Below are 136721 nucleotides of genomic sequence, written 5' to 3'. Positions count from 1 at the left end.
CTGAAATATTGCTAAATTCGGCGTAAGGCCTCATCCACTCACTCGTGGCATTTAGTCACGTTTACAGTGTGTTGAATGAGAGAAGCGTTGTTTACAAGGTTCTCAACTTACTATAAGTATGTCAGTGTTAAGATGCTAGAGGATGGATGACGTCTCCCCGTTAGATCATCAAGTGAAGGGTTGGCGCGATGCCTCACATATCGCATCAGACGCCTTCACCTGTGATCCCTCCCTCAGTTCATCAGGTGCAATTATGCTTGAATCCCAAATGAGATCACATCAAGCCCACCAGCTGTGAACAGCCGTGTAAGTGTGTTACATGTTTGTTTGTTCTGAACATGCATGTAATTTATATAAACAGTTGCTTTCATCTGGAAACAGTTTAAATAGATAGGATATCCACGTGCTGTAGTTCCCTTCTGCTCAGTCTCCTCCTCAGTCTCTTTCCTTTCCTACCCGTGCAGATCCGGGTTAGAATATTGATCTTCAGTAACCCATGCTTGTAAGAGGCGACTAACGGGATTGTGTGGTCAGGCTGGCTGACTTGGTTGACACATTTCATCAGTTCCCAATTGCGCAGATCGATGCTCATGCTGTTGATCACTGGATTGTCTGGTTGACTCGATTATTTACAGACCGCCGCCATATAGCTGGAATATTGCTGAGTGCGGCGTAAAACTAAACTCACTCACTCTTTCCCTGTATCCCTCCCTCTCTCCTCTCATCTCACCCTCCGCTGTGTCTGTCTCTTGTCTCTCACCCATTACCCACTTTTCCTTCCCTGTCTCCCTACCTCTGTCTCCACTACCATCTCACCCTCCGCTGTGTCTGTCTCTTGTCTCTCACCCATTACCTCCCTTTCCTCCCCTGTCTCCATCCCCCTCTCTCCCCTACCATCTCACCCTCCGCTGTGTCTGTCTCTTGTCTCTCACATCCACTTCCCTTTCCTTCCCTGTCTCCCTCCTCCCCTGTCTCCCCTACCATCTCACCCTCCGCTGTGTGTCTGTCTCTTGTCTCTCACCCATTACCTTCCCTGTTCCTTCCCTGTCTCCATCTCCCCCTCTCCCCTACCATCTCACCCTCCGCTCCCCTGTCTGTCTCTTGTCTCACCCATTGACCTCCCTTTCCTTTCCTGTCTCCCTCCCTGTCTCACCTCCTTCCCTGACCTCCCTGTCTCCCATCCCCTGTCTCCTCTGTTCCCTCTCCCCTACCATCTCACCCTCCGCTGTGTCTGTCTCTTGTCTCTCACCCATTACCTCCCTTTCCTTCCCTGTCTCCATCCCCCTGTCTCCCCTACCATCTCACCCTCCGCTGTGTCTGTCTTTGTCTCTCACCCATTACCTCCCTTTCCTTCCCTGTTTCTCCCTCCCCATCTCACCCTCCCCTGTCTCTTGTCTCTCACCCTCTCCTTTGTCCCTGTCCCTCCTCCCTGTCTCCTCACCTCCGTGTCACCTCTCTTTTCCTTCCTGTCTCCTTTCCTTCCCCCCTGTCCTCCCTACCATCTCACCCTCCGCTGTGTCTGTCTCTTGTCTCTCACACCATCACCTCCCTTTCCTTCCCCTGTCTCCATCCTGTCTCCCCTACCATCTCACCCTCCTCTGTGTGTCTGTCTCTTGTCTCTCACCATTACCCCCTTTCCTTCCCTGTCTCCATCCCCTGTCTCCCCTACCATCTCACCCTCCACTGTGTGTCTCTTGTCTCTCACCCATTACCTCCCCTTTCCTTCCCTGTCTCCCTCCCCCCTCTCCCCTACCATCTCACCCTCCGCTGTGTCTGTCTCTTGTCTCTCACCCATCACCTCCTCTTTCCTTCCCCTGTCTCCCCTCCCCCTGTCTCCCCTACCATCTCACCCTCCGCTGTGTCTGTCTCTTGTCTCTCCATTACCTCCCTTTCCTTCCCTGTCTCCTCCCCCTGTCTCCCCCACCATCTCACCCTCCTCTGTGTCTGTCTCTCTTGTCTCTCACCCATTACCTCCCTTTCCTTCCCTGTCTCCATCCCCTGTCTCCCCTACCATCTCACCCTCAGCTGTGTCTGTCTCTTGTCTCTCACCCATCACCTCCCTATCCTTCCCTGTCTCCATCCCTCTCTCTCCCCTACCATCTCACCCTCCGCTGTGTCTGTCTCTTGTCTCTCACCCATTACCTCCCTTTCCTTCCCTGTCTCCATCCCCCTGTCTCCCCTACCATCTCACCCTCCGCTGTGTCTGTCTCTTGTCTCTCACCCATTACCTCCCTTTCCTTCCCTGTCTCCCATCCCCTCTCTCCCCTACCATCTCACCCTCCGCTGTGTCAGTCTCTTGTCTCTCACCCATTACCCCCTTCCTTCCCTGTCTCCCTCCCTGTCTCCCCTACCATCTCACCCTCCGCTGTGTCAGTCTCTTGTCTCTCACCCATTACCCCCCTTTCCTTCCCTGTCTCCCTCCCCTGTCTCCCCTACCATCTCACCCTCAGCTGTGTCTGTCTCTGGCCTCTCACCCATTACCTCTCGGTCTCCCTCCATCTCTCCTCCATATAGCTGGAATATTGCTGAGTGCGGCGTAAAGCTAAACTCACTCACTCTTTCCTTTCCTGTCTCCCTCCCTCTTTCCTACCATCTCACCCTCCGCTGTGTCTATCAACCCCTCTCAACCATTACCTCCCCTTTCAGCTCTCCCTCCATCTCTCCTCCTCTCTCTTTCCTACCATCTCACCCTCCGCTGTGTCTATCAACCCTTCTCAACCATTACCTCCCCTTTCTTCACTCCCTCCTCGACCAATATCCCCGTCACTCTCGCCGTCTGCACTTAATCTGACATTGACTTGCAGATTAAAGACTTCAATACCAGACCAATAGGAACACATCGGGTTTACAGCAGCATTGTCTGATCTGATTCCTGGCGTACAAGGATCGAAGCCATAAGCCATCTTCTCTGACGTCATGACACAACTTTATTCACCGTTCAGGACGGCTGCTGGTATTCAGGTATGGATGATGACGTTACGTGTAGACCTGCTCGAAACATTCTGGCGTTGACTACATGTGTCCTTAGCAATAATGTGGGCACTTAACAAAACACGTATCCTTCGATTTAAATTGCTAGCTTAGGTGACAGTTAAGCTGGTTCCCGGCTCCCTTTGCGCGCCACCTTGCGATATGCGAGACGGGGCCCAGCTTAAGGTGACAGTAACCACCCACATCAATCTAATACGTCACGTGTGTATTTGAGTGATATACACGCGCTCGCGCTGCCTACTGGTTAAAGCGTTCACTCGTCACACCAAAGACACGGGCTCGATTCCCTACATAAATGCGGTGTGTGAAGCCCATTTTCGGATGTCCCCGGCCGTGATATTCCTGGAATATCGCTAATAGCGGCGTAAAGGTATACTCACTCGCTCACTCAAGCGATATAAGGTTCCACAATTCGTTTTAGCTGGCCGTAGGTTCGAATCTAAGATAACCGATTCCAGTCATGGTATTAATCCGTAAAATTATGGCAATGGATTTAGTCAGGTTGCTAACCTCAACGATTTGCCTCTCGGGGCTTTTACACTCACATTATTCTGTCAGTCACTTACGACTGAGTTAAATAGGTTTGCAAAGCAATAAAATAAATCTGGTTACGAGAATACTTGTTCACAAACGTGTGAAATCTTTACGATTTACAAAGTACTGAAGTACATTTATGTTTAAAAGGTGGGCTAGCCGAAGATTCGGGTTCGGCGTAAAACCATACACTCACACAGTAACAGTTTTCGTTAACACAGCAATATGTGTGGAATTTACTTCCTGCAGCGGTAACTGGGGTTCAGAGGGGATGTAAGACAGGGAGAAGGTATTCGTTTGCTTCCTACATATAGTAAAGGCTATGCAGAAAATGTATTGTCCTCGAATTGGTGATATACAATACCACGATTCTTCAGTCTTTCTAACGTTTATGAAATCAAATAATCATTTATATAGCAGAGCGAATACTGGTGAAAGTGGATTCGATTTGTACATCACTATTATCGATGTTTTTACCTTGACGATGAATTTGTTTCAGAAACTATCGACATATTCGTGTTTCAGAAGAATACTATTCACAATACGTGTTCATGTATAATGCATGTTTTATAACTGTAGTAGGAGTGATTCGGAAGTTAATTGTCAGTTTATCATAAGTATTCGTGTTTAATGGCAGAATACTTTAAATTTTCTAATTTGCTGCACGTTTAGTATGAAAATAAACGGTGTTGACTTTAACTGTTCTCTGATTTATACAAAGCCGGAAGTAATTTGTCTGCTATTGATGCACTTTTCTTTGTTTTCCTCTTTCGAGCAAGGCTGTGCTGGAAATGACTAAAGCCTACGAGCATAACTTTAATACGATTTAAAATAGACAATTTCAGGAATCGGAGTTCAAACGATCCGGTTCATTTTTTCCACATTTATTAATTATCCTAATGAATATTTAACGGCAAAGTGAGTATTTGGTGTTTACTCAATTTAAAACAACTCGAGGCGTTCCAAACAGTTTCTCTCTCCATTAACAAGTGCAAATTCATATGATCTGAGAACCGTGTGTGCTACAGTTCGGCATTTCCTATCAACTGCTGCATTTGCCTAGGCTATGCTTCTCAGCGGAAAGAGTTAAAATCAATATACATTTACGTAATACGTTCTATTCTGATTCCCGATATACCTTAAAACCTTTCTTTATTCAAGCAGTATAGAAGTGAAGTAAATTTCATATGACTTTCATGAATATATTTCACCCCTATATCTACAACTTACGTAGTCCCGTTAAGATGAGCATTCCAAGAAATCCTCAATCAGAGCGGATCATTCAAACCGTTGCCCAATTACCATTATCCATAGGTTCCGCCAACGCAGGGAATCAAATGCTGTGGTGCCAGTTGCTGGGGTTTAGTGGCACTAGGTGTGTACGTTTTACAGACCGATGCAGGCTTCTTCATATCAATTATCACGAACGCAGAACGATGGCTGACACGTAGGCCATTCGAATTCATTTTATGGCGGTAATTATGTAAAACGGAAGAAAATCACGCCAACATAGATAAGATTCATTAAGCATATAACCACGTTTGAGGGTGAGTTAAACGAGGCTTAAGAAATCTATATTTTTGTGGTCCCACATCACAGCTGATCTCCCACCCCTACACCGCCCCTTTTCCGTAAAGATCCTGCTTAGATATTCTCCCCAGCAATTGGTGTATAACGGCGGCAGGTGCATTCTGCAGGTAGATGCTCATGAAGTTAATCACTCGATTGTCTGGTATAGGCTCGATTCGTGAAAGTCACATAACCATATCATTTCCGAGTATGACGTTGAACAACAAACACAAACACACGCACACGCACGCGCGCACACACACACACACACACACACACGCGCGATAAAAAATGCCTGGTATACTTATGTATCGAAAACCTTAGGTGAGAAATATTTTTCTCTAATTTCAAACATTGTTTCTTAAGTCGAGAGTGCCTCTTTGTCATCAAAGACATATCCCTTTCCTTTGAGAGTTGTTTCAATACCGTACAATAAGTCGTTTTACCGTTTTTAGTCGTCGTGCAGCCAGAATCACTACAATTCCAGTAAGATAATTCCTCTCCCATGGACGAAAGCTTTCATTAGAATATCGAATAGTTGTTTGATGTTTGAGCCTAAAACGCTCTCCACAAAGGCACGTATGATAAATGAGTCAGTGACAGCTTCATTACCATGGCATACTCCCGAAAGTGGCTCGACAACTGCTGCAGCGCTTGGTATAGTATTTATGCACTGCCTACAATCACCAGTAAATCATGGCTTGTCCAGCCGAGAGAACAACAGGCTGTTTTATCTGGAGAGTTTATGGACCAAAAGCTATTGTTTTCTTTGGTTGTATTCTACTTGTTACAGATGTATATTGATTGCCTCGACGCTAAACAAACGAAATGGATAAAACGTTCTGACATTCACACTATGCCTAGCAGGCCATATTTTAGGAACATTATTGACCACATCTATGTTCAGCGTAAAGCGGGCATAACCTTTCTGGGTCTACCGATAAGCGGAGACTTCGATATATATTGAGTATTTTGACGTCTCTTCTCCAACTGGAATGTACCCAACCCGAACTTATTTGTATGTTTAAAACGAGTTTGCTTCGTTGGATAATCATGATTGTCGCTACAACCTGGTTTCAAAGTTTTAAGTGTTAAATGTACATATGAACCATTATAATAATAGAATGAGTCTTTCTAAATATGATTATCGAATGAAAAGTACGTCACATACATTTATGCAGTAGATAATTGGCCAGTTTGTCAGTACTATGTAAGTCTGTATTAGATACAACAGTAAGTATTCCATCCCCACCCCCACCCCACCCCATATGTTCGGCGTGCAGTGGTTTAGATGATTTATCGCTCTGGAGAATTTCAGATTGTGCGCACTGACTTCCGCTATGTACCGCGGAGATTCAGTAAACCCGAACTTTCCACGATAAAGAGGAAAGTAGTTGTGAGCAGGCATTGTAATAGGACTGACATTCATCAGATTGTATGAAATTGACCAATGTGACAGGGGTGGGGGTGGGGGTAGATGGGGTTGTTGACGACCATTATTAGCATGAGTATATAACATTCAACAATCTGTATTACATTTACATTTACACGACATTTACACCCAAACTTGATATAACTATAGTTTGTGGTGTAAATATTACTGTTATATGACTTTAACCAAAAGAGCCTGGACCGGACAATCGTGTGATTAACATCATGTGCCTCTGAATGCGCAATTTAGATTGCGTGACATGCATCAAAGCGTCTATTCACCCTTCCAGGTTAGTGGCCAATTAGGAAAAGCATGTGTTGTTGAAGAGAATGTCTAAGCAGAATCTTTACGGGGAAAGGGTGGAGGGAGTCGAGGGGGAAGATAACACGTGGGACCACAACCATATAGATTTCTTAAGCCTCGTTTCACTCACCCTCAAACGTGGTTATATGCCTGATGAATCTTGTCTATGTTGACGTGGTTTTCTTGCCTTTTACATAATTACCGTCATAAAATGAGTTCGAATGGCAAACGTGTCACCCATCGTTCTGTGTTCGTGGTAATTGGTATGAAGAAGCTTGCTTTGGTCTGTAAAAGTATACCTCTAGTGTCACTAAACCCCAGCAACTGCCACTGCAGCACTTAATTCCCTGCTTTGGCGGAACTATGGATAATGGTTATTGGGGAAAGGTTGCAATGATCTGCTCTGATTGAGGATTTCTTGGAATGCCCATCTTAACGGGACTATTGTAGATATAGCGGTGAGATACATTCATGACGTTATCTGAAATTTACTTCCCTTCTATACCGCTTGAATAAAGAAAGTGCTTTTACGGTATTTCGGGAATAAGAATAGCACATATTACGTAAATGAATATTGATTTTAAGTCTTTCTGTTGAGAAGTATAGCCTTGGCAAATACAGCAGTTGATAAGAACTGTAGCACACACGGTTTTCAGAATATATAAATTTGCACTTGATCGCCTTGAGTTGTTGTTAATTGAGTAAACACCAAAGGCTCATTTATTCATTGGAATAATTGATAAATACAGAAAATATTGACCGGATCGTTTGACAAATCCGATACCAGAAATTGTCTATTTTTAATCTTACTACGGTTATGCACGCGGGCCCTACTCAATGCTAGCACAGCCTTGGTCAAAAAGGAAAACAAATAAAAGTGCATCAATAGCAGACAAATTACTTCCGGCTTTGTATAAATCAGAGACGAAAAAACATCAGTACTGTTTTCATACTAAACCTGCAGCAAATTAGAAAATTTCAAGTTATGTGCTATTGAACAGGCCGCGAAATGTTAATAATCATAAACTGACAATTAACTGACTATCACTTCTGCTATAGATATACTAGATGCAATGTGATTGAGAAAAAGGTATTCTTTTAAAGCATGAATATGAAGTTTTTTTGGATACATAACATCTATGCAGTATTGTATAAATCGAATTGACTTTCAGCAGTATTCGTTCTTCTAAACGATTATTTGATTTCATAAACGTTGAAGAGACGTGGTGTTGTATATCACCAATTCGAGGTCAATACGTGTTATGCATAGCCTTAACTATTTGTAGAAAGCACACAATTAAGTTCTCCATGTCTTATCGCTGATTTCATCCACACTTGTCGGATAGCCTGTGCCACGTTTTCATTCGAGACATACTCGCAACTTGTCAGCTATTATTGATATATTCTTACATGTCAAAACCACCCTGATCGTCAATGCTTCGTCAAACTTAATTGTATACTTTTGCCAAGATAGCACCACGAAAGTCGACAGTAACAGTTTTTAATTTTATCAGAAAATGCGATTATGAGTTGCAGCTAGAATACGTAGACAGTAGTGTTGGGAATTGGTTGAAATCTCCTAATTGATGATTGGTTCAATACCAACGACCAATCATCGAAACGTCAGGCTTAATACTTTAGGAAACCGGACTTTTTTAGGCCTTAACCTTGTGGAATTCACTCCCATACAATCTGAAAGTTTCTGAGAGTATTGCAGCATTCAAGTCAGAACTCAGGACATACCTTGTTTTCAATGTACTATCAGGAACTTTGTATGGACATGTACATTTTGCTGTATAAATGTTTCTTTTGTTTTCATAAGTGTCTCTCTTGGAACTTTTACTGCTTTATGAACGGCATTTTCAACTACCCACGTGGATATCCTTGTAGTTGAATATATGTCTTCAATTCTTCTAATCTTGCACTGATTATTATATGGAATATTTATTTTTATTATTTACTTTATTATTTATTGTCATTAACTGCTTAACGTCATACGCATGATGACGACATAACCATTACCGTTATGTGTCGCCTATGACGACACTCAGCTTTCATTGTACACCTGAAGAGCCGTTGAACGGCGAGAGATCTTGTGCAGATGTAAGGAGATTTGGCAAGAAGACACATCTGGACTCATATTTTATATATTTATTGCTTATACACCTTCAGAAATCACTTGTTTATATATATATTCCATGTCGCCCTGCTTTGGTGTTGTCTGGTGTAAGTGGTATTCCATTGATGCATCAATGCAGTTTTAGTGATCTGATGTCATATTTCTAATAATGAACATACTTGTATAATTGGTCCAATTGTCAACTAAATGGTAATTCCGTCTTACCTGAGAGCACAATTCAAGACATGGCTCACTGGAATCGATCAGGATTGCGGCCATTAAATGTTTTCAAGGACTTGGCAAATGAAAAGCAATATAGCGCCCCCTACCTCCTCATGTAGTACAGCTGTCATATCAAGGTCAAGACCAATATTCACCAGTAATATGTATCACCTTGACAGGAGGTTGCGTTAATATCTATGACACCTCACGTTCTGATATTTGCAAGCAACGATATTGTCCAGTTATCGATCTAGCCTGACCAGTAGTCTGGTTAAGCGGAATTAATTAAGCCATATAAACACAACACTCGCACATCGATTGCCAAGACAGAACAATTTGATGACTAAACAGAAACCTTGGGCATCTTCATATTTTCTTGTTGTGTTTGTGCAGTCAACATAAACCAATTTAGGATACAGCTACGTGATTCTGGACGTGTCATCATGCCGACAATTTCTATGTACCTCCTTCTGAATAGGAGTTTTGTCTCCTTACATTGACGCTTGTCATATCCGCGAATCAAAGACATAAAAGGCAGATATAGAATGTACGGGTCCATTGATCTGCTCAGTCTCAGTCAACAAGCTTCTTTGACCCTGTGGAATATATAACATAACGTCTCAAATTCTTCATTTGTTGGTGAACAAGACATGCATTAACTCTTCTTTAAACAAATAAGCTTTAACCACTCTAAATCGTATCCTGTTTAATTTCCGGGATGTCAAAACAACCCTACCAGAAATACACCCTGATGTGTAACAAACTTTAAACTGATAATTGTGTAAGCATATATCACCTTTTGTAATCTCCCACAGTGATTTCTGTTCATCTAATATCTAAATGTGCCTCTGGATTGTGTGCGAAGTTGAAATGCAGAGATGAACTGGTGATAAATGATTGTGATAATTAGTCCTTGGAGTGATGATTCAGATGTATGGAACTATTATATCCGTAGAGTAGACACATACAGCTGACTTACTCACAGCCAGCTCCCACCAGTATATAGTTTGTGCAGAGGGGTGGTAGTTTATGAATTAAAGTTTGGCTCTAACATCTGTAGAGGACTGTTCTTCATCTGATGAATAGATTGGCTATTGGTGACGAAGTGAGTCGGATGTTTGTGGTGAAGGGACTGGATATTAGTGAGGCAGTGAACTAGACGTCTGTGCCGAAACGATTGGCTATTCGTTGTGTAGGTACCTGAACGTCTGGATTGACTCTGGAGATTGGTTATATTAGACACAGATAGCGTTAACCAATAGTAGATAATGCACAGTTAGTGTTAATGTAGAGTTCATGTTTGGTTATGCATAGATTCGGTAGTGTGTTCCTGAAAGCTCGACTTTTCATTGACGAAGAGGTCATACCGACCCAATCGCCTTGTGAATCTTCACTTGGGACTAATGTAGAGTCAAAGGTTTCGTTTTTAAAGACCTGGCGTTATAACTCTGTGTTCTACCACGTGGAAAGAAGACCGGAAACCATCATCGTTAGCACAATAACATGTCCTTGCATGAGCTTACTACGCTTTCGTCCATACCGGTATTGAACCGTTGACCAGGGGGCTAGCTACGGTGTATAACAACATGTACCCTCTCCACTGATTGGATTATAGAACTATTTTAAGGAAGTAAAGGAAAAGAGCACTTCGTACTGTTTACTTCGATTGTTGATATTAATGTCTGAAGTAGAAGCAGAAAAAATTAATGTAAGAGACACGATATCAGATTAAATTACATATATATCAGATTGTCAACACATATATAATTGTTGCAAGGACTTTGAAAGAACCAGTTGTGTTCACAGTGGAATTCCCACGAGGCTCAGTCCTGGTCCCTATCTTGTTTATCCTAAATGCTAATATTATTGCTGGGTTTTAAAATTTAATTTGAGTACAACATTCTTAGAATCGTAGGAACAACGCACACAATGTTGGTTTTAGTAAAACGGTTATGTGAATAGAAGGGATGCATTTTTTCCGTATGACAAAAATTAGGACATTCTTGTCATTACAATTTCCATCTGAGTCAGTCAATCCGAAGGATGAAAGTCCGAAGTGATGAAGGTCTCAGACGTTACCCACTTAGCGAAATCCCCACCACAACAAACAAATATTGATTAATTCACTCTGTTTCAGTACAATGTAGGTTGTATGTCTCTTCCAACTCCACCGAAATATTCTGCAGGTTAAGATCGTACACCATAAAACATGCAAAGCCCTTCGTAAAAATATTTCTGGAAATGTCTTTCATACCGGTTCTCGTAACATAGCTACCTCTTTTAGTTTCACGTAGTGAACACGGATTTAAGACCCATTTCCACAAAAAAGTACATCGAAGTTCTCAACTAAGAATGAACATATTCATGTATAAAGAAACCCTAGGCCTCTTTACAAACGTACAAGTGTGAAATTATACACAGCTCCCATTAGTAGAGATAATGTCCGTCATGACCTTACCCCGATGTCATTCAGTGCATCAGCTTTGCAGCAATGGTGGGAGTAAGTCTACTTGACTGATGGGACGTTGGTTGAAGTCAATCACACATTATGGCTGATTCTGGCGTGAGACTCCGCACCAATTGATTTGTTTGCTTCCTGTATACGCAATACATTTCGCCGAGCAGTGACAAAGAATCGGAATGGAACGAGTCGGGGCCATATTTGTTTCATAATGCATTCTGTCAGAAAAGAGGTGGCATCTTCAAGAAAAGACAAGCGAGGGAGATTCACGTTATTCGTGAAGGCCGCCATCAGAATTCCCCCAAAGCATGCTGGGATACAGTGGAGCCTATCGGGACCATTCATTGTAGCCTATCATAACATCTCCCTTTCCTTACCAAATGAAAATCTGTGAACAAGTAATGTAAACAAACAGTATCCTAAACATAGGAATAGTACTGAAGTCACATTTGCCAGTTATTGTAAGACATATGAGTCCTATCCTTAGGAATAAAACTGAAATACCTTTTGGAGTATATATAACTGCAGTAACTGTAACTTGTAACTTTAACTGTCCTTATGCTCAGAGTTATTTAGAGTATTCACGGAACAAAGTCTTTCAAATATTCTGGTCTTTTCACCAATCGTCCTCTTGAGGTCTGTCTTTCAGGCGTCACTGTAATTGGTTGTGTCTTGTTATTGTCTCTTTGGGGTGTGACATTAACCACTAACCCAGTTCCGGGAGACTTTCCCACCACTGGTATGGAAATCTGTGTTTTCTTAGGTGTTTCAGGAGGTGCAGTCTCATTGATGTGTAGTTTTCTTTGACTGATCTCTTTCCTTTGTGGATGTGTCGACGACTCGTCAGCTTCATGTTGTCTAGGTGTGTACCGGGGTTGGGGACATCTTATGGTAGTAGTGGCGTCGAATTGTCCTGGACATGCTCGCAGGTGTCTACGATTACGTCGAAATTGTCTTCCATCTTCTGTACGAATCTGGTATGATCGCACATCAACCTGATCTTCAACCTTCGCTTTTATCCACCTCCAATGGCCTGGTGGCTGGAATCTTACTATCTCTCCCTTTTTGAGGGATGGGAGTTCTCTTGATCCCCGGTCGTAGTAAGACATCTGCACTGATTTCTTTCCAGCCAACTTCTCTCCAACGTTGTTTGGAATTTCTGGCTTCAAGAGTTTTCTTGATACTGGAATCAGGATCCTTGTCCGGCTGCCGAACAGTCTCTGAACAGGTGAGGCTTTCATAGTTTCTGATGGAATGTTTCTCAATCCCAGTAGAGCCAAATATGGGTCAGTGTTGGCTTCCTTCGACTTCAAGAGCAAGGTTTTTGCTATTTGCAAGGTTTATGCTCTCTGCTTTGCCATTAGACTCTAGCATATCTTGGGGAACTCGTCACATGTTCCATTCCATTGTTCACCCGTTCTTTGCATCCAGGTGTGTAAAATACTGTGCTCCTCTTAGTTCCGGCAGGATGTCATCTATATTTGGAATTGCATAGTCATTTCTGCGAAGAGCTTTGTTCAAGGGTTTTGGGTCGATACACAGCCGTATGTCACCGTTGGCTTTCATGGCGACTACCAGACTGCTTATCCATTCAGTGGGGGTGTTCACTGGCTTGATGATTTCCAACTTTTCAAGTCTTGCCAATTCTTCTTTAACTTTTGATTTTATTGCAAGTGGCCATCAGAAGGTTCCCCAAAGCATGCTGGGATACACGGGATCATACAGTGTAGCCTATCGGGACCATTCATTGTAGCCTATCGTAACAATATTCACATTCATAGACTAGTCTCTTAACGGCATTTACACTCGGTATCATGTAAGTCAGTATGGTGACTGTTACCCCGGTACATATGCTCACGAGCATGGATATAGGTGCTGTCTAAACAAGAATCGTTATCTGGGCGAATCTGCAGCGATCGTAGGCCACAGGCATGCCAAAGGAACTCCACGATTGACATCGAACTTCGGGGCCATAGACAAGTGGGGCCTGGTTATTATGCTGTGCTCCAGTGAATTTACCACACCATGGGTACGGTGCTGTCTGAACCAGAATCATTATCTGGGCGAATCTGGACATGCCAAAGGAACTCCACGATTGACATCGAATATTTGCGCCATAGACAAGTCGGACACCTGTGAACCTGGCTCTTATGCTGTGCTACAGTGAATTTAGGCGCCGTTTGATAATATTCCAATGTCATGGTTTCGTTTACTGTACTATCTAATGATGATGTCGTCATTATGACCCTCTATTGTTTTATTTGTGCAGGCTGTATTTTAAAAAGGAAGAGAGGATTATATTCCTCCTTTGGGACAACGCCCCTTATTCCCCTAATTCACGAGAGACTTGAATCGCAAGGTTTTTAACACAGCGATACTTGAGAAATGGTGTGAGGAGTGTGATGGGTGGATAGGTGCAATGGTTTGAAGGTGTACAAGTGTAATTGGTGTGATCTGCAATGGAATGGTTGTGTAATGGGTAAATTGTATAGTAGGGGGGTGACGTGACGTTGTGCTGGTATTATCGTGTTACGGTATTACATGACTAGTGTGATGGCATGATTGTGTGATAACGGGAAGGGTATGACTGTTGTGGTTTGTGCCATGGTCTGATGGACCCGTAAATGTGATTGTATGATAGCGGCTGCCGTTTAATGATGAGAAGGGAATTATTAATCATATTCGGGGTATGACGGTGATGGTATGACGTTTATGGGTGGTCGCCAACCTATGCTATTGTAGATCAGATGTTTCCCTTGTGAAGTACATGTACACGGTGTTAAGGCCGTCAAAGTCATCTATTATTTGAGTAATGTCATTGTGATTTGAAACCCCTAATTGTCCGATCAAAATCAAGGCACGGTAGAATATGTACTCAAAATAATAGCGGAGCTCATTAGAGCCAAGATCGCAACATCTGACTCTTAAGAGGCAAACTAGGTGCCGTAACTAGCTTTTATGACTGACATCATCCACTTTACATAATTACCCCCGAGAAGGGACACTAATGCGGTGCAATTATCATGTAATGGTGAGCAAAGAGATATCATTGAACTAAATTTGTTCCTATCTTGAATTAAAAGCCTCTTATCGTGCCATTTTGCTTGGGATAAGGAAACATTCAATATCAAAACCAACCAACATTACTACTGCATGATACTGTACAACCTGCTTTAAACACCTAGAAACTGCAGACACTAACACTTGCATTACCCCCCATGGTAATACGCGCAGCTTATGAATGAGCGCTGACCTCCAAATCAGAAATCGAACTGTTTATTCAAGGTAGATCGATCGAAGATACATAAAATAGCTTTGTCAGGAATGTTTGAGCTCCGGATTGTGCGGGAGATTTACGTTATTGGAACATGAGAGAGATTTAATTGACACTGGGTGATACAACAAACAGTTTGTCTAATAAGAACAAATGATAAAGAGAATCTGCATTCTGTTTTTATTATGTTTCTGACAGCTGGTATTAGGCTTCACAGAAGCTATTCAAGGACGCTTGGTATGAGCCATTTGGTTTAATGTTCAAACAATTACAAACATGTAACCCAATTTTCCCTTTCATATTCTTTTTGCTTCTCGTTTATAACACGTAACTAGGGCTATTAAAACTATAAGTTCGGTCGTGTTTCAATTCACATCAAAGACTTGCAGTACTGCCTCCTAATCACCTGATGATTTGATTTAATGAATTATTTGTTCATTAGAGTGGAGGTGGAACTTTGATTGATTTTCCACACGCAACTTAGACGAAAACGACGGTAGACGTATATATAAAATATCTGTAGAGGTTGTTGAAAGCTAACAAGGTGAATGGTGACGTAACAGCGTAGGGGTTTTTCATGTAAACAGCAAAGTACAGCGTCATGAACAAACCAGCCTTCTGGATTGTTGACATAAATAAGAAAGGAAAGCAGACGGCAGATGTCGTAACAAACAAATCATGCTTACAAGGCTGACATACATGCACGGGAAAGATGTATTCACAAAACTAGGCCACAGCTATTCTGGCAAACAATAAATTACAAATTACAAATAATTCTACACTAGTAGACAGTTGACAGTTGACGCAACATCGACTTCAGAAAATGAAGTAGTTAAAGTAACAAACTGGAGCAGATATTATCATGGTGACAATATTTTCTTCGTTGAAATTTAATATACGTCTCTGTGATGCCTACACTGTGCCAGTACATCCAGTCACTGGGGCACTGGAACACTAAATCTTGTTAGTAATACTCTCCTCTTCGAACGAGTTCTGTCGCAGGACGAAAAAGTTCATAGTTATCGTCCGCTTCGTCCGTCATTTCCTCAACAGCGTCCGACGACTGTCTTCCTGACAAAATGACGTATGTATCTTTCTGGTTTCAAATTACAAGCCGACCTAATTCGGAAATTACCAAAGCGCAAAATATATCTAATATGTCAAATTGGCTGAAGTGGTTCGAAGCCAAACACGTCTTATATTATATGCAAACATGTCCTATATTATATCATCTGTTTCCACAGACAAATGTCATTAATATAATCGCAGACAGTTCCATGGTGTTAGTGATTTATCATAAGGTAGAACCACAATGACATGATAACCTTGGATTAATAATGCATCATTCTTCTTACCAGTCTACTTTGCCAATTGGGGGATCTTTAAAGATCCAAATACGGGAGATATCTAGAGAACACATAATAATGGTGAAATCAAGTGTAGTATTTCAAATGTTGTTTCACTAAAAACAAAAATTTTCATTTGTTCTGAATACGTTAATAGTATGTATGCCATTGGTTTTATTTTGCCAAAGAGAAACGGATTTTACCTCTGTTGTGATGAACTGTTTCAACCACCGTCGAGGGAAATCCTCCACCAGTATATGTATGGGTCGAGCCATCAGCTATCCATCGTTTGTCAGACTGGAAGAACATGTCACCCCCGATGAACACCTTATTCATCACTAGTGATCGCATGAAATTAAAGATTTATTGTGAACTCGAAGTTTCCACATAAGGGGTTGCAGCAATAATTTATCTTCCTTTCCGTCAAAATGCCGACTCGGGGTGTTAAGGATTGTTTAACGGGCACGGACTAGACTCGTCATCAATACAAAGAAAAGCTATGTCGAATCACCTACATTATTCATACAATCCTTAACGACAAGTCTAAAAGATATGTATATTCAAACATGGTGTGAAAGGATATCCTTATCAAATACATGCATGTATTATTCATTGTTTAAAAATGCCATAGTCCTTGAGTCATATCTATCCTGTGTTAATGTTAAAAAGTTTAGAATAGCACTGGCACGATTAAGATGTTCTTCACATGATTTGTTGATTGAAAGAGGCAGATATATGAATGTAAAAAGAGAAAATAGATTATGTACACTTTGTAATTTAAACAAAATAGAAGATATGTATGTCCATTATACATATGTCTTAATATGTCCATTTTTATGACCGGTTGCGAACCAAATATATTAAAAGATATAACTATGTCCATCCAAATGTGATAAAATTCTCCTCACTGGTAAGTAGTAAAAATCAAGTTCTTCTACAAAATATATCAATGTTCATTTACTATGCTATGATTACCCGATCTAAATTCCTCTCAAATGTAACATAACTTTATGTATTATAGGCCTATGGCCTTTTCAGTGCAAATAAAGATTATTATTTATTATACAAGCAAAAGGTTATTTCATCAACGATCATCTTCTTTACTGAATTAAGGTTTTCAAAAATTTAAACTAAAAACACTTATTTGAAAATGACATAGATTTAGTCCGTGATTGCAGCATATAGATGTCTTTCAATCTTTGTGTCAGTGACATGATAAAACTGAATTGTGAGTGAACTTTTTGAATATTCCATACACTACCAAACCGATTTTAGAGAGCAGTTCTCTCACCCTCGTAACCCAGGTTTTTTGAATATTCCAGGTTTGTTTTCCATTCCATGTTTTCGATCATCATATTATAACATATTTTGATATTCTATATGAAGGCATATCTATAAGGTTTAACCAATATTTGACAACATTTATGGAAGAGTAAATATATAGTGGAATTTCGCCAAAAACCATGACACTGGGCGTATTTAATGTTACTCCATGAAATGTCTTGCATGCATATAAGGGTACCATTAAATCATCATATATAATTAATCTATAATACAATATATACAATCAAGTTTTATTGCGTGTTACTATTATTGAGAGAAGCACCTATATACCATGAACAGCACACCCAACACACTCTATCGAGTACAATACCAGAGTGGGCTTTCTCGCAAGATACATTCTAGTTAAGCCACAATATGTATACAAACCTGTAAACCACGTTGTTGTAATAAAGTTACAGAATTGGCATAATCTATGAACAGCTGTATTACAACGAAAATATCAAAGATATACACACAGGTATGACATTTTCAATTACCAAATAGATTTGTCGGTACTTGCAAGAGTAACAGCACAGAGTTAAGGTACAGTAAGTTAAAGTTATATAATAGACTAAGTATTATTGTTAAGATTTAACAAAGTAGAAGACAGTAAAGTTGTTTTTACCTGAGTGATTAAATTAAATCAGTGTATTAACCAGCTACCGAATGATATATGACTGTCTGTCTACTATTCTAGCAACAACACATAATCGCATTTTCTGATAAAATTATACGTTGTTATTGTGAACTTTCGTGGTGCTAGTATGTCTCGAATGAAAACGGCACACGTTATCCGACAAGTGTGGATGAAATCAGCTGTGCGATAAGGCATGGGGAACTTAATTGTTTGCTTTCTACAAATAGTTAAGGCTATGCATTACACGTATTGACCTCGAATTGGTGATATACAACACCACGATTCTTCAACGTTTATGAAATCAACTAATCATTTAGAAGAGCAAATACTGCTGAAGGTCGATTCGATTTGTACAACACTAAAAAGATGTTATTGCTTTGAAGCTGAATAATGACTTTACAAAAAACTTCATATTCAAGTTTCAAAAGAATACCTTTTTTCTAAATCACATTGCATTTTTGTCAAATATATCTATAGTAGAAGTATTTCTGAAGTTAATAAATCGTGGGTTGTTCAATAGCAGAAAACATGAAATGTTCCAATGAAGGTTTACTATGAACACAGACAGTGTTGATTTTTGTTCTTCTCTGATTTATACAAAGCCGGAGGTAATTAGTCTGCTATTGAAGCACTTTCATTTGTTTTTCTCTTTCGAGCAAGGCTGTGCTGGCAATGACTAGAACCCGCGAGCCTAACTGTAGTAAGATAAAAAAATTAAGACAATTTCAGGTATCGGATTTGTCATCCTCAAGTTCAAACGACCTCGTTCATTTTTCCTACATTTATTAATTATTCCAATGAATACATTAGGCTTTGGTTTTGACTAAATTAACAACAACTCGAGGCGTTTCATCTCTCCATTAACACTTGCGAATTCATATGATCTGAGAACTGTGTGTGCTACAGTTCGGCACTTCGTATCAACTGCTGCATTTGCCAAGGCTATACTTCTCAACAGAAAGACTTAAAATCAATGATTATTATACATTCAGACAATACGTTCAATTCTGATTCCTGAAATACAGTAAAACCACTTTCTTTATTCAAGCGGCATAAAAGGGAAGTAAACTTCAGATAACGTCAAGAATATGTTTCACCGCTCTATCTACAGTAGTCCCGTTAATATGAGCATTCCAAGAAATCCTCAATCAGAGCGGATCATTTCAACCGTTGCCCAATTACTATTGTCCATACTTCCGCCAACGAAGGGAATCAAGTACTGTAGAGTGTAGATCCAGTTAGAGGGGTTTAGTGGCACTAGGTGTATACTTTTTACAGACCAAAGCAGGCTTCTTATACCAATTATCACCAACGCAGAACGATGGCTGATACGTTGGTCATTTTTTGACGGTAATTATGTAAAACGCAAGAAAACCACGCCAACACAGACAAGATTCATCAATGTCCAAGATATTTTTATGGATTACACTTCTTTTATATTTCCCTCACGACGTTTCGGGACCATTCCAGGTCCCTTCATCAGGTGAACTGATTTTTAATCAAAGACATCTATGTACAACTTCTAAATGCCACTGAAAGACAAGATTCATAAGCACGTTTGAGTGTGAGTGGAATGAGGCTTAAGAAATCTATATTATTGTGGTCCCACATCCTTTCTCTCCCCCCCCCCTCCCCCCCCTCCCCCCCATTCTAATCGACCCTCTCTGCCCGGTTTCTGTGAAGAACCTGCTTATATATTCTCATCAGGAACGAAAGCCTTTCTTATTTGGATAGATTCTTTCGTGCATGACATCGCATCTAAATTAGACAGACAGATGCTCATGATGTTAATCACTCGTTTGTGCGGTTCAGACTTGATTCTGTAGAGGCCAGCATCGTATAACAGTGTTAGTGCTGAGAATGAAGTTAAACAACAAAAGCACATATAAACAAGAGCATGGTCATATCTGCAGTATATCCATTCTGAATTATTAAAAGTACCCAACGTTTCGATGTCAAAACAAGATGGCATAGGCTAGTTACACATTACATGATTTGAACATGTAGCATGAGTACGTATAGTTTATGGCGAGGATTACCGAATTTCAGCCGCACATTGCGGAAATGACGCACCTTTTTCGAAACCTTTTTCGAAACTTCAGCCAAACGGTGAAATTCTGTATAGCAGGAGTGAATTTAAATTGATCACATAAAACAGTGTATGCTTTACATATGCTTTAATGCAATACTAGCTGTTGAATCTTACTCGGTACTTACAAACTTGCCACTTATCCTACTGTTATAAATGATTAAAATATCTAACTCATATTAAACAAACAGATATACACAGGTTGCGCACGGGTATATATATTGTCAATAATGCGGCCTGCTTGACGTAGTGTGTATGTTTGTCAGAACGTTTCACCCATTCCGTTTGTTGAGCGTCGAGGCAATCAATATACATGTGTAACGAGCAGAATAAACAAAAGAAAACAATAGTTTTTGCTCCATAAACTCTCGAGATGAAACAGCCTGTTGTTCTCTCGGTTGGACAAGCCATGATTTACTGGTGATTATAGGCAGTGCATAAATACTATACCAAGCGCTGCAGCAGTTGTCGGGCCACTTTCTGGAGTATGCCATGGTAATGAAGCTGTCACTGACTCATTTATCATACGTGCCTTTGTGGAGAGCGTTATAGGCTCAAACATCAAACAACTATTCGATATTCTAATGAAAAGCTTTCGTCCATGGGAGAGGAATTAGCTTACTGGAATTGTAGTGATTCTGGTTGCGCGACGACTAAATACATTGCGGTTTTACTGGACCGCGAATGACGAATGCGATCTTGTTAGGATCACGAATTATCGTATGGTATTGAAAGATTTCTCAAAGGAATGGGCTATGTCTTTGATGACAAAGACGTCTCCGTCAGATGCATGTTTCTTTACGAGCTAACATATCGTGTCATGGAGTGCACATGCCTGCATGTAGACGTTGTGTATATTCTTCTTGGTTTGATGGTTATTATTAATAGGCTGTTGTTGTAGATGTTGATGGTCTTGGTTTTGTGTGTTGTTACTGATTGTTTCGGTACATAATGCATTTGTCTTTCACTCTTTGCGTTTATTGTATTTGTTTGGGTGTTTTCGTTCTAAACACGACTGTTTGAAAGTGAAAGGGTTTGTCTTCAAGTAAACTGTTTTAAATAGTCACCTTCCTCATATGTCGAGCATTATTCAAGCGGCTCCAGGCTTTCGTGTTTCCATTTCAGTTTCTCACTCTGCATGCATCTCAAAAAGTGCCTCTTCCTCAGAAGATGTTTGACAAGTTTACAACATTCAAGGCCTCGGTAAATTCATTACGCTAGTCATCATTGACAACATTCATGTCAAATGTCAAGTGTCCCTTTGTTGTACATAATGTTGCTTTTTATTATCGTTTTGTTGATAATTGTAATGTTGTTTACAATGTTGTTTACGACTTGATGTAGGTGATGTTTGTGTTTATATTTAAGTTTTTACATTTATATTTCGTTGTATCTAGTAGTCAATTCTAGATTTTCTACCGTAATTGGTGTGTATCCTCATGTAACGTTTGTGTTATTTATTGTTGGTGGTGATATCGATTTGTATTTGGCCTTTCACGTTGTGGTGTTTGCATGGATGACTGTATATTTTTTATATCTCTTCTGATGGTATTGATGATTTCATATTGTTGTGACATTGTCCAGTAAGGGTTTGCATTATGGGATTCAGCGACTGGGCTGATTCCATGTCGCCCTGCTTTGGTGTTTTCTGGTGTAAGTGGTATTCCGTTGATGCGTCAATGCACTTTTAGTGATCTTATGTCATATTTTTAATAATGATCATGCTTCTATAATTGGTCTTATCGTCGATTAAAGGGTAATTCCGTCTTAATTGATAGCACAAATTTAAGACATGTCCCACTGGAATCGATCAGGATTGCTGCCATGAAATGTTTTCAAAGACGCAAATGAAAAGCAATATAGCGCCCCCTACCTCCTCATGTAGTACAGCTGCCATATCTGGCAAGGTCAAGACCAATATTCAGCAGTAATATGTATCACCTTGACAGGAGGTCGCGTTAATATGTATGAACCTCACGTTCCGATATTTGCAAGCAACGATATTGTCCAGTTATCGATCACGCCTAGGCTGACCAGAAGTCTGGTTAAGCGGAATTAATTAAGCTATATAAACACAACACTCGCACATCGATTGCCAAGACAGAACAATTTGATGACTAAACAGAAACCTTGGGCATGTTTATATTTTCTTATTGTGTGCGTGCAGTCAACATAATCCAATTTAGGATACAGCTACGTGATTCTGCACGTGTAATCATGCCGACAATATCTATGTACCTCCTGCTGAATAGGATTTTTGTCTCCTTACATTCACGCTTGTCATATCCGCGAATCAAAGACATAAAAGACAGATATAGAATGTACGGGTTTCTGGTCAACTGCCCATTGGTCTGCTCAGTCTCAGTCGACAAGCTTCTTTGGCCCCGCGGAATATCTGACACAGCGTCTCAACATATCCATTTGTTCGTGAATAAGACATGCATTAAAGCTTCCTTAAACAAATAAGCTTAAACCACTCCAGAGCGTATCCTGTTTAATTTCCGTGATATCAAAACAACACTATCGGAAATATACCCTGATGTGTAACAATCTTTTAACTGATGTTTGTGTAAGTACATATCACCTTTCGTAATATCCCACAGTGATTCCTGTTAATCTAATATCTAAATGTGCCTCTGCATTGTGTACGAAGATGAAATGCAGAGATGAGCTGGTGATAAATGATTGTGATAATTAGTCCTTGGAGTGATGATTCAGATGTATGGAATTATCATATCCGTAGAGTAGACACATACAGCTGACTTACTCACAGCCAGCTCCCACCAGTGTATAGTTTGTGCAGAGGGGTGGTAGTTTATGAATTAAAGTTTGGCTATAGCATCTGTAGAGGACTGTTTTTGTCTGACGAATAGATTGGCTATTGGTGATGAAGTGAGTCGGATGTTTGTGATGAATAGATTGGATATATGTGAGGAAGTGAACAAACGATTGGCTATTCGTTGTGTAGGTACCTGAACGTATGGATTGGTTATATTAGACACAGATAGCGTTAACTAATAGTAGATAATGCACAGTTAGTGTTAATGTAGAGTTCATGTTTGGTTATGCATAGATTCGGTTGTGTGTTCCTGAAAGCTCGACTTTTCATTGACGAAGAGCACATACCTACTCCAATCGCCTTGTGAATCCTCACTTGGGACTAATGCAGTGCCAAAGGTTTCGTTTTAAAGACCTGGCGTTATAACTCAGTGTTCTACCACGTGGAAAGCAGACCGGAAACCATCATCGTTAGCACAATAAGAAGTCCTTGCATGAGCTTACTGCACTTTCGTCCATACCCGTATTTAAACGTTGACCAGTGGGCTGACTATTGTGTATAACAACATGTACCCACGCCACTGATTGGATTATAGAACTATTTTAAGGAAGTAAAGGAAAAGAGCACTTCGTACTGTTTACTTCGATTGATTTTTGATATTAATGTCTGAAGTAGAAGCAGAAAAATTGCATGTAAGAGACACTATATCAGATTGAATTACATATATATCAGATTGTAATTATCATTGTTGCAAGGACTTTGAAAGAACCAGTTGTGTTCACAGTGGAATTCCCACAAGGTTCAGTCCTGGTCCCTATCTTGTTTATCCTAAATGCTAATATCATTGCTGATTTTTAAAATTTAGTTTTAGTACAACTTTTGTTGGAATTGTAGGAACAACGCACACAATGTTGGTTTTATTAAATCGGTTATGTGAATGGAAGGGATGCATTTTTTTCCGTATGACAAAAAATTAAGACACTCTTGTCATTCCAATTTCCATCTGAGTCTGTCATTCCGAATGATGAAGGTCCGAAGTGATGAAGGTCTCAGACGTTACCCACCACAACAAACAAATATTGATTAATTCAATTTGTTTCAGTACATTGTAGGTTGTATGTCTCTTCCAACTCCACCGAAATATTCTACAGGTTTAGATCGTACACCATAAAACATGCAAAACCCTTCGTAACAATATTGCTGGAAATGTCTTTCATGCCGGTTCTCGTAACAGTTACCTTTTTTGGTTTCACGAAGTGAACACAGATTTAAGACCCATTTCCACAAAAAAGTACATCGAAGTTCAACTAAGAATTACAATATCCATGTATAAAGAAACCCTCTTTACAAACGTACAGGTGTGAAATTCGCATATACACAGCTCCCATTAGTAGAGATAATGTCCGTCCCCAGCGGGCACTTCAACGTTGTTTCAACGTTGAGAATAGGTTGGTCCTCAACGTCGAAATTAGGTTGAAAATAGGTTGTATATGAAAGTTTTTAGACGTAGATATCCGACGTGGAATCAACGTTGAAGTTTGACCTATTATCAACGTCGAAAAAAGGCTGTATATGAATTTTTTTAGGCGTAGATATCCGACGTGGAATCAACGTTGAAGTTTGACCTATTATCAACGTTGAAAAAAGGCTGTATATGAATTTTTTTAGGCGTAGATATCCGACGTGGAATCAACGTTGAAGTTTGACATATTATTAACGTTGAAAATGGGTTGTTCCGTAGTTTGTGTATGGGAGTTTTTCTTATATAGAAATCTAACGTAAACACGTGAAAATTCAACCCAGGTTACACTATGTGTATTCCGTATTGATGTAAATAACCATGCATTTCAACTTTAAATTACACTAAGGTAGCACTTAACTTCTGCATCTAATTAAGTACCCCAAAAAGCTACCTGCAATAAACAATGAAACAGAAAATTACAGTAAAAATATTTACCTAATAAAATACGTGGTCAAAATTTTACATTCAATATAGCGTTCATTTAAGTTTTATGTCAGTTGGATATAATTCCAGTAAGAAGGAAAGAGTATTCCAAATTAAGAAAACTTATTTACTGTTGTATTGTTATCTTGAAAAGGTGGAAATTGCCCCGAGAAGACATTTTTGATGAATTTCAGCTATTAGATAGATCCCCGAATAAACACAATTCAATTACTTTCACCATTAAAGGAATCTAAGATGACCATGAACTATACCTAAAGACAGAACATAAAACAAGTCACTTTTCATGAAATCTTCATACATGACATTCTGTAGGTGATCTCTGTTGGTGATAATAACACAATATCATCTGCATTTATCATTAAACTGACATTCAAGCCACCAATTTCAATGTCACAGTTCAGATCTTTAAACACAATTATAACTCCAAAACACACAACTATTAGCTCCTCTGTTTCTGGCACTCCCACCCTGAGGGTCAGGTGCATACTTCAGAAAGGTTCCTAACTCTTTCTTGAAAATTGCTTCGGTTGCATTCCCATCCTGAGATAGGACACATTCTGAAATATTTATATATAAATACATATAAATTTTATATGGAAGATATGTTGTCTTAAATGATTCAAGTATTTGTTAAATCAATCACAAGAAAGGTTCACTTCACTGCTGTAACTCGGTATGTGAACATATAGCATCCATACAATATATGAGGAAAAGTACTTTTATAATGTAAACAATATATATTTTCAATTAAATGAATGGACGTCTTCTTAAACATTTTCAAAGAAAATCCTCAATTGCAAACTGATTATTCAATTAGACTATGAATTAGAATGAATTAGACAATGTTTTACTGTCATTAATTATTTGCTATGGTCATGATGGAAGAGCATTTGGTAGTTAACTTACCAGAGATGATTGAATACAACCTTGTATTTTTAATAGAAAACTTGCCGTTTCGCCCATCAACATTCATTTTTGACATCAAATTGTTTGACGTTGTCCTGCAAAACAATGGAAGTTTGTTGTTATTCTGTCAGATTTAGTTTTCTTTAGAGATTCCGTATTTAAAATTAGATAGGAGTTGTACTGATGTAGCAATTTTTGCTAACAGGAGTTATAAATTGTAACAAAAGCCATTTATTACATTAAAGGATGAGAAAACAAAGTGCGTGGTAATAAAAGTACATTATCATCTTCTCTTAATCTTTGTGTTGGAGATACTGGTAAACAAGTGACATGTTAAAATTTTTTTACCTTAGCATTACTCTTTTCATGTGATCCACAAAATTGATGCCACCCAATCTTCGAAGATGAGATTTCTGCAAATTCAATTAAAGATAAATCTTATGTTTCATGATTAAATGTTCCTTTATAAATTACTTCTTTTATATGTAACATTTTAACCGTTAAGGATGTAAATCATCACATCCCTTCCAAATCAGTTTAAGAATTAAGTCTATGGGTGCAGTTTTGTTAACTGTCCCATCAAAGAATCATTAGTGAAGTTACATCTTTTGTAAATAAATAAAAGTTTTAAAAAATTATGTACAATTTCACCCTTCACAAAGACATGCACAAGACATTTTCTTGTGAATTTTTGTTGCATGATCTGAGAAAGATTTCCTTTCGCCATTCTCCATCCCCATCCCCATCCCCACCCCACGCACGCCTAGTCAAAACATTGATTGCACAACAGTGTAGTTTCCTGCTGACTGGGTTCCGTCCTATTGCGCAACTTCGTACAATAACCAGTCCAGAATGTTTAGATCAATTCATTCAACTGGATGCATAAATATTAATCAGTATTATTTGATACGTCTAAGCACTTGCATATTGCAATACTACGCTCTTTCTAATCCTTGCAAACACGTTGTGCAGCGTGCTCTGTCGTACAGCGTGCTCTGACAAACGGAAATCTGGAAATCGTGGAAATCTCAAAACGAGGCTCTGCCGCTAGAAAAGTTTGGCGGTCTGGTACGGACTTGATATTATATCAATCACGCTGTGCGTTACAAAACTACACTGAATAAGCGCAAAGAACACATAAAGGTGTAACCAGTGAGCCAGATGAATTATGAATCATTTTACGACCTCATCAAACAGGGGCAGTCTGTGACGTCTTTGTTAGCGACATGCTGCCTACACCTCGCCATAACATATAGAAATACGATGTTATTTAAGTTTAAAATTAAAATTAACTTGTAAATACCATTTTCTTATGAAACAAAGAATTGGAATTCAGTGTGACCATAGTTGTTTGTGGTGTCTCTTTTCACTTTCACACGAGAAAATTCGGATCGGCTGAAAAGTAGGTCATTGTCTGAATAGGCTAATGAGATTCATGTTTCGGTTTGCAAACCCAAAATTAATATACATACGCTGACAGAGTTCAGAGCGTGCACTGCTCAATGCACAATTTACTGCTAGATCTATTCAAACCTACAGATTTTCATAATAATGTGATTTTAATATAAAATATTAATAGATTCTATTTGATTTCGTATAGTCTTATATAATAAAATGCCAAATATATGCATGCAAATATTTTGAAATATAACAAAACAAGTTCATGGAAAACATGGGCTTCCACGAAATTGAGAAACACCTACATGACATACCAGTAATCTTGTGAGATAAACATAAGCCCTAATTCGAATTTCCTGCTACATTAACATGCTAGATTTAAACAACATTCTTATGTGTTCATTATACATGAATGAAATACTAACCAAATAAACACCAGCATGCCGAGAAGCTATTGAAAATAAAACGATGTTGCGGTGAACTTCGCCAAAGTGAAACGACGAACTGACAACGATCTACTGCCTTTGCGCGCGCGATAAATGTGCGCATGTCCGGATATGATCAAACGAGGCGATCGACAGGTCAACATCTGGTATGTGTTTGACAGCAAATTGTCGGGAATTATAAGATTTTGACAATTTTGTGGGAAAATATGATATTTAATGCAATTCGGATAACTGATGACTTTATACTAAAATCATTGAATTTTTCATTTTCAATTACGACAAACGTAACATTTCCGTCCGTTGATCGATGCACAATCATACAATATATTAGATTATATCTGGGCCTAGGTCGATCTGGATCATTTATCAAATTAATGTTCAGAAATGATAGTTGCTAAGTTGGATACCTATTACCAATACATGTATATGTAACAAATGTACCCAGGATACAATTAGTCGACATTTCGTTGGTTCCTTACGTTGAAACAACGTTGACAACTAAACGAATCTCGACTAATTTTCTTTGGTCGCATGATAAACGTTGAATCAACGTTTATGAAAGGTTGATCAACCAAACAACCAAAAGTCAACGTTGATTAAACGTTGACTCAACGTTGTGTACCAGCTGGGTCATGACCTTATCCCGATGTCATTCAGTGCATCAGCTTTGCCGCAATGATGGTGGGAGTAAGTCTACTTGACTGATATGACGTTGGCTTCAGTCAATCACACATTGTGGCTGATTCTGGCGTGAGACTCCGCACCAATTGATTTGTTTTCTTCCTGTATACGCAATTTAAGACCTATTTCTACACATCATCACGTGAAAAAGTACATGGACGTTCCCTATAAAGAACACACGTATTGATGAATAAAGAAACCCTCTTTACAAACGTAGAAGCGTGAAATTCGCAAATACACAACGCCCATTACCAGAGATGAAATACCGCCGTGGTCTCCGATATCACGTTCCCCCGATGTCACTCAGTGCATCAGCTTTGCAGCAATGGTGGGAATAAGTCTACTTGTCTGATGTGGCGTTGGTTTCAGTCAATCACACATTATGGCTGATTCTCGCTTGAGACTCCGCACCAATTGATTTGTTTTCTTCCGGTATACGCAATACATTTCGCCGACCAGTGACGGAGAATCGGAATGGAACGAGTCCCTTGGGGTCATATTCACAGACTGGTCTCTTGACGGGATTTACACTCGGTATCATGTAAGTCAGTCTGGTGACTGTTACCCCGGTACATATGCTCACGAGCATGGATATGGTGTTGTCTAAACAAGAATCGTTATCTGGGCGAATCTGCAACGATCGTAGGCCACAGGCATGCCAAAGGAATTTCGGGGCCATAGACAAGTGGGGCCTGGTTATTATGCTGTGCTCCAGTGAATTTACCCGTGAATTTACCACACCATGGGTATGGTGCTGTCTGAACAAGAATCATTATCTTGGCGAATCTGGGCATGCCAAAGGAACTCCACGATTGACATCGAATATTTGCGCCATAGACAAGTGGGTCACCTGTGAACCAGGGCCTAGATTTTCGAAACTCTCTTAGCGCTAAGATAGTCGTAAGTGCCATACATTAACATTAACTTACGACTATCTTAGTGCTAAGAGAGCTTCGAAAATCTAGACCCTGGCTATTATGCTGTGTTACAGTGAATTTAGGCGTCGTTTGATAATATTCCAATGTCATGGTTTCGTTTACTGTACTATCTAATGATTATGTCGTCATTATGACCCTCTCCTGTTTTCTTTGTGCAGGCTGTATTTTAAAAAGAAAGAGAGGATTATATTCCTTCTTTGGGACAACGCCCCCTTATTCTCCTAATTCACAATAATCGCAAGGTTTTTAACACAGCGATACTTGAGAAATGGTGTGAGGAGTGTGATGGGTGGATAGGTGCAATGGTTTGAAGGTGTGCAAGTGTAATGGGTGTGATCTGCAATGGAATGGTTGTGTAATGGGTAATTGTATAGTAGGGGGATGACGTGATGTTGTGCAGGTATTATCGTGTTACGGTATTACATGACTGGTGTGATGGCATGATAGTGTGATAACGGGATGGGTATGACTGTTATAGTTTGTGCCATGGTCTGATGGACCCGTAAATGTGATTGTATGATGGCCGCTGCCGTTTAATGATGAGAGAAGGGAATTATTAATCATATGCGGGGTATGACGGTGATGGTATGACGTTTATGGGTGGTCGTCAACCTATGCTATTGTAGGTTAGATGCTTCCCTTGTGAAGTACGTACACGGTGTTAAGGCCGTCAAAGTCATATATTTATTGGAATAATGTTATTGCGGTTTGAAACCCCTAATTGTCCGATCAAAATCAAGGCACGGTAGAATATGTACACACAAAAAATAGCGGAGCCAAACAAGCATGCATGCATGCACGTTATAGCCAAGATTGCAACATCTCACTCTAAAGAGGCAAACGAGATACTGTAACTAGCTGTTATAACTTACATCAACCACTTAACATATTTACCCCCGAACTGACAGTAATGCGGTGCAATTATCATGTAATGGTGAGCAAAAAGATATCATTGAACTAAATTTGTTCCAATCTTGAATTAAAAGCCTCTTAACAATTAAACAAAACAACATTACTACTGTATGCTATAGTTCAACCTGTTATACACCAGCAGTCTTGGGGACCTTATTACTCGGCATAACATCTTACATCATTGTTATGCTGATGATACTCAACTTTTAAGAAAACTCAATGTTAATGATGCAAAATCACAAGTTGCAGAAGTTGAAGTGTGTGTAGGCAATGTGAAGACATGGATGACAGCAAGTAAACTCAAACTAAACGATAACAAAACAGACATTCTCATAGCTTGTTCACCAGCCAACAGAGCTAAACTGAGTGTGAATTCACTTAAGATAGGTGAATCTCAGATCTCCGTGAGCCCTACAGTAAAAAACCTGGGTGTCATGATAGATTCTACACTTTCTATGGAGCAACACGTCAGCAACTTATGTAAAATCTGTTATCATCACATAAGGAATATCTCCAGCATACGCCACCTATTAACAACTGACGCAACACACCATCTTGTAAGATCTTTGGTGTTGTCCCGCTTGGACTACTGTAATAGTCTGCTTGGGAACATGAACAAAGACCTGCTTTCCAGGCTGCAAAAAGTCCAAAATGCAGCTGCCAGATTGATCTGTAGAACCACCAAGCACAGTCACATCTCCCCAATCCTCATGCGCCTGCACTGGTTACCACTCCCAGCTAGGATAGAATACAAAATACTTAGCATGACTTACAGATGTCTTAACAACGCAGCTCCATCCATCTCTCTAGTCTTGTAAGGGAGTATGTTCCAACCAGGACTCTGAGATCAGCCAATCAGTCGCTGCTCATCATCCCAAATGCACGTCTGAAGACATATGGACACCGACGTTTTTCCTACTTGTCAGCTATCCTCTGGAACAATCTGCACGTGTCTCTCAAAGAATCCCCCTCAATAGCCAGCTTCCAGTCTAACCTAAAAACTTTCCTGTTCAAGAAGCACTATGACTTCTAAATGAACTCCTATTGTAAATATGTATATAGTTAGCGCCATGAGCAACCACTTGGTGATCGGATATAGGGCGCTATACAAATGGACTTATTATTATTATTAATATTATAAACACCAATAACCTACAGACACCAACACTTGCATTATTCCTAATGGTAATACGCGCAGATTATAAATGAGCGCTGACCTCCAAATCAGAAATTGAACTGTTTACTCAAGGTAGATCGATCGAAGTTACATAAAGTAGCTTTGTCAGGAATGTTTGAGCTCCGGATTGTGCGGGAGATTTACGTTATTAAAACATGAGAGAGATTTAATTGACACTGGGTGATACAACAAACAGTTTGTGTAATAAGAACAAATGATAAATATAATCTGCATTCTGTTTTCATTATGTTTCTGACAGCTGGTATTAGGCTTCATAGAAGCTATTCGAGTACGCTCGGTACGAGTCATTTGGTTTAATGTTCAAACAATTGCAAACGTGTAACCCAAGTTTCCCTTTCATATTGTTTTTGCTTCTCGTTTATAACACGTAACTAGTGCTATTAAAACTATAAGTTCAGTCGTGTTTCAATTCACATCAAAGACTTGCAGTACTGCCTCCTGATCACCTGATGATTTGATTTAATGAATATTATTTGTTCATTAGAGTGGAAGTGGAACTATGATTGATTCTACGCACACAACTTAGACGAAAACGACGGTAGACGTATATATAAAACATATGTAGAGGTTGTTGACACAGCAAAGAAAGCTAACAAAATGAATGGTGACGTAACAGCGTTTGGGCTTTTCATGTAAAAAGCAAAGCGTCATGAACAAACCAGCCTTATGGATTGTTGACATGAATAACAAAGGAGAGTAGACGACAGATGACGTAACAAAGAAATCATCCTTACAAGGCTGACATACAACACAGACATGCACGGGGTAAGATGTATTCGCAAAACAGAGCGACAGCTATTCTAGCAAAACATGGATTACACGTTGAATGTTACGAATAACTATATGCTAGGAGACAGTTGACAGTTGACGTGACATCGACATCGACATCAGATCATGAAGTAGTTAAAGTAACAAACTAGAGCAGATATTATCATGGTGATTACAGATGCATTGGTTGGGTCAAGTGTTACAGCTTCATGATGAAATATTTTCTTTATTGCCATTTAATATGCGTATCTGTGATGCCTTCTTTGTGTCATTACGCTCAATCACTGGCGCACTGGAACACTAAAATCGTGTTACTCTGCGAACGATTTCAGCCGAAGGAAGTAAAAGTTCATATTTATCGTCCGCTTCGTCTGCCATTTCCTCAACAGCGTCCGCAGACTATCTTCCTGACAAAATGACGTATGTATCTGCTGGTTTCCAATTACAAGCCGAACTAATTCGGAAATAACCAAAGCGCATAACTTATCCAATGTGTCAAATTGGGTGAAGTGGTTCGAAGCCAGACACGTCCCATATCACATGCAGGCGTCTGTCGAATCTGTTTCTACAGACAAATGTCATTAATATAATCGCAGACAGTTCGACGGTGTTAGTGATTTATTATCAGGCAGAACTACAATGACATGATAACCTTGGGTTAATAATGCATAATTATTCTAACCAGTCTACTTTGTCACTCAGGGGATCTTTAAAGATCCAAATATGGGAGATACACCTTATACTGGTGAAGTGAAGTGTAGAATTTAAAATGTTGTTTAACTCAAAACGAAATTTATCATTTGTTCAGAATACGTTTTGTATGGTTTTATTTTGGCCAAACAGAAGCGAGATGGCAGGTATGTTGTGATGAATTATTTCAACCACTGTCGGGGAAAATCCTCCGACAATATACATGAGGGTCGGGCCATCAGCTATCCATCGTTTGTCAGACTGAAAGAACATGTCACCCCCGATGAACACCTTATTCATCACTAGTGATCGAACGAAATAAAGAAGTATTGTGAACTCGAAGTTTCCACATGAGTGATTGCAGGAAGTATTTATCTTCCTTTCCGTCCAAATGTCGACTCGGTTTAACCGGCTCAGTCTGGACTCGTCATCAATAGAAGGGAAAGGTTTGTCGAGGATGGACTCAGAAATTTTAACGTGAAACACTTTCACTGCATCTGTAAGAAATCCTATCGTTTCAATCGTGGGTACGATAAACGTAGATGAGAGAGGAATCAACCATTATTCCAGTACTCACGAGGCCACGGGCCTATAGTACAATCCAATATTAATACTATATAAATAGTGCATAGAGCATATACATTCATATTAAATCATATCCTGGGTGGTTATTTATTTATTTATTCAAATTATTCCTACAAGTGAAGGCACAATAAATAAACATTGATAAATCCTTAAGTATTTTCACATTTGAATTTGTTAACAATAGTGAAAATCTAGTAGTGTTCGGATAATTATAATAACAGGATGAAATATATTTTTCTCTGAGTGATAAATATAATGGACAAACAAGTAAAAAGTGGTATTCATCTTCAAGCAATTTTAAGTTACATAGTTTGCAATTAATTTTTTTTCGTTTCAACAAGGTGATGATGGGATGAGCAACGGAGACTAGACAACTCTATTCTATTTTTTTAACAGATATATTAGTTAAGCAGTCTTCTTTACTGAGTTTTGAAAAGATTATAATAAAAACGCTTATTTGAAAATGACAATATATTCTGTCCGTGATTGCAGCATATAGATGTCTTTCAATCTTTGTGTCAGTGACATGATAAAATTGCATTGTGATTTAATACATTACCAAAACCGACTTTAGAGAGCAGTTGTCTCATCCCCGTAACCCAGGTTTGTTTTCCATTATTGTCATACGTGATCATCATATTATAACATTTTTATATATTCAATATGAAGCCATATCTAAATGTTTTAACCAATATTTGACAACATTTAGGAAATGTAAATATATAGTGGAATTTTGCCATAAACCATAACACTGGGTGTATTAAATTTTACTCCTAGACATTTCTTGCTATTTATAATGTACTTTCAGCTTGCTCTGGTGAGGTACAAATGTACATTACCAACTTATACAACACACAAGGCCTGAGTGAATAATCAAAATGTATTAGACAGCCACAAAATCATCATATATAATTAGTCTATAATAACATATATACAATCAAGTTTTATTGCGTGTTACTATTATTGCTAGAAGCACCTATATACCATGAACAGCACACCCAACACACTCTATCTAGTACAATACCAGAGTGGGCTTTCACGCAAGATACATTCTAGTCCAACCACAATATGTATACAAAACAGTAAACCATGCCGTTGTAATAAAGATACAGAATTGGCATAATCTATGAACAGCTGTATTACAACGAGAATATCAAAGATGTACACACAAGTATGACATTTTCAATTACCAAATAGATTTGTCGGTACTTGCAAGAGTAACAGCACAGAGTTAAGGTACAATAGGTTAAAGTTATATAATAGACTAAGTATTATTGTTAAGATTTAACAAAGGAGAAGACAGTAACGTTGTTTTTACCTGAGTGATTAAATCAAATCAGTGTATTAAACAGCTACCGAATGATTTGTGACTGTCTGTCAACTATTCCAGCTACAACACATAATCGCATTTTCTGATAAAATTATAAGTTGTTATTGTGAACTTTCGTGGTGTTATCTTGGCAGAATTATACAATTCAATTTGACGATGCATTGACGATCAAGGTGGTTTTGACGTGTAACAATATGCCAATAATAGCTGACAAGTTGCGAGTATGTCTCGAATGAAAACGGCACACGCTATCCGACAAGTGTGGATGAAATCAGCTGTGCGGTAAGGCATGGGGAACTCAATTGTTTGCTTTCTACAAATAGTTAAGGCTATGCATTACACGTATTGACCTCGAATTGGTGATATACAACACCACGATTCTTCAACGTTTATGAAATCAACTAATCATTTAGAAGAGCGAATACTGCTGAAGGTCGATTCGATTTGTACAACGCTACAAAGATGTTATTGCTTTGAAGCTGAATAATGACTTTACAAAAAACTTCATATTCAAGTTGCAAAAGAATACCCTTTGTCTCAATCACATTGCATTTTTGTCAAATATATCTATAGTAGAAGTATTTCTGAAGTTAATAAATCGTGGGTTGTTCAATAGCAGAAAACATGAAATGTTCCAATGAAGGTTTACTATGAACACAGACAGTGTTGATTTTTGTTCTTCTCTGATTTATACAAAGCCAGAGGTAATTAGTCTGCTATTGAAGCACTTTTATTTGTTTTTCTCTTTCGAGCAAGGCTGTGCTGGCAATGACTGTAGTAAGATAAAAAAATTAAGACAATTTCAGGTATCGGATTTGTCATCCTCAAGTTCAAACGACCCCGTTCATTTTTTCTACATTTATTAAATTATTCCAATGAATACATTAGGCTTTGGTGTTGACTAAATTAACAACAACTCGAGGCGTTTCATCTCTCCATTAACACTTGCGAATTCATATGATCTGAGAACCGTGTGTGCTACAGTTCAGCACCTATCAACCGCTGTATTTGCCAAGGCTATACTTCTCAACAGAAAGACTTAAAATCAATGATTATTATACATTCAGACAATACGTTCAATTCTGATTCCTGAAATACATTAAAACCACTTTCTTTATTCAAGCGGCATAAAAGGGAAGTAAACTTAAGGTAACGTCAAGAATATGTTTCTCCGCTCTATCTACAGTAGTCCCGTTAATATGAGCATTCCAAGAAATCCTCAATCAGAGCGGATCATTTCAACCGTTGCCCAATTACTATTGTCCATACTTACGCCAACGAAGGGAATCAAGTAATGTAGATCCAGTTAGAGGGGTTTAGTGGCACTAGGTGTATACTTTTTATAGACCGAAGCAGGCTTCTTATACCAATTATCACCAAGGCAGAACGATGGCTGATACGTTGGTCATTTTATGACGGTAGTTATGTAAAACGCAAGAAAACCACGCCAACACAGACAAGATTCATCAATGTCCAAGATATTTTTATAGATTAAACTTCTTTTTTATTTCCCTCACGACGATTCGGGACCATTCCAGGTCCCTTCATCAGGTGAACTGATTTTTAATCCATAAATATATCTTGGATATCTATGTACAACTTCTAAATGCCACTGAAAGACAAGATTCATCAAGCATATAAGCACGTTTGAGGGTGAGTGAAACGAGGCTTAAGAAATCTATATGGTTGTGGTCCCACATCCTTTCTCTCTCCCCCCTCCCCCCTAATCGACCCTCTCTGCCCCCTTTCTGTGAAGAACCTGATAATATATTCTCCTCAGGAACGAAAGCCTTTCTTATTTGGATAGATTCTTTCGTGCATGTCATCGCATCTAAATTGGACAGACAGATGCTCATGATGTTAATCACTCGTTTGTCCGGTTCAGACTTGATTCTGAAGAGGCCAGCATCGTATAACAGTGTTAGTGCTGAGAATGACGTTAAACAACAAAAGCACATATAAACAAGAGCATGGTCATATCTACAGTATATCCATTCTGAATTATTAAAATTACCCAACGTTTCGATGTCAAAACAAGATGGCATAGGCTAGTTACACATTATATGATTTGAACATGTAGCATGAGTACGTATAGTTTATGGCGAGGATTACCGAATGTCAGCCGTACATTGCGGAAATGATGCACCTTTTTCGAAACCTTTTTCGAAACTTCAGACAAACGGTGAAATTCTGTATAGCAGGAGTGAATTTAAATTGATCACATAAACCAGTGCATGCCCTACATATTGCTGTAATGCAATACTAGCTGTTGAATCTTACTCGGTACTTACAAAACCTGCCGCTTATCCTACTGCTATAAATGATTAAAATATCTAATGAAGCGACCTCTTATTAAACAAACAGATATACACAGGTTGCGCACGGGTATATATATTGTCAATAATGCGGCCTGCTTGACGTAGTGTGTATGTTTGTCAGAACGTTTCACCCATTCCGTTTGTTGAGCGTCGAGGCAATCAATATACATGTGTAACGAGCAGAATAAACCAAAGAAAACAATAGTTTTTGCTCCATAAACTCTCGAGATGAAACAGCCTGTTGTTCTCTAGGCTGGACAAGCCATGATTTACTGGTGATTATAGGCAGTGCATAAATACTATACCAAGCGCTGCAGCAGTTGTCGGGCCACTTTCTGGAGTATGCCATGGTAATGAAGCTGTCACTGACTCATTTATCATACGTGCTTTTGTGGAGAGCGTTTTTGACTCAAACATCAAACAACTATTCGATATTCTTATGAAAAGCTTTCGTCCATGGGAGAGGAATTAGCTTACTGGAATTGTAGTGATTCTGGTTGCGCGACGACTAAATACATTGCGGTTTTACTGGACCGCGAATGACGAATGCGATCTTGTTAGGATCTTTTGACGAATTATCGTATGGCATTGAAAGAATTCTCAAAGGAATGGGCTATGTCCGTGAGATGCATGTTTCTTTACGAGCGAACATATCGTGTCATGGAGTGCACATGCCTGCATGTAGACGTTGTGTATATTCTTCTTGGTTTGATGGTTATTATTAATAGGCTGTTGTTGTATGTGTTGATGTTATTGGTTTTGTGTGTTGTTACTGATGGTTTTGGTACATAATGCATTTGTCTTTCACTCTTTGCGTTTATTGTATTTGTTTGGGTGTTTTCGCTCTCAACACGACTGTTTGAAAGTGAAAGGGGTTGTCTACAAGTTTTAAAAGTCACCTTCCTCATATGTCGAGCATTATTCAAGCGGCTCCAGGCTTTCGTGTTTCCATTTCAGTTTCTCACTCTGCATGCATTGCAAAAAGTGCCTCTTCCTCAGAAGATGTTTGACAAGGTTACAACTTTCAAGGCCTCGGTAAATTCATTACGCTAGTCATCATTGAAAACATTCATGTCAAATGTCAAGTGTCACTTTGTTGTACATAATGTTGCTTTTTAGTATCGTTTTGTTGATAATTGGTGTTTTCTGGTGTAAGTGGTATTCCGTTGACGCGTCAATGCAGTTTTAGTGATTTTATGTCATATTTTTAATAATGATCATGCTTCTATAATTGGTCTTATCGTCGATTAAAGGGTAATTCCGTCTTAATTGATAGCACAAATCGATCAGGATCGCGGCCATTAAATGTTTTCAAAGACGCAAACGAAAAGCAATATAGCGCCCCAAGCTCCTCATGTAGTACAGCTGCCATATCTGGCAAGGTCAAGACCAATATTCAGCAGTAATATGTATCACCTTGACAGGATTTTGCATTAATATCTATGACACCTCACGTTCCGATATTTGCAAGCAATGATATTGTCTAGTTATCGATCACGCCTAGGCTGACCAGTTATCTGGTTAAGCGGAATTAATTAAGCTATATAAACACAACACTCCCACATCGATTATCTTGACAGAACAATTTGATGACTACACAGAAACCTTGGACATCTTCACATTTTCTTATTGTGTTTGTGCAGTCAACTTAAACCAATTTAGGGTACAGCAACGTGATTCTGCACGTGTAATCATGCCGACAATTTCTATGTACCTCCTTCTGAATAGGAGTTTTGTCTCCTTACATTCATGCTTGTCGTATCCACGAATCAAAGACAAAAAAGACAGATATAGAATGTACGGGTGTCTGGTCAACTGCCCATTGATCTGCTCAGTCTCAGTCAACAAGCTTCTTTGGCCCCGCGGAATATCTGACACAGCGTCTCAACATATCCATTTGTTCGTGAATAAGACATGCATTAAAGCTTCTTTAAACAAATAAGCTTAACCCACTCTAGAGCGTATGCTATTTAATTTCCGTGATATCAAAACAACACTAGCAGAAATATACCCTGATGTGTAACAATCTTTTAACTGATGTTTGTGTAAGTACATATCACCTTTCGTATTATCCCACAGTGATTCCTGTTCATCTAATATCTAAATGTGCCTCTGGATTGTGTACGAAGATGAAATGCAGAGATGAGCTGGTGATAAATGATTGTGATAATTACTCCTTGGAGTGAGGCTACAGATGTATGGAACTATTATATCCGTAGAGTAGACACATACAGCTGACTTACTCACAGCCAGCTCCCACCAGTATATAGTTTGTGCAGAGGGGTGGTAGTTTATGAATTAAAGTTTGGCTATAGCATCTGTAGAGGACTGTTTTTGTCTGACGAATAGACTGGCTATTGGTGATGAAGTGAGTCGGATGTTTGTGATGAATAGATTGGATATTAGTGTGAATTGAACTGTGCGTCTGTGACAAACGATTGGCTGTTCGTTGTGTAGGTACCTGAACGTCTGGATTGACCCTTGGGATTGGTTATATTAGACACAGATAGCGTTAACTAATAGTAGATAATGCACAGTTAGTGTTAATGTAGAGTTCATGTTTGGTTTTGCATAGATTCGTTTGTGTGTTCCTGAAAGCTCGACTTTTCATTGACGAAGAGGACATACCTATTCCAATCGCCTTGTGAATCCTCACTTGGGACTAATGCAGTGCCAAAGGATTCGTTTTGAAGACCTGGCGTTGTAACTCAGTGTTGTACCACGTGGAAAGCAGACCGGAAACCATCATCGTTAGCACAATAACACAAGTCCTTGCATGAGCTTACTGCACTTTCGTCCATACCCGTATTTAAACGTTGACCAGTGGGCTGACTATTGTGTATAACAACATGTACCCACGCCACTGATTGGATTATAGAACTATTTTAAGGAAGTAAAGGAAAAGAGCACTTCGTACTGTTTACTTTGATTGTTGATATTAATGTCTGAAGTAGAAGTAGAAAAATTTCATGTAAGAGACACTATATCAGATTAAATTACATATATATCAGATTGTAATCATATATATATCATTGTTGCAAGGACTTTGAGAGAACCAGTTATGTTCGCAGTGGAATTCCCACGAGGTTCAGTCCTGGTCCCGATCTTGTTTATCCTAAATGCTAATATTATTGCTGATTTTTAAAATTTAGTTTTAGTACAACCTTTCTTGGAATCGTAGGAACAACGCACACAATGTTGGTTTTAGTAAATCGGTTATGTGAATGGAAGGGATGCATTTTTTTCCGTATGACAAAAAATTAAGACACTCTTGTCATTCCAAATTCCATCTGATTCAGTCAATCCGAAGGATGAAGGTCCGAAGTGATGAAGGTCTCAGACGTTACCCACTTAGGGAAATCCCCACCACAGCAAACAAATATTGATTAATTTACTCTGTTTCAGTACAGTGTAGGTTGTATGTCTCTTCCAACTCCACCGAAATATTCTACAGGATCGTACACAGAAAAACATGCAAAGCCCTTCGTAACAATATTCTGGAAATGTCTTTCATACCGGTTCTCGTAACAGCTACCTTTTTTTAGTTTCACGAAGTGAACACAGATTTAAGACCCATTTCCACAAAAAAGTACATCGAAGTTCTCAACTAAGAATTACAATATTCATGTATAAAGAAACCCTCTTTACAAATGTACAAGTGTGAAGTTCGCATATACACAGCTCCCATTAGTAGAGATAATGTCCGTCCCCAGCGGGCACATCAACGTTGTTTCAACGTTGAGAATAGGTGTTCCTCAACGTCGAAATTAGGTTGAAAATAGGTTGTATATGAAAGTTTTTAAACGTAGATATCCGACGTGGAATCAACATTGAAGTTTGACATATTATTAACGTTGAAAATGGGTTGTTCCGTGGTTGTGTATGGGAGTTTTCTTATATAGAAATCTAACGTAAACACGTGAAGATTCAACCCAGGTTACAATATGTGTATTCCGTTATTGCTGTAAATAACCTCGCATTTCAACTTTAAACTACAGTAAGGTAGCACTAAACTCCTGCATCTAATTAAAATATCCCAACAAGCTACCTGCAATAAACAGTGAAACAGACACATACAGTAAAATTATTTACCTCATAAAATGCGTGGTCAAAATTTCACATGCACTATAGTGTTCATTTAAGTTTTATGTCAGTTGGATATAATTCCAGTAAGAAGGAAAGAGTATTCCAAATTAAGAAAACCTATTTACTGTTGTATTGTTATCTTGAAAAGGTGGAAATTGCCCCGAGAAGACATTTTTGATGAATTTCAGCTATTAGATAGACCCCCTGAATAAACACAATGCAATTACTTTCACCATTAAAGGAATCCAAGATGACCATGAACTATACCTGAAGACAGAACATAAAATAAGTCACTTTTCATGAAATCTTCATACATGACATTCTGTAGGTGATCTCTGTTGGTGATAATAACACAATATCATCTGCATTTATCATTAAACGTACATTCACGCCACCAATTTCAATGCCACAGTTCAGATCTTTAAACACAATTATAACTCCAAAACACACAACTATTAGCTCCTCTTTTTTGGCACTCCCACCCTGAGGGTCAGGTGCATACTTCAGAAAGGTTCCTAACTCTTTCTTGAAATTTGCTTCGGTTGCATTCCCATCCTGAGATAGGACACATTCTGAAATATTTATATATAAATACATATAAATTTTATATGGAAGATATGTTGTCTTAAATGATTCAAGTATTTGTTAAATCAATCACAAGAAAGGTTCACTTCACTGCTGTAACTCGGTATGTGAACATACATCATCCATACAATAAATGAAGAAAAGTACTTTTATAATGCAAACAATATATATTTTCAACTAAATGAATGGAAGTCTTCTTAAACATTTTCAAAGAAAATCCTCAATTGCAAACTGATTATTCAATTAGACTATGAATTAGAATGAATTAGACGATGTTTTACTGTCATATATTATTTGCTATGGTCATGATGAAAATGCTGACAAAGAGCATTTGGTAATTAACTTACCAGAGATGATTGAATACAACCTTGTATTTTTAAAAGAAAACTTGCCGTTTCGCCCATCAACATTCATTCTTGACATCAAATTGTTTGACTTTGTCCTGCAAAACAATGGAAGTTTGTTGTTATTCTGTCAGATTTAGTTTTCTTTAGAGATTCCGTATTTAAAATTAGATAGGTGTTGTACTGATGTAGCAATTTTGCTAACAGGAGTCATAAATTGTAACAAAAGCCATTTATTACATTAAAGGATGAGAAAACAAAGTGGGTGGTAATAAAAGTACATTATCATCTTTCTCCTAATCTTTGTGATGGAGATACTGGTGAACAAGTGAAATGTTAAAAACTTGTTACCTAAGCATTGCTCTTTTCATGTGATCCACAAAAATAATGCCAGCCAATCTTCGAAAATGAGATTTCTGCAAATTCAATTAAAGATAAATCTTATGTTTCATAATTAAATGTTCCTTTATAAATTACTTCTTTTATATGTAACATTTTAACCATTAAGGATGTAAATCATCACAGTTTTGTTAACTGTCCCATCAAAGAATCATTAGTGAAGTTACATATTTTGTAAATAAATAAAAGTTTTATAAAATTATATACAATTTCACCCTTCACAAAGACATGCACAAGACCTTTTGTTGTAAATTTTCGTTGCATGATCTGAGAAAGATTTCCTTTCGCCATTCTCCATCTCCATCCCCACCCCACGCACCCCAAGTCAAAACATTGATTGCACAACAGTTTCGTTTCCTGCTGACTGGGTTCCGTCCTATTGCGCAACTTCGTACAATAACCAGTCCAGAATTTTGAGATCAATTCATTCAACTGGATGCATAAATATTAATCAGTATTATTTGATACATCTAATCACTTTTATATTGCAACACTACGCTCCTTCTAATCCTTACAAATACGTCGTGCAGCGTGCTCTGTCGTACAGCGTGCTCTGACAAACGGAAATCTGGAAATCGTGGAAATCTCAAAACGAGGCTCTGCCGCTAGAAAAGTTTGGCGGTCTGCTTGGGACTTGATATTATACAATCACATTGTGCGTTACAAAACTACACTGAATAAGCGCAAAGAACACATAAAGATGTAACCAGCGAGCCTATGAATTATGAATCATTTATGACCTTATCAAACAGGGGCAGTCTGAGACGTCTTTGTTAACAACATGCTGCCTACACCTCGCCATAAAATATGGAAATACGATGTTATTAAAGTTTAAAATTAAAATTACCTTATAAATACCATTTTCTTATGAAACAAGGTATTGGCATTCAGTGTAACCATAGTTGTTTGTGGCGTCTCTTTTCACTTTCACACGAGAAAATTCGGATCGGCTGAAAAGTAAGTCATTGTCTGAATAGGCTAATGAGACTCATGTTTCGGTTTGCAAACCCACAATTAATATACATACACTGACAGAGTTCAGAGCGTGCACTTCTCATTGCACAATTTACTGCTAGATCTATTCAAACCTACAGATTTTCATAATAATGTGATATAATATATAAAATGAATAGATTCTATTTGATTTCGTATAGCTTTATATAATAAAATGCCAAATATATGCAAATATTTTGAAAAATAACAAAACAAGTTCATGGAAAACATGGGCTTCCACGAAATTGAGGAACACCTACATGACATACCGGTAACCTTGTGAGATAAACATGAGCCCTAATTCGGAGTTTCCTGCTACATTAACATGCTAGATTTAAACAACATTCTTACGGGTTCATTATACATGAATGAAATACTTACCAAATAAACACCAGCATGACGAGAAGCTATTGAAAATAAAACGATGTTGCGGTGAACTTCGCCAAAGTGAAACGACGAACTGACAACGATCTACTGCCTTTGCGCGCGCGATAAATGTGCGCATGTCCGGATATGATCAAACGAGGCGATCGACAGGTCAACATCTGGCATGTGTTTGACAGCAAATTGTCGGGAATTATAAGATTTTGACAGTTTTGTTGGAAAATATGATATTTAATGCAATTCAGCTAACTGATGACTTTATACCTAAAGTCATTGATTTTTTTCATTTTCAATTACGACTAACGTAACATTTCCGTCCGTTGATCGATGCACAATCATACAATATATTAGATTATATCTGGGCCTAGGTCGATCTGGATCATTTATTAAATTAATGTTCAGAAATGATAGCTGCTAAGTTGGATACCTATTACCAATGCATGTATATGTAACAAATGTACCCAGGATACAATTAGTCGACATTTCGTTGGTTCCTTACGTTGAAACAACGTTGACAACTAAACGAATCTCGACTAATTTTCTTTGGTCGCATGATAAATGTTGAAACAACGTTTATGAAAGGTTGATCAACCAAGCAACCAAAAGTCAACGTTGATTAAACGTTGACTCAACGTTGTGTACCCGCTGGGTCATGACCTTATCCCGATGTCATTCAGTGCATCAGCTTTGCCGCAATGATGGTGGGAGTAAGTCTACTTGACTGATATGACGTTGGCTTCAGTCAATCACACATTATGGCTGATTCTGGCGTGAGACTCCGCACCTATTTCTACACATCATCACGTGAAAAAGTACATGGACGTTCCCTATAAAGAACACACGTATACATGAATAGAGAAACCCTCTTTACAAACGTACAAGCGTGAAATTCGCAAATACACAACGCCCATTACCAGAGATAAAATACCGCCGTGGTCTCCGATATCACGTTCCCCCGATGTCACTCGGTGCATCAGTTTTGCAGCAATGGTGGGAGTAAGTCTACTTGTCTGATGTGGCGTTGGTTGAAGTCAATCACACATTATGGCTGATTCTCGCTTGAGACTACGCACCAATTGATTTGTTTTCTTCCGGTATACGCAATACATTTCGCCGAGCAGTGACGGAGAATCGGAATGGAACGAGTCCCTCGGGGTCATATTCATAGACTGGTCTCTTAACGGCATTTACACTCGGTATCATGTAAGTCAGTCTGGTGACTGTTACCCCGGTACATATGCTCACGAGCATGGATATGGTGCTGTCTAAACAAGAATCGTTATCTGGGCGAATCTGCAACGATCGTAGGCCACAGGCATGCCAAAGGAACTCCACGATTGACATCGAATTTCGGGGCCATAGACAAGTGGGGCCTGGTTATTATGCTGTGCTCCAGTGAATTTACGCGTGAATTTACCACACCATGGGTATGGTGCTGTCTGAATAAGAATCATTATCTTGACGAATCTGGGCATGCCAAAGGAACTCCACGATCGACATCGAATATTTGCGCCATAGACAAGTGGGTCACCTGTGATCCTGGCTATTATGCTGTGCTACAGTGAATTTAGGCGCCGTTTGGTAATATTCCAATGTCATGGTTTCGTTTACTGTACTATCTAATGATGATGTCGTCATTATGACCCTCTCCTGTTTTCTTTGTGCAGGCTGTATTTTAAAAAGGAAGAGAGGATTATATTCCTCCTTTGGGACAACGCCCCTTATTCCCCTAATTCACGAGAGACTTGAATAGCAAGGTTTTTAACACAACGATACTTGAGAAATGGTGTGAGGAGTGTGATGGGTGGATAGGTGCAATGGTTTGAAGGTGTACAAGTGTAATGGGTGTGATCTGCTATGGAATGGTTGTGTAATGGGTAAATTGTATAGTAGGGGATGACGTGACGTTGTGCTGGTATTATCGTGTTACGGTATTACATGACTGGTGTGATGGCATGATAGTGTGATAACGCGAAGGGTATGACTGTTATGGTTTGTGCCATGGTCTGATGGACCCGTAAATGTGATTGTATGATGGCGGCTGCCGTATAATGATGAGAAGGGTATTATTACTCATATTCGGGGTATGACGGTGATGGTATGACGTTTATGGGTGGTCGCCAACCTATGCTATTGTAGGTTAGATGCTTCCCTTGTACATGTACACGGTGTTAAGGTCGTCAAAGTCATCTATTATTTGAGTAATGTCATTGTGAGTTTAAACCCCTAATTGTTCGATCAAAGTCAAGGCACGGTAGAATATGTACTCAAAATAATAGCGGAGCCCAACAAGCATGCAAGCATGCACATTAGAGCCAAGATTGCATCATCTCACTCTTAAGAGGCAAACGTGGTGCTGTGACTAGCTGTTATGACTGACATCATCCACTTTACATAATTACCTCCGAGAAGTGACAGTAATGCGGTGCAATTATCATGTAATGGTGAGCAAAGAGATATCATTGAACTAAATTTGTTCCTATCTTGAATTAAAAGCCTCTTATCGTGCCATTTTGCTTGGGATAAGGAAACATTCATTATCAAAACCAACCAACATTACTACTGCATGATACTGTACAACCTGCTTTAAACACCTAGAAACTGCAGACACTAACACTTGCATTACCCCCCCATGGTAATACGCGCAGCTTATGAATGAGCGCTGACCTCCAAATCAGAAATCGAACTGTATATTCAAGGTAGATCGATCGAAGATACATAAAATAGCTTTGTCAGGAATGTTTGAGCTCCGGATTGTGCAGGAGATTTACGTTATTGGAACATGAGAGAGATTTAATTGACACTGGGTGATACAACAAACAGTTTGTGTAATAAGAACAAATGATAAAGAGAATCTGCATTCTGTTTTCATTATGTTCCTGACAGCTGGTATTAGGCTTCAGAGAAGCTATTCGAGGACGCTCAGTATGAGCCATTTGGTTTAAGGTTCAAACAATTGCAAACATGTAACCCAATTTTCCCTTTCATATTATTTTTGCTTCTCGTTTATAACACGTAACTAGGGCTATTAAAACTATAAGTTCAGCCGTGTTTCAATTCACATCAAAGACTTGCAGTACTGCCTCCTAATCACCTGATGATTTGATTTAATGAATTATTTGTTCATTAGAGTGGAGGTGGAACTTTGATTGATTCTCCACACGCAACTTAGACGAAAACGACGGTAGACGTATATATAAAATATCTGTAGAGGTTGTTGAAAGCTAACAAGGTGAATGGAGACGTAACAGCGTAGGGGTTTTTCATGTAAAAAGCAAAGTACAGCGTCATGAACAAACCAGCTTTATGGATTGTTGACATAAATAAGAAAGGAAAGCAGACGACAGATGACGTAACAAACAAATCATCCTTACAAGGCTGACATACATGCACGGGAAAGCTGTATTCACAAAACTAGGCCACAGCTATTCTGGCAAACAATGAATTACAAATTACAAATAATTCTACACTAGTAGACAGTTGACAGTTGACGCAACATCGACTTCAGAAAATGAAGTAGTTAAAGTAACAAACTGGAGCAGATATTATCATGGTGACAATATTTTCTTCGTTGAAATTTAATATACGTCTCTGTAATGCCTACACTTTGCCAGTACGTTCAGTCACTGGGGCACTGGAACACTAAATCTTGTTAGTAATACTCTCATCTTCGAACGAGTTCTCTCGCAGGACGAAAAAGTTCATAGTTATCGTCCGCTTCGTCCGTCATTTCCTCAACAGCCTCCGGCGACTATCTTCCTGACAAAATGACGTATGTATCTTTATGGTTTCCAATTACAACCCGAACAAATTCGGAAATGACCAAAGCGCAAAATATATCTAATATGTCAAATTGGCTGAAGTGGTTCGAAGCCAAACACGTCTTATATTATATGCAAACATGTCCTATATTATAGTATTTGTTTCCACAGACAAATGTCATTAATATAATTGCAGACAGTTCCATGGTGTTAGTGATTTATCATAAGGTTGAACTACAATGACATGATAACCTTGGGTTAATAATGCATCATTCTTCTTACCGGTCTACTTTGCCAACTGGGGGATCTTTAAAGATCCAAATATGGGAGATATCTAGATAACACAGAATAATGGTGAAATCAAGTGTAGTATTTCAAATGTTGTTTCACTAAAAACAAAATTTATCATTAGTTCTGAATACGTTAATAGTATGTATGCCATTGGTTTTATTTGGCCAAAGAGAAACGGATTTTACCTCTGTTGTGATGAACTGTTTCAACAACCGTGGAGGGAAATCCTCCACCAGTATATGTAAGGGTCGAGCCATCAGCTATCCATCGTTTGTCAGACTGGAAGAACATGTCACCCCGATGAACTCCTTATTCGTCACTAGTGATCGTATGAAATTAAAGATTTATTGTGAACTCGAAGTTTCCACATAAGGGGTTGCAGCAATAACTTATGTTCCTTTCCGTCAAAATGCCGACTCGGAGTGTTAAGGATTGTTTAACGGGCACGGACTAGACTCGTCATCAATACAAAGAAAAGTTATGTCGAATCACCTACATTATTCATACAATCCTTAACGACAAGACTAAAAGATATGTATATTCAAACATGGTGTAAAAGGATATCCTTATCAAATATATGCATGTATTATTCATTGTTTAAAAATGCCATAGTCCTTGAGTCATATCTATCCTGTGTTAATGTTAAAACGTTTAGAATAGCACTGGCACAATTCAGATGTTCTTCTCATGATTTGTTGATTGAAAGAGGCAGATATATGAATGTAAAAAGAGAAAATAGATTATGTACACTTTGTAATTTAAACAAAATAGAAGATATGTATGTCCATTATACATATGTCTTAATATGTCCATTGTATGACCGGTTGCGAACCAAATATATTAGAAGATATTACTATGTCCATCTAAATGTGATAAAATTCTCCTCACTGTTAAGTAATAAAAATCCAGTTCTTCTACAAAATATTTCAATGTTCATTTACTATGCTATGATTACCCGATCTAAATTCCTATCAAATGTAACATAACTTTATGTATTATAGGCCTGTGGCCTTTTCAGTGCAAATAAAGATTATTATTTATTATACAAGGAAAAGGTTATTTCATCAACGATGGCATTGTTTGTTGAGGATGAACTCGGAAGTTTTAACGTGAAACACCATCACTGCATCTGTAAGAAGTCCTATCGTTTCAATCGTGGATACGAAAAACGTAGATGAGAGGTGAATCAATATGTATTCCAGTACTGACAAGGCCACAGGCCTATCGCACTATCCAATATCAATACAATATAAACAGTTCATAGATCATATACATTTACATTTAATCATATCCTGGGTGGTTATTAATTTAATTATTCATTTATCAAATTATTCCTTCAAGTGAAGGCATAATAAATAAACCTTGATAAATCCTTAAGTATTTTTACATTTGAATTTGTTAACAATAGTGAAAATTTATCAATGTTCGGATAATTATTATAATATGTTGGATTATATTTTTCACTGAGTATTTTTTCTCTTAGTTTGCAAATTGTTTTTTGTCGGCAGATATTTGTATTACGGCCCGTTTCAAGAAGGAGATCATTGGATAAGCAACGGAGACGAGACAAGGCTATTCTAATTTTTAACAGATATATTAGTTATGTAGTCTTCTTTACTGAATTGAGTTTTCGAACATTTAAAATAAAAAACTCTTATTTGATAATGACATAGATTTAGTCCGTGATTGCAGCATATAGATGTCTTTCAATCTGTGTGTCAGTGACATGATAAAACTGAATTGTGAGTGATTTTTTTGAATATTCCATACATTACCAAAACCGATTTTAGAGAGCAGTTGTTGTAACCCAGTTTTGTTTTCCATACCATGTTTTCGATCACCATATTATAACATCTTTTGATATTCTATATGAAGGCATATCTATAAGGTTTAACCAATATTTGACAACATTTATGGAAGAATAAATATATAGTGGAATTTCGCCCAAAACCATGACACTGGGCGTATTTAATTTTACTTCATGAAATGTCTTGCATGCATATAAGGGTACCATTAAATCATCATATCTAATTAATCTATAATACAATATATACAGTCAAGTTTTTATTGCGTCTTACTATTATTGAGGAAAGCACCTATATACCATGAACTGACTGACTGACTGAGTTTAATTTTACGCCGCTTTTAGCAATATTCCAGCAATATCACGGCGGGGGACACCAGAAATGGGCTTAACACATTGTGCCCATGTGCATATACCATGAACAGCACACCCAACACACTCTATGTAGTACAATACCAGAGTGGGCATTAACGCAAGATACATCCTAGTTAAGCCACAATATGTATACAAAACGGTAAACCACGTTGTTGTAATAAAGTTACAGAATTGGTATAATCTATGAACAGCTGTATTACATCGAAAATATCAAAGATATACACACAAGTATGACATTTTTTAATTACCAAATAGATTTGTCTGTACTTGCAAGAGTAACAGCACATAGTAATATAATAGACTAAGTATTATTGTTAAGATTTAACAAAGTAGAAGACAGTAAAGGGTTTTTACCTGAGTGATTAAATCAAATCAGTGTATTAAACCGCTACCGAATGATTTGACTTTACAAAAACTTCATATTCAAGTTTAAAAAGAATACTTTTTTTCTCAATCACATTGCATTTTTGTCAAATATATCTATAGTAGAAGTATTTCTGAAGTTAATAAATCGTGGGTTGTTCAATAGCAGAAAACATGAAATGTTCCAATGAAGGTTTACTATGAACACAGACAGTGTTGATTTTTGTTCTTCTCTGATTTATACAAAGCCGGAGGTAATTAGTCTGCTATTGAAGCACTTTTATTTGTTTTTCTCTTTCGAGCAAGGCTGTGCTGGCAATGACTGTAGTAAGATAAAAATAATAAGACAATTTCAGGTATCGGATTTGTCATCCTGAACTTCAAACGACCCCGTTCACTTTTTTCTACATTTATTAAATTATTCGAATGAATAAATTAGGCTTTGGTGTTGACTAAATTAACAACTCGAGGCGTTTCATCTCTCCATTAAGGCGTGCGAATTCAGATGATCTGAGAACTGTGTGTACTACAGTTCGGCACTTATCAAACCGATGTAGCACTTATCCAGGCTATACTTCTCAACAGAAAGACTTAAAATCAATGATTATTATACATTCACACAATACGTTCAATTCTGATTCCTGAAATACATTAAAACCACTTTCTTTATTCAAGCGGCATAAACTTCAGATAACGTCAAGAATATATTTCACCGCTCTATCTACAGTAGCCCCGTTAATATGAGCATTCCAAGAAATCCTCAATCAGAGCGGATCATTTCAACCGTTGCCAAAATTACCATTGTCCATACCTCCGCCAACGAAGGGAATCAAGTACTGTAGATCCAGTTAGAGGGGTTTAGTGGCACTAGGTGTATACTTTTTACAGACCAAAACAGGCTTCTTATACCAATTATCACCACGGACAAGATTGTTTTAATCTTTTATAGTTCACTCACTACGTTTCGAGACCATTCCAGGTCCCTTCATCAGGTGAACTGATTTTTCATCCATTAAAATATCTTGGATATCTATGTACAAATTCTAAATGCCACTGAAAGACAAGATTCATCAAGAATATAACCACGTTTGAGGGTGAGTGAAACGAGGCTTAAGAAATCTATATGGTTGTGGTCCCACATCCTTTCTCTCTCTCTCCCCTAATCGACCCTCTGCCCCTTTCTGTGAAGAACCTGCTTATATATTCTCCTAAGGAACGAATGCCTTTCTTATTTGGATAGATTATTTCGTGCATGTCATCGCATCTAAATTGGACAGACAGATGCTCATGATGTTAATCACTCGATTGTCCGGTTCAGACTTGATTCTGTAGAGGCCAGCATCGTATAACAGTGTTAGTGCTGAGAATGAAGTTAACAAAAAAAGCACACACAAACAAGAGCATGGTCATATCTGCAGTATATCCATTCTGAATTATTAAAAGTACCCAACGTTTCGATGTCAAAACAAGATGGCATAGGCTAGTTACACATTATATGATTTGAACATGTAGCATGAGTACGTATAGTTTATGGCGAGGATTACCGAATTTCAGGCGTACATTGCGGAAATGACGCACCTTTTTCGAAACCTTTTTCGAAACTTCAGCCAAACGGTGAAATTCCGTAGAGCAGGAGTGAATTTAAATTGATCACAGAAACCAGTGCATGCCGTACATATGCTTTAATGCAATACTAGCTGTTGAATCTTACTCGGTTCTTACAAACTTGCCACTTATCCTACTGCTATAAATGATTAAAATATCTAATGAAGCGAACTCGTATTAAACATACAGATATACACAGGTTGCGCACGGGTATTCATATTGTCAATAATGCGGCCTGCTAGACATAGTGTGTATGTTTGTCAGAACGTTTCACCCATTCCGTTTGTTGAGCGTCGAGGCAATCAATATACATGTGTAACGAGCAGAATAAACAAAAGAAAATAATAGTTTTTGCTCCATAAACTCTCGAGATGAAACAGCCTGTTGTTCTCTCGGCTGGACAAGCCATGATTTACTGGTGATTGTAGGCAGTGCATAAATACTATACCAAGCGCTGCAGCCACTTTCTGCAGTATGCCATGGTAATGAAGCTGTCACCGACTCATTTATCATACGTGCTTTTGTGGAGAGCGTTTTAGGCTCTAACATCATACAACTATTCGATATTCTAATGAAAAGCTTTCGTCCATGGGAGAGGAATTAGCTTACTGGAATTGTAGTGATTCTGGTTGCGCGACGACTAAATGCATTGCGGTTTTACTGGACCGCGAATGACGAATGCGATCTTGTTAGGATCATTTGACGAATTATCGTATGGATTGAAAGAATTCTCAAAGGAATGGGCTATGCCTTTGATGACAAAGACGTTCCGTGAGATGCATGTTACTTTACGAGCGAACATATCGGGTCATGGAGTGCACATGCCTGCATGTAGACGTTGTGTATATTCTTCTTGGTTTGATGGTTATTATTAATAGGCTGTTGTTGTAGGTGATGATGGTCTTGGTTTTGTGTGTTGTTTCTGGTGGTTTCGGTACATAATGCATTTGTCTTTTACTCTTTGCGTTTATTGTATTTGTTTGGGTGTTATCGCTCTCAAATAGTCACCTTCCTCATATGTCGAGCATTATTCAAGCCGTCTCCAAGCTTTGGTGTTTCCATTTCAGTTTCTCCCTCTGCATGCATTTCAAAAAGTTCCTCTTCCTCAGAAGATGTTTGACAAGTTTACAACATTCAAGGCCTCGGTAAATTCATTACGCTAGTCATCATTGACAACATTCATGTCAAATGTCAAGTGTCCCTTTGTTGTACATAATGTTGCTTTTTAGTATCGTTTTGTTGATAATTGGTGTTTTCTGGTGTAAGTGGTATTCCGTTGACGCGTCAATGCAGTTTTAGTGATTTTATGTCATATTTTTAATAATGATCATGCTTCTATAATTGGTCTTATCGTCGATTAAAGGGTAATTCCGTCTTAATTGATAGCACAAATCGATCAGGATCGCGGCCATGAAATGTTTTCAAAGACGCAAATGAAAAGCAATATAGCGCCCCAAACTCCTCATGTAGTACAGCTGCCATATCTGGCACGGTCAAGACCAATATTCACCAGTAATATGTATCACCTTGACACGAGGTTGCATTAATATCTATGACACCTCACGTTCAGATATTTGCAAGCAATGATATTGTCTAGTTATCGATCACGCCTAGGCTGACCAGTAATCTGGTTAAGCGGATTTAATTAAGCTATATAAACACAACACTCCCACATCGATTATCTTGACAGAACAATTTGATGACTAAACAGAAACCTTGGACATCTTCACATTTTCTTATTGTGTTTGTGCAGTCAACTTAAACCAATTTAGGATACAGCTACGTGATTCTGCACGTGTAATCATGCCGACAATTTCTATGTACCTCCTTCTGAATAGGAGTTTTGTCTCCTTACATTCATGCTTGTCGTATCCACGAATCAAAGACAAAAAAGACAGATATAGAATGTACGGGTTTCTGGTCAACTGCCCATTGATCTGCTCAGTCTCAGTCAACAAGCTTCTTTGGCCCCGCGGAATATATGACACAGCGTCTAAACATATCCATTTGTTCGTGAATAAGACATGCATTAAAGCTTCTTTAAACAAATAAGCTTAACCCACTCCAGAGCGTATGCTATTTAATTTCCGTGATATCAAAACAACACTAGCGGAAATATACCCTGATGTGTAACAATCTTTTAACTGATGTTTGTGTAAGTACATATCACCTTTCGTATTATCTAACAGTGATTCCTGTTCATCTAATATCTAAATGTGCCTCTGGATTGTGTACGAAGATGAAATGCAGAGATGAGCTAGTGATAAATGATTGTGATAATTACTCCTTGGAGTGAGGATACAGATGTATGGAACTATTATATCCGTAGAGTAGACACATACAGCTGACGTACTCACAGCCAGCTCCCACCAGTATATAGTTTGTGCAGAGGGGTGGTAGTTTATAAATTAAAGTTTGGCTATAGCATATGTAGAGGACTGTTTTTGTCTGACGAATAGACTGGCTATTGGTGATGAAGTGAGTCGGATGTTTGTGATGAATAGATTGGATATTAGTGTGAATTGAACTGTGCGTCTGTGACAAACGATTGGCTGTTCGTTGTGTAGGTACCTGAACGTCTGGATTGACTCTTGGGATTGGTTATATTAGACACAGATAGCGTTAACTAATAGTAGATAATGCACAGTTAGTGTTAATGTAGAGTTCATGTTTGGTTATGCATAGATTCGTTTGTGTGTTCCTGAAAGCTCGACTTTTCATTGACGAAGAGGACATACCTATTCCAATCGCCTTGTGAATCCTCACTTGGGACTAATGCAGTGCCAAAGGATTCGTTTTGAAGACCTGGCGTTGTAACTCAGTGTTCTACGACGTGGAAAGCAGACCGGAAACCATCATCGTTAGCACAATAACACAAGTCATTGCATGAGCTTTCTGCACTTTCGTCCATACCCGTATTTAAACGTTGACCAGTGGGCTGACTATTGGGTATAACAACATGTCCCCATTCTACTGATTGGATTATAGAAGTATTTTAAGGAAGTAAAGGAAAAGAGCACTTCGTACTGTTTACTTTGATTGTTGATATTAATATCTGAAGTAGAAGCAGACAAATTTCATGTAAGAGACACTATATCAGATTGAATTACATATATATCAGATTGTAATCATATATATATCATTGTTGCAAAGACTTTGAGAGAACCAGTTATGTTCGCAGTGGAATTCCCACGAGGTTCAGTCCTGGTCCCGATCTTGTTTATCCTAAATGCTAATATTATTGCTGATTTTTAAAATTTAGTTTTAGTAGAACATTTGTTAGAATCGTAGGAACAACGCACACAATCTTGGTTTTATTAAATCGGTTATGTGAATGGAAGGGATGCATTTTTTTCCGTATGACAAAAAATTAAGACACTCTTGTCATTCCAAATTCCATCTGAGTCAGTCAATCCGAAGGATGAAGGTCCGAAGTGATGAAGGTCTCAGACGTTACCCACTTAGGGAAATCCCCACCACAGCAAACAAATATTGATTAATTCACTCTGTTTCAGTACAATGTAGGTTGTATGTCTCTTCCAACTCCACCGAAATAAAATATTCTACAGGATCGTACACACAAAAAACATGCAAAGCCCTTCGTAAAAATATTCTGGAAATGTCTTTCATACCGGTTCTCGTAATAGCTACCTTTTTTTAGTTTCACGAAGTGAACACAGATTTAAGACCCATTTCCACAAAAAAGTACACCGAAGTTCAACTAAGAATTACAATATTCATGTATAAAGAAACCCTCTTTACAAATGTACAAGTGTGAAGTTTGCATATACACAGCTCCCATTAGTAGAGATAATGTCCGTCCCCAGCGGGCACATCAACGTTGTTTCAACGTTGAGAATAGGTGTTCCTCAACGTCGAAATTAGGTTGAAAATAGGTTGTATATGAAAGTTTTTTAAACGTAGATATCCGACGTGGAATCAACATTGAAGTTTGACATATTATTAACGTTGAAAATGGGTTGTTCCGTGGTTGTGTATGGGAGTTTTCTTATATAGAAATCTAACGTAAACACGTGAAGATTCAACCCAGGTTACAATATGTGTATTCCGTTATTGCTGTAAATAACCTCGCATTTCAACTTTAAACTACAGTAAGGTAGCACTAAACTCCTGCATCTAATTAAAATACCCCAAAAAAGCTACCTGCAATAAACAGTGAAACAGACACATACAGTAAAATTATTTACCTCATAAAATGCGTGGTCAAAATTTCACATGCACTATAGTGTTCATTTAAGTTTTATGTCAGTTGGATATAATTCCAGTCAGAAGGAAAGAGTATTCCAAATTAAGAAAACCCATTTACTGTTGTATTGTTATCTTGAAAAGGTGCATACTTCAGAAAGGTTCCTAACTCTTTCTTGAAATTTGCTTCGGTTGCATTCCCATCCTGAGATAGGATACATTCTGAAATATTTATATATAAATACATATAAATTTTATATGGAAGATATGTTGTCTTAAATGATTCAAATATTTGTTAAATCAATCACAAGAAAGGTTCACTTCACTGCTGTAACTCGGCATGTGAACATACAGCATCCATACAATAAATGAAGAAGAGTACTTTTATAATGTAAACAATTTATATTTTCAACTAAATGAATGGAAGTCTTCTTAAACATTTTCAAAGAAAATCCTTAATTGCAAACTGATTATTCAATTAGACTATGAATTAGATTGAATTAGACGATGTTTTACTGTCATATATTATTTGCTATGGTCATGATGAAAATGCTGACAAAGAGCATTTGGTAATTAACTTACCAGAGATGATTGAATACAACCTTGTATTTTTAAAGGAAAACTTGCCGTTTCGTCCATCAACATTCATTCTTGACATCAAATTGTTTGACGTTGTCCTGCAAAACAATGGAAGTTTGTTGTTATTCTGTCAGATTTAGTTTTCTTTAGAGATTCCGTATTTAAAACTAGATAGGTGTTCTACTGATGTAGCAATTTTGCTAACAGGAGTCATAAATTGTAACAAAAGCCATTTATTACATTAAAGGATGAGAAAACAAAGTGGGTGGTAATAAAAGTACATTATCATCTTTCTCCTAATCTTTGTGATGGAGATACTGGTGAACAAGTGAAATGTTAAAAACTTGTTACCTAAGCATTGCTCTTTTCATGTGATCCACAAAAATAATGCCACCCAATCTTCGAAGATGAGATTTCTGCAAATTCAATTAAAGATAAATCTTATGTTTTATAATTAAATGTTCCTTTATAAATTACTTCTTTTATATGTAACATTTTAACCATTAAGGATGTAAATCATCACAGTTTTGTTAACTGTCCCATCAAAGAATCATTCGTTAAGTTACATATTTTGTAAATAAATAAAAGTTTTATAAAATTATATACAATTTCACCCTTCACAAAGACATGCACAAGACATTTTATTGTGAATTTTCGTTGCATGATCTGAGAAAGATTTCCTTTCGCCATTCTCCATCACCATCACTAACCCACGCACCCAAAGACGTCAAAACATTGATTGCACAACAGTCTCGTTTCCTGCTGACTGGGTTCCGTCCTATTGCGCAACTTCGTACAATAACCAGTCCAGAATTTTGGGACCAATTCATTCAACTGGATGCATAAATATTTATCAGTATTATTTGATACATCTAAGCACTTGTATATTGCAACACTACGCTCCTTCTAATCCTTGCAAATACGTCGTGCAGCGTGCTCTGTCGTACAGCGTGCTCTGACAAACTTATTTCTGGAAATAGTGGACATCTCAAAACAAGGCTCTGCCGCTAGAAAAGTTTGGCGGTCTGGTTGGGACTTGATATTATACAATCATATTGTGCGTTACAAAACTACACTGAATAAGCGCAAAGAACACATAAAGATGTAACCAGAGAGCCTATGAATTATGAATCATTTATGACCTTATCAAACAGGGGCAGTCTCAGACGTCTTTGTTAACAACATGCTGCCTACACCTCGCCATAAAATATAGAAATACGATGTTATTAAAGTTTAAAATTAAAATTACCTTATAAATACCATTTTCTTATGAAACAAGGTATTGGCATTCAGTGTAACCATAGTTGTTTGTGGCGTCTCTTTTCACTTTCACACGAGAAAATTCGGATCGGCTGAAAAGTAAGTCATTGTCTGAATGAGACTCATGTTTCGGTTTGCAAACCAACAATTAATATACATACACTGACAGAGTTCAGAGCGTGCACTGCTCATTGCACAATTTACTGCTAGATCTATTCAAACCTACATATTTTCATAATAATGTGATATAATATATAATATGAATAGATTCTATTTGATTTCGTATAGCTTTATATAATAAAATGCCAAATATATGCATGCAAATATTTTGAAAAATAACAAAACAAATTCTTGGAAAACATGGGCTTCCACGAAATTGAGAAACACGTACATGACATACCGGTAACCTTGTGAGATAAACATGAGCCCTAACTCGGAGTTTCCTGCTACATTAACATGCTAGATAAACAACATTCTTACGTGTTCATTATACATGAATGAAATACTTACCAAATAAACACCAGCATGCCGAGAAGCTATTGAAATAAAACGATGTTGCGGTGAACTTCGCCAAAGTGAAACGACGAACTGACAACGATCTACTGCCTTTGCGCGCGCGATAAATGTGCGCATGTCCGTATATGATCAAACGAGGCGATCGACATGTCATCATCTGGCATGTGTTTGACAGCAAACTGTCGGGAATTTTAAGATTTTGACAGTTTTGGGAGAAAATATGATATTTAATGTAATTCAGCTAACTGATGACTTTATACCTAAAATCATTGATTTTTTTAATTTTCAATTACGACTAACGTAACATTTCCGTCCGTTGACCGATGAACAATCATACAATATATTAGATTATATCTGGGCCTAGGTCGATCTGGATCATTTATCAAATTAATGTTCAGAAATGATAGTTGCTAAGTTGGATACCTATTACCAATACATGTATATGTGACAAATGTACCCAGGATACAATTAGTCGACATTTCGTTGATTCCTTACGTTGACACAACGTTGACAACTAAACGAATCTCGACTAATTTTCTTTGGTCGCATGATAAACGTTGAATCAACGTTTATGAAAGGTTGATCAACCAAACAACCAAAAGTCAACGTTGATTAAACGTTGTGTACCCGCTGGGTCATGACCTTATCCCGATGTCATTCAGTGCATCAGCTTTGCCGCAATGATGGTGGGAGTAAGTCTACTTGACTGATATGACGTTGGCTTCAGTCAATCACACATTATGGCTGATTCTGGCGTGAGACTCCGCACCAATTGATTTGTTTTCTTCCTGTATACGCAATTTAAGACCTATTTCTACACATCATCACGTGAAAAATTACATGGACGTTCTCAATAAAGAACACACGTATTCATGAATAAAGAAACCCTCTTTTCAAACGTACAAGCGTGAAATTCGCAAATACACAACGCCCATTACCAGAGATAAACTACCGCCGTGGTCTCCGATATCACGTTCCCCCGATGTCACTCGGTGCATCAGCTTTGCAGCAATGGTGAGAGTAAGTCTACTTGTCTGATGTGGCGTTGGTTTCAGTCAATCACACATTATGGCTGATTCTCGCTTGAGACTCCGCACCAATTGATTTGTTTTCTTCCTGTATACGCAATACATTTCGCCAAGCAGTGACGGAGAATCGGAATGGAACGAGTCCCTCGGGGTCATATTCATAGACTGGTCTCTTAACGGCATTTACACTCGGTATCATGTAAGTCAGTATGGTGACTGTTACCCCGGTGCATATGCTAACGAGCATGGATATGGTGATGTCTAAACAAGAATCGTTATCTGGGCGAATCTGCAACGATCGTAGGCTACAGGCATGCCAAAGGAACTCCACGATTGACATCGAATTTCTGGGTCATAGACAAGTGGGGCCTGGTTATTATGCTGTGCTACAGTGAATTTACGCGTGAATTTACCACACCATGGGTATGGTGCTGTCTGAACAAGAATCATTATCTTGGCGAATCTGGGCATGCCAAAGGAACTCCACGATTGACATCGAATATTTGCGCCATAGACAAGTGGGTCACCTGTGAACCTGGTTATTATGTTGTGCTACAGTGCATTTAGGCGCCGTTTGGTAATATTCCAATGTCATGTTTTCATTTACTGTGCTATCTAATGATTATGTCGTCATTATGACCCTCTCCTGTTTTCTTTGTGCAGGCTGTATTTTAAAAAGGAAGAGAGGATTATATTCCTCCTTGGGGACAACGCCCCTTATTCCCCTAATTCACGAGAGACTTGAATCGCAAGGTTTTTAACACAACGATACTTGAGAAATGGTGTGAGGTGTGTGATGGGTGGATAGGTGCAATGGTTTGAAGGTGTGCAAGTGTAATTGGTGTGATCTGCAATGGAATGGTTGTGTAATGGGTAATTGTATAGTAGGGGGATGACGTGATGTTGTGCAGGTATTATCGTGTTACGGTATTACATGACTGGTGGGATGGCACTATTGTGTGATAACGGGAAGGGTATGCCTGTTATGGTTTGTGCCATGGTCTGATGGACTCGTAAATGTGATTGTATGACGGCAGCTGCCGTTTAATGATGAGCAGGGTATTATTAATCATATTCGGGGTATGACGGTGATGGTATGACGTTTATGGGTGGTCGTCAACCTATGCTATTGTAGGTTAGATGTTTCCCTTGTGAAGTACGTACACAGTGTTAAGGCCGTCAAAGTCATCTATTTATTGGAATAATGTTATTGGGGTTTGAAACCCCTGATTGTCCGATCAAAATCAAGGCACGGTAGAATATGTACAAAAATATAATAGCGGAGCCCAACAAGCATGCATGCCTGCACATTATAGCCAAGATCGCAACATCTCACTCTTAAGAGGCAAACGAGATACTGTAACTAGCTGTTATAACTTACATCAACCACTTTACATAATTACCCCCGAACTGACAGTAATGCGGTGCAATTATCATGTAATGGTGAGCAAAGGGATATCATTGAACTAAATTTGTCCCAATCTTGAATTAAAAGCCTCTTAACAATTAAACTAAACAACATTACTTCTGTATGCTATAGTTCAACCTGTTATAAACACCAATAACCTACAGACACCAACACTTGCATTATCCCACATGGTAATACGCGCAGAATATAAATGAGCGCTGACCTCCAAATCAGAAATTGAACTGTTTACTCAAAGTAGATCGATTGAAGTTACATAAAGTAGCTTTGTCAGGAATGTTTGAGCTCCGGGTTGTGCGGGAGATTTACGTAATTAGAACATGAGAGAGGTTTAATTGACACTGGGTGATACAACAAACAGTTTGTCTAATAAGAACAAATGATAAATATAATCTGCATTCTGTTTTCATTATGTTTCTGACAGCTGGTATTAGGCTTCAGAGAAGCTATTCAAGGACGCTCGGTACGAGTCATTTGGTTTAATGTTCAAACAATTGCAAACGTGTAACCCAATTTTCCCTTTCATATTGTTTTTGCTTCTCGTTTATAACACGTAACTAGTGCTATTAAAACTATAAGTTCAGTCGTGTTTCAATTCACATCAAAGACTTGCAGCACTGCCTCCTGATCACCTGATGATTTGATTTAATGAATATTATTTGTTCATTAGAGTGGAAGTGGAACTATGATTGATTCTACGCACACAACTTAGACGAAAACGACGGTAGACGTATATATAAAATGTATGTAGAGGTTGTTGACAAAGCAAAGAAAGCTAACAAAATGAATGGTGACGTAACAGCGTTTGGGCTTTTCATGTAAAAAGCAAAGCGTCATGAACAAACCAGCCTTATGGATTGTTGACATGAATAACAAAGGAGAGTAGACGGCAGATGACGGAACAAAGAAATCATCCTTACAAGGCTGACATACAACACAGCCATGAACGGGGTAAGATGTATTCGCAAAACAGAGCGACAGCTATTCTAGCAAAAAATGGATTACATGTTGAATGTTACGAATAATTCTATACTAGGAGACAGTTGACAGTTGACTTGACATCGACATCAGATGATGAAGTAGTTAAAGTAACAAACTAGAGCAGATATTATCATGGTGATTACAGATGCATTGGTTGGGTCAAGTGTTACAGCTTCATGATGACATATTTTCTTTATTGCCATTTAATATGCGTATCTGTGATGCCTTCTTTGTGTGAGTACGCTCAATCACTGGGGCACTGGAACACTAAAATCGTGTTACTCTGCAAACCATTTCAGTCGCAGGAAGTAAAAGTTCATATTTATCGTCCGCTTCGTCTGCCATTTCCTCAACAGCGTCCGACGACTATCTTCCTGACAAAATGACGTATGTATCTGCTGGTTTCCAATAACAAGCCGAACTAATTCGGAAATAACCAAAGCGCATAACTTATCCAATGTGTCAAATTCGCTGAAGTGGTTCGAAGCCAGACACGTCCCATATCACATGCAGGCGTCGGTCGAATCTGTTTCCACAGACAAATGTCATTAATATAATCGCAGACAGTTCCACGGTGTTAGTGATATATTATCAGGCAGAACTACAATGACATGATAACCTTGGGTTAATAATATATAATTATTCTAACCAGTCTACTTTGTCACTCAGGGGATCTTTAAAGATTCAAATATGGGAGATACACCTTATACTGGTGAAGTCAAGTGTAGAATTTCAAATGTTGTTTAACTAAAAACGAAATTTATCATTTGTTCAGAATACGTTTTGTATGGTATGATTTTGGCCAAACAGAAGCGAGATGGCACGTATGTTGTGATGAATTATTTCAACCACTGTCGGGGAAAATCCTCCGACAATATACATGAGGGTCGGGCCATCAGCTATCCATCGTTTGTCAGACTGGAAGAACATGTCACCCCCGATGAACACCTTATTCATCACTAGTGATCGAACGAAATTAAAGAAGTATTGTGAACTCGAAGTTTCCACATGAGTGATTGCAGGAAGTATTTATCTTCCTTTCCGTCAAAATGTCGACTCGGTTTAACCGGCTCAGTCTGGACTCGTCATCAGGAAAGAAGGAAAAGGTTTGTCGAGGATGGACTCAGAAATTTTAACGTGAAACACCTTCACTGCATCTGTAAGAAATCCTATCGTTTCAATCGTGGGTACGATAAACGTAGATGAGAGAGGAATCAACCATTATTCCAGTACTCACGAGGCCACGGGCCTATAGTACAATCCAATATTAATACTATATAAATAGTGCATAGAACATATACATTCATATTAAATCATATCCTGGGTGGTTATTTATTTATTTATTCAAATTATTCCTACAAGTGAAGGCACAATAAATAAACATTGATAAATCCTTAAGTATTTTCACATTTGAATTTGTTAACAATAGTGAAAATCTAGTAGTGTTCGGATAATTATAATAACAGGATGGAATATATTTTTCTCTGAGTGATAAGTATAATGGACAAACAAGTAAAAAGTGGTATTCGTCTTCAAGCAATTTTAAGTTACATAGTTTGCAAATTGTTTTTTTCTCGTTTCAACAAGGTGATGGTGGGATGAGCAACGGAGACTAGACAACTCTATTCTAATTTTATAACAGATATATTAGTTAAGCAGTCTTCTTTACTGAGTTTTGAAAAGATTATAATAAAAACGTTTTTTTGATAATGACATAGATTCAGTCCGTGATTGCAGCATATAGATGTCTTTCAATCTTTGTGTCAGTGACATGATAAAATTGCATTGTGAGTTAACTTTATGAATATTTAATACATTACCAAACCGACTTTAGAGAGCAGTTGTCTCATCCCCGTAACCTAGGTTTGTTTTCCATTATTGTCATACGTGATCATCATATCATGACATGTATATATATTCAATATGAAGGCATATCAAAATGTTTTAACCAATATTTGACAATATTTATTGAAGTGTAAATATATAGTGGAATTTCGCCATAAACCATAACACTGGGAGTATTAAATTTTACTCCAAGAAATTTCTTACATGCATATAAGTGTACTCTCAGCTCGCTCTGGAGAGGTACAAATGTACATTACCAACCTATACAACATACAAGGCCTGAGTGAATAATCAAAATTTATTAGACACCCACAAAATCATCATATATAATTAGTCCATAATAAAATATATACAATGAAGTTTTATTGCGTGTTACTATTATTGCTAGAAGCACCTTAATACCATGAACAGCACACCCAACACACGATATCTAGTACAATACCAGAGTGGGCATTAACGCAAGATACATTCTAGTTCAGCCTTAATACTTTTTCAAAACGGTAAACCATGCCGTTGTAATAAAGTTACAGAATTGGCATAATCTATGAACAGCTGTATTAAAACGAAAACATCAAAGATATACACACATGTATGACATTTTCAATTACCAAATAGATTTGTCGGTACTTGCAAGAGTAACAGCACATAGTTAAGGTACAGTAGGTTAAAGTTATATAATAGAATAAGTATTATTGTTAATATTTAACAAAGTAGAAGACAGTAAAGTTTTTTTTAACTGAGTGATTAAATCAAATCAGTGTATTAACCAGCTACCGAATGATTTGTGACTGTCTGTCTACTATTCTAGCTACAACACATAATCGCATTTTCTGATAAAATTAAAAGTTGTTATTGTGAACTTTCGTGGTGTTATCTTGGAAGAATTATGCAATTCAATTTGACGATGCATTGACGATCAAGGTGGTTTTGACATGTAAGTATATCAGTAATAGCTGACAAGTTGCGAGTATGTCTCCAATGAAAACGTGGCACACGCTATCCGACAAATGTGGATAAACTCAGCGATAAGATATGGAGAATTGTTTGCTTTCTACAAATAGTTAAGGCTATCATAACACGTATTGACCTCGAATTGGTGATATAAAACACCGCGATTCTTCAGCGTTTATGAAATCAAATAATCATTTAGGAGAGCGAATACTGCTGAAAGTCGATTCGATTTGTACAACGCTATATATATATATTATTGCCTTGAAGCTGAATATTGACTATACCAAAAACCTTTTACACATTACATTTTTATCAAATATATCTATAGTAGCAGTGGTTCTGAAGTTAATTGTCAGTTTATGATAACAATTCGTGCGTTGTTCAATAGCAGAAAAGTTGAAATTTTCTAATTTCCTGCAGGTTTAGTGTGAAAACAGACAGTGTTGATTTTTGTTCTTCTCTGATTTATACAAAGCCGGAAGTAATTTGTCTGCTATTGATGCACTTTTATTTGTTTTTCTCTTTCGACCAAGGCTTTGCTTGAAATGAATAGGACCGGCGAGCATAACCGTAGTAAATAAAAGAGAAGAAGACGATTTCAGGTATCGGATTTGTCATCCCCAAGTTCAAACGATCCGGTTCATTTTTTCTATGTTCAGTAGTTATTCCAATGAATAAATTAACTGTTGGTGTTAACTCACTTAACAATAACTCGAGGCGATCCAAAGAGTTTCGTCTCTCCATTAACAAGTGCGAATTCATATAATCTGAGAACTGTGTGTGCTACAGTTCGGCACTTATTATCAACTGCTGCATTTGCGAAGGCAATACTTCTCAACGGAAAGACTTAAATCAATATATACGTTACGTAATACGTTCAATTCTGATTCCTGAAATAGGTTAAAACCACTTTCTTTATTCAAGCGGTATAGAAGGGAAGTAAATATCAGATAACGTCATGAATGTATCTAACCGCTATATCTACATTAGTCCCGTTAAGATGAGTATTCCAAGAAATTCTCAATCAGAGCGGATCATTCCAACTGTTGCCAATTACCATTATCCATAGTTCCGCCAACGCAGGGAATCAAGTGCTGTGGTGCCAGTTGCTGGGGTCTAGTGGCACTAGGTGTGTACCTTTTACAGACCAAAGCAGGCTCCTTCATACCAGTTATCACGAACGCAGAACGATGGCTGACTTGTTGGTCATTCGAACTCATTTTATGGCGGTAATTATGTAAAACGCAAGAAAATCCCGCCATCATCGACAAGATTCATCAAGCATATAACCACGTTTGAGGGTGAGTGAAACGAGGCTTAAGAAACCTATATGGTTGTTGTCCCACACATTCTCCTCAGCAATGCAAACCTTTCTTAACTGGCGAATAACGGCGGCGGATGAATAGACGCTTTGATGCATGTCATCACATCTAACTTGCGCAGACCGATGCTTATGATGTCATATCTGGAGTATAACCATCATGAATTATTAGAAGTACCCAACACTTCGATGTGAAAACAAGTTGGCACAGTCACAAGAGACAATCAATATACATCTGTAACGAGCAGATTACAGGAAAAGAAAATAATAGTTTTGGTCAATAAACTCTCCAGATAAAACAGCCTGTTGTTCTCTCGGCTGGACAAGCCATGATTTACTAGTGATAAAGGCAGTGCATAAATACTATACCTAGCGCTGCAGCAGTTGCCGGGCCACTTTTGGGAGTGTGCCATGGTAATGTAGCTGTCACTGACTCATTTATCATACGTGCCTTTGTATAGAGCGTTTTAGGCTCAAACAAGTATTCGATATTCTAATGAAGAGGAATTAGCTTACTGGAATTGTAGTGAATCTGGTTGCACGACGACTAAAAACATTGCAGTTTTACTGGACCGCGAATGACGAATGCGATCTTGTTAGGATCGGTTGACGAATAATCGTATGGTATTGAAAGAACTGTCAAAGGAATTGGTTATGGCTTTGATGACAAAGACGTCTCCTTGAGATGCATGGTTCTTTAGGGGCGAACTTGTCAAGTCATGGAGTGCACATACCTGCATGTAAACGATGTGTGTGTTCTTCTTGTTTGATCGTTATTATTAACTTGTTTTTGTTGTTGGCGTTGTTGTTGTTGTTGTTGTAGGTGCTGCTGTGGGTTGTGTGTGTTGGTACCGATCTTCTCGGTACACAATGCATTTGTCTATCTCTTGTTGGAGTCTTTGTGGTTGTTGTGGATGTGGTTTTCGTTCTAAACACGGCTGTATGTGAATAGTTTTAAATAGTTACCTTCCTCATTATGTCGACCATTATTCAAGCAGCTCCAGCTTTTCGTGTTTACATGTTAGTTTCTCTTTCACTCTGCAAACATTTCAAAAGGCGCCTTTTCTTCTGAAGATGTTTGACAAGGTTAGAACATTCAAGACCTCGATAAGTTATCAGTTACAACAGTGATGACAAATGTCAAGTTTGTCTTTTTTTGTAATGATGTTGCTTTTAAGTTTCGTGGTGTTGATAATTGTTATGTTTACAACGTTGTTTACGACGTGGTGTAGGTGGTGTTTGTGTTGATGTTTCCATGTTTTGCGTTTTGCAATTAGTCGATTCTAGTTTTTCTACTGTTAGTGGTGTTTATCCGGATGTGATGTTTGTGTTAGTTATTGTTGATGGTGATATCGATGTGCATGTCGACTTTTCATGTTGTGATGTTTGCGTTGATCACTGTATATTTATATATCTGTTCGGATGGTGTTGTTATTGTGAGGGTTTGTATTGTGGGGCTCAGCGACTGGGCTAATTGCATGAGTTTTTCTGGTGTAAGTGTTTTTTCTTTGTCACCAATGGTGTCAATGCACTTCAAAGCCGGTTAACAGGGATCTGATGTCTGAATGATCATGCTTGTGTAATTTGTCTTATCGTCGATTAACTGGAAAATCCGTGTTACCAGTTATCACTAATTCAAGACATGTTTCACAGGAATCAATCAGGGTTGTGGCCATACAATGTTTTCAGAGACTAGGCAAATGAAAAGCAATATAGCGCCCCCTACCTCCTCATGTAATACAGCTGCCATATCTGGCACGGTCAAGACCAATATTCAGCAGTAATATGTATCACCTTGACAGGAGGTCGCGTTAATATGTATGAACCTCACGTTCAGATATTTGCAAGCAACGATATTGTCAAGTTATCGATCACATCTAGGCTGACCAGTTGTCTTGTTAAGCTGAATTAATTAAGCTATATAAACACAACACTCGCACATCGATTGCCAAGATAGATCAATTTGATGACTAAACAGAAACCTTGGACATCTTCATATTTTCTTATTGTGTCTGTGCTGTCAACATAATCCAATTTAGGACACAGCTACGTGTTTCTGGACGTTTAATCATGCCGACAATTTCTATGCACCTCTTAGTTGTCGTCTGGATAGTATTTTCATCTCCTTACATTCATGCTTGTCATATCATCGAATCAAAGACATAAAAGACAGATATAGAACGTTCGGGTTTCTGGTCAACTGCCCATTGATCTGCTCAGTCTCAGTCTAGAAGCCTCATTGGCGCTGTGAATAGATAACGCAGCGTCTCAACATATTCATTTGTTGGTGAATAGATGTGCATTAACGCTTCTTAAATAAACAAGCTTAAACCACTGTTGATCGCATGCTGTTTAATTCCAGGATGTCAAAACAAACCTAACTGAAATACATCCTGATGTGAAACAGTCTTATAACCGTTGTTTGTGTAGGCATATATAGCCTTTCGTAATTTCTCTCAAAGATTTCTATTCATGTAGCATCTAAATGTGCCTCTGGATTGTGTGCGAAGATGAATTGTAGAGATGTACCTGAGATACATTATTATGATAATTAGTGATGGAAGTGATATGATTCAGATGTATACAACCATTATGCCCGTAGAGTGAAACACCAGTCCCCACTACCCCCTTCTTCCCACCCCTCTACCCCAAGGTACAACCTCCCCCTATTCCCAACTATACACCCTTCCAACACCCAGCTTCAACTGACCTTATCGTAACTCATAATCCACATCCATTAAGATCTCATCCACTTAGTTACCAGCAAAACCCTGGCTTTCATAAACTCCCCTACATTATCCACAAACTCACGAACACAACGCCTGTCCATTAAAAATGTTCAGCGATCCCACATTTGGAAACACAAGAACTCCATAACACGTAACCACAGCTGACCCCACGTCAGCATTCTAAGATAAACAATTTGTTCGTGACGCGAGTTGATTGAGTAAATGATACATTTGTGTTGATACTTGTACACGTAATGAAGCTGATCGGCAATGCCATCCGGTTTAATTCAATACAACAATAATAATGCACATTGGTTAATAGAGAGATCCGGGTATTGGTGACATATGGATCCAAAGCCTTCGATTGTGTAAATACAAGGTGTTTGTGATGTAAAACCTGGTTATATGTTTGTGAATTAATGTTTGGTTATTGCTTTGTAGAGAAGTGATTGTAAGTGATGAAAGGATTGGCGATTGTGATGAAGTGAGCCAGATTTTTGTAATGAAGAAATCGGATATTGCATTTGTAGAGGACTATTTTTTTGTGATGAACAGATGAATTGGCGATTGGTAATAAAGTGAGTGGGATGTTTGTGAAGAATAGATCAGATGTTAGTGACTAAGTGAACTGGGTGTTTGTGATGACCAGATTGGCTATTGATAACCTAAACATTCGTAGTGAAAAGGTTGGCTGTGGGGATTGGTTATATTCGTGTGATTGAGTGAGCGAGTTTAGTTTTACGCCGATTGTAGCAGTATCTCGGCAATATCAGGGCGGGGGACATCAGAAATGGGCTTCACACATTGTGTCCGGGTCTTCGGCATGATGAGCGAACACCCTAAACACTAGCATACCCCACCGCCCGGTTATATTAGATAAAAATAGAGTTATCACAATAGTAGGCCATGTAGTTAGTGTCAATATAGAGTTCATGTTTGGTTATGCATAGATTCGGTTGTGTGTGACTGTGAGCACGCATTCCCACTGACGAAGAAGTCACACCGACCCGATCCAGATCGCCGAGCTGGTCCTTTGAAATTCAGCTGAGGTGGAGCTACAGGCTTCACTGATGAAAGTCGGGCGTTAAAACCCAGTGTTCTACTTCGTGAAAAACAGAATGGCAACGATTATCGTTAGCACAATAACACAAGTCCTTGCAAGCGCTTACTGCACTTTCATCCATAACGACCACGTGTGTAGAAACATCAAATATTTGGAACGTTGACCTTTTGGCAGTAGCGAGGAAACCTTCCCCACAGACACAATGTGCCCTGTAACACGGCATGCGTGTGTTAGATGATCACGTTTTCCTTACCTGTTCAGTACAGTGGAAGTTGTTGGTCGTTGCTCATGACATCAGTGACTGGTTCACCTAACTTGGAGGCGATGCTCTATTGGTTACCATAATATAGCTGAAAGGGGGCTGCATATGGTGTAAAACAACACGCCCACACTCTACTGATTTGGCTTATAGACCTGTTTAAGGTAGTTAAGGAAAATAGCACTTTTCATTTATTGATTACTTTGATCGCTCATATTGAAGTATGATGTGTAAAGTTGATAAGAGGCACTATATTAGATGAATTATACAGCAGATCGTAATCAATATATCCTTGTTCCAAGGAGCAATGCACATAAAGGAACTGGTGCATTGGGATTTGGAAAGATCTTCTATACACTGCGAGTGAGTCTGTGAGTCAGTGAGTCAGTGAACTAGTCCGTCCGTCCGTCCGTCCGTCAGTCCGTCAGTCTGTCCGTCAGTCCGTCCGTCAGTCAGTCAGTCAGTCAGTCAGGAGGAGGAGGGTCTGAGGTGATGCAGGTCTTAGATGTTGCCCACTTTAGCGAAATCCCCATCACGACAGACACATATTGATTCATTCATCTAGGAATACCTAGGTTATATGTCTCCTCCAACTCCACCGAAACATTCTGCAGGTTAAGATCGTACACCATGAAACACACAAAACCCTTCGTAAAAATATTGCAGGAAATGTCTTCCATACTGGTTTTCATATAAACTACTTTTTTCCGTGTCATTTAAGTGAACACGGATTTAAGATCAATTTCCACACACCGTCACGCGAAAAAGTACATAAACGTTCTCGATAAAGAATACACGTATTCATGAATAAAGAAACCCTCTTTACAAACGTACAAGCGTGAAATTCGCAAATACACAACTCCCATTACCAGAGATAAAATACCGCCATGGTGTAATATCACGTTCCCCCGATGTCACTCGGTGCGTAAGCTTTGCAGCAGTGGTGGGAGTAAGTCTACTTGACTGATGTGACGTTGGTTGAAGTCAATCACACATTATGGCTGATTCTGGCGTGAGACTCCGCACCAACTGATTTGTTTGCTTCCTGTATACGCAATACATTTCGCCGAGCAGTAACGAAGGATCGGGATGAAACTAATCACTCGAGGTCATAAAAATAGACTGCAGCTGGTCTCTTAACGGCATTTACTATCGGTATCATGTAAGTCAGCCTGCTGACTGTTACCCCGTACATGCGCTCACGAGCATGAGTACGGTGCTTTCTAAGCAAGAATCATTATCTAGGCGAATCTGCAACGATCGTTGCTAAAGGAACTCCATGCTCGACATCGAATTCCGGCGCCATAGACATGTGGGACACCCCTGGACCTGGTTATTATGCTGTGCTACAGTGAATTTAGCCGCCGTTTCGTAATAGTCCAATTTCATGTTTTAATTCAGTGTACTACCTAATGATCATTTCGTCGTTATGGCCATCTCCTCATTTCTTTGTGCTGGCTGCATTTTAATAAGGCAGAGAGGATTATATTCCTCCGTCGAGGCAATGCGCCTCATTCCCTCAACACATAAGGGGCTTTAAATTGAAATGAATCTCAAGTTCTTATTTTTAACTTTGTTCAAGCACAACGATATTTGTTTAATTCATTTACTAACAGCATGGGATACACTCTGAACGTTCTGTCAGCAACAAGGACAATGGAACTTTCTGTTGTATTTGCTCTTTAATCATTCTTCCAATTCCCATAAACAAATATTCAACTCAAGTGATTGTATGAGGATTGTAATGTTATATTATGCCGTTTTTAATTAAACTGGCTATAGCTTCTACTGGTTAAGCCAACATGCTGTCTTTCCCAACGAAATTAAAACTATTATCTCCTTACGGTTACATGATATAGCAACCCAAACATGGCGCGCAGAGATTTCCAATTCTTCTAAGGCTACCATGTACCTCGTATTGAAATCTGAACTTGCCCTTGAAAAATATCTGACATACATGTATATCCCTTTCTCCTTGGCTCTTATATTTCTCTTGTCTAGAACTTCCTGCCATCGTTTACCTATAGAAGTAGGTAGGTGGCACAAAATTCCACCCGAAGAAAGAATGTGTAACCTCTGCGACACGTGTGATGTTGGCGATGAATTTCATTACATTTTTCTCTGCCCTTTCCTCAAACATCATCGGAAAACTTATATCCCAAACCATTATGTTAAAAAACCCAATGTTTTTAGATTTAACTAATTGTTTAACTGTAAACGAAGTAGTGTTTCAAAACAACTGTGTATATTTTGTAGTACTATCATGAAAACTGTAGAGTCTTCCATGTAAACCATCCCGCCATCCCATGTATTCATAACTGTATATTTGTACCTCTTATGCCGAGTATTCAGGCCAGAGCGTAATAAAAGTTCTGTTCTGTCCTGACAGGTACAATGGTGTGAATGTGTAATGGATTGTGTTGAGTTGAGTTGAGTTTCATCGGCATTATCTCAGCCCTATAGAGACGAGACCAAGTCTGCTATGAGTGTGATCAGTTATGGAATGGTGGTGTACTGGGTAATTGTATATTGTCGGTGAAGTTGTGCTGGCATTGTCGTGTTATGGTATGACAATCAAGACTGGTGTGTTGGCACGAAAGTGTGATAACATGATTGGTATGATTGTTATGGCATGTGTCATGGTCTGATACCTGTGCATAATGGACCCGTGACTGTGATTGTATGATGGAGTTTGCCGTGTAATGGAGTTTTGATTTGAAGGTTGATCGTATGAAGGGCATGGTGGTGATGGTATGACGTTTAATAAGTTGTCGTCAACCAATGCTGTTGTAGGTTAAATACATCAATGCAATAGATATTTATGGTCACATACTCTTCAATTACAGAGTCTCTAAATATATACTGAACATCATTGAAAACGCACCACCTGTAAATTTTGAAATATGGTAATAGGATTGTTTTGAGAGTGAAAATGAACGTTGGAAATGTTGTTAATAACACAAAAGACAATAAATAATGCTGCACAGTAAAGAACGGATATCCCGAACACATCATGGGACACATCACATGACAACAACAAAATTCATGCACAACACACACGAAAAGCACAAATTGCATGCGTAAAAAATGCTGATTAGGGGTATAAATGACCGTCGGCAAAAAACCGTTCTCATTTTAGCTGTAACTCCGCAAGTAAAGTTTAGTTTGCAATGCCAAGATTGTCACCAGAGGAACGAGAACGTGAGTTGGGCATGTTAAAGGTTGGCACATCAAGCAGGATTATTGCCAGACGTTTTGGTTGCCATCATTCCACCATCATAAGACTTGCCAACAGGTACCAACAAACAGGAACCACCAGGGATCTCCAACGTTCTGGCCAGGCACGTGTTACCACCCCTCGCCAAGATCGAGACATTGCTCGGCGCCATATTCGGGATCGTACGTTGCCGGCTGCCAGAACCGCCAACGCTGTCCAAGGCGGACGTGGTTTGATCAGTGCTTCCACCGTCCGACGCCGTCTCCGTGCGGCAGGATAACGGTGTCGACGCCCTTATGTTGGACCCATCCTGACTGATAGACATCGCCGTGAACGCCGACGATGGGCTGAACAGCATCGTTTGTGGTTGTTACGACGTTGGCATGGTGTTGTGTTCTCCGACGAGTCACGTTTTCACTTGCGAAATGCTGACGGGCGTCTACGGGTATGGCGTCGACGGGGAGAACGTTACCATCAGGACTGTGTTGTGCAAAGAGATCGATGAGGTGGAGGCAGCATTATGGTGTGGGAGCGATCAGTTATCATCACAAAACCGCTCTGGTAGTTTGTCGTGGCAAAGTGAATGCCCTTTACTACCGTGACACCATTCTACAGAACAACGTCGTTCCCTTCTTTAACCAACATCAAGATCTGCACACATTCCAGCAGGACAATGCTCGAGCGCACACGGCACGTGTTGCAACACAGTTTCTGGCAAACAACAACATTCCTCTACTTCCATGGCCTGCATTGTCACCAGATTTGTCTCCCATTGTGGGATTACATCGGTCAACGCCTCTCACGTCCCCTACAGATCAACAACCTTGGGGAACTTGAGAATGCCTTGCAACAAGAGTGGAATGCATTGCCTCAAAACATTATTCAGAGACTTATCAGTTCAATGAGGAGACGTTGCACAGCTTGTGTTGCTGCTAACGGTGGTCACACACGTTACTGACTTTCCAATTTGACTCCATCTTTCTTTCATGGTCAGCTGAATTAAAACTTCACTGTTTTGCTGGATTGGTTCTTGTTTCTTTTCTTTACCAATCATTGGACTACAAAAGTATGCAAAATTTACACCGATTGCTCATTTATGCTCTTCGAAATCCAAACTAATACAGGTGGTATTATGTTCAATGATGTTCAGTTTATATCATTTTGATAGTAACAAAAAAGTCCATTTACATTGAAAAGGAGCCCAAGGGAGACCAGAGATTCAGAACCTGAGGAAATCTAAACTTGCTTTATTTAGGGCTTTAGCATTGCAGAGAAGGCTTGGCAGTTGGGAAAATAATGTGGTTCAGGGACTGTGAGACAGACTAGGTCTATTATTGCAAGGCCAGTTCAGTCTACTGTATTAAGACGGTCTTTGCGATCCGATCCATGCTCCTGTGATGTACGTTGTAAACACTAATTCGGTACTGGTAGATTCTTATATATATATATCATCAATAGAAAATGTATATGTGATGTCAGCACATAACGTCAACACATAAGGCCATTTTCTTCTCTAAATATCACAATACCATCAATAGAAAATGTATGTTTGAGGTCAGCACATAACATTATATACGTCAACACATAAGGCCATTTTCTTCTCTAAATATCACAATACCATCAATAGAAAATGTATGTTTGAGGTCAGCACATAACCATTACATACGTCAACACATAAGGCCATTTTCTTCTCTAAATATCACACTAGGAACTTACAGGGAGTATTTGTACAGAACAATCTTAAAGCCACGTGTCACAAACTGATATCTTAAAGTTTGGGTACTGAACAGAGCTACAGTTGCTTTGTGACATTCCTTGAGCGAGAGCCTAGCAATATGACTCGACGTAACTTGATGCTTCAAACGTTCGACTGGAAGGTGTGACGTCCGATTTCTCCTGAGGTGACTTCAGAATACAGAGATGAGAGGAAATATTGTAACTGAAACATGCAAACATAATAATTAAAGCGATAACACTTGTGCGGTGTGCAAGTAGTTGTTATTTATATTTACTATTACCCTCACCAAATAGCCTGGGAATCTCCAGCAACCATGGCGTTATACACCCCTCGTGCCGCCGAGGCCAAGTACGCTGGGTCGCTGAAACAAACACAATCTAGTACTAGATATGCCGTTCAAAAAAGTTTCAATATTCTGGTACATGGCTTGACAGTTTAACTATGGTAATTGTGAGTGGTATAGTTGGTAACTTGGATACCTCACTCATCCACTGCCTGTTAGGCGACCACTCTTTGAGGCTGGGTAACAAGGAGTACCACATTTAACGTCTTTTAGTATGACGCAGGGAATCGAACCATCGACGTTCTGCTCTCCAGGCAGACGGTATATCTATGACATCACAGAGCCGGCCTACAACACTCACATGCACACAAACTCACCTCGAAGCTGGCGTCATCTCGTTGAAACTATCCGCGTTGTAGATATGATCAATGCCAAACTCGACCTCCATCTGTGAATAAGCAGGACAAAAAGACTGGTACCACGACCTTGTTGCGGTGCGTAAGAAAATATCATACGGTATAATCTGGTAATATCAATATAGTCTAAACTGGTAATATCTATAGTCGAATCAGGTTGTGAGTGTGTTCGGTTTAAGGACTATCATAACATTATTCGAGCTATATCACCACGTGTCAGCTTCATGCGGTGTAAACTATGCCGGCGTTATGGTGCTGACGAACCTAGAAACATCGTTGCGAACAGGGATTCGAACCACAAGCTCCTAGCCTGACCACGGAGGTTAGTGGCCCTAAACACGACAGCTCGAAATATGTATCTGGATCTGCATTTTGAAAAAGCAGCACATTGATGGCCAAACATAAATACTGCTTTAACTTCGTCACATGAGTACCACATATGAACAAGATCGGGCGGTGGGATAGCCTAATTGTTAAAGCGTTCGCTCGTCACGCCAAAGGCCCGGGTTCGATTCCCCACATGGGTACAATGTGTGAAGCCCATTTCTGGTGTCCCCCGCGATATTGCTGGAATATTGCCAAAAGCTGCGTAAAACAAAACTCACTCGCTATGAACAAGATCGAAACCAATAATAATTTCAGTGACACATACGGCCTTGATGAACTTGGAACCGATTGTAGTGAACAAGGGGTCATTGAAATCCAGCAGATAGGTTCTGGAAAAATTAAAGAAAGAAAATCATTTCCATGAACCATGAAACATCTTTACTAAAAGTGAAGCCCAGTGCCCGATTTCGACTTTGTGACAATCGTGTAGTCATGGATACATAGTTATGATGTCAGCTGTTCGCGAAAAAGTTATCACATCTCCTGCCCCACTGGTGGCACAAGAACCAATTGTAGAAAACAAGGAATCGCTGAAATTCATCGGCTCTTAAGAAAGGTAAATATTTCCTTAGTGAAGCAACATCTCTACGGAAGGCACAGTTGACAGTATGTTTCCGACTGTATCACCAATGTGTTTATGAATCACTATCAGCTTGTTATGGTACCGGGTGTTCGCGAAAATGGTTACGTATCCAGCAGGTGGCAACCATCAAAAACACATGCAAGGGCAAGTCAATTGTGAAAGTGATAATTATGGGAACATATAATCAAAATGGGCTACAGCATCGGACATCATGTCGAGAAACCACATTCACAAGCAAACACTTGAAGAAACCTACTGTGAGTACGTAGAATTGAAGTTACCCCAGCTCCCGAGTCGAGTCACATTGGCATTGGGGAAAACTCTGAAAAAAGACACATTGCCATGTATTTTGAGCAAAAGTAAGTATTGTCGCCCATGGGCGAGATTTTTTAATATTGCTCTAAATTAGCCAAATTAAGTCAAATTGACTTGAATTTTGTGTCATGATACTTATAAACATGCATTCATTCATATACAACCCCCAAAACATGAATTCTGAGCGAAACTAGCCAAAAAAAATTTTTTTTTCATTTTTTCATCCTTAGCATATGTTCATGACAACTGCATGTTTAATTTTGTCAAATCCCTTGTCAGAAAGTGGGCAAAGTGCGGCGGGTTTCTGGACTTGTGACGTGTTACAACCCAGTGTTCATTAAATTTGAAAAGCTAGTCAAAACAACGGCATCGTAATGTCGATTGTAAGGCAATACAATATAACATGGTGGCAATATACGGCAATACAATATAACATGGTGGCAATATACGGCAATATGGACATGGTGACAAAACACAAAACAAAATACAAAGAAACTGAGTGGACTGGTCAGAGTCACCTCAAATCATTACCTAACTACATACTGTCTCAATTACTCGTTTCACTGTTTTAATATGTGTTTGAAAGTGAATGAAAGTGACACGTGTGAGTGGGCATTGTTTTCGCTCGCTTAAGAAGCCAGATTCTAGCAATATGATGGCAGGAGAAAGGAGGTTCCCATGTGAGAAATGGGAAGTGGTATGAGACAGAGAGAGTTGTATAGCTGGATGTCGTCTGTGTAGTCAGGGATGAAGTGATGCATGATCCGAAATGAAGGGGTTTATATATTTTTATTCCCAAACCGGATTAAACCAGTTGATCTATCCGTATGCCATGATGTCATTCTCCTTCGGTTGCTATGCACCTGATCTAAAAATTCCTCTGGGAAAATTGGTTTATCCCAAGGTCAGCTCTGTACAAAGTCATTGACACCCCTTTGAAATGAGGTCAGCCAGATGTTCGATGATGACGTCATTTTTCTGCTATTCCCACCTGTGTACAACAATCCCAGACCTAGCCTAAATTGATTGTACAATATGTGAAGCCCAATTCTGGTGTCACCCGCCGTCATATTGCTAGAATATTGCTAAAAGCGGCGTAAAACCATATTTACTCAGTCACTCACTAACTCACTCACTGTTGACTGTTTACATTTCCACCCCTTTGTCTTTTTGAATGTGTCATAATGAGCTGTCAATCATTCATTGTTCGTCTTTTTTGTTCCCCCAGCTGTCAGATGCAAGAATTGCTAAGACGTTGGTAACGTTTCGTCTCAATGCAGAAGTTGGCTCCAGATTCCATTCTAGATAGTCCCCCTCAAAATCCTTGTTCGAAGTCATTGCCGGTTATTTCTTCATTGTTCACTTGCATCTATCAAGTGGATCCACCCACACCCTTTAAAACTGCTCCTCGGCTTATCCTTAAGTCAGGATTGTGCTATGAATCGTGTTCCATTATAGACGGGAGTCTCCAAAGATTCTTCCAAGTTCGTACTGTTGAAGCTTTCTGGATCCCTCGATATGATTCATGATCATATATCAGTTTGTGCTTCAGAACGTATAGCATTTCTAATGGCACAGGGATGGATGTTCATGTAACAACCATTTTTACATATTCATTACCACTATTGCAGCTATTTAGTTAATGGGTACAGAAATGATATTTTTACAAAATTTGAAAAAAGACACCATTTTGAATACTAAATGTATCTCATGTGATATTGAATGGGTTCCATTGTTTATATTTTCTGCCGCTGCATCATCACCGTCCACTCTCAATTTACTAGGGATGACAATGAGATAAAATAAACCCAGTTGATATGGACGTTTGATTAAAAAATGCCTCGTCGAATCTGTCTATGTAGGACAGAGGCAGATTCATGCGATATAAATCCGTTTTACTTTCCATGGTAAAGGACATGAAGGACAGTGGGCCAATCGGCTAACGAAATCTATATGACGTTCAACGACTAAGACAAATCTCAATCTGACTTCCCTGTCACACTGTAATTTTTTTTTTATCTCATTCAAGATATAGAATATCCATAGTTGTAACAACTGCATATTGAATATCCCTCCCTTTATTAACAGAACTGATTCCTTGACAATTGTATTTTTCGTTGTAATGTTATCCTAGGGTTTTGTAGTACACTTGTATTCTTTGACATTAGAACATAATACATTTTTCACAATAATGACAAGAATCTTTCTTTATGAAGGTTGTTTACAACGTATGGCGTGTACACCACGACGAATCATTTTGGGAGAATCCCTTCACGTTTGATCCAACCAGATTCTTGGATGATAATGGCGACCTTCTGCCACCGGAGGATGAAAAGCGTCAGAGGTAAATTTGCATATGTCAGCCTGCATACAGTCCAATTTAGGATTTTCAGCAGGGAGAAAGAAAGCTTATACACAAACAGGTCCCATAGGTTGAATACATACTTGTGAAATAAAACCTAACTGTCCTTTCATAGCTGAGGTTAGTTATCCTTGGTATTGCCTCTTTCATCATGCCATCCTTGCTAGTCGGTGTTGGGTCTCTGGCGTACATTCTTAGAGCATACATACTTTGACTGATGCGTATATCACGCGTTGTTCATGCATGATATGAACGTTCATTATGATCAGATGTTAGGTCTGGACACAACGTCATGGGACTGTAAATCATAGGTACATTTAAATCATTACGCAATGTAGGTAGTATAAAAATACACATGATTACACGTGTTCTGTATTACTTTGCAGACTGCTGACGTTTGGTGTTGGAAAGTGCTCTTGTATTGGTGAGAAGCTGGCCCGAGTCAGGATATTTCTTGGACTGACGTCTATCCTGCAAAACTTCGACCTTGTTCGTGATCCGTCGGAGCCTTTCCCTTCATCCGACCCAAACACATACGAGCCTAACTTTATGCTGCAACCACCTCCATACAAGTTGCAGTTCAAACCTAGACATTGAGAGCCATAATGTCCCTGTTTACGACACACGCATAAGCTTGGAGATTTGTCGAAAGTGTTAGAGCTTCTGTCGTGAGCCATTCTCCATGTTGAGCCCTAAGGTTGTATACGTGTATCTCAACAGGAACTAATTGCAATCATTATAGTTATGGATATGCATATGACGTCTTCATAATCAACCCATGTGACAAGTATATTATTAACTTCGACTAATTCCAGATAGACATAATTTCAGTACATGTAGTCAATGTTATATTTTTGTAGTTATTCTAGACGTTTCATGCCACATCTTATACTGAGTAACTATCAATGAGATCGTGAGATGGTATTCCTTGAAAGACAAGCAATGCGTTGCTTGCCTAACCTGTGTCTGAATAAAAAGAGGGGCGGAGATAATAACTTTTCCCCATACAAGAAATTAACTAAGTTGCCTCTCTGTTATTGAAGGTTAGGGGCCAAATATGCCACATACGTAATTCCTATATGTGCATTTGAAGTATAACATGTGATTTTATTCCGGAACATTACTATTCACGAAAGGGTGTTAGTTTTTGAGAGCTGTATTTATAGCAAAGGTTCTCCGGGTGTTTTTGAAAGGATTGTATGATTATGAAACAACAATTAAATGCTTCTACCCGTTACAATTACAATAGAAAGTGCACTACGTCATTAGTTCTGTTTCAGACAGTGCCACAGCATTAGTGATGTTCAATCATAAACTATATAATCACAACACTGCATAAATAGAGAATTTATTAAAGACACATTCAATGAATATACTGGAAAGTTAAATCATTAACTCTATAATAAGTATGTTATATGATAACTTATATCACGAATAATGTTTTGTCTTCACTTGCCCATTTCATGTATTCAAACTCCAAGCATGTCACTGCAAACGTTGCTGTTGTTGGCTGTAAGGACGTTCTTTACATGTTAGGTTGTATTGGGTCTGGCGAAGTCATGCAGGACCCCATCTTGCAGTTGTTATTGAAGTGGAAGGACAATTGTTGCGTTTGGACGATGTCTTTTGAGTTCATATAGTTTGAACATGTGTTTGTCAGTTTACGATCAGCTCCCGATAGCCTTGGAATCAGGAGTGCTGATACTTTTTGTGGATTTTGTCTCAAACAAGTCAAATATTACAGTCAAGATCTCTCACCAATTTGTCAGACGTCTTATCATGACCATTCATGGGGTCACTGAGGTTTTAAACTATTATATGTTGATATATGTTGCACCTAAGTTTTTCCCAACGTGGACGACTGGTAGGATGGGGGCTGGTCCAATCAATGGGCTGATCATTCCAAGGCATATGCATGACGTTATGTATGCACACGTGTGCCTTTTCTAAATCAAGTGTTAGGATCGGGTCATATGAAATTCACGATTTATTGATGTAAACAAATGCCTGGGGGCAGAGGAAAATGGCTTGTCGGACAGTCGGGCGGTGCTGACCTCTAAATAATGGGATATATGGGAGAAGTGAAGAGGAGTCTGTCACAATCAACACATCTTCCTCCACTGAAGGTCACACATGATATGGTTACTCTGCATGATCTTGGTACGTCAAGATAATCCTTACCATTAAAATCAGTAGTGTCTTCTGGTGTTAAATCTAGAAAATCCTTCATTCTGGGATTTCGATCATCCACTAGAACCATGTGTTTATCGGGATGGTAAGCCACAATGACATCAAAATAATGTTCAAGATAAGTCAAACCATCGGGTTGAATATTTGTAAACAAATTAGGGGTGTCACAAGTGAAAATCAGAACCTAGGCTCTGTCAATTTAAAGACGACTAGCTGTAAACAAAAGGACAACTGTTAGAACAGTTACCCCACTGCTGTGGCGTCCCAGCTGTTAAGCTTTAATTCAATCTGTTTACATTCAGTACAAATGCACAACAACGGACACAACAGAGGATTTGTTCCCCTGAACCAAACGTACATCATACAGTTAGGGCTACCCAATAAGCTGGTTATCACTGGGTTGCAGAACGAAAAGAAGAAATATCTCTTTCATCTCCGCAGCCCACTCAGCTTTCTCCTGTATACAAGCCAACCATGCTGGAGTTGGGGCATGTCCCAAGGGAGCCACGTCACGAATACCATGGATGCACCAGCAAACACACACTTCTTGAGTATGCAAAAGCAACAGGATCGCAAACAATTCCACTAATAAGTGGTAAATTATCAAGACAGCAATGCCATGCAAGTGTATACATACATGGCAGAGCAGAATATTCCTGACCATCTCCGGTTACTGAAGTTGTATATATGTGCCGAAATCCTTGTGAGCTAATTGCCAACATTCGTCAGGCAGTTTGGTAATGCAGGAGACTGTAATGTTAGCCAGTTTCCACATTCTCCAAATAGTCCTTAAGAAATCTCTGCAAAATACAGATCCGATTGTACAATTCCGACGTGTTTGCTATAAAAGAATATCGTTTTCTGCCCCATCGGTGGCACCCTTCATAAACACATGCGAAAGCCAGTTAGTCAAATCATGCTGAAAAAGTATAATTTTCATGAATTTTGAGTTGCGGTTTTATTGCTGGTCAGTATATGTAATCAACTTGTAACTAACCAATTCTTTTCTTAACAGAAATATAGGTATCGAAACATATCTGTCATTCCATATTTATCCTATACAAATTTAAATGCCCTTTCACTTACAGTTGGGTGTTCATTGTAATCACATAATTCATTGAAATTCTAATATCTACAGCCGTGCAATTATGCAATTGATAAAGAATATGTAAATGTTCTTTTTTATATTTTCTCATCCGTCACAGTCGTATCATAAATATAGTCCATGTAGATAACACTGACCTTTTTCTTTATTATAATGACCGCATGAAGATTTTGACCTGGTTGAATTGCTCAAAATAGCTAGCAGCTGCGGCATTCAACATTCAGACTACATATTTCACAAATATTTGTTTTAAAAACAAAAGTATTTAACAAACAAGAACATTAGAAAATACTATGCATGCAAAACATTAGGCCTGGCCTGCAGGTTCATCCCCAGCAGGCTACAGAATACACATTTGTTGTAGCAGATGTTTGTGGCATTTATAATACTGATGTCGATTTCACGTATACTAAAAGATTGGTCGCCAGGGGTGTGTCAAGTAACCTTGCTTTAACATCAATATAGAAATCTGAAAACACAATCAGCGAGATGGCCTGGCTTTTGTTGCTTGTGGCTTATAAATAGCCTTCTGTAAACATTATTTTGTGGTAACATAAAAAGAGTTGTATTCATAATGCACTTGTGTGTATGCATTAAAACCTTGTGGCTGAAATACTGCTGATAATAAATTGTATCTCAACCACTCACGCCACCAAACTATCGTTGCAAACAACGCAATCAAGTCAAAGGCTGACTGTGCATGTCAGTGTGCTAGCATTTGACCTGGCACATAGTAGATAAACATTCTTTATTGTGCACGCACGAGTTTTTCACTGACATATGTTAAAGCTTTAAGATAATCATACTTGATGCAAACCAGAAATATAGAAATAAAGCATCAAGTTTCATATACTCAGTTCAATTCTTTATTGCACGAAAGACCATAGGCCCACATACAAAAGAGACACATATTAACAATGGCATATACTGACCAGCAAAAAAAACGCAATTCAAGAAATCAAAACAATTGTGTTAAAGTATCAAATCCAAACTCAGGCTGGAAAAGTATAATTTTTATGAATTTTGAGTTGCGTTTTTATTGCTGGTCAGTATATATAACCAACTTCTAGCTAACCAATTCTTTTCTTAACAAATATAAAGGTATGTATCATATCTGTCATTCCTGACTTTTTTTACACAAGTTTAAATGCCCTTTCACATACATTTGGGTGTTCAGCAGACGTTTGAATGTTCATTGTAATCACATAATTCATTGCAATTCTAATATCTGCAGCCCCGTAATTATGCTATTGATAAACAATATGTAAATTTTCTTTTTCATATTTTCTCATCTGTTACAGTTGGATCATAAATATAGTCGAAAACTAGTTATAATGAGAAAACTGTGATATATTTATGGTTGTTAGGCTCTTCTTTGTCAACAAGTTGTTTACATAATAAGAACATTTTATAGATCAAAACGTATTGCCATATAATTTTAAATATATACTTAAGACTAGATAACAAGTCGTTCAGAATTGTGTCATGGCCTTCATTACCCAACCAGCTATGACGTGAATAAATAGGGTGCACACTTCCACTCTGCAGACTTGTTAAAACATGTCGAACCACAATCTGCGGATCAACTTTCACAGATGTAGGGGCCAAACACCATAGTACAAACAGGTTTAACAACGTTCATTCTTGCTGGTTGTCCGGGACAGGGACAGGTAACTATTTGTATGTATTGTATATGTGGTGAGGTGAAAATTATGGTGCATTCATTTCCAGTTGTCATTTTTTCTCAAAGACATGTGTCCGTCATGGATATTAGAACTGGGAGGGGTCCAATTTGTTCTACCCGGCTACCCCAGCCCCTGTTACCCTACCCTACTCTTATACCCATTTTGTTAATTCCTGACATCAACTTTGTAAGATATATTCTTCAGTTTCGAGAATTTTTTTCGACTTTTTCAATATTTTAACCATGTATTATCAATTATGTCTAAATCTTCAAAGACAATACAACCTTTTAATTATGAAAGAATATTACGTTGTTTAATCTAGTAGTCACATGATCATAACGGGTCCGGGTACTGAGACGGGTACCGGGTCCAACTCATTACCCACCCGGGCAGGGTATCTGGGTTACCGGTCCCAGCCCTAATTGATATACTGCCTCTTCTTTCTGTTTTAGACATACATACAAATCTGTGTCTCTTCACTGACGTTGTAACAGGATGTTGACTGCGATTATACTGGGGGCAGCTGTTGGGCTGTTCATCGCCTACATTTATCAGTGGAAACGGAAGTATAGCAAGATGCCTCCTGGTCCAAAACCACTGCCAGTTCTGGGCAATTTCCAAGAAATAAAAGACTCTACAATGCTCTATGATCTCACTAGATTGGGTTCGCAACACGACGGCATATTCACCGTCCATTTGTTAATGGAACCTGTACTCATTTTGGACCAGTTCCACACCATAAGGGACCTCCTTCTTTCTCCTGCATATGCTGACATCTTTAGTGGAAGGGTTAATTCATACATTAGCAAGTATTTGCTTCCGGATGATTTGTTTTTCCAGACGGCTAGTGACACACAGCAATACCTGAGAAAACTGACCTTTCGAGGAATAAAACGATATGGAACTGCTCTGAAAAATGTTGAGCATCTTGCCCAAGCAGAAATACAAGAAATGATAAACAGGTGCAGAGAACGAAATGAAGTCTCTTTTGACCCGTGGAATGACCTGAACCAATATGTCAGCAACGTGATCTTGGTTATGGTAAGTTGGTGCCTTCTTCTGAAGAATTTTCAGTAATAATTAGGAACCATTGCGTTTATCCGTCAATGGTACTCATGATGAATTGGGTGTCAACTTCCGCAACATAATTTCCAAATTTAATGCATCAGTGACAAAAATAATGTCCAATGCAATTCCCTATTTTGACTTATACCGTACGTTCCCGAATTATTTCAGGTGATTAATTGACTGAACTTAGCATACATTTATGACGAGTCACCTTTTCGCGAACACCTGGTATCATCACTATTTCATAGTTATTCATAAACACATGCTCTGTTATCGCATCACATCGTGACAATCTGGACTCGATTTCTTTACAAACAACATCGTACAGCTGTAATACTGCGGAAACAAATATAAACTCATGATAGTCACAAGTGTACAAGCGACGTGGAAAGGGTTTTCTCGCTTCTAGTTATATTGATGACCGCAGCATTCACCTGTGTCAATTCACAGCTAGTGTATTTTATTTCAGCTTTGTGGACGAAGATTTCAACTTGGCCATAAGACACTGGAAAATTGTCAGAAAATTTCAGATGCCTATGTTGTCCTTTTACACCACAAGAACCAGTTTCTCATTGACAATGTCCCGTTTAGTACGACGTTGATACCACAGCTGAGACACGCTTGCCAATCTTTGAAGGATGGTTGCCACTATTTTACCGAAACTTTTGACAAAATATCACAGGTAATGTATACAAACTAATACTAAGAAATGTTGAATTAATGTCAAGTAAAACACGTCTGAATGACGCTGTGAAATTAATGGTAGTGTATGTACTTTAAACAAATTGCACGAATATTGTAGTATAATCAGAAAACCCTGATTGCAAATATGGTGTAATAGATTGGACATAATTTTGAAGGAATCCAAGGATACGACGCCCAACTGTCTCTACACTTTGCTTTTACAAGAGCATGAGGAGGGATTGATATCAACGGAAAATATAAAAGGTGTCATGGTGGATTCGGTGCTTGCAGGTAATACTGTAAAAATAAGATGAAGCAGTATACTTTCTAGGTTGTACATCTCTATACAGAAATAGTTTTGTACTATTCCTGTCACCCAAGAAAATGTAAATAATAATCACTTCACAGATGCCAGGTCCCAAACTAAATCACGATTTTCTATTATGTGGATAGGTGTTATCACAACAAAACCAACCATGTACAATGCCCTAGCTGCAATGGTAAACTTCCCTGAGGTCCAGAAGAAGATCCAGGAGGAGATCCAGAGAGTGGTTGGAAAGGACCGACTTCCTGGTTTTGAGGACCGGAACGAAATGCCCTACAGTAAGGCTGTGGAATTAGAAATACATCGCTTCTACACTCCTGTCGGTACGCCTGGACCAAGAAACACTACCCAAGACTGCAGCTATAAAGGTTACAGCATCCCCAAAGGCACAAGGGTACGTGTTCGAAGTACTGAAGGGCAACATATCCGCAAAATACACTTAAAAGAAAGTAGGGGCTATTCCGTTCACATCAGGAGTAGACTACAATCACCAGCCGCTGAGGAGTTGATATAAATCCAGCAGATATCCAGATATTTGATCCATGCAGGAAGCAAAAGTACTGTAAGTTCCCATGGTCCCTAGTATGGTGATCAACCTTCAGTTGCTGGTGATCTATAGTCCGTCTTTTTATATTGTACTGTTGTCTCTAGTGATTTATTTTTATGATAGCGTACTAGTTTTAAATGAAGAGCTGTGATAACCTAGTATTTTTACTGTCCTGCGATGACAAGTTTTTACGTACTATTTTTTATTTATTTCACTATTGATATAAATTACATTGCTCTCGTCACGTCACGATGTGACGCTAAACATTAACTCACAAACTCACTCACATGAGGAGTATGTACCCGTGATCAAAGTACGAAAGTCAAATTGAAGATGAGCTTCACAAGCTTACAGATGTTAGCATCATTTGTAATCAGCAACATGGATGGAGTTTTTCCCCACGATTGACAGACTGGCTCATTATTGCAAGACGTCGTTCGTGCCAAGAACTGCAGCGGTGGATCAAACGTTTTGGGGCAAACGTTATGTTTTTAAGGGAACTGAGGTTATCTTTGGACTTCACTGACAGATTGACACCTGTGGTTGAAAGGGAATGGGCATTTTCACGCCGCTAATGTTAGACAGAACGATCCTTTTGGGATAGGCTCAGTAATGGTGAGGGTTTGTTATTCACGTGATTTTGTTATTCACTGACGTTTCACTGGGCAGTTCTACCGTCACAACATCCTTGAGGAACACGTGGTGCCACTGATACGCCAACATAGACCTCGTTTTGTGTTTCACGATGGCATCGCAGGAACACACGAGTATTGTTACCGACTACCTCCAACCTCAGTGTTGACACACTCTGTCGCTGTTTTGGCATCTATTGGGCTAGTTACTGTTACATTTCCATCTTTTGGAATGTCATATACAAATTACATCATCACAGTAAGTTTATCATATGGTTAGCCTAAAATATTGGCTAACATTCCCATTTTCTTATTTCACTTGGTAAAGTGCAGAGCGACTGACACCTCGCCCCTAGTCTGTCTCACAGTCCCTGAACCACATTATTTTCCCTACTGCCAAGCCCTCTCTGCAATGCTAAAGCCCTAAATAAAGCAAGTCTAGATTTCCTCAGATTCAGGGTCTGTTAACATCTGCAAGAAAACTAACTCACTTTGGGGGTCGGATTACAAAGTAAACATATCTAACTGCCATGGCTGGCCGGACAAACATCCTCACCAGTTGTCTGGAATCTTGCCTCACATTTTCATCTGTCAACTCTTAATTAACAAGCACATTGGGTGACATGAAGCTATAGTGGAGGCCTTGTGCACAGTTTCTGGTCTTAAAGAGACAAATCAAGCAAAATCTTGGGGAAAGGTTCCTCCTGAATGTAATGTTGTAAAAAGTATTGTTTCATTGTCTGACTTGGGTCCACACAGAGCAGCCCAATTGTAAATGCGGTTAAAGATTTAATTGTAATTAAAACAAGGGTTATTTTTCTTATACCAGATATAAGATTATTGTGTGAAACTCTGGTGTGTTTTGAGTATCTCTTTTTATCTAATTGCTCAACAGTAAAACATATGGCAGGGACCTAGCATGAAGAGTGAGTGAGTGAGTGAGTTTGGGTTTACACCGCATTCAGTAATATTCCATATATGGCGGCGGTCTGTAAATAAGTCGAGTCTGGACCAGACAATCCAGTGATCAACAGCATGAGCATCTACACAATTGGGATACGATGACATGTGTCAACCAAGTCAGCAAGCCTGACCACCCGACCCAGTTAGTCGCCTTCTCATGAAGAACCAAATTCAAAAGGCACAGCATCTTGGAATTGAATCTGTTTACCTTTGTGATGTGATTGAGGCATGCACGGTGAAATCTAGTGATGATGATGTAGTATCTAGAAATACCCGGAACATCTTCAAGCGTAAGACAGACGCTGGCCCCATTGAACAGTTTGATTAAAAAAAGGTGGTTATCTATATCCTCTTAGCATATATACAGATGGAAACTTTTGAATTTGGAGATAAGTTCAAATCCATAAATAATTTTGTTGGTGTTCCACACAGATCTTGCACCTTGGTCATCTAGTGTCCAAGTGACATTGTGGGCTGCAAGTTTCCCAAAAGTAAAATGTTAGGCAGTAGGGGCACTTGACCGGCCCACATGAGGTGATGACAGCATGGAGATAGGACAGGGCTTAACAGGAGGGCCAATAAATATGCCTTTCACTTATAGCGTTATCTGATGGTTGTATGATGTGACTTCTAATTGGTAATGGCCCCAGCACGTGTAGCCCCAATGCAGATATTTTTAGTCTCTGAATCTCTGATTTCCCTAGGGCTCCTTTTCAATATAAATTGACTTGTTTGTTACTATCAAAATTATATATATTCAGAGACTAAGCCTTAGTCTACCTCGCCCCATGTGCGAACACTTGGCGAACACTTCTTTAGTCTTCGATATTGATGGTGATATTGACGGGCTGGGATATAATGATATATTTTAACACAATCGAGGTAACATCTACCCATGCATAATGTGCTGCCAATTATGTCAGACTGTATCGAAAAGGCGTAAACACCATGGTTTGCTATCTAAAATTGTAATGTTTTCACCTGTTCACATCAGACCTAGCCTAAAACGATTGTAAAATGTTGGAAGCCCAATTTACGGCGTAAGACCATACTCACTCACTCACTGAAATGATTGAGTCCACTCTCTTTTTGTCGTGGCATTCACGCATCTATAGGTTATGTTTATTTGGTGAATTATGTTTAGAAAAAATGACCTGTTGATCATTGATCAGTTAAAGGGTGCCTTGGATTTACGTCAATTTGTGAATTCTGTGTCTCAAAGAGTGTGAAACAAAGCAAGGGGGTCATTTAAAATGTTGACTTTAATGTGAATATCGAGGAAATAGTTGAACATCTCAGTGGTCAAAAGGTCCTTCAACTTAAGCGTTATTTCGTAGGAAGGAAAAGGAAATTACAACTTCTGTTTACATTGCCACCCCTTTGTCTTTTTGAATGTGTCATAATGAACTGTCAATCATTCATTGTTCGTCCATTTTGTTCCCCCAGCTGTCAGATGCAAGAATTGCTAAGACGTTGGTAACGTTTCGTCTCAATGCAGAAGTTGGCTCCAGATTCCATTCTAGATAGTCCCCCTCAAAATCCTTGTTCGAAGTCATTGCCGGTTATTTCTTCATTGTTCACTTGCATCTATCAAGTGGATCCACCCACACCCTTTAAAACTGCTCCTCGGCTTGTCCTTAAGTCAGGATTGTGCTATGAATCTTGTTCCATTATAGACGGGAGTCTCCAAAGATTCTTCCAAGTTCGTACTGCTAGAGCTTTCTGGACCCTCGATATGATTCATGATCATATGTCAGTTTGTGCTTCAGAACGTATAGCATTTCTAATGGCACAGGGATGGATGTTCATGTAACAACCATTTTTACATATTCATTACCACTATTGCAGCTATTTAGTTAATGGGTACAGAAATGATATTTTTACAAAATATGAAACTAGACACCATTTTGAATACTAAATATATCTCATGTGATACTGAATGGGTTCCATTGTTTATATTTTCTGCCGCTGCATCATCACCGTCCACTCTCAATTTACTAGGGATGACAATGAGATAAAATAAACCCAGTTGATATGGACGTTTGATTAGAAAATGCCTCGTCGAATCTGTGAATGTCTATGTAGGACAGAGGCAGATTCATGCGATATAAATCCGTTTTACTTTCCATGGTAAAGGACATGAAGGATAGTGGACCAGTCATCTAACGAAATCTATCTGACGTTCAACGACTAATGCAAATCTCAATCTGACTTCCCTGTTACACTGTAAAACTATTTATATCATTAAAAAGAATATCAATAGTTGTAACAACTGTATCTTGGATGTCCCTCACTACATTAACAGAACAGTTTCATTGAAAATTGTATTTTTCATCGTAAATTTATCCTAGGGTTTTGTAGTACACTTATATTCTTTGACATTAGAACATAATACATTGTTCACAATAATGACAAGAATCTCTCTTTATGAAGGTTATTTACAACGTATGGCGTGTACACCACGACGAATCATTTTGGGAGAATCCCTTCACGTTTGATCCAACCAGATTCTTGGATGATAATGGCGAACTTCTGCCATCGGAGGATGAAAAGCGTCAGAGGTAGATCTGCATATAGCCCAATTCAGGGTTTTCAGCTGGGGGAAAAAGAAAGCTTATACACAAAGAGGTCCCATACGTTGAATACATACCTGTGAAATAAAACCTAAACATCCTTTCATAGCTGTTGAATAAGCTGTAAGTTATCCTTGGATCGGTGGCATAATTGATGAGGTGTCGTTTTAGGTCCTACCATTATCCCGTCGCAATGCAACCCCACCCGTTTGGTGGTACCTGTCGAAAAGTTATACTGTTTAATTTTCAATTATTCGGACAACTTGGAATACCGCAAAAACAAACTGTATCCACACTTTGCCATTTTGTCTGGTCATGGGGAGGCTGCCTTGGCGGCAGTTTTAAGCGTTTGCTTAGCTCGGTAGTATGAACGATGATGAGTACCCCTTAAAGCATACATACTTTGACTGATGCGTATAACACGCGTTGTTCATGCATGATATGAACGTTCATTATGATCAGATGTTAGGTCTGGACACAACGTCATGGGACTGTAAATCATAGGTACATTTAAATCATTACGCAATGTAGGTAGTAAAAAAATACACATGATTACACGTGTTCTGTATTACTTTGCAGACTGCTGACGTTTGGTGTCGGAAAGCGTTCTTGTATTGGTGAGAAGCTGGCCCGAGTCAGGATATTTCTTGGACTGACGTCTATCCTGCAAAACTTCGACCTTGTTCGTGATCCGTCGGAGCCTTTCCCTTCATCCGACCCAAGCACATACGAGCCTAAATTTATCTCACAACCACCTCCATACAAGCTGCAGTTCAAACCTAGACATTGAGAGCCATAATGTCCCTGCTTACGACACACCGTAAGTTTTGAGATTTGTCGAAAGGGTCAGAGCTTCTGTCGTGAGCCATTCTCCCTGATAACCCCTAAATTTACATGTATCTCGACAGGAACTAATTGCAGTCATTATAGCTATGGATATACATGTGACGTCTTCATAATCAACCCATGTGACAAGTATATTATCAACTTCGACTAATTCCCAACGGATTTAATTTCTGTATGCTTAGTCATTGTTATATTTTTGTAGTTAATCTAGACGTTTCATGCCACATCTTATACTGAGTAACTATCAATGAAATCGTGAGATGTTATTCCTTGAAAGACAAGCGATATATTGCCTGCGTAACCTTTCACTGCATTAAGAGAGGGGCGGAGATAATATTTTTCCCTACGCAAGAAGTTGCTCGCTGATATTGAAGGTATGTTGGCCAAATATGCAACAGCCGTTATTCCTATATGTGCATTTGAAATATAACATGTGATTTTATTCCGGAACATTACTATTCACGAGAGGGGTGTTAGTTTCTGAGAGCACTATTTATAGCAAAGGTTATCCGGATGTTTTTGAAAGGATTGTATGATTATGAAACAGCAAATGCTTCTACCCGTTACAATTACAATACAAATTGCACAACGTAATTAGTTCTGTTTCAGACAGTACCACAGCATTACTGCATGTTCAATGTCAAAGTATATAACCAGGACACTGCACAAATATAGCATTTATTAAGACACCTTCAGTGAATATACTGGAAAGTTAAATTATTAACTCTACAATAACTCTGTATGTGATAACTAATGCAATGAATAAATGCTTTGTCTTCACTTACCTATTTCATGTATCGATTTCAGTGTCACATGTGTTCTCGTCACTATATAGCTGAAATATTGCCGGTGTGACGTTAATCATAACTCACTCACTCACTCAATCATTCCTGAGTCCCTAGCATGGTGATCTACCATCAGTTGCTGATGATCTCCAGCCCGTTTTTATATTGTATTGTCTGTACTATTTGTCTAATTTTAAAAGTTACTTGCTAGGTTTAATTGTCTGTGATACTCTAGTTATTTTACTCTCCTTTGTCGACAGTGTTGTTTGGGGTTTTGGTGTGTTTTTTTATATTTTAATTGCGTTTATTGTTAATATATAACATTTTAAAGTCATAATATCGCTGAAATATTGCCTATGTGACTATAAATATTAACTCACTCACTCAATCATTCCTGACGAGGTAAGAACATGTATACGATAGAAAGACAGCTGCAACTATGCATTAACAAACATTGGATGGATGGTTGGTTGGTTGGTTTGTTGTTTAACTCAATATTCCGGCAATATGGCGGCGGTCTGTAAATAATTGAGTATGGACCACACAATCCAGTGATCACCAGCATGAACATCGATCTCCACAATTGGGATACGATGACATGTGTCAACCAATTCAGCGAGCCTGACTACGCGATCCCGTTATTCTACTCATATGACAAGCATGGGTTGCAGAAGATCAGTTCTCGGATCTTCACGGATATGATCATTTCTAGTGAGTGAGTTAAAGTTTTAAAGCCGCATCGGCAGTATTTCCGCAATATCGTGACTAAGAAAGTTGTAAATTCATAAATGAATAAAAACAAATTTCCTGAATTTAGTTACTTGTCTGCAAAGGACAGTAAAACAACTAGATTATCACAGATATAAATTTAAAACTAATAATTAAATCTAAAATATTTTAACTATAAATGACAATACAATAAATGCTGTAGATCGCCAACAACTGAAGGTAGATCACCATACTAGGGACCATGGGGACTTACAGTACATTTGCTACCTGCGTGGACCCTACCTGCACTGGTCATCTCTAAGTAATGATATGTCTGTGTACTACATGAGTAGTTTCACTTCAGGTATAAACTCCAGACTTGAATAAGCGTGATTCGCCACATGGGTACAATGTGTAAAGACAATATTTGGTGTCCCCCGAAAACTTTACTCGCTGTTACACCTAAGGTTTTCTGTTTCGTCAGATAATCGAGATAGGTTATTTTCTCGCAAGGTCATTTTATGTTCGTATTATTAATAACCAGGCTAGCTATTCTCGAAACGTTCGTAGCCCTACGAACTTCTTAAGCCCATACTTAACACATTGGCTACGATCAAAGTTAAGAATTCGTAGGGTTACGAACGTTCCGAGAATAAGGGCCCAGCTCCACACCTAAAAGTTAATAAAAGATTATCTTTATTTTAATGACTACATGAAGATTTGAATTGTTCAAAATATGGCATATAAAAACATTCAGACGATATATTGCATATACACTCTTCAAAAAAAAGAAACGCACGCACGTTTTCATCAGTTTATTTCTATCTATTTTGACAGCAATCGTCATTTAGACAATTCCTATATTTAAAACCCCCTAATCATGTCGTGGTTGTTGTCTATTGCGCGCAAACGTATTCCAAGATATGTTTGTAAACGTTTGTTATAAAAAAAATGTAAACAATACATGAAAAGTGCATTCAGAAAAAAGGTAATCAACGTAGTGCACGTGCAATGTGCCGGAAACATGAGAAAATACATTGACTATAAAAGGATAGCAAATTCATCACTTCATTGCGAAATTTACGACCTAAACGAAAATTTTAAAATGCCAAGATTGAATGCTACTGACTGTAATATCGCCATTGAACGTTTGGAAGCAGGGGAGTCCCAGTCTACCGTTGCAAGACACTTCAACGTCCACCACAGCACCATATCTCGATTATGGCATCGATAATACCCTGGCTTCATATGGCTTCAGTTCGGCCAAAGATGGTCCCAGAAGTGGGAGACCAAGAATGACTCCTGCTCAGGACCGATTCATCCGGGTGTTTCACCTACGTCAGCGAGTCGCTGCAGCAACGGACACTGCATAACATGTGCCAGGTCTTCGAAAAATTTCCGACCAAACCACCAGAAATCGTCTAAGAGAAGTGAGAATTCGAGCATATTGACCGAAAGTTGGACCTGTCCTGACGCGACTACACCGACAACGACGTGTCCAATGGTGCAACAACGAATCGCGTTTCCTCCTGCAACGACGGGATGGGAGACAACGTGTGTAACGACGTTGACACGAACGCTTTGCGCCGAACTGCGTTCGACAGGTGAACAGATTTGATGGAGAAAGCGTCATGTTGGGGATCCATGTCCTACACGAATAGATCAGAGCTAGTGGTGGTTGAAGAAAATCTTACATCAAATCGCTACACACTCGTTCTCAATAACGGGGTACAAATGCTGTCACCGCCAAAGCTTTTTGTCATTAATTGGGGCTTAGAATATCTCTCTTCATAGCATACTACTGCAATGCATAGAAAATATTACATGCGTAGAAATAAGAGTAAAATGTCCGTTTCCGCCGCCAAATTAGGGAACTATGCTCTTTTTTCACGTGGTTTACGTTACATTTAGTACATGAAGTATGCCAGATGGGAAAAAGAAAAACAATATTCAAAGCTTGTGTGTGGTTAATTATAACTTACTGCTTGATTTGCCAGAGTATGTAATCTCCGTTACTGAAATGTTCGTTACGCGGGGATTCGAAACTACATAGCTTGTGAAGTTCTTATACTATTTTGCAAATATCATGTGACTCCTATCCCATCTGAGAAGTCAAAGAGGATGTATGCAATGACCAAAGACTTAAAATTGAGAGCCATCTGAAACAGGAAGTAACGATGTAACGTACATTTCATTTCAAAATATAAAATGGACACCATCATTTACTGTCTAGTTATTAGTCACGTTTACAAAGTAATGTCACTCTGTATTTGATAAGACAGACTTATCCAAGTAACGGATATTTCTGTCGCTTCGATTGCATTAGAATTGAGCTACAGTCCTATTGATTCCAGAAGTTTCGTTGCTAGTCTCATGATAATAATTACAGTATCATTATTTGAAATTTATACCCAAAAAAGATTGCATGATAATAAGTAGACTTGAGAATAGTTTACTTTTCTGCCTTTAAACAATTACGATTTATGAAGATAATATAATATCGATGTTTAGTTTGCCAAAAACAATAGCTCCCAAACATGTTTCTTAAATCTTTATATGATTGTTTTCAGTTTTCAATATCATGAAATTTGACCAGTTTTAAATCTATTTGAGGACAAGACAATGTTTCTGAAGACATGACGTTCCCTAAAATGTTCGTTACTGGTTTAAATATAGTAGTTTGAAAACTATGAAACCATGTTTCCTTCTTAAATAGACGACACATGTGTTTAATGATTGAACTGTCAGAGGATTTGAAAGTATTTGTCACTTCATGTCATTTTGTTTCATGTGTATCCTGCGTTCCTAAAGTTTGCTTTCACACTGTTTGGTGAGTGACCTGAATTAATGCTGACAATGACACATCAATATGTTCATCCTTGTATCGAATTTTCTTCATCTATGTTAAAGCTCAATCGACTTATGTACATATTATGTAAATATGTTAAATACATATCCTTAGTTTTGGCCTGTGAGTTTCCTTATTTAACAAACAAGTGCATTTTACAAAGGGGAACATTATGAAATATTATGCATGCAAATCATTCAGCCTGGCCTGCACGTTTAATATGTATCTCCAGCCGGCTACAGAATATACAAGGTCGCCACCGGTAGTTGTGGTACACGTGTGTATGTGGTGGAGAGAGCGTGTCAACCTGGGACACTGATATCAGAATACTTGTTTTTGTTGCATATGCACTTTATCCAGATCACTCAGCTCACTTAACGCTCGTTACAAACAACGTAATTGAGGCCAAGGCTAACTGCGCGCGTCAACATTCTTGCACATAGATTTAAAGCTGTAAGACAAACGTCCAAAAGAAACTTGGCAGCCAATTTGAAGCTCCATAGCGAAACAACAGCAAAACAAAAGTGACCATAATGAACTGTATTTGAAACGTCAATATGTGCTAAATGCGTGTGTAAACAGTTATAAAATACAATATACAATGAAATAAATATGGCTGGACATGACCATGTGGGGTACACAACACAGGTTTTCAGTACCTGTCCAAATGGTCAGCTCGGCACAACGTGACCATACGTGCTATTATGTGTCACCTTAGTTGCGTGTGTGGCCTCCATTGGCTTGAGTTCAGGCAACCACTCTGCTACGCACTGAATTCGTCAGTCGCCTGATGACGTGTCGTGGGAAGCGTCGCCATTCTTCATGGAGGGCCGCAGTGAGTTAAACCTGTGTGTTGGGAGGTTGTTGGCGGAATTTGCCAGTCTATGATATCCTAAATGTGCTCTACGGGAAAACGGTCTGGGAAGCGAGCAAGACAGGGTAACGCATGAACGTTGTGGATGTTAAGGAAGTTTTGCAAGACGTAACCAGTGTGAGGTCTGGCATTGTCGTGATGGAACATGATATCTTGTTGGTGTTGACGAAGGAATGGAATGTCGTATGACCTCATCTCTGTAGCGTACGGCATTCAAGTTACCATCAATGATGACCAATGACGTCCTCTCGTCATCACAAATGCCTTCACATACCATGGTACTCCTACACCCAAAGGCTACAACCTCTTGCACGCAACGACGGACAGTACGTTCTCTTCTGCGACGATATCCACGTTGTCTGCCATCAGCATGAAATCTGAACATGCTCTCGTCGGTGAAGTGATAACGCTGTCAATTAAGACGTCCCCAACACATCACTCACTCTTGTACATCTCAGTCTTAGACGATGTTCATTGGCCTCCAGCGGGCCTCTGTAGGGTCTACAAGTTCTGAGACCGACTGCCCTTAGTCGTCTTGCCACTGTCTGCCTGCTGAGCACACGACCCGAAAGCATTCGACTTCGATGACGTGACAGACAAGTATCTGTTACGCAGACACAAGGTGCGTAGGTAGCTATCTTCAGGGGGCGCGGTCACCCTTGGTCTGCCTGTTCTTGGCCTGTCTGTTGTCCTACCTTTTATTCTGAATTGTTGGACCAAGTTGTCCACAGTATTACGGGGGCAGTTCAATGTTACTGCAACATGGGCCTGTGGTGCCGCCATGTGCACCATTTCTATTACCCTCTCATGCCGTTCTTGTGTAAAACTGGGCCTTTCTTTTGTGGTATTTTTAATACCTCATCTCTTACATGTGAACTGAACGATCTTTAAACCGTTTGTGCATGTGCAATTTCTAAACACGCAAATCATGTGTTTGTCTTTTTTTTAGAAAATCACGAGCAAAACAACAGCAGTCATAACACGGATTTGTATTCTGGGGAGGTTGGGCATTGAATTTGGTTTGGTTACGTTAAAGTGAAAGTATCTGTCTTTCAACAATTTATTTTTCAGTTGCTAGGTTGCCAGTTTAGATGACAGATAGCTTGAGATATAGTAACCATTAGAGCTGTGTATCGTGGCCTAAGTGGCGAGACGATATATCCCGATACCAGTTTAATGAGGCGAGACAATATATCATGAAAGTATTGGCAAGGACCTGCGAGACGATTATCATCACGATACAATGGTGGTGATGCGATACGTAAACCGATACTTTACAATTTCTAATAACAGAACAGATATGGTATGACTGACACTTTATTTGTTATACAGCAGAACTTATGTTACATTCACACACACTTAAAAGCTGTTAATCTAATAAGGTTTTAGCATTTAATGCTTACGAAAGTACAGTGAAACATATTCAGTATGCCTTGATTTAATATATATAAGTTTGAAAGTGAAGTTTCCCTTGGGAAGTTGTGTTTCTACACCAATGCTTTCATAAAGAACTCAATGTAATTTATATCAGAATGCAGAATCACTGAAAAAACTCTTAAGTCTGCTTGCTAAATTTTATTTTCCCTTTGTTCTCTTTCTTAACAAAGCTAAGACATCGTTCATTAGGTGTTAATAAAAGGTGTTATTTGTCAAACAACTAAAACATATCTGCATATTTTAATTACTCGAAGACAAGTATTATACAGTACACAGAGTTTGTAAAATGTTCACACTCTTTGACTTATACACCAACTCCTTTGTTCATGTAACAAAGATAACAGACACAAACAAATTCCTTTAAAGTTCAATTTGTTTTTAAAATTTAGAAGAATTTCAGAGACTCCTTTCCTATTCGACCGCCTTCGTGGTGTAGTGATTAGAGCGTCCGCCCGGAGAGCGGAAGATCGTGGGTTCCATCCTCGACCGCGTCATACCTGCCTGGCGCTCGGCATTAATGGGTACAACAAGGACTGGTCGGCTCGGAGTCAGTATAATGTGTCTGTGTGGGGTATTCATGCTTCACTGTGGCATGGTATCTCAGTGGGCTAGCACTATAAAACCAGCTTAAGTCTGAGCTAGTACAAACAGCCGCACATACACATACACATACACACGCATCGCGTCGTCATATGAGAGAAATATTCTCAAGCACGACTTTAAACCCAATTTCACCTCACTTCAGCTTTCCTATTCCTAATGCAGTACTCCCATGTCGGGATATATCGTCTCTTGTGGCGATATATCGATGTATCATGGACCCTCGCGATATAGATATCCTGATGTATTGCCGAAATGTGTTTAGTATCGATGCACTCGTATCGCGTAGTTGACGATGTAAACATCGATACTATCGATGAACACCACTTGTAACCATATGTTTAAAACAAACTATTGCTTATTATTAGGAAATGGTCTTGTCGCTTTGATTTATGATACATTCAAACACCAAAGTTCCAATCTATTAGTGGTCACATTAATAACCAAGTAATGGTCATTTAATCTTTCACAATTCTCAACCCTCACTGTGTGTGTAGTTTACAGCAATGAATTGACAAATCAAACATTAACGCACAGAAACCTCTTCATCCTCTCTTCTGTGAAGAGAGAATCAGTCAGACATGTATTTCTTGACTGTGTGGATATCTCAGTCACTTTAAGGATAGCTTCTTAAAGGTTTGACGTTTAAATGATCTTTTACTAATGTCTACTGCCTTTTAATTATGTAATTCGAAATGAATATGGGAGTGATACCGTAGTTCTTTTATACATTGTGTAATGTGTTATAGCCGTATCAAAATATAATAGAAAACTACTTTTAAAGAAAAACTTTGCTATATTTATAGTTGCTAGGCTTTTTTTGTCAACAAGACATTTTATAGCTCAAATAGTACCGCAGTGCAACTTCAAGAACATTAATTCAAGATAACATTACGAGCCGCTGTCAGAATTAGGTTACAGTCCTCCATCTCCCAACCAGCTCTGAGGTAATAAATAGGGTCACTATGCAGTCGTGTTAACACATAACGTCCCACAATCTGCATCAACCTTGACCAAATATCGTAGCACAAAGCAATTAAACGACGTTTATTCTTGCTGGTTGTCACGAACGAAGACAAGGACAGGTAACTATTTGTGTGTATTGTATATGTATGTATATGACTCCCAACAGTCAAATTGTCATACAATTTGTTATTTATCTCATGGAATAATGACTGATCACCGACCTTATAATGTTTGATATTTTAAACAAGCCTCCTAACCTCTGAAACAAGTGGTACTGTGAAACGTTTTACTGATTATATTTTCATGCTATCAGGGTCAACATGTTTGGACATTTGCTGTTCATTGTAGTTTTAAAACTGGAATGTCTCCTGCCAGCTCCATAAGCAGGTTATGTGCATTGATGGTGGAATTAGTTCATTTCCAGTTGTCATGTATTCGGAAACATATATGTCCGTCATGGATATATTTCCTCTTTCTGTTTTAGACATCTGTGACGTTGTAACAGGATGTTGACTGAGATTATACTGGGGGCAGCCGTTGTGCTGTTTATCGCCTACATTTATCAGTGGAAACGGAAGTATAGCAAGATGCCTCCTGGTCAAAAACCACTACCAATACTGGGCAATTTCTTAGACATAAAGGAAGCTACAATGCTCAACGATCTAACGTGATTGGGTTCGCAATACGATGCCATATTCACCGTCCATTTCCTATTGACGCCAGCACTCATTCTGGACCAGTTCCATACCATCAGAGATCTCCTTTTATCTCCTGCATATGCTGACATCTTCAGTGCAAAGGTTAATTCATGCTTTAGCGAGTATTTGCTTCCGGATCATTTGATTTTCCAGACGGCTAGTGACACACAGCAATACCTGAGAAAACTGACCTTTCGAGGAATAAAACAATTTGGAACTGCTCTGAAAAATGTTGAGCATCTTGCCCAAGCAGAAATACAAGAAATGATAAACAGGTGCAGAGAACGAAATGGAGTCTCTTTTGACCCGTGGGATGACCTGAATCAATATGTCAGCAACGTGATATTGGTTTTGGTAAGTTGTTGCCTTCTTCTGAAGTATCTTCAGATAGGAAACATTGTCTCTTTTACTTGTTGATACTAATAACGGATTGTGTGTCAATGTGCTGCAAAGCTGGCGTCACTTCAGCAACATATCTTTTCATAAATGACCGTAACATTGACCCGTGTCAATTCATAGTATAGGCACACGTGATGAGCAGCCTCCTCGTGGTGTGTTCTGGGTAACGCTTATAGCTTTTTCCCCCGTGTGGGCAGAATAGGTCCTCAGCACCCCATTGCTGGTCGTAAAAGGCGACCAAATTGGGCAACCTGTTTGCCGTGGGTTGCGCCCCTGAGTCGTAGAAGGACGGGATTCTGGTGGTTGAGTGCAATGATCTAGGAATAGCACTCCTTTGCCCAATACACCACTTCGACCCTTACTTCACCTAGACGGGTGGTAGAATAGGTGATCTTTTTCAGTTTATCTTCCCGTCACTTATCCGCTAGGTGCGCTGATCCGATCGATCCAACCTTAAACTGACAACACATGTCGTATGCGTACGTGTTACATAGAGACGGTTAACCAGTATAGCCTTCACCTTCACCGGTAACGTTCATAGCTGGTGCATGGGCATCATATCTTTTCCCTTGAGTGAGTGAGTGAGTGAGTTCAGTTTTACGCCGCACTCAGCAATATTCCAGCTATATGGCAGCGGTCTGTAAATAATCGAATCTGGACTAGACAATCCAGTGATCAACAGCATGAGCATCGATCTGCGCAATTGGGAACCGATGATATGTGTCAACCAAGTCAGCGAGCCTGACCACCCGATCCCGTTAGTCGCCTCTTACGACAAGCATAGTCGCCTTTTGTGGCAAGCATGGGTTGCTGAAGACCTATTCTACCCCGGATCTTCACGGGTCCTTTTCCCTTGAACGATGATATATCAAGTGTATATATATTTGTTCGGCGATTCCATGATGCATCGGTGATATCGGCGGTACACGAAATGTGAAGGTCTTGTATGCAACGTGTGAATTTCGACGGCCTGAATATATTGGGATTTTTGACAACACAAATATTTAGCAGCTATAGCTTAGAGAAGAGAAAACAATGTTCACGTAATAAACAGTCGCGGCAAATAATGTCATTTATCGCCTACATATCATAATGTTATGTTCAAATACGATATTAATATACAATGGACATAGCTGAAATGTACCGTTTTTGTTATCTGTGGGTGAGTGAGTGAGTGAGTTAAGATTTAAAGTCACATCGGCAATATTTCAGCCATATCGTGACTAAAACTAGTTCTAAATTTATAATACATACATATAATATATAAAACCCTGTCAACGAAGGACAATAAAACCACTAGATTATCACAGATTGAGTTAAAACTAGCTAGCATATATCTTTAAAAGTAGAAAATTATTTCTGGACAATACAATGTAAAATTGGGCTATAGATCGCCAACAACTGATTGTTATCTGTAGGGGTTTATGGTGTATGAAGTATAGAATGATTGTATGGGTGAATGGTGGATATATGTTGCAAATTTCTACAATCACTGCATTGTAATTATGATAAATTAAGTATATATATTAAGATGATATTTAAAAATTTTAATAGAAGAAAAAAAAAAAATTTCAGACACAGAAAAAGCTGTACTAGTTAAGTAAATATACAAGGGTACTTTCCAACTTCAAGTTGTCATCACAAATATATAAACAAAATTATTTCCATACTAATTATAAATGTCAGTCTTTATAATAAATGATACTGTTAAGTGTTGTAAACATCAAATGGTTTACATATTGCTGGCATGCAGTGTCTACAGGCAGTTTGCCTTCACTATATTTATATGATTATAACACTCATATTGCTCAGAAGCTCATGTTCTATATTTTAGACCTAGCTTTTTGTTTCCTTGCAAAACTTATTGTTTTTCAAATTCTCACACAAATAAATCAATGAAGTCAGCCTTTCTTCCCCTTTGCATAAATAGATATCTGCATTGTACAGTGTTGTAATTTTATCTGATATTTGTGCATGATGGCGCATGTGTACTTCAATATTACATTACACATACATGACCTTTTAGCAGTCATAACACATACGCATTACGTGTTATATATGTACACATATAAATAAATCCATAAACATATCTACATGGAATACGTATGGGGTTATATTCAAATTTATGTCATCATAACAATATTTGATATTAAACACATTTACTTTGGTATGTTAATTCTTAACAAAAAGGCATAATGATGCAGCTGTCTTTGAGAACTGTTGAATGAAAATCGGGATAAAACGCTACAGCTAGATAGTAGATGGTCTGTCAGGGAAAATATATTGTCAACATAAAACGATTGTGTCAGAAATTTTTAAAACTAACCGAAATCAGATGCGCGAAGAACTGCTGATCAAAAGTTAACATTTATAATATTATCCACCTGTTACATTCTGCGGGGTATTTTTTCAATTATCAATCAAGTCAGGGATGTATAATAATTATATATCGGCGATAAAGGCCTTCCGGCTGCCTTGGCTGCACATGTAGACGTATCTCCGATTTTATTACAGTGAGGTCAGTGATAGTATGAGAACTATTTTTAGGTTAATAGTTAGTTGATAGTTAAGGAATTATCGTTGAAAATAACGTAAAAACCTATCTATAAAGTCAGTTTTCACTATTTCATCGATGCCAAGTTACCATAGACTTAAACTTCCTCGTGTTCTGACGTAGGAAATGCCGTGACAATGTATATGTTCCGATTTTTCATGGCGTTTTCCCCGTTATCTCCAATCGTGTCAATTCGTATTGCACTTGGAGATTCCACAAACGATGCTGTTCTAAACTAACAATCACCGCAACACATGTGTCAGCTAAAGGTATTTCGTAGTGTGCGACCGTTTGTCAACGAAAGTTATTCCGGGACAAGCCGAACAGAGACTCGTGCCCCTCTGGAAGGTTTTCATATTAGCGCATGAACATCAGAACTACTTTACACAAGAACGATAACTCTATTCCTGTTTGATTCCACTGGTACTTAAAATCACCGAAGCACCCGTACATTGTATTGCTGTTTTGGTTTTTACTTATTCATTTTAAGGAATTAAGGTCTTTGATACAACTAAAAGAAGGAGAAATAAAACATATTTGTTAAAGACATATTCTAACGTAATTATTACCAGCTGTTCACCTTATATTTCCATTTAAATTTCTACATAGTGTTTATCAGACACAAATGGGATTTGTTTTATTGCATATACAAATAAGAGTTTTAAAAATTCAGCTAAATCAAATCCCAAAGCACATACTCAAAAAAGACTTTAAACATTTCTCACACTGAACATTCGTGTAACCTTGCTGTCATACCCCAAGTTGAATTTTAAATGAATTCGCTGAAAATATATGAATGACCAAAAAAATATTCCCAGAGATATGTGAAATATATGCTCAATGTTAAAGATTAAAGTTGATTAGTTACATACAGATATAATATAATTGTTTTGAAACTCGTAGCCATTTATAACTACATTTCCTAAAAAATTTCGAAGCGCACATACACTCTGCACAACAAGCCCTCAAGATCGTCAGAAATACACTCAATATTGCACCCATGAGAGCCGTTATGTAAACAAACGCACGTGCGTGGATTTGAATCTCTCACCTTCCATGGCAATGTCTTTACTAAAAACTACACATGAGCCAAAACGATTATATTACCTACATTCCTTGTACTTTCAACATGATGATAAATATTTTAAACAATGACATATGTCATAAACGATTTTAGTATTCGGGATTATTTTTATCAAAGCACCGCCTTCGTTACGCGCGTTCTAATTGGTTTGTCGTATTTTCGCACATAACAAGCATCGAGACGGGGACGAGGAGTTTACGGAAAGGGGCGAGTGGTGACGAATGCGAAGGTGCAGCATGCAACGCGTACGCTTGGCTCAGTCTTTACATGTCGAAAGTTGTCGCAGCGCACATTGAGACGGGAACAAGACCGGAAGCGAAAACTTGGACCGTCGCTTACATCATTTCAAAAGGAGAGTTATCGCCCATGGGCCCGGTTCTATCAATCGGCTGGTCATGTCATGCCCTGTGCATGGTCCACTTCATATTTGTATGATCTATGCGTCTTTTCCAAGTAATATGGTACCCGTAAAGAGCAACCTCCTCGTGGTGGGTGCTGGGTAACGCTAATAGCTCTTCGCCCCCGTGTGGACCCGGGTCGAATAGGTCCACAGCACCCCAATGCTGGTCGTAATAGGCGACCGACTTGGGCAACCTGTTTGCCGTAGGTTGCGCCCCTATGTCGGTGGAGGACGGGAATCTGGTGGTTGAGGGCAGTAGGAGACTGGAACCGTGTTTCGTTTGCCCAACACACTACTTCGACCCTTACTTCGCCTAGATGGGAAGTAGATTCTATCAATCGGCTGGTCACGCCATGCCCTGAGCATGGAAATGTTGATGTTGACATTATTATGCTTAAATTGTATGTTGACACTGAATATTGTGCTTATTCTATAGCCAGTATAATATTTGCCTAGAGACCCATGGCATAAGGCGGTGGCTCATGGGCCAATCTGGTGGTATCGACCCCTGAATTCTGTACGTGTTTCTTGAGAAATGGGTCATGAGCCGAACCAGTCTGGCACGTGTTCTTTTGGATATCATAGCTATTCATGTCTTTATTTACTGGAATATGGCAGGTGTTACAGCCTGGCTTCCGCTGTAACTTCGTCCTTGTTGACACTCGATGGCATTCTAAATCTAGCATTCTAAATCTCAAAGACGACAACAAATTATTGACTAATAAATCGGATATTGCTAACAAACTTTGTGCAACTTTCGCTAAACATTATTCCTCTTCAAAATTATGTACCTCAATTCCAAATATATTTTAAAAAAAGAACAGGAAAAGAAAGCTATTAATTTCAATTCAGAAAATGGGTAAGATTACAACAAAATAATTACTGTTCATGAGCTCCATGCTGCCCTTTGGCAAGCTCATGATACTGCTACAGGTTCTGATAACATCCACTATCTGCTTCTGAAACACTTATCAGAACCATATTTCGAAAATCTTCTATTCATATTTGATGATATCTGGACATCTGGGCACTTTCCACCATCATGGCGTGAAGCAATTGTTGTTCCAATACCAAAATCTGGTTGGGATCATACTGATCCTTCGACTTACAGACCAATATCGTTAACAAGCAACACCATGAAACGCATGGTCAATGGTAGACTAACATGGTACTTGGAATCAAATAATTTAATAACTAATATTCAGTGTGCATTTCGATTTACATGATTTTGGATTACGAGGCCATATGCCTCAGTTCATATCCAAGTTTTTAACTGACAGGAAATCCTGTGTGATCATTATAATCCCTAGTGTGGTGGTCTACCTTCAGTTGTTGGCGATCTATAGCCTGTGTTTATATTGTATTGTCCTAATAGTGCTATTAGTTTTAACCTTCCACACTAGTTTTAAATCTAATTGTGATATTCTGTCCTTCGATGACAGGTTTTATAATATACACATATTCCATTTCAATGTAAAATGTTCTCGTCACGATATGGCTGAAATATTGCCGATGTGACGTTAACTATTAACTCACTCACTTCAGTTGCTGGTGATCTATAGCCCGTTATTTTTTTTGTGTGTTGTCCTGCATTATAGTATATGTTTTTATTTGCATGCAAGTTTTATACTGTCCTTCGTTGACAGGACTTTTATACTTTACCTATAATTATTATTAATATATCTTGATATCGCTGAAATACTGCCGATGTGACAGGTTTTAAGGAATAAACTTATTTATTATCCATATATATCCTGTTTAGTCACGGTATGGCTGAAATATTGCCGATGTGACTCTAAATACTCACTCACTCACTCACACACTCACGTGTGTCAATTCACAGCTAGTATATTTCATTTCAGGTTTGTGGGCAAAGATTTCAACCTGGCCATAAGACACTGGAGATTTGTCAGAAAATTTCAGATGCCTTTGATGTCCTTTTACTCCAGAAGAACCAGTTTCTCATTGACAATGTCCCGTTGAGTGTGACGCTGATACCGCAAATCAGAAACGCTTGTCAGTCCATGAAGGATGGTTACCACTATTTTACCGAAACTGTTGACAAAATAATACAGGTAATGTATACAAACTAATACTTAGAAATGTCGAATTAATGTTAAGTTAAACACGTCTGAATGACGCTGTAGAACTAATGGTACTGCATGTACTTTAAACAAATGTCACGAATATTGTAGTATAATAAGGAAAGCAGGCAACCCTGATTGCAAATGTGGTGTAACAGATTGAATATAATTTTGAAGGAATCCAAGGATACGACGCCCAACTGTCTCTACACTTTGCTTTTACAAGAGCATGCGGAGGGATTGATATCAACGGAAAATATAAAAGGTGTTCTGGTGGATTCGGTGCTTGCAGGTAATACTGTAAAAATAAACTATGTAGTATGACGACCTTCTGAGTCACACATCTCTGTCTGTACAGACATAGTTTTGTAATTTTCCCAAGAAAATGTAAATAATAATCACTTCACAGATGCCAGGTCCCAAACTAAATCACGATTTTCTATTATGTGGATAGGTGTTATCACAACAAAACCAACCATGTACAATGCCCTAGCTGCAATGGTAAACTTCCCTGAGGTCCAGAAGAAGATCGAGGAGGAGATCCAGAGAGTGGTTGGAAAGGACCGACTTCCTGGTTTTGAGGACCGGAACAAAATGCCCTACAGTAAGGCTGTGGAATTAGAAATATATCGCTATTACACTCCTGTCGGTGCAGCTGGACACTACCCGAGACTGCAGCTATACAGGTTACAGCATCCCCAAGGGCACAAGGGTACGTATTCGAAGTAGCTACAGAGCTTAAGAGTTTACTGCCTATCAAGGTGAAAACATTATCACTTCTTTTTTTGTTTACATTACCAACACCATATATTCCTGAACGTGTCAAAAAGATTCAGAGTAAAAAAGAAAGTGTCTTTTGCTGCTAGAATTGTCAAGCAATGTTTCTCCATCAGTAAACAAGACACCGGCAGACGTTCCTACAAGTATACTGAAACCACCTTCTGTACCAAATACTGTCCCTTGTGGTTCATGCAACTGCTCTGTACACAGTTCAAATATAAGTAATGCTGGATCAACTGAATCTGTGCCTACTGAAACAATTCCTTTGACTCCATCCACCATTCTAGGTTGTTCCCCTCAAAATTATTGTTCGAAGTCATTGCCAGTTATTTCTACATTGTACACTTGAATCTATTCTAATAGTACATAGATGGATGATCACGCAACAACCAATTTTACAGATTCATAGGTATTGCAGCTATTTAGGAGGTAATGGGTACAGGAATGATATATTACGAAATTTTTCAACTAAACACCATTTCGACCACTAAATATATCCCATGTGATAGTATATGGGTTCCATTTTATGCACCTATGAGAGGGTCCCAAAACTTTCAAAGTCAAATTTGAACTTACCAGATTTTTAAAAGTAGTATTTTTGTTATTTAGAATTTTCCTACAATCGCCAGCTGCTGAAGGGATGTTGTAAATCCAGCTGAGTCCATGCAGGTAGCAAAAACACTCTTAGTCCCCATGGACCCTAGTATGGTGACCTTCCTTCAGTTGCTGGTGACCTTACGTGATTTACATGCTAGTTTCAAACACCATCTGTGATACTCTAGTTATTTTACAGTCCTTCGATGACTGGTTATTTAACAACGTATATTTATTGTGTATGGAAAATCTTTCTCGTCACTAAATGGCCGAGGTGACGTTAAATTTGAATTCACTCACTCTGTCCAGTTTATGTATTCTCTGCCTCTGTACTCAGTTTACTAGGAAAACAATGAAATAAAATTAAACCCAAATGATATTGGACGTTTGATTAGAAAATGTCTTGTCAAGTCTGTGAATGTCTATGTAGGACAGAGGCCGATTCATGAGTATCACTTTCCATGGTAAAGGACATGAAGGATAGTGGGCCAATCATCTAACGAAATCTATCTGACTTTCAACGACTAAGGCAAATCTGACATCCTTGTTACACTGTAGAACTATTTATCTTATTGAAGATATAGAATAACAATAGATGTAACAACTGTATATTGAACATCCCTCACTTTATTAACAGAACAGATTCATTGAAAAGTTATCTGTCGTCATAACGGTATCCAAGGGTTTTGTAGTACACTTGTATTCTCTGACATTAGGACATAATGCATGGTTAACAATGACTAGAATCTTTCTTTTATGAAGGTTATTTACAATGTATGGCGTGTACACCACGACGAATCATTTTGGGAGAATCCCTTCACGTTTGATCCAACCAGATTCTTGGACGATAATGGCGACCTTCTGCCACCGGAGAATGAAAAGCGTCAGAGGTAAATTTGCATAAGTCAGCCTGCATATAACCCTATTTGGGATTTTCAGCTGGGGGAAAATGAAAGCTTATACACAAACAGGTCCAATACGTTGAATACATACTTGTGAAATAAAACTTAAATATATTTCATAGCTGTTGAATACCTTGCGTTTGGTTATCCTTGGTTTTGCCTCCTAAAAAGCTTCATCATGCCATACCTGCTAGTCGGTGTTGGTGTATCTGGCGTACATTCTTTTCCTCCGAGAAATGCAGTATTGAAGATGTGTCAGAAGATTTATTGGGAGCTTCCCGTCGAACAGAATCGGTGACACCCTTGGCACGATGTGTTCAGGCATTGTCATCGGTGGCATAATATATATTACTCGTATTGTAGAGATGTCATTATACAGGCTACCATCGAGAAATTACACTGTTTAATTTGCAATTATTCGGACAACTTGGGATACCTCAAAAACAAATTGTACCCACACTTTGCTATTTTGTCTGGTCATGGGGAGACTATCTTTGAGACAGGCTCAAGCGTTTGTTCAGTTCGGTTGCATTACGATTATGAATACCCCTTAAAGCGCACACATTGACTGATGCGTGTATCACGTGCTGTTCATACATGATATAAATGTTCATTGTGATTAGATGTTTCGTTCGGATACAACGGCATGGGACTATAAATATATACCTCAATCACAAGTACATTCAAATCATTACATTTTGTAGGCAGTATAAAAATGCACATAATTTGTATTACTTTGCAGGCTGTTGACGTTTGGTGTCGGAAAGCGTTCTTGTATCGGTGAGAAGCTGGCCCGAGTTAGGATATTTCTTGGACTGACGTCGATCCTGCACAAATGCGATCTAGCTCGTGATCCGTCGGAGTCTTTCCCTTCATCCGACCCAAACACATACGAGACTAAATTTATCTTACAACCACCTCCATACAAGCTGCAGTTCAATCCTAGACATTGAAAGTCGCATTGTCCCTGTTTAAGACCCAGATATGTTTTGAGATTTGTCATGTTAGAGCTTCTGTCGTGAGCCATTCTGAACCCCTAAACCCCATGTTAACCCCTAAGGTTGTATACGTGTATCTCGACAGGAACTAATTGCAATCATTATAGTTATGGATATGCATGTGACGTCTTCATAATCAACCCATGTGACAAGTATATTATCAACTTCGACTAATTCCAAATGGATTTAATATATGTATGCTTAGTCAATGTTTTATTTTGTGATTAATCTGGACGTTTCAGTCCACATCTTTTTCTGAGGAACTGTCAATGAGATCGTGATATGTTATTCCTTGAAAGACAAGCAACAAGCCTGCGTAACCTGTGTCTGTATTAAGAGAAGGGCGCAGATAATATTTTTTTCCTACACACAATATATCACTAATATTGAAGGTATGTAGGCCTGTTATATCACAGACGTAATTCCTATACGTTCATGTGATGTATTAGATGTGATGTTGTTCTGGAACGCAACTATTCACGTCTCAGCGAATGATTGGCGATAGGGTGAATGCAAATAGGAGAGTCGGTGTCAGTTTTTGAGAGCTGTATTTATAGCAAAGGTTATCCGGGTCATTTTGAAAGGATTGTATGATTATGAAACAACAAACCCTTCTACCCGTTACAATTACAATACAAATTGCACAACGTCACTAGTTCTGTTTCAGACAGTGCCACAGCATTAGTGCATGTTCAATCATAAAGTATATTTTCACGACACTACATGGCAAGAACACAGTTACAATGTTCAAGAAACATGTATTCCCAGGCTTGCTAATGAGCGCAATGACTGCTTTCTAGGTGCGTGTACATGTTTTTATCGGCTAAGGGGGTTATCTCTTGTTATAACGAACATATCAGTGTTACCACATAAGAGTGTACCTATCTCGTTAGCTTGTTATATTTTCAAAAGCTTTTAAATTCTTGTTGAACTCCCGATGGTTTTAAGCAGCCCAATATGTTACCTTGGCAAAATAAATGATTTCACTCAAATACAACTTAATTTAATTTTCAATATTTTTGTGAGCCATTTGCACCCCGCTATTGAGAGAGAGCGTATGTCAACCAAATCCTATGGCCTCACCTCCTCCCACTTTTCAACAAGACAACGCTCGACCCCACACAGCTCGTGTAACAGGTGTATGGCATGCCAATGCAAACGTTAATGTCCTTCCCTGGCTTTCCCAATCGCCTGATCTGAAACCGATCGTGCATCTATGGGACGAGCGTCACCATCGTCCCCAAACACTGCAGAACCTGCCAACACGTTGTGAGCGGAATGGCTAATAATTCCATGAGCAAACATCCGACGACTTGTGCAATGCATTCCAAGGCGGTGTCGAGCAGTGGTGGCTGCAAGCGGTGGTGTCACCAGGTACTGACCTGAACGCCCCCTTGTGTCCACACATTTGCAGTGAGTGATTGCTGACAATGACATATCCATATGTTCATCCGTGTGTCGAATTTTCTTCATCCATGTTCAAGCTTAATCGACTTACGTACAAAAGTAAATACGTATAATACATTTCCTTATTTTTGGCCTGTGCGTTTCCTTTTATTCGAAGAGTATTTACTTATCAAACAAGTGCATTTTACAAACGTGAATATTAGAAAATATTATGCATGCAAAACATTTGGCCTGGCCTGCACGTATAATATGTATCCCCAGCCGGCTACAGATTATACACGATCGTCAAATTAGTTGTGGCAGACGTGTGTATGTGTTGGAGAGAGCGTGTCAAGTAACCTTGCTATGACATTGATATAGGAAGCTCATGGATCCTGAGTGAGACGACCTGGCTTTTGTTGCTTGTGACGTCAAGCCTGCAGTAAACATTTGCAAGAGAAAGTTTCTTTTGCTCATCAGTATAGTTTGAACTTGTTTTTGTCAGTTTACGATCATCTCCCGAAACCCTAAAGAATCAGGAGTGCTGATACTTTTAGGATTTTGTCTCAAACAGGAAACCATTTCAGTCAAGAGATCAGGGAGTCTCTCAAGGCAGCATTCTATCTGCCCAACGTCTTAGAATGAGCGTTCATAGGGCCACTGAGGTTTTGATGGATCGCTTTTTCTGGATGATTTCAATAATTCCTGACGTAGTAAGAACATGCATACGATCGAAAGACAGCTGCAACTATAAATTAACAAACAATATTCAGTGTTTCATGGAAAGATGGGGATGGTCGACATATATTTAGAAAAAAACACTGTGTCCTGTTTGCGTATATGCAGCGGTATAGGGGAATAACTACACCAAGGTATATTTCAGGTCAATTGCCTCACTTAATACCTGTAGAGTGCAGAGTGCTGGGTTACACTGAAAGCTCTTCCCCAACCTGGAAGACTGGTAGGATGAGCCAGATCCAATCAATCGACTGATCATGCCAAGCTATATGCATGACATTATGTATGCACACATGTGCTTTTTCTTAATCAATTGTTGGACATGCAGTGAAATTCGCGAATCATTGATATAATGAATTGCCTAGATTCCCCTTCGTGAGTTGTTTATGAATTGCCGCTGTTCACCCAGCAGTAAATGGGTACCCGGTGAGATAAGTCATATGACTGTTAACCTTCTAGCGCCACAGAAGCAGCTTGGGTTATCCGGGGTTATAATGCAATAACGCTTTGAGCATGCACAAGTTCGTGGAAACAGGCACTTTATAAATAGCCGTTATTATAAAATACTAATAGTAAAGTTTCAGATATGAGTGAACAGGAGTCTATAACATAGACATTGTTCAGGAAATTTCTTGCCATACTCACTGCGGACAAAGTTATCTCTGCATGTTCCTGGCAGGTCAAAATATCCCTTACCAATGAAGCCAGTAGTGTCCTCTGGGATTAAATCTAGAAAATCTTTCATTCAAGCAATTAGATCACCCGCAAGAAACATGTGTTTATCGGGATAGTCAACCAAATTTGTTTCTTGTTTCAGTGACTTAGACTTTAAACGTAAGATAGACTTTAATAAACATGATCGTAGTCGCTCAGTTCAGCCAAAGTGGTTCGACCAGGAATGTCGCCATCTGAAGCAGGACAAATAACAATAATAAAATTCACATTTGTAATGCGCCTGAATCCAATAACTGCTCAGAGGCGCAGGCCATAGGCTCGTTGGAATAAAGGGGTCTTAATCTCTCGCTTAAATGTCTCAAAATCTGTGATTGTCTGAAAGTTCTGCGGAAGCTTATTCCACAGAGTGGGACCCGCCTTGATGAAACTTCTGTCACCAAATTGAACTGTCCGCGTCCTCGGAACTGTCAGTTGAAGTGTTGCTGAAGACCTCAACGATCTGGCTGGTTCATACTTGTGGATAAGGTCCTCAAGATATGATGGAGCTTGATGATGTATGGCTTTGAACACAAACATGAGAAGCTTGTACTCAATGCTGTACTGCACTAGAATCCAGTGAAGTTGTTGCAAGATTGGTGTGATATGTTCATGCTTGTTAGTTCCACAAATAAGTCTGGCTGCCGAATTCTGAATTCGTTGTAGCTTGGCTAAGCACTGTTGACTGGAACCATATAAATATAATATAAACTCTTAAATATTATTAGAAAATCTGATTGTGTTCATATAAATATAATATAAACTCTTAAATATTATTAGAAAATCTGATTGTGTTGACGATTGCAAGAAGTACATTGAAAGTAAACATTATTTTCAGGCAATTTGTAAACAAAAGAAGAAAGAATATGATCGCAAAGTGGTAAATGACGTAATGGAGGCTGCTAAAAACAAAGACTGTAAAGTGTTTTCGAGACTGTTGAAATCTTTATGGAGTGGGAAAAAATCGACCGACTGTGTCATATCTGCAGATAATTGGTACAGTTACTTCAAAACTCTGTTAAATCCTGACGTTGACTTAGGGAACTCTTTTAACAAACATGTACAAGATTATTTAGCAGACCATAATGCATTGGTTTTTGAGGATTGTGCAGAAAGTGACGATATTCTGAAGTCGATAACTGAAGAGGAAATAAAAAGATCTATTAAAGATTTAAAGAATTGGAAATCTCCTGGGCTGGATGGCATCCCAGCCGAGGCGATAAAAGCTGTTGTTAACATTCTATCTCCATATTTGGTGGTGTTGTTTAAGAACATTCTCACAACAGGTCAGTTCCCTGATGTTTGGAATGAAGGCGTAATTATACCATTATTTAAACATGGCAGTAAAGAAGACCCGGATAATTATAAAGGGATTACCTTGCTTGATATGTTAGGCAAAGTGTTTACCTCAATCAATAATACAAGATTAAAATTTTGGCTAGAACTACACTCTGCAGTGTCGGAAGCACAAGCTGAGATGGGTATTCCACTGTTGACAACATGTTTATTTTAAATACATTAGCTTATAAGTATCTTAGAAAAAAACAAGGGAAACTGTATTGTATTTTAATACACTTCATAAAGGCTTTTGATTATGTCGATAGAAGCAAGCTTCTCTTTCAGTTACATGTACTTAGAAAAGGAATTCATGGTCAATTATATAAATTGTTAGAAAGTATTTATTGTAATGTGAAAGCATGTGTGAGATGTACACCATGTCAGTTTACAGAAATGTTTTCATCTTCTCGAGGTGTTAGACAAGGGTGAATGTTGTCACAAATTTTGTTTTTAATGTATATTAAAGAGTTAGCTGCAACTATTGTCCAAGCGGACCATCGAGGTATTTTTGTACATAGTGACTTTTGAAGAAGTTTGCACAAACACAAACACTACTGACGGACTGACTGAGCTTGGTTTTACGCCGCTTTTAGCAATATTCCAGCATTATCACGGCGGGGGACACCAGAAATGGGCTTCACACATTGTGCCCATGTGGGGATTCGAACCCGGGTCTTCGGCGTGACGAGCCAACGCTTTAACCATTAGGCTAAACCACCGCCCCTTGGGAATCACAATAACAAAAACAAAATCACCAAAAATGGTTCCATTAGGATACCTCAAAGCCAGTATCATGTTTGGCCCACATGGGCATCGGTCACGACTTTGCATCGTCTGTACATGGAATGAATTAGCCGGTTGATAAAGGCCATAGGCACTTGAGTCCATTTTCTGCGAAATGCCAGCCGCAGTTAAAATAATATTTATACTACGATTAAAAATAGTAGTAAGTTTAAATTTACTTTGAATATTTTGGGACTAGATAGAGTGTTGTCGCCTCTATTTTGTTGCACGTGGCTTATAGCTGCTCCGGAACGTGTCAAGAAACATTGCTGTGAAACTGATATAAAAAGCTTGCTAGAACATTAAGTACATTTAAACCGTTGTAGCAATTGCTGCTTTACAAGTTTTGAAACTTTCGGTGTTACACTCTTCAAAAAAAAATATCACACAAGCCACTTTTAGAAGAATTTATTGCGTTAGTTTAACTGCAATTATTTCATAATAGTAATAATGATAATAAGTGCATTTATAATGCGCTAAACTCCATTCACTTGCTCATATAGCGCTATATGCAATCTGATAATTATTACCCTAAGTTGCCTGTGAGGCGCTAGAAGGTTTATTAATAGTCACACGGTAAAAAGGTGAAAATTCACACGTCTTCATACAAAGAGTTCGCCAACACAACAGCAGCCTTTATTATTGAGTCCACAAGATGGCGTCAAAGTCAGTACTTTGTATGGCTACCATTGGCAGCAATTACTGCTCGGCACCGTCTCGGCACCGACTGGATAAGTCGACGGAGTCGCTTTTGGGGAATTCTTCTGGTAGTTGAAGTGTCTGGGGCGTGTTTCGACGTTGACGTACACGTCTATTGAGTTCATAGATGTTCTATCGGGTTTAGATCTGGTGATTGGGAATGCCATGGCAAGACATTGACGTTAGAATTGGCAAGGTAGCGGACCGTGACGCGTGCTGTATGTGAAGTACCGTTGTCATGTTGGAATAACTAACTCTGTCGGTCCATAATCGGAAGCATTTGAAGTGCAAGGACTTCGTTGATGTACCGATTTGCTGTCAAATTCCCCCGAACCACCACTAAATCAGATATTTATGTGCTCATCCCACCGCATGCCATTGCTTCCGCCGAATCTGTCGACCTGTCGAATGAAATTAGGGGCAAAACGTTCATTACACCGACGGTAAACACGCTGTCTTCCATCTCGCAGGTGAAGAAAAATCGTCATTCATCACTGAACCAGACTCGCCTCCAGTTTCTAAGGTTCCACTTCCGGACTCTACGACACCACCGCAAGTGATTGCACCGATGGAAGTCTCTCAAAACAGGGGCGACAACTGGCCTTCTTGGTCGAATTCCCACTTCACGCAATCGACTCCTGACAGTTCTCACCACTTTCCATCCCAAATAGTCAACAGAACCATCGCTGCAACCCTGTCACCTCCTACCAAAAGACCCAAACCAGATTCAGCCCCCATCAAGATATCCATTCCCTACATTGGCAAACCGTCACATCAAATCAGCCGTCTCCTAAAACAACAAGCTGGCATAGATACCACCTTCTCCGCGTCCTCCAACCTTAACAACATTCTCCATGCCAATGGAAAAAAACGCGCCACCGTAAAGAACAACAACCCAAAATGTGTCATCTACAAAATACACTGTGATTGTGGGCAGAGCTACATGGGCGAAACTTCCCGACCCATCAACACCCGAGTGAAAGAACATCAGACCTCTGTTACCAATTCCGACAGCAAATCAGCCATTTCCGACCACATCAAAACAAGCCCCAATCATCAAATAGAGTGGTCTGACATCACCATTCTCTCCAACAAACAAACAGACTTCACTAAACGCAAGCTCACCGAAAACACCCACCATCAACAGAGACCAAGGATACTTCATTCCATCCGCTTATGATGCACTCATCCACCAAGCCCAATCTACTGTATAAACTCTGCTGTATAAACATTTCATTATTATTTGTACATCATTGGCTTCCACGCCTGTCCTTTGTCTACTCTCTGGCTTCATCAGCTTTCTGCCTAACCAATTATGTTAATTATGTTGTTTTCTTTGTTACATTGTTACATCCAGTATATATACACTTCCCCCTTCTTCATGTTCCATTATGCTTGACAACCGTACAAGAATCTGTATCGAAACGTCGCACTCACGAATAAAAAGAAGTTGTTATCCATAAAGTTTGTTCTATATAATACAGTATTTATAAGGAAATTACAACAGGCATGCATCAAGTGTGGTAAAGCTAGCATGGAGAGTTTGGGAGATTTGCTCCGGACAAAATAACTTCTTCATAGAGTCACAGATCAAGTCACGTTTCCATGGAAACACAAAAAATAAAATTCGCATCTGGGTCTAACCCCCAAAAGGCACATCAGGGATCATGCTTAATATGTGTACCAAGTTTGGTTACGCTATCACGAATAGTTTAAGAGATATGCTTCGGACAAAATGTGACGGACGCACAGACGGACTGAACTCGTTTCTATATTCCCCGCAACAACGCATCTTCATAATAATGTAAGCAAATCCTTTGGCGACATACTTGCTACAAAATAACAAGCTGACCTATTGCCTTCACGAAAATGTGCTTGCATATATGCGCTGTAGACGAGGCACCGAACTAAGTGTATCTTTCTATTTTAACATTTGAAGGCTTTGACAATAATTCAGTGTGCCAGAAACGGGCTCGATTCCTTATTGTAACATACCTCCATGCCATATGGTCGTTTGGGTATTCTTAGTCAGAGACTTACCAATTTACAGACTTGATCACAAACAATCTGAGCTCGAGATTGTTTGCTTATTGCATTGTAGTATGCAGCAGTGTTCGAAATAGCCACTGGCCCGCTAGCCCGTGGCTAGTAAAAATCCAGTCGGGCCAGTAAATCTCCACAGTCACTGGCCCGAATGGCTAGTGAATTTTCATGGGGTCATTTTGTAAATACATGTATATCACTCTCTCCAACTTCTTAAGGTATAATACATTTTTAAATCATGCAAGATTATGGCCTGATAAAAATGTTCATCATATAAGCAGCTTAATGGTGAAACCTGTGTCTACATTCAAATTTCGGGCCAGTGAATAATTTTGTGGGCTAGTAACTTTCAGGCATCGCTAGCTCGCCTGGCTAGCAAAAGTTGGAAACTATTTCGCACACTGATATCCAGTCAGATATATATATATATATAATTCACTGGTTTCACAACCGAACTGTCTCACGCAGCTGACTCTATTATTAATTAGCGGGATTTAGGGGAAGACAACAGGCTCAACCTATGTCGTAGTCGACTGATGTTATCAGGTGGTCAAGTCTGTTTACTTGGTTTATTTCAAGTCATCGTGGCAAGCTGCGTGGATTGGTGGTCACTGAAATTCTTATTTCGATTCGGTCAGACCGCAATCGTGGTCCAGTGGGACAGAGTACTTGTTGTTGTCTTTTAATCGACAAAGAATGGTCGGCTCGGAGAAGTGAGGTGAGATGAAATTGGGTTTAATGTCGCGCTGGAGAATATTTCGCTCATATGACGACGTGCATGCCTGTGTATGTGTATGTGCGGCTGCTTGTACTAGCCCAGACTGAAGCTGGTTTTATAGTGCTAGCCCACTGAGATACCATGCCGCAGTGAAGCATGAATACCCCACTCAGACTCCGAGCCGACCAGTCCCAACAAGTACCATATTTGACGTCTTTTGGTATGATGCGGTCGGGGATCGAACCCGCGATCTTCCGCTCTCTGGGCAGACGCTATAACCACTACACCACGGAGGCGGTCGTCGGCTCGAAGAAAGTATGCTGGATCTCTATGTACAATGTAGGTGCAGTAATCTGAAACCAAATCTAAAACCTAAGACTCCATTATTCCCATACTGAAATCATACAGTTTTGCGTCAAATAAGAATCAGAAACACTAAAACAGCTAAAGAAAGGTGCTTTGTTTGACCTGACTGAAATAGATAAACCAATGGTAGATAGCATGAACACAAGGACTGACAGGTTGTCACCAGTTCTGTTGCCAGCTGTATAGATGTCCACCATCTAATCCCCGCTGCGTCGGTTCACAAGCATTTGTTCGTCACACCGAAGACCCGGGCTCGATTCCCCACATGGGTACAATGTGTGAAGTCCATTTCTGGTGTCAACAACCGTGATATTGCTGGAATATTGCTAAAAGCGGCGTAAAATATAACTCACTCACTCACTCCGTTATGTCGCCCCATAAGAGTCCAGCAGGACGTGCATTGCATGTATTCAGTCGCGGCGGTTGAGCTGATGGATTATATCCTACCTTCAGGTTCGTTAGGGAAGTCGGTTTGGTCGTAGGAAAATGGTATTTCCACCGTGTCAAACACTTCCTGACCGTACACGCCACTGTCGAACGATGTTTTCTGCAATATATTCGCTGTTTACTAATGTAAATATATATCACAAACTTTTAATATAGGAAATGTCATCGATATGATGTGAAACTCTCCATAACGATATGCAGTGATGCGTCGACAACTCTAGGGCAATATACCAGCAGTGACGCAGGTCTCACACGTTTACCGTATTGCTAAAACCTACGGGCACGGTTGGTGGGTTGGTTTGTTTTTTAACACCGCACTCGGCAATATTCCAGCTATGGGCCAGACAATACAGTGACCAACAGCATGTGTATCGATCTACGCAATTGGGATACGATGACATGTGTCAACCAAGTCAGCGAGCTTGACCACCCGATCCCTTTAGTAGCCTTTTACGACAAGCATGGGTTACTGAAGATCAGTTCTAACCCGGACCTTCACGGGTCTACGAGGACGAGTATGGTGCAGACAAACCTATAACATAATCGGGGCGAACAGGGATTCGAAACTACGAGCGTATGTTTCTGGAGTGCCCTAGTAACGCAACTGTGCTCGGCGCTTTAGGCGCTTTTGACCAACTGTGCCTTACTCGAACTGAAGGTCTTGTAACTCAAGGAGTGTCTGCACTAAATAAAACATTTTTCGCAGCTGAAAGTCTTAGGATTCTAAGATATATCCATCCCTCACTCGCAGGAAGGCAGCGAATTGAAATCTAGATCTATTCAAAACTTTCGCCAAGAGAGACATTTGGGCATGTTGTTGACGCAAGGCTCATCAATGTGCTAAATTTGTTATACTACGATGTTGATCACGTCACCTGTGATGGCGGACGGGTCCAGGATATATATACTGTTATATGATGACTAAGTACATATAACACACTGGATAATCGAGAGTGAAAAGAGGAATATGAAGGATAACATATATATTTGTTATCAACCAGGTCCCGTCAAACTTACGGTTTCCGTACAGTTGATTAAAGTGTTTATAAACAGCTGCCACCTTGGTTTGTAGTATCTGAAACCACACGAACAAACCATTAACAATCATTATCAAATACTTTCCACCACAACTTTATGCTTCAAATCTAGTTTAAGTAGAACATCCGACAAAGTGCATTCTATCTCACCTGTTAATCAGCCCAGACCAAATCTTACAAGCATAATCCATGATCTGAAAAAGAGCAAAATCACTAACAATGTACGTGTTATCATATTTGTTTTGAAAATCAAATTGCCTTTGAAAAAGTATCAAACAATATACAATATTTCACACCTTAATCTACATACTTTTGACACTAATAGATTGCAAATAGCATAGGCGTAACAAGGAAACAGTAGATCCTGCCACGGGTAAGGGCCGCAACTGTCGGATTGCGGCTCCTTAAACCACTGGGCAAACCTTCAACACAGGTGTGATATGGATTGGGGAGACAATTGCTGTGCGATATCGGTACTGTCTCTGTTGTGTAGATGACAGAGCTTCTCTCGGAGAGAGGGATTTCCTTGCCTGAAGCTAGTACTTGTTACTCTGCATTGCCCCCGGTATTAAGGGTTTGAAACAAGGGACAGTGTGATATGGATTGGCAAGAAAATTGCTGTGCGATATCGGGACCGCCTCCGTGGTCGATCTGACAGAGCGTCTTCCGGAGAGAAGAAGATCTATGGTACGATTTCTAGACTGCGTCAGGACGTTAAAAGACGTTAAAAGATAGTACTTGTTGTTACGCTGTCTGGCGCCCGACAGAAAGGTGTAAAAAAAAGAACGATAGACTCGGAGGTGACTGTGTCTTTGCGAGCATGGGATCTCAGGTCCCCAAATCTTCAATTTCAGAATAAATTACACCTACACACTTTAACACCGTCATAGGTCCGTATAATTGGTATGAGTAGACATACACATATTCACACGTCGTTATATAACTGCAATAATCTTGGACGTGACGTTAAACCACATTTCACCTCATTACGACGCGACCTCTATGTCTTCATGGCAGTCAACCGTAGTCATGCTTGCCGTAGGAGGCGACTAACGGGATCGGTTGGTCAGGCTCGCTTATTTGATCGATGGATGTCACAGTCACTTCGTTGTGTAGATACAGATGCTTATGACATGATGCCTAATCTGGATTGTCTGGTGCAGACTTGCAGAGCAGTAATTAACAAACAAACAAACCTGTCCAGACGGCCCCCACAGGGTGACCTGGTTCCTCGAGTTGTAGTCATACAAGGCCTTCTCCTGGGGTGTGGAGAAGTGTCTTGCCGCGTCACTGGTCCACGTGCCCAGCAGGAAGTGAACGTCGGTAGCCAGGAGTGTGTCAAGGTCACTCAGAAGGTCGATCATCTTGACGCCAGCAGATCTATCCACATTATATATTTTCTTATGTAGCTTGTATCCTGATTTACGTGTTCTTTTGACTGATTTCTGATCACACGCAGAAATATTTCAATCTATGAGTACTTGGAATACAAGTTAGTGTCATCGAGTTTAAGTGATTGAAAATGTCACATTGGCAGTAAATGACGTAACGTCGTGTATGGAGATAGGAAACCTCTCAAAGACGAAGAGTCCTGAGGTAAGTGGCATTAGAGTTAATCGACGAAGTTTATAAGTCCCTTTTTACAGTGAATCAGTTATTTAAGCAAATGGGACTGGTACAATAGTCCAGTAGAATGGACGAATGCTTCACAACAAATTCTTTCTAGCAGTTATTGATACCCACCTATGCTTGGACATATCTGTATACAGCCTTGCCCTACCTGAATCAGTGAGTGAGTATTAGTTTTACGCCGCTTTTAACAATATTCCAACAATACGGGGACACCAGAAATGGGCTTCACGCATTGTACCCATTTGGGAATCGAACTCGGGTCTGTCCTACCTGAGACTGGCTGTGTCGCTCTTGTTGTAGGCTGCGATGACATCAGAGTAGTATTTGATGGCGAGCACCTGCAAGCTGTTCCTGGACACGTCAACCAGGTCGTACCTGAAAAACATCCATGTGTTCATGTGTTGTTGCTTAGGGCTGAATCATGTTTTGTTTGTTGTTGAACGCCACGCTTAAGGATATGACGGTCCCTGGTAATAATCAAGCCTGGACCCGACAATCCAGTGATCATCAGCAACGATTCTCAACGTAGTACGCTTCAAACAAGCCACCAAACTGCTTCCGAACCATTTAGTCGCTTTTACCATCAGCATGCGTTGCAGGGATCTTCTTCTAACTCTTACCCGCACATTCGGATGGCACTCACCTGAACAGAGTTTGTGCATGGAGCGCCGGCGTTGTAAACGTGGCGGCCACCATATTGTCCCACGCCTTGAACAACATCTCGGGATCATAGCCCATCTACACGACGTCAACAATGAAGGATTTATACTACTCCACTTTTGCCAGGGACAATCAGATATGTCATATATGTAAATATACATCGATATATAATGCGAATTTTGTTTTTATTTGACTGAAACATAAAAATAATCAAAACATAGAAGAAAATATACCCTAACGTTTAACATTAACCTTAATGGGAGAAAGCGGTCCCAGCCCCCTTTGAACCTACACATTTCAGGTCAGTAGAGGAACGATGTTTAAGACACTGCGTTTCGTTATGTGCTCAGCTTGGTGTTTGTGGTACAACAGAGGATAGTGAAGATACCTGGCTAGTGAAGATACGTGGAAAGTGAAGATACGTGGATAGTGGAGATACGGGAATAGTGGGGATACGTGGATAGTGCAGATGCATGGATAGTGGAGATACGTGGATAGTGGAGATGCGTGGTTAGTGCAGATGCATGGATAGTGGATAGTGGAGATGCGTGGATAGTGCAGATACGTAGATAGTGGAGATACGTGAATAGTGCAGGTACGTGGATAGTGGATAATGGAGATACGGGAAGAGTGAAGATACGAAGGATAGTGGATAGTGCAGATGCATGGATAGTGGAGATACATGGATAGTTGAGATACGTGGATAGTGCAGATACGTGGATAGTGGAGTTGCGTGGTTAGTGTAGGTACGTGGATAGTGGAGATACGTGGATAGTGCAGGTACGTGGATAGTGGAGATACGTGGATTGTGCAGGTACGTGGATAGTGGAGATGCGTGGATAGTGCAGATATGTGGATAGTGGAGATACCAGGAAAGTGGACATACGTCGATAATGGAAATACGGGAATAGTGAAGATACGAAGTGGAGGTGAGGTGAAATTGGGTTTAACGTCGTACTTGAGAATATTTCGCTCATATGACGACGTGCATGCGTGTGTATGTGTATGTGCGGCTGCTTGTCCTAGCCCAGACTTAGGCTGGTTTTATAGTGCTAGCCCACTTAGAAACCATGCCGCAGTGAAGCATGAATACCCCACTCAGACACATTATACTGACTCCGAGCCGACCAGTCCTTGCTGTACCCATTAATGCCGAGCGCCAGGCAGGAACCAACAAGTACCATATTTTAACGTCTTTTGGTATGACGCGGTCGGGGATCGAACCCGCGACCTTCCGCTCTCCGGGCGGACGCTCTAACCACTACACCACGGAGGCGGTCTGAAGAGACGAAGGATAACGGAGATGCGTGGATAGTGGAGATGCGTGGATAGTGCAGATACGTGAATAGTGGAGATACGTGGATAGTGGAGATACGTGGACAGAGTAGACGCTTTGCTAAAGGAAAACAGAATGTTCATTACAGGCACTTGTTGAATACGATGTTAAATGTTCCTCATGTTTGGTGTCCCCTTTGTAATTACGCTTGAATATTGTTGAAAAGTGCGTAAAATCATAGATACGCACTTTCATGTTCATAGTATTGCCCGGGGAAGGTTTAGCCTAGTGGTTAAAGCGTTTGATCGCCACGCCGAAGACCCGAGTTCGATTGACCACATGGGCACAATGTATGAAGTCCACTTCTGCATGGTGTGCCCCGCTGTGATATTGCTGGAATATTGCTGTGATATTGCTGGAATGTTGCTTTGATATTGCTGTGATATTGCTGGAATATTGCTGTGATATTGCTGGAATATTGCTGTGATATTGCTAAAAGCGATGTAAAGCTAAACTCACTCACTCATAATATTGTCCAAACTGCATGACAGAAACCTAAGACTGTTACCTGATATACTTGTTTGCCTCGAATATGTTTCAAAGTCATTTGTGACCCAATCGTGTTATTCCGGGACCAGCGGAATACCGAGGATAAGGAAAGGGGCGATTGGTTACGATTGTTTCAAGGTTTGTTACCATCAGACCCTTCCTCATGGGCTTCTCCAAACTGAGGACCGGGATCGATTCCTCAAATGGGTACAATGTGTGAAGAAGATTGTTGGCATTCCCTGACGTGATATTGTTGGAATATTGTTAAAAGTGGCGTAAAACCACAGTCGCTCATTTTTCCAAACTGGCAAACGTCCGAGAGGAGCATAACTTCGGGTTCTCTTGTGTCATATGAACATTCCCTACTTTAGGGAACAAATTTTGTTCTGGATTCTTCAATTGAAACTGTAAACTAACCCCTAGCCTCTGAATATATTATTGTGATAGAAACAAATGAGCCACACGGGAGATTCAGAACATCTGAACCCTGGGGAAATCTTGCTTCATTTAGCTAGGCTTCTTTGCAGAAAGAATTGGGAGGAGGGGACATAATGTAGTTCAGAGGGACTGTGAGCTATGTATTCTAGCACGACACCTACCCTGAGATAAGCCCAAGGTCGGAGGTTTTCGGGTCGCCTCCCCCGTATCGCTGTGCTTGATACAGATCTATCCTAGAAAAATGTTAGAGAAGAAAACAGAATTACCCTGGTGGTATCACAAGTTAGATTGTTATTGATCAACACTGCACTTTGTAGTAGTCCAGCAGAAGTCGCTTCCCAACCGGATTCCCTTGTGAAATAACTGCCGTTACGTGAATAGTTAATAATTATTATTATAGGATATTCATATTGCGGACATATCCACGCACCTAGTACATGCTCAAAGCGCTGGTATTTTGTCCCCTCGATCATTGGATGTCAGTCTCAACGACACATCGTATTATCAATCTCAACTCCCTAGGAATCATACTAGGCGCACCGAGTTACTGCCCATCATTACGAGGTACCCATTCACAGCTGGTGTGGACTGGGACACACAGTACATTGCACGTTGCTGTACCCGCAACTAGGTGTTTGCACGTATTCATGTGGCCACCAGCTGGTCAGAAACCAACGGATTCGTGGGTTCTTTTACGTGCACAGGGTTATGTACTGTACACTAGGGCTTGTGACAACACTGAAAGAGTCCGCACACAATGTTGACTCCAAGGTGTTTACACCCGGTCACAGGTGGGCTCGATCCCGGCACCTCAAACTCGCTGGATCACTAGTTTGGCGCCTTAAACAGCTCGCCCACCAAGCCCCCATTAATTATATTTTATGTTTCAGCTGTTCCGATCAAGGCACAATTCTAATCCAACTGAACATCTCACCACTCGGTTGTGTTAACAGATCCTGGCCTCCACGCCTGTTCGTTCATGAACTCGTACATGACCTCGTTCTGGTTGATACCCTCTGGGGTGAGACCTGTGCCCACCATGGTGCTGTTAGGGAAGTTACGTCCATTGAAAGGACCCTGAAACAGTTAACAACAGCTTAAAGATGCTGGCGATGTTGATCCTGCTCGTGGCAAGGGGAGTAACACTGACTCCATTAAGCACGGAACTATTTACAGCAGGATATAGAGAATCTCACCCAAGTGTCTACTGATATCAATTATATCAACACGAGTTGATAAAGTTACAAACATCCGAGGCTTGCCGAGGATATTTTCACTTTTATCAACAAGTGTTGGCAGGGTATGAAACTCCCAAAAATTCAGCCAGACCACAGGGCTGGTTAGATATAAAACTTGCCAGCCAGGCGCGTAGCAAGCCAATATTTTCGTGTAAGCCCGATAGGTTGCAAAACTTTATATCTAGATAGTATTGAGGGCTTGCCCGACCTTTTTAGCAACAATCATGTGTAAGCCCGGGCTTTTCTTCATAATGGTAGCTACGCCCCTGCCAGCCCTGACCAAAACTTACCTGCCCACAAAATATCTAAGACTTCATATACATGTCTAAATTTTAACCCGACCATAGGACAGGTGAATTTAAGAATCTCTTTAAGAAAATAACCCGTCCCGGGCGGTCGGGCAGGCAGGTATTTCGAACGCTGGCGTTGATATATTTGATATCAGGAGACACGAAGGTGATATTCTATTTATGATAAAAAATCACTCTTAATTAGTTTCCAATGAAAAATGTACATCTCTGAACACGGTACTGGTGTATTAATGCCCTTTATTGTTGATCATCGTGTAAGAATACATAGCTTTACCTCGTTCACCTTGTCCAGTTCGCCATACATTTCGTTAAGTCCGCCAAAATTATGCAGCATGCACCAAATGAATGGTTGACCGTAGTAGGACTCGGTGCGGGTGAAGATCGGACTCTGCTCGGAGTACAGATCCAGGATGATCATCTTGCCCTGAATGAATGAATGAATGAATGAATGAATGAATGAATGTGGAGAGTGACGGAAACCCAAACCATGAAACATCGTCCATTGTGACCACACAATCCACATTTTGTCATAGTTGTGACCTATTGCAGACGTAAATGTTTTTGGAATACTCGGAATCGCTCCGCTCAGGTGTTCCTATCAGATCATTAACAATTATGTACATTATCTTGTACTATTCGAAACTGCCCTAGCATGCATTTATCAAATGGTGAATGTCTTTCCTTGTGTGATATCATTAAATACTTACCTTTGGCACTGCAGGAAGAAGGGCCTTGATTTGGGGGTCCTTCCAGAAAGCTCCATTTACAAACAGCCAGCCCTGCATCAACCTGTGGGTATATTCTAGACTAATGCTAAGAACACGTCACAATTTAATTCTGGACTCACAAAAGTCCAGAAACTCTCCGCACTGTGGGCACTTTCTGACAAGGGATTTGACCAAATGAAACATGCAGTTGTTATGAATATATGCCAAGGATGAAAAAATGAAAAAAATGTTATCGAAAACTTGAAATTTAAACTCGCTCGCCCATGGGCCTGCCCATGGGCGAACAGTGGCCCATGGGCGAGAATGTTTAATTTCGATCAGAATTCATGTTTTGGAGGTTGTAAATGAATGAGTATATGTTTATAAGCATCATGACACAAATTTCAACTCATTTTGACTTAATTCGACTAACTTAGAGCGAGCGAAATCTCTCGCCCATGGGCGAAAACATTTTGGCCCATGGGCGAGAATATTTACTTTTACTCAATATTTATGTTTTGAGGTTGTAAATGAATGAGTGTATGTTTATAAGCATCATGACACAAATTTCAACTCATTTTGACTTAATTCGACCCATGGGCGATATTAAAAATCTCGCCCATGGGCGAGAATGTTTAATTTCGATCAGAATTCATGTTTTGGAGGTTGTAAATGAATGAGTGTATGTTTATAAGCATCATGACACAAATTTCAACTCATTTTAACTTACCTCGACTAATTTAGAGCGATATTTAAAAATCTCGCCCATGGGCGAAAAACATTTTGGCCCATGGGCGAGAATATTTACTTTTACTCAATATTTATGTTTTGGAGGTTGTAAATGAATGAGTGTATGTTTATAAGCACCATGACACAAATTTCAACTCATTTTGACTTAATTCGACTAAATTAGAGCGATATTAAAAAATCTCGCCCATGGGCGAAAATTATGTTGGCCCATGGGCGAGAATATTTACTTTTACTCAAAATACATGTTTTTTCCATGTTTTGGAGGTTGTAAATGAATGAGTGTATACTTATGGGTATCATGAAACAAATTCAACTCATTTTGACTTAATTCGACTAACATAGGGCGATATTAAAAAATCTCGCCCATGGGCGAAAAACATTTTGGCCCATGGGCGAGAATATTGACTCTTACTCAAAATACATGTTTTTCCATGTTTTGAAGGTTGTAAATGAATGAGCGTATGTTTATAAACATCATGACACAAATTTCAATTCATTTTGACTTAATTTGGCTAATTTAGAGCGATATTAAAAAATCTGCATTATTTACGGTAACATGGATTAGCTAATAGCGCATTGCCGGGAGACCCACATTCACACGATCACTCAACCATACCCATTTCCGGTTGAGCCACACCATTTTCAACTCTTGTTTTCTTAAAAGTGGCTTTCCCGGGCTATAACTATCAGCACACCCCAATCCGACCATCTGTCATTAATTAATTACCTGTCATGAGCTATCAGTTGTATTGAAAGCTCTCGCCTATTGTTTCATTACTTAATTGTTTCACGGATAGGTATGTAGTCACTCCAAATTCACCATATGTGCGTGACTGTCCTCTCCGACGTCCGCGCCCACCTCTCATCCTCGCTCAGACTGCCTTGCCCCCCCTCAATGCTCCCATACCACCCCTTCACCCCACCCATCCTAGAAGGACTTACATGGTCCCTTCATACGTTGGCGATTGTGCACAAATTTAGCCATCACTTAAAAACACAAGTATCCTACTATTATAAACCTGGTATATCTAAATTTACTTCAAATGTTTTGAGACTTACGTACCCTCTCAAGAAGACAAAACTGTGAAACCCGTGAAGGTCCGGGTTAGAATTGGCCTTCAGTAACCCATGCTTATCGTAAGAGGCGACTAACGGGATCGGGTGGTCAGGCTCGCTGGCTTGGTTGACACATGTCATCGGTTCCCTATTGCGCTGATCGATGCTCATGCTGTTGATCACTGGATTGTCTGGTCCAGGCTCGATTATTTACAGACCGCTGCCATATATTTGGAATATTGCTGAGTGTGGCGTAAAACTAAACTCACTCATCCAACTGCTCAGATCGATGCTCATGCTGTTGATCACTGGATCGTCTGGTCCAGACTCGATTACAGACTGGAATATTGTTGAGTGCAGCCTAAAACTAAACTCACTCGCTCACTCACTCCAAACTGTGAAAATTAGGAACACCTCTAGCTACCAACAATGTCAACAAGAACATAATGGAGTCCCTGCATCAATACATCGATAAATTATTCCAATATCTGTACACAAATAATGAAATGTAACTGCAAGTTCAAGGTTCCTAAGCACGTACAATGCACATTTACCCTACCTCATGTAATAATGTCTATCTCTGATTGATTCACGTGACCTTGAACAAATGGTGGACGGAAAAAAGTCATGGAAAAAAAGTCATAGAAAAAATAACTATTATAAAACATCATGTTCTCCAGTTATTTACTTTGTTTATACTATTTCACTTTCAAGTTAATTATTCCTTTAGTGTGACGCTGTAAGCAATTGGATCTTATCAAAACAGGAGAAATGAACAGATTATTATTTGTTTAGTTCTTAACGGATTGTGGGATTAAAAGTCACAAGTCACATGATTGTTTGTTTAACTAGCTTTGAGCTTGACGATATCACACCAATTAATGAACTCATGGGATTATCAGTTAATGCTTTTACTCAAATGGCTTCCTTCTAGCAGCTAATATAAGACACGCTGGCCGTAAGACTGTGATCCAAACTCTTCACGGCATTGGCTGGAACATTCGGTTAAATAAAATGTGCTAGGACAACTGACTGATGTAGTGCTGTTGCAGATGAAAGTGTTATGATGATAGTGCATTTTCTGATGTCATGTATTTTACTTGAATGATTACATTAATTTTATAAGTTAGGTTCAAATGTGGTAGTGCTGTTGATGATAATATTGTTATGACTTGTTACAATCCTGACCTTTTTTGAGTTTATGACTTTTTTCCTATGACTTTATTCCTACCCAATCTATGACTTTTTTCCATGACTTTTTTTCTACAACCGAACAAATTACAATGTATGCCGGGTGCACGGTTGTGCACTGCTTGGGTGGTGTTGTACAAATCATCAGGCAGAATAAATCATTTATATCCCGCCCCATGGAAAAAAACGGTATCTTCCCATAAGATAGACCGGTTTATGCCCGGACTGTCGACAACAAGAAATAATCCGTCCAAAATACTTGTCGACAGTCCGGGAAAAGGGAGGTGATGTTCTACATGAGTGACTTCACTCCCAGTGTTCTCGAAATTAACAAACCAATTAAAACAGAGTGTGATATATATAGTAGACAATATATTATTCAGTCAATATAACAACATGCATGTATCATATGTCACATAATATAGCATATTTGTATATATATTTCATAAAGCTCACACAATATATTTGTGTGTGTGTTTTATATAAATAAGTAATTTCTGCAGGTGTATAAGTAATAAATATATAAAAGATGAGTCCAGTTATTTCTTCTTGCCAAAAGTCGTTTATATGTGCACTAAAGTAATCTGAATGTTCAGCCAAGATGAAGCAACTCTGACACATGGTCTGTGTAATTCAAGTCGGTAAGTCTGTCGGCAAGAAGGTCGGCCTTCAAGGATTGAATCCTAGCGTCGATGATTCGGTAGCGACGTCTGGGGTATAGGCGTAGCGTTGTCAGTCTTTGCACGATGATGGAGCTTTGACTTGAACGCATCAACTTCAGTAAGAAACGGAATAGCAGGATGGTTGTGACCTTGACCGACCATATTCAGCAGGTTGTTTTCTGTAACCAGATATGATGGACAGGTTGCCTCTGTACATCTCCAGTATGTTTTCTGACCTCTGCTTCTGTTGACTCTGTACTTGAATCCATTGTGGTTAAGATTCTAACCTCTATGAATGTTGTCAATCAATGTAACCTATAGCATTTGCCATTTTGACAGTGGTAACAAAATATTCATGATCTATTATATATACCCACACATGCGAAATGTTTACAAAAGCATTTCGATCATCCTTCTACTCCCAATATCTCAAACTAATTTGTAAGCTCTCCGTTTCTCATGTTGTTGCATGTTAAACTCCAAAATGGTAATCCTTCCACTCGTAACGTAAAATAATAATCTGTTTTTGCAACCTTAATTCTCTTGCAAATTGTTCGACATTCTCTTTAATCTACTTAATTCATTTTACTCAAGATACGAGCATAGCTCGACTTGCAACCAGCAAACATTCTCTTTCATTAATTAACACCGTCACGGTATGTTGACCACGCGATGTCGACATTCCGGTTTTTTTGTTTTGTCGATAGTTAGGGACATCCTAATTTTCATTTGTCGACAGATCGGACTGACACCAGATAGACCTCCCAAAAGACAGACCGCTTAAAACAGCACATTTTATGGTTGGTTGCATAAGGCTTAATGAAGCTGTACCCTTGATAATATGCATCCACGGCAGTCAGTGAACCGTGAAGCAGTGGTTCAAATCGACTAGTCAGTACCATGTTAGTGAAATATATGACTGAATTTCATGCTATATTTACATGAAGAGAGATTTAAGATATTTTTGCCTAAGGTTATGTATTTATATGGTTTTATAAAAATCTTTCTATGATGTATATTTTGACCCTCTAGATTAACAGTGTCTCATAAGCCTGTTAAGGCTGGATGTATGTAAAACATTATGTGTTTATTTTATATGAATTTTATATCTTGTTTACATACATGGGACACTTTAAAAAACTATGTCTATCTGTCTGTCTGTCTTTAAACATTCGATAAGATAATTTCTGTTTACTATTGTGATGCGGCGTATACGGGGATTTTTGCGTCCCGTTTTATCCACCTAGCCGAAGGCGTCAGTGACAGTTTGCTACTACTTATGATAGGAATTAATTTGACGTTTTTGTGTATCCAGTTCTTGTGTATTCTGTTATATATATATGTACCGGTGAGGTATTACCGGTTACCAAACCAGATTCTCTGAGAATATAAATATGTTTAAAGCATATGTTCAAGATTGAAATACAATGTGAACATGCACACAATAGCAAAATTGAAAGGCACATCTTGCCAAACAAGGTTTTCAAGAGCATATACGCATAACTGTGCACGTCTTGAGAAAGGTCAAAGTTCCTATTCCTATCTCAGTAAACAGGGTTGTTCAATCACACATATATACACACCAATTTTGCAGGACAAATAAGTTAATGCACAAAAGAGAATTTAACACCATTTCGACACCTTATAATACAATCAATTCGAGATTTCCTTAGAATGTACGATATTTGGCTGCGCGATAAGCGCAGTCAGTCGTTTTTAAAAAAAACACACTCACGAGCACCTGTACATCTCACACCTAGCCCAGGGTGATCAATGGATTGTATATATGGAAAGCAAAATACACTTGAAAGTCGTGGCTGTTTAATTCCAATACACAAGACCAACGGATGGCACACAACGACTTTTTCGGCGAAAATTGTCGAAGGCCCTTTGCGGAAATTACGTAACTGAACGCGGAGACACACTAAACGCCATCGTTCCGCTCCGTGACCTCGCCTTTGCGAGCTACACTGATATACTCAACTGAGGTGAAACTCAGAATGATAAAATTGGAAATGAGGAAGAAACCAGCTAAATCAACATGTGGATGACAACACAATAACTTGAAAATCTCTCATGAATTCGTATGACAATGCAATATCTGTTGAGACCATGATAATTTGAACAGAGAAAGTTATATGGATATACAACTTCTTTATTATAATGTAAGCGGCGTTTCGGCGGTGTACCCCCAACAGGCAGCAGGGGTTACCTGGGATAAGAGGACACACATGAATGAGCGTGCAGGGCATGTTGTTCCGTGTGTAATATGGTCCAGGGTATTTTGGCTGCCCATAAAATTGACGCTGTGACTTCATTCATTCATTTATTTCAATATACATATTATCATCATCATCAATCTCATCAACAGTATTATGAAATACAACTATTAGGCAATATTAGCACTACCATCATGATACAAACATACATTATTACAAACTATCACATTATACACAATATCACAAGCATACATCATTATTCATAGTCCCACAAGGTGAGACACACCGTAAGCAAGTGGAGTCTCGACACCATCTTGCAACAGTCTATCCTGGCGGTCTAGCCGTTCTTCAAGCTGGCGATATTTGTCCTTCTTAGGTCTCACACAACCACCACCCTGCAACTGCATCAATGTGATTTCTGTGTAGTTCTGTTGTGACCTTATCAGATTGATATGTCAACGAGATAAGTGATGTGTTCAGTTTAAACATAACATCAATCATTAATTTAATCACTCACTCGTATTCGTGTCAGTTCAGGTGAACTGTGTTCACGAGCTCAGCGCAGTGGTAAGGTGAACTGTGTTCACCAGCCCAGGGGTAACTAAAAAGTGTATCACCTGTTGTTTCAAGAGATTAGCATGGTTCAGTGACCTGAAACCTTTAAACAATATCTGCTGGCAAACTGGGGACACCCCGTTTCGGCGTAGCTGCTAAAACCGTTATCAAGCAAGTGATGCCTACTGGGTAGTCCCGTAAGTTTAGACCTTTGGGTCGAGGTAAAAATCCTTGGATGTTTGATGTTGTGACGACGGTGTTGTTTTAAGGGAATAGGACTCTAGCTTTCTACCAAATGTAAAATGTGTTAACTCAGCTCACCCAGGAAACGAAATAAGACACGTGTACCAGAATGTGAGTGAATTTGCCAGTTATGGCAAATGCACAATTAGACTTCAAAGTTTTCCCTACATTTCGTGGTGGAAGATACCTTTGTGTAAATGGTTATATGTTCATAGTGAAAAAAGAGGAAAAGGGGAGAATGGATCTCGTGAAAATGCATGCAGAAAGACTGCATACAGATCAACACTCTCAACTGTCTTAACGACATAGTTTCTAAAATACCAAGAGACCACAACCACGGACCTGTACATAACGAAGTCAAGGTAAATCTTTTCGGCTGTAGCAAAAATATTGACAATTTTTAAAAAGGTAAAAGCAAACTCAATCTTGAATACATTGTGTATTCCTCACTGCCTAATGTAAAGACTACATATTAATACTATGGATATTTTAATGTATAGTTTAAACATGTTTTCTTCAAGTAATCATGACAAGGATTGGCAAACAAACATAAACATGCATGTCAATGCCGCTCCATAACAATAATACAATTACATAGATAGTGACGTACACTACGACTTCTGATCTCGTCTGTGGTAAAACAGGAATCGTCTTCTGGCGGTGGCGGTACAGGGCGCTGCACATGGATGGAAAGGATGGCATCGTGCGTGTCTCATCATTGGTCAGGTTGGTGAGCTCGTCGTTGTAGATGGTGCGCATCTGTGTTGACTCCTCCCTGGCTCTCTTCCTCAGGTTGCTGACAAACCGGACCTTCTGACTATCCTCTGGTGGGTGATTATGTTCTGTCGTATTCCTTACAACATTGCCAACAGTTGTGACTCTTCCTCTGCATGTTGACTGAACACACTTCCAGTGTACACAAGACTGTCTCTCGACATTCTTAGTGTGAAGATAACCGTCAAATAGGACTTGGGGGCTACCTCTCCGTGACATAACAAACTCAACATTACGCAGACCAGCCATGTTGATGCCATGTTAGTTTGTTGTCAACAGCTATATACTATACCGAACTATCTCAATTTACTTTCTCGTCTCACCTTCTCATTTCCCTCCACTTCTCAATAATACTGTGTATCTTTTATCATGGCACTAAAACAACTTTTCAACACAATTTCAACATTTAACAACCTACACATTATCCAATTTGTAAAATTGTTCTACTCACTAGAGGTTTATCTTTCATCATGAAACTAAAACAACTTTTAGCTAATCCCAAATTTCCTTGACACAAAACACTAAAGAACAGTTTAATCCCTCCCTTGATCTCATCTGTATACTCTATGCACTAATCTCTTTGGGTCAGTTCATTATGCCAGACAGGTAAATGCCGTGTGTTGTTTTAACTAATTGTAGGGGTACTGGGCTGTAGGGGTAGTGGCATGTAGGGGTTATGGGATACAACCGGCAAACAAACATAAACATGCATGTCAATGCCGCTCCATAACAATAATACAATTACATAGATAGTGATGTACACTGTGTGCAAAACATAATGTGTGCAAATCATAATGGAAATCCACAAGGGCAATATTAAAAATATTGCATGCAACTTACTCTGTGGTGTCCTCCGATCAGTTAGACGTCCCAGACTCGTTAAATCAACAAAGGTATTGGTTGGTTGCACTCAGGTACACTGCACTGTTACCTTTATTGGGTAATGGATTCATCCAAAGTTATGTGCATAAGAATATATTAAGCGATCTAATTAATAGGGCTGTAATGATGCATCACACTAGTATGTGTGACTATCGATAGTTTAGTGATGGTTATTTATTCTTATTAAATATTTGTGTTGTTTTGATTTTTTTAATTGTTTAGGTGCAAACTTGCAGCTTCATTGAGTTTATGTTTTAACTGTTTACTCGATCTTGGTTTCAAGTTTCTTGTCAGTTATTCATAGGGGGAGCAG

General features: G+C 39.2%; 3 protein-coding genes and 3 long non-coding RNA genes across 7 annotated transcripts; 3 read left to right on the top strand and 3 right to left on the bottom strand.

Moving 5' to 3' along the window:
- The first annotated feature begins 16906 nt into the window (after nucleotides 1-16906).
- LOC124266168 lies at nucleotides 16907-26970 on the top strand. The gene is made up of 3 exons (XR_006895655.1): nucleotides 16907-16919; nucleotides 22341-22344; nucleotides 26849-26970. It is a non-coding gene; the product is annotated as an uncharacterized LOC124266168 (long non-coding RNA).
- Nucleotides 26971-41777: 14807 nt separating this feature from the next.
- LOC124266161 lies at nucleotides 41778-57429 on the bottom strand. The gene is made up of 3 exons (XR_006895654.1): nucleotides 57342-57429; nucleotides 56994-57088; nucleotides 41778-41873 (listed from the first exon to the last, which is right to left on the bottom strand). It is a non-coding gene; the product is annotated as an uncharacterized LOC124266161 (long non-coding RNA).
- A 21566-nt stretch (nucleotides 57430-78995) lies between these two features.
- Nucleotides 78996-93291, bottom strand: LOC124290317. Its single transcript, XR_006901902.1, has 3 exons — nucleotides 93204-93291; nucleotides 87793-87796; nucleotides 78996-79005 (listed from the first exon to the last, which is right to left on the bottom strand). It is a non-coding gene; the product is annotated as an uncharacterized LOC124290317 (long non-coding RNA).
- Nucleotides 84519-93076, top strand: LOC124290164 (cytochrome P450 2C4-like). Of its 2 annotated transcripts, none has more exons than XM_046726893.1 (7): nucleotides 84519-84635; nucleotides 85103-85691; nucleotides 86188-86400; nucleotides 86579-86693; nucleotides 86856-87121; nucleotides 91303-91430; nucleotides 92022-93076. In XM_046726893.1, the coding sequence occupies exons 2-7, from the start codon at nucleotides 85146-85148 to the stop codon at nucleotides 92230-92232; spliced, it is 1479 nt and encodes a 492-aa protein (XP_046582849.1). In that variant the 5' UTR covers nucleotides 84519-84635; nucleotides 85103-85145; the 3' UTR covers nucleotides 92233-93076. The 2 variants fall into 2 exon arrangements, with proteins under 2 accessions (XP_046582849.1, XP_046582922.1); XM_046726966.1 differs by having other exon boundaries at nucleotides 84581-84645.
- Nucleotides 93292-101357: 8066 nt separating the features above from the next.
- On the top strand, nucleotides 101358-110954 carry LOC124265876 (cytochrome P450 2C28-like). The gene is made up of 6 exons (XM_046700731.1): nucleotides 101358-101558; nucleotides 107504-107716; nucleotides 107903-108017; nucleotides 108180-108411; nucleotides 109936-109989; nucleotides 110744-110954. Exons 1-6 carry the CDS (start codon nucleotides 101469-101471, stop codon nucleotides 110952-110954), a joined length of 915 nt encoding a protein of 304 aa, XP_046556687.1. The 5' UTR covers nucleotides 101358-101468.
- A 3141-nt stretch (nucleotides 110955-114095) lies between these two features.
- LOC124265867 (alpha-N-acetylglucosaminidase-like) lies at nucleotides 114096-128154 on the bottom strand. Its single transcript, XM_046700723.1, has 12 exons — nucleotides 128077-128154; nucleotides 127644-127793; nucleotides 126755-126897; nucleotides 125982-126053; nucleotides 124899-124953; nucleotides 123541-123635; nucleotides 123168-123272; nucleotides 122462-122645; nucleotides 121416-121459; nucleotides 121246-121303; nucleotides 120229-120328; nucleotides 114096-114403 (listed from the first exon to the last, which is right to left on the bottom strand). Exons 1-12 carry the CDS (start codon nucleotides 128152-128154, stop codon nucleotides 114096-114098), a joined length of 1392 nt encoding a protein of 463 aa, XP_046556679.1.
- Between the last annotated feature and the right edge of the window lie 8567 nt (nucleotides 128155-136721).

This window comes from Haliotis rubra, unplaced genomic scaffold (genome assembly GCF_003918875.1).
Source record: "Haliotis rubra isolate DU_JTF1 unplaced genomic scaffold, ASM391887v1 Scf10, whole genome shotgun sequence".
Lineage (NCBI taxonomy): Eukaryota > Metazoa > Mollusca > Gastropoda > Lepetellida > Haliotidae > Haliotis > Haliotis rubra.
The sequence above is the reverse complement of the archived record's forward strand: the minus strand, read 5'-3'. Positions and strand labels throughout refer to the sequence as shown.

Excerpts from the sequence above, each read along its gene's own strand:
- LOC124290164 (XM_046726893.1), top strand. The coding sequence starts at position 85,146 with ATGTTGACTGCGATTATACTGGGGGCAGCTGTTGGGCTGTTCATCGCC. Across the intron at positions 86,401-86,578 it reads CTTTTGACAAAATATCACAG|GAATCCAAGGATACGACGCC; the intron begins GTAATGTATACA and ends ATAATTTTGAAG. Across the intron at positions 87,122-91,302 it reads GCATCCCCAAAGGCACAAGG|GTTATTTACAACGTATGGCG; the intron begins GTACGTGTTCGA and ends CTCTTTATGAAG.
- LOC124265876 (XM_046700731.1), top strand. The coding sequence starts at position 101,469 with ATGATAAACAGGTGCAGAGAACGAAATGGAGTCTCTTTTGACCCGTGG. Across the intron at positions 107,717-107,902 it reads CTGTTGACAAAATAATACAG|GAATCCAAGGATACGACGCC; the intron begins GTAATGTATACA and ends ATAATTTTGAAG. Across the intron at positions 108,018-108,179 it reads GGTGGATTCGGTGCTTGCAG|GTGTTATCACAACAAAACCA; the intron begins GTAATACTGTAA and ends TTATGTGGATAG.
- LOC124265867 (XM_046700723.1), bottom strand. The coding sequence starts at position 128,154 with ATGCAGGGCTGGCTGTTTGTAAATGGAGCTTTCTGGAAGGACCCCCAA. Across the intron at positions 127,794-128,076 it reads TTCTTCCTGCAGTGCCAAAG|GGCAAGATGATCATCCTGGA; the intron begins GTAAGTATTTAA and ends TCATTCATTCAG. Across the intron at positions 123,273-123,540 it reads CATGCACAAACTCTGTTCAG|GTACGACCTGGTTGACGTGT; the intron begins GTGAGTGCCATC and ends GATGTTTTTCAG.